This window comes from Ranitomeya variabilis, chromosome 4, assembly GCF_051348905.1.
Source record: "Ranitomeya variabilis isolate aRanVar5 chromosome 4, aRanVar5.hap1, whole genome shotgun sequence".
Taxonomy (NCBI): Eukaryota; Metazoa; Chordata; class Amphibia; order Anura; family Dendrobatidae; genus Ranitomeya; species Ranitomeya variabilis.
In genome coordinates, this window is record NC_135235.1 from 167,357,659 (window position 1) to 167,501,837 (window position 144,179).

The 144,179-nt window shown below is 45.1% G+C and overlaps 2 protein-coding genes across 2 annotated transcripts; both read right to left on the reverse strand.

Moving 5' to 3' along the window:
* Positions 1-11,601: 11,601 nt before the first annotated feature.
* Positions 11,602-79,041, reverse strand: TSPAN14 (tetraspanin 14). The gene is made up of 9 exons (XM_077259359.1): positions 78,784-79,041; positions 38,811-38,908; positions 38,603-38,653; positions 26,396-26,542; positions 18,250-18,420; positions 18,039-18,164; positions 17,573-17,617; positions 13,148-13,267; positions 11,602-12,308 (listed from the first exon to the last, which is right to left on the reverse strand). Exons 2-9 carry the CDS (start codon positions 38,889-38,891, stop codon positions 12,237-12,239), a joined length of 813 nt encoding a protein of 270 aa, XP_077115474.1. The 5' UTR covers positions 38,892-38,908; positions 78,784-79,041; the 3' UTR covers positions 11,602-12,236.
* Positions 65,611-70,510, reverse strand: LOC143767762 (uncharacterized). The gene is made up of 3 exons (XM_077256284.1): positions 69,687-70,510; positions 69,378-69,608; positions 65,611-65,664 (listed from the first exon to the last, which is right to left on the reverse strand). Exons 1-3 carry the CDS (start codon positions 70,413-70,415, stop codon positions 65,611-65,613), a joined length of 1,014 nt encoding a protein of 337 aa, XP_077112399.1. The 5' UTR covers positions 70,416-70,510.
* Positions 79,042-144,179: the final 65,138 nt, after the last annotated feature.

Sequence of the window (144,179 nt, forward strand, 5' to 3'; positions counted from 1 at the left end):
ACGGCAAAGGGATCTAGCCACACATGTCGAGGCAATATTAGTTTTAAGGGAAGAAGCAGAGGTTTCCCAAGATTTTCTCAAGAGACTCTCCACCTTCCTATCTATTGTGTCTTTTAGCTGAGAGGAATCCTCAAAGGGGAGAGAGGTCCTCTTAGCTACCCTTGCCACTTGTACGTCCACCTTAGGAATCTCGAAATTGACTGATTCTCCCTCCAAAGGAAATCTATGTTTTAGCTCAGATGGGATACTTAGGCGTTTCTCTGGAGAATCCCACTCCTGGGAAATCATGTGTAGGACATTTTCATGTACAGGAAATCCTATCGGCTTTTCGCCTTTAGACCACCAAACAATTCATCCTGGATTATTTTTGGGGGTTTGTTCCTCCTGAAAACCCATAGTCTTACATACTGAGCAAACTAGATCCTCCATAAATTCCATGGAGAAAAAATATTGCTTTTTTTCAGAAGATCTTGAACTGAAGGATTCCTCTGAATCCAAGTCAGAGGGCTCAACATATATTTTCCTTTTCTTAGGGGCGGATGGACCTGGAGATAGAGGTGTAGTGGGAGGTGTCAACATGGCAAGAGAGGACTGAACCTCATGTTTCACAATGGTTCCTATTTCCTCAATCAGGGAGGGATGTTCAGCCCTAATCACTGTGTCAGTACAATCACGGCTAAACGTTTTGTCCCATCTGGATGGGAGTTTCTTGAAGCAAATGGCGCATTTGGGCACTCATTTAGTGGTTTTGTGCGTAGACTTGTTTTCCTAAAATATAATTGGGGAGAGAAGTGACACATAGGAACTGAACTAAAAAGTCCCTATACTAGGAACCCCCCCCCCATTACCCATCACTTACTGGAGCAGGGGTAATGCTGAGCTCTGCAGACGTAGGGCCTGTTGCAGAAACACCATCCATTGTAGTCTTACCTGATGGTTTCTTCTGGAGGGATTATATAGCTATAAACCCCCCCAGCGTGGCTAATTTTCCCCCCTCCTCTGCCCTAGGTCCTGAGCAGGCATCCAATTACTTCAGAGTGCTCCATACGCCGTTCAACCGGAGCCAAGATGGCCGAAACTTCCGGGACGCCGACCAGTGCGCGCAGGAGGAGGAAGGCATGAGGGCTGCTGGAGGCCTCCGACTGGGGGTCACTGGCCCGCTTTACCCCCCAGAAGAGGCACAGGAGGGCCAGGAAAGGTTCCGGAATCCACCGACATCGGGGAGATGGGAGCAGCTTTTCTGCGGAGGAGGACTCTCGACCGCCACTGCCCGGCTTATTTTAAGAAGGTAACACTGTAGTCACCGGCCACACATCATACCCATTAACCTCTCCATGCCCCATGGGGGACAGAAAAGACACTGGCGAATAGCAGGTGGGAGGGTCCTTTAACCTCTTTGTGCTTTCTGTCCCCCATTAGGGTTTGGAGACAACCTCCTATGCTGTCGTGGAAGGTGACTAGAGAAAAGCCCAAGTTATGAACATCTCACAGAGCACTCTTCAATCCATCATCCAAAAATGGAAGGAGTATGGCACAACTGCAAACCTACCAAGACATGGCAGTCAACCTAAACTGACATCCCAAGCAAGGGGAGCACTAATTAGAAAAGCATCCAATAGATCCTAGGTCAATCTGGAGAAGCTGCAAAGATCCATAGCTCGGGTGGTAGAATCTATAAACGGGACAACTATTAGTGGCATACGCCACATCTGGCCTTTATGGAAGAGTGGGAAGAAGAGAGTAATTTTTGAAAGCAAGGCATAAGAAATCCCATTTTCCATTGGAAATTGTCTGTGTAGGGGACACAGCTAGAATGTGGAAGATGGTGCACCCAACTCCACCTTCAAACATGGTGTTAGCAGCATCATGATGTGGGGATGCTTTTCTTCAGCATGGACAGTAAATCTTGTCAGACTTGATGGTAAAATGGATGGAGTTAAATACAGGACAATCCTAGTGGAAAACCTGTTAAACGATGCAAAAGACTTGAGACTGGGAGTTAGGTTCACCTTCTAGCAGAACAACAATCCTAAACATACTGCCAGAGCTACAATGGAAAGGTTTAGATCAAAGCATTTTCATGTGTGTGAATGTTCCAACCACAGTCCAGACCTAAATCCCATTGAGAATATATAGCAAGACTTGAAAATTGCCATTCACGGATGCTATACATCAAATCTCACTGAGCTAGAGCTTGTTTGTAAAGCCATAACTGGCTTAGTGACATAACCGGCTTAGTGATCGGACCCAAAGAGTGGTCGTAAATGGCTGCACATCCAGTTGGAAGAATGTCTCAAGTGGGGTACCACAGGGCTCTGTTCTGGGCCCTATATTGTTCAACATCTTTATCAATGATTTAGAGGAAGGAATTGAGGGTACACTGATTAAATTTTCTGATTACACAAAGCTAGGAGGATAGCTTAGGCTGTGTGCACACGTTCAGGATTTTTCACATTTTTTCACTATAAAAAGGAGATAAAAACGCTTAAAAAACGCATACATATGCATCCCATAATTTATAATGCATTCCGCAATTTTTGTGCATATGTTGCGTTTTTGTTTTTTCGGTAAAAAATGCAGCATGTTCATTAATTTTGAGGATTTTTTGCAGATTTACCACTATATTATTGCATTGGGAACGTCCGGAAAAAAACGCAAAAAATCCACACAAAAAAACGAGCAAAATACGCGAGAAAAACGCAAAAAAAACTAACGCGGATTTCTTGCAGAAAATGTTTTGTTCAGGAAATTTCTGCAAGAAATCCTGACATGTGCACATAGCCTAATACTAGAGAAGAGAGAGGATTCAAAAAAGATATAAACAAACTGGAGCAGTGGGCAGCATCAGAATGGTACTACATCTGGGCAATAAAAATGGAAAACGCATATACAGAATGGGAGGAATGTGGCTAAGCAACAGCACAAGTGAAAAAGATTTGGTATACTAATAGATCACACACTGAACATGAGCCAACAGTGTGATGCAGCAGCAAAAAAGGCAAACAATTCTGGGATGTATTAACAGAAGCATACAGTCTAGATCATGTGAAGTCATTATTCCCCTCTACTCCCCTTTGGTCAGACCTCATCTGGAGTACTGTGTCCAGTTTTGGGCACCACATTTTAAAACAGACATGAACAAACTGAAGCTAGTTCAGAGAAGAGCGACCATAATGGTGATGGGTCTGAAAACCATGTCCTATGAGGAACGATTACAGAATTTGGTAATGTTTAGCTTGCTAAAAAGAAGACTGAGAGGAGACTTAATAGTTGTCTACAAATATCTCAAGGGCGGTCACATTGTAGAAGGATCATCTTTATTCTCATTTGCAAATGAAACAATGGGAGGATGATCAATGAGTGGAACAGGATGCCATGAGTGATGGTGAATTCTCCTTCAATGGACCTCTTCAAACAGAGACTGGACATCTGTCTGAGATGGTTTAGTGAATGCTCCATTGAGCAGGGTGATGGACCAGATGATACAGGAGGTCCCTTCCAACTATACCATTCTATGATAAGAATGGGCAAAAATGTCAGTGCAGCTGGTAGATATACCCCAAAAGAATTGCAGCCGTAATTTTGGCAAAAGGTCGTCCTACAAAGTATTGAGGTTGGGGTTGGGTTGCGGGCTGAAGAAAACCATGTATCATTTATTTACACTTCAGAAATACTTGTTACGTTGTGTTATATCAAATAAAATCCCAATAAAAAACATTAAGTGTGTGGGTGTAACATGAAAAAGTGTGGAAAAGTTCACGGGTGTGAATACTTTTTCAAGGCTCTGCCTATATTTTATATAGGGTTGCATTGTCCTGGATTTTTGTACAGAAACACAGCAGCAAGCTTCTGTTTCCCAGTCCCCTAATCCTAAAGAGCATCTCTGGATGAGGTAGTACTGGCTGTTGGTTTCTCCATCGGGTTTGTGGCAATAGCTTGGCCAGACAATTGTGGAATTCATGCCCTGATGAACTGCTGCAGTTCAGAAGGTCAAATGAGATCCAGTGTGTTACTAGGAGGGTATATCTACAGGGTGGGCAATTTATATGGATACACCTAAATAAAATGGGAATGGTTGGTGATAACTTCCTGTTTGTGGCACATTAGTATATGGGAGGGGGAAAACTTTTCAAGATGGGTGATGACCATGGCGGCCATTTTGAAGATGGCCATTTTGGATCCAACTTTTTTTCCAATGGGAAGAGGGTCATGTGGTGGTGCACCATCTTGGGTGTCAGGTACGAGGATTCCTACATGAACAGTTTCCTGGAAAGTGGATTGGTCGTCGTGGGCCAGTTGAATGGCCACCAAGGTCTTCCGACCTGACCCCCTTAGACTTTTATCTTTGGGGTCATCTGAAGGCAACTGTCTATGCTGTGAAGAAACGAGATGTGCAGCATCTCAAACAATGGATACAGGAATTCTGTGCTAGCATTTCTTCTGCGGTGTTTCTACCAGTGTGTCAAGAGTGGGAAAAGAGGGTTGCATTGACAGTCCAACACAATGGGCAGCACTTTGAACACATTTTATAAGTGGTCATATACTTGTTAATAACTCATGAAAGAATAAAGTTACGTTAAAATCAAGCACACCATTGTTTTTCTAGTGAAATTTTCCATAAGTGATGTGTCACATGACCCTCTTCCCATTGAAAAAATAAAGTTGGATCCAAAATGGCCGACTTCAAAATGGCCGCCATGGTCACCACCTATCTTGAAAAGTTTTCCCCCTCCCATATATCACTAACCATTCCCATTTTATTTAGGTGTATCCATATAAATGGCCCACCCTGTAGATTCAGTCAGTGTGATGAACCATTACTGCTTCTTAAGACCATATATTACCACTGCAATTCTACTGAGTGCAGAACTTGCAGCAATAGTGCACTGAGTAAAAACGAAGACAAACATAAGAATACGTAAAAAAAAAAAAAAAACAAGTTTATTTAAAAATAGTTTTCTATAGCTGTCATTAAGTTCTCTTATAGTGGTAACGATAACACATGAAAACACAGACCACCATAATCTGTAAGCATACGAGATGTGTGACAGAAGGTTGGACAGAGGGGAACTGCTTTGAAAGCACTTTATAGAGATCTTCATATTCACACAACGTATTTACATGATTCCACGTCTGCACGCAGTAAGAAATTATTTACAGACCCTTTGCTTCTCAGCTCGCACTGATTCCTGATAACATGATTTATACTCCATTAACAGATCTAAAGGCCAATTACTGTTAGATGTAAGCAGTAGTGCATAATTACTAGTGAAGTAGCATTGTTGCTTGGGTTATCCGGAGCACGCGCGGGTGATCTTTGAGTATTTTGTAGTGCTCAGAGATTTAGCTTTCACTGTCTCAGCTCCATGATTTGCGACTTGTAGACAGGCCGAATACATGTGGGAAGTCCCTAACAAACAGGCATTCCTCACATGTATTCAAGCTGTCTAGCAGCCGTAAATCATGCAGCTGAGATGAAAACTAAGTCTCTCGAGCACTGCAAAATACTCGGAGGCCACCCGAGCAACAAGTATACTCGCTCAACACTAATAATTACATGAAGGGCTTCAAACCCTTTTAGGAGCCGTGTCAGAAGTCGGGTGAGCGGGTGAAACTTCGGAAATACAGCATCCGATTGAACAGGACGACATTTTTTCAGAATTTATACAATGCAATAAGTGTTGGGTGGGGTAAACAGAGGTAAAAGCATAATTCAGTAGGCCTCAGAGATGAGCTGTCACAATGTCTATATACAGCAGATAAACGTACGGATCTGTACAATGAATTGGCAGGATTACTTTCAAAATTGGTCTCTGTGGAAAAAATATATCACATGGATCAAAATAAGAATAAACAGAGAAATGTTCAGAAGAGGCATTTTCCCCGACATCGGCAGCACATGTGCCAATCACGGCACTCGCCAATGGGAAGAGCAAGGGTAAGTGCACACTAAGTATTTGCTGCAGTTATTTCTGCATCACAAACGTGTCTCTTGGTCGGAAAACGGCTGCATTAAAAAAAAATAATAATAAAAAAAAAGGCGATATGACATTTTTCCATTCATTTTGGCTTCCTTTTTAGTGCACTTTTCCCTATTAGAATAGGTGATAAATGCTGTAAAAAAGCTGAAAGAATTGACATTTATATTGAGAGATTTTAAACGGCTTCAAATCGGCAAAAAAATAAAATAAATAAGAAACACGTGGACGACATTTCAGAAATCTCCTTCACTTTTCTGGGTCAGCGAAATGCTGCTGAAACAAAGGTCGGGTCGCTTCTTTAACAGTTTTGATGCCTGAAGTGGTTAAAAGAGGCTCAAAAAGACTAAACAAATTGAAAGCATATGAGCATTCTTTTTATGCCTTTTCAATTCGCCATTTTGGAAAACCCATGTCCACGGCAGTTTGTTTTAAATACAAAAAAGGGGCTTTACTCACCCTCTCCATGTTCAATGCAGAGTTTCCACCAATCTTCAAAATATTTGTCACTGTCTGAGGGGCGGACATCACTTAGTCAGCGCTGAGCTCCGAGGCACGGCCATTATCTCGGGCAGAGCCGCTGAGCTCAGTTATCGGCTGCAGTGGTGCCGATGTGACATCAGCGCTGACAATGACACATACTGGCACCTGTGGAGTGCAAGGAAAGAGCAGTCTATTTTTTTTTTATAACTGTGGCTAGAGGTCAAGAATACTGGAAAACCCCTTTAAGATGGGTTTAAACGTTTGTCCATGTGATCTATAGCACAGTGGTCTCCATCCTGTGGCTCTCTAGCGCTTCATTAAATATAGCAAAGCAAAAAAGTGGCGGATTTTAAGGCAGGAGCAAAATTAAGCCCCATCACAATAAATGCTGTTGATAGTGTAACGTGATAGATAGCAAAGGCTGCTGGAAAATAAAGTGTCAGGTGGGGGAAACCGTCCCCCTGGGGGTGGGTGGTACTAACACCAAATTAGATACATTGACCACCACATCATTTAAAAGGTATCTCTAGGATTTAAGAAAAAATCTGCCAAGTGCAGGGAATTGGTTGACCCCTCCCTGCCACAAACAATTTTCACTTTCATTGTTTCTTCCCTTGTTCTAAGAGCCATAATATTTTTATTCCTATTCATTGACATAACTATACAAGGGCTTTTTGTTTTTTAGCAGGACAAGCTTTGGACTTGAATGACTATTATTCTTTTAGTTTATTAGTATGTCATAAAATAAGTGCGGTGAAACAAAAAAACTGCAATTCCAATATATATACTACCGTTCAAAAGTTTATGGTCACTTAGAAATTTCCTTGTTTTGGAAAGAAAAGCACAGTTTTTTTTTCCAATGAAGCTCACATTAAATGATTCAGAAATGCACTCTATACATTGTTAATGTGGTAAATGACTATTCTAGCTGCAAACGTCTGGTTTGTAATGCAATATCTTCATAGGTGTATAGAGGCCCATTTCCAACAACCATCACTCCAGTGTTCTTATGGTACTTTGTGTTTGATAACTGTGTAAGAAGGCTAATGGATGATTAGAATACCCCTTGAAAACCCTTGTGCAAGTACTGTATGTTAGCACAGCTGAAAACAGTTTGGCTGATTAGAGAACCTATAAACCAGACCTTCCTTTGAGCTAGTTGAGAATCTGGATCATTACATTTGTTGGTTTCATTAATCTCTCAAAATGGCCAGAAAAAAAGAACTTTCATGTGAAACTCGACAGACTATTCTTGTTCTAAGAAATGAAGGCTATTCGGGGGCGTGGCTTCGGTCTCAGGACATGTGAGACACAGAAATTGGGAGCTCCTGAGGTTTTACCTCCAATCCGATATTAATGCTTCTAAAGATAACGCCACCACCTCAGCTAAACAACAAAAAGGGCAAAGAGAGGAAAAAAGCATCATCATCACAACCCATCTATAGATCTGGTCAACACTCTGTCCTTTTAGATCCAGAACCCCGCATAAGGAAAACAAAAAAAATTCAAATATTCCTCGATGAAGCAGGAAAAACAAACTCGCATTCAATTCTCCTGAATTACCTAATACTCCACATTTGGAGATGCAAAATAAGACCCAGCCTCCTGACACTCAAAATAAATCCCTCTCAGATAAAATGGATTTATCTCTCTCGGCAAAAAGGAAAGGGCCAGGAGAATGTGGTGAAAAATATAACACTGCTTTCTAGGAATGCTCAGACGAGGAGGTAGTCTACTTCAGCGACCTTTCCCCCACTCAAAGCCCGGTTAGAAATAAAATCAAAAAGGATTCTGCTTCTACTTCTACTTCAATTCTAACAAACAACCCTCCCTCAACCCTGACTTTAAACACTCCCTCTACAATCGACACTAGCCCAGAAAACCTTTTGCTTCATCTGGCTGAAAAAATTAATCTAAAACATGAAGCTAAATTTTGATAGCCAGGCAAAGGTTTTTCAGAATACCCTTGACCAGTTTGGCAAAAAATTCATAGAACATGAAAAACGAATCGAAAAAGTAGAAGCCAAGACTGATGAATCCTCTAATGCCATCCACAATGCCAAAGGTCTGCAATGCTGTAATTGCTGCAAAGGGAGCATTCTTTGACGAAAGCAAAGTTTGAAGGACAAAATTATTATTTCAAATACAAATCTTTTTTTCGAACCTTGTCAATGTCTGGACTAGATTTTCAATTCATTTGGCAACTCATTTGATTAATAAAAGAATGACTTTTCATGGAAAACACTAAATTGTCTGGGTGACCCTAATCTTGTGAACGGTAGTGTAAATATTTATTATTTTGGGGCACATACAATATATTGACTGCAAGTAATTGCATTTCGACTTGTTTGGGTTAACTTTATAATTTGATAGAGGACTTTTTATGGAAGTGGCCAAGCCAAATATACTTTTCTTTTATTTAAAACATGGAAAATGGAGATAATGCAATCTCTTTCTAGAATGTAAAAAAAATTTGGGACTTTAGTCCCCTTACGGCCTCTGATCCTGCAAGATTGCTTGCTCTATATACTGCAACACAACAGTATTATAGTGTATAGTCAAACTGATACTCTGCTATGAAGACCAGTCATGGACCCGGAAGGCAGTCAGTGCACCATTTGTATGCCGCTCTCAGTGACTGACTGCAGCATTTACGGTAAATGGCTGAGCAGCAGCAGTCTGAGTTCGCTCCAGTTACTGCTGTTACAGGCAGCTGCATGTCACATATTGGGAAGGGTTAAACATCAGAGTAACATACACTTCCCTCTAGCAGCGCTCTGGTGATCCACACTGCTTACTTCCTTCAGCAATCACGTGCCATAACGTCATTCTTCTGCCCCCCACAGGTAGTGACTGGCCACAGCAGTAAAGCTGGAAATATGGCACATGATTCGTAGAGCACTTGACTGGCTGCAGCAGTGATCTGTACAAGTAATGGAATGTGATCATGGCAGGAATTAAAAACGCAAACTGGTGAGGATAATCAGACTATTAGAGGACCAAAGGGTGAGGAAAGATTAGATACATATACATACATATTAAACCCATCTCCTGCCCATTATTTCCTGAACTCTTTTTACGTGAATAGCCTAGATTTATGACACGGTCTAAAATGCAGCCCATGGAAACCAATCACAGCACGGCTTTCATTTTTCAAGAGAAAGATACGGTACAAAAGCTGCAGTGTGATTGGCAGCTATGGAAAACAAAGTTTTTCTTTTAGCGTTTTATAAATCTCCCCCAATACAAACTCCAAGCGGTGGGCTCTGCTGGGGAACAAATGCAGATCTGATGGGAGTTTGTGGCCTGCCGATCCTGCACGTTCCTGGTATATGAAGGTGCAATGCCGTCAGGGAAGGACAAGAATTAAGGGGAATTCTCTAGACTACACTATAAAGTGCTCATGATGATAAAGCCCAACTGCAAAATCATTTCACTTGTGTAAAGTACAAAGGCCACAAAGCTAATTTTACCCAACATTATTTGTCAACAGTTCCTTAAGGTATTTTTGTTTGTTTGTTTTTGTTTATTTTCAAGAAATTGCTGAAATTTGGGAAAAGCAAGAATGAAATATTGACCATACCAAATAACGTTACTAAACATGTTCTAGTAACACAGACTAAAAAGGAAGAAATGTAAACATATCAAAGTATTTGCACAGAAAATGCTTTAAAATATTCAGTTTCTATGCAAAACACATTATTTTTGTAAAAGACAATCCAGTTGAACATTTTCATATGTTGTATTATTTACAAAAACCACAAGATGGCAGTGGCGTGCTCCAATTGATTACAGCAGAAGCAGTATTAGCACAAGCTGAACAGGGGGGGGTGAGCCATAGGTGGTGTACCCGGAAGGGTTGTTTTTTTTTTTTTTTAAATTAAAGGGCCATTAGCAAATTTTTTATATTCAGGTTTGATCCATGAGAACAATTAAAAAAAAAATAAAAAAAAAAATAGTGGCCTGCCTTTCACAGAGGCCCCGGGCATCCACTTAGGAGTTGTGTTTGGTTCTGCAGCTTGGCCCTACTAATGTAAAGGGTGCTGAGCTGCAATACCACACACAACCTGTTGACAGGGGTGGCACTTAATTTTTATCCACTTTTTGGTGTGCTTTCTGTGACTGTAAGGCTAGGTTCAGATTGCGTTATAGGCAGTCCGTTAACGCCGCCATTAAGCCTTATGTCGGACGCATCGCTGGTGCACGCCCAAAATCGGCGTGCGCTAGCGATGTGCCGTCATTGAGTGATGGGCCCTGGTACACGGGCTGCAGCGTTTCTGGGTCCGTCACCGCTAGCGCAGATAGAGCATCTGCTAGCTCTATCTACGCTAGCGCGATCACATTTCGGCACTTGCATTAACGCAGCCCGTTTTACGTATGTGTTGAAGGGGTTGCATTAACGCAATGTGAACCTAGCCTAAGGCTATGTGCCCACGTTCAGGAAAGTGTGCAAAATTTTCCTGAGCAATTCCGGACTACTTTTGCAGGAAATCTGCACGCATACTTTTCGCGTTTTTTTTCCGGAGCTTTCCAATGCAATAATATAGCGGGAAATCCGTGAAAAATCTGCAAAATTAATGAACATGTTGCGTTTTTTTCCGCAATGTGTTTCTATTGTGGAAAAAAAACGCAACATGTGCACAAAAATTGCGGAATGCATTAAAAATGATAGGATGCTTAATGTAAGCGGTTTAAGTATTTTTGCAGCAGAAAACTGCCGAAAAAATGAGAAAAATCCGCAACGTGTGCACATAGCCTTAACAATAATGCACACAACCTAACAATCCTCAAATCCTAAGGCAATCATCAGACAAATGTGCCGCGTTTTCTCAAAATCCAATGTGTATTTTTCACAGTGACATACCTAATCTATGACACAACATTTAGCTTGCATGTATGCAATGTGCTATTGTTTGAAATATACAGACCACACATTAAAAGGGGTTGCCCACTATATCGACAGCCCCTTAAAAAGTCTCACGGAAAAAAAACCCTTATAATTCAGCTCCCACAGCGGCACCATGCCAGCGCTCCAGCACCATTGTAACGACACGTGCGCACTACAGCTCCTCAGCGGCCGCTGGTCAGGTGCAGCGCTCAGGTGTCACAACGTCAGGCAAGCGTCGGCAGACTTGGCAGGTGGGGAGTAGACCAGGATTTTATTTTATTATTGGACATTTGCATTTAAAAAAAGTGGTTGACCAAGAAGAGGACAACCTCTGCAAATTATTTACACGGTTAAAAAAAATTAAATAACGTCTTGAAATGGTGTTTTGGTATCTTACAGCAAGGTGCAGGCATTACTAAAGAAACAGACATAGCAGAGGAGGAAGGGGAAAGCAAGAAGAAACGGACTTAATGGAGCATATGCACACTGGGTACGGCCTTAGCGTTCAGCTTATAGAGGTCACCCAGGCGTGACAGTGGTTATGGTCCAACAACATCTCACAGTCAATGTACAAACCAGAGCTAATCCCATGTGTCCTGCAGAGCAATGTCCTCACATCACGCTACATTCAGGTAAGGGCCCCCGATGGCAGAGGAGTGCTTCACGCAGCAGGAAAGAGGGGGCGCTATAGGGAGAGAACAGGGATGGCATACACCCATCACGCTCCAATGCTGTCCATAGAGGGGCTTCTCTCTGGGTTCCCAGCCTTCGTTTCTACAATGCAGGGCCACATGGGTGTTGGCTCAGAGTCTCCAGTGGATAATATACGTTTACAGGAGTCGTCGTACAGAGGTACTCTGAAGGCTTCCAGTCTAGCAGGTGGGACCTTAAAATCGGAATCCGGCCTTTACTGCTTCAATGTCAGACATGAGGGTCCGAGCTAGGTAAATGCCAAAAATCTACAGAGAAAAAAACAAGTTATGCAAAGTCATTATTACATTACTATGAAATTCAAGGGAAAAGAAAGATGTCACTAGGGAGCACTGTGAGGGTCACAGTTAAAATTGAAAGCAAAAGGTCCACCGAAGCTCCAGCCGTTAACCTTCTAGGAGGACACAAAATGCAGTAAAGAATAGTAATAACAGTCCTAGGAGCGCTGGAAATGAGACCAAAACAAGGATTTTGGTGTTGAAGCACAACGCGTTTCAACAGTTAAACCGTCTTCATCAGGTGGAAGACAGTTTAACCGTTGAAACACGTTGTGGTTCAACACTAAAATCCTTGTTTTGGTCTCATTTCCAGCGCTCCTAGGACCGTTATTACTATTCTTTACTGCATTATTACATTACTAGTCAGCCGAATAGGCAGCTGAAAAGATAGAACTGACTTTTTATCTGTAGTTTAAGCCTTAAATTATAGATCAAAAATAAACTCTATAATAGATAATACATAAGGCAACACTCCACCAGCTGACACGTCGACATCAACACCGAATTGTGCCATATAAGCAACTCCATGGCAGAGGCAGCGACTTGTGGAAAAGTTTTACATTTAGCAGCTTGGTAATAAAACATGGCTGCCTGCTGACAACACTGGATCTCCTGATCCGGGGACATCATTGTAGTCATTCATGTCCCAGCCAACAGGTACTGAGCTGGGAGGGATCAAAATGACAATCCTACTTTTTATACCCCATCAGTAACCCCATAGATTTAATTCTGCAAGATCCATATAGAAGTCACACCTGATCCCTGAAGTGCTGAGAACATAATACAGATGTACTTGCCCACACACGTACCTGTAAAATGGAAATCACAAGAAAAGCTCCCGCCACAATGTATATATTTCTAGGCAGCCATGCTTCCAAAGCCGATATACAACCCTTTACGTAGGTCACTGTAGCTCTTTCAGCGGGCGTCTGTAACAAAAACAAGTGTATACACATCTATATCAGAACATGCCGATTGTGGCAACTATACAGCTGAAAGACAAAAGTCTGAAAAGTGAAAAACATTTCCAATGGTGGTGGTCCAAATAACTAGGCACTCAGCTGAGAGAACAGGAAATGTATACAATACAATGTGAGGTTATGACGTCTAGGTCCTAGGCTCAGGCCTTCATCGGGTCACAGAGCGCTATTACAGAGGGACGTGGACCAAGCTCTAATGAGTCACTATGGGAGAAGAGTAGGACTTCTGCAGTGTTGTCACCACTGTGGGCATCCCACGTCCCTCTGGGAAAGCTATCTGTGCACCCGATGAAGGCCAGAGTCCATGACAAACATGGTAAACTCACATTACCTCCTATCTATGCGAGTGCCTAGCACGTCTGACTTACAGCGCACAAGGGCTGGGCCTACCAATGCACCATCCTGTCAGGAGAGCTGTGGCTTATACACACATGATGGCGGTCCAGGAATACTGCTGCCACTAGTCTATGGCCTCCCTGAGCCACTTTCTTAAGGAAAGCAATCTCAGTATATTTAGAATTACATTCAAGAGGACATACAGCATATTTGTTTTCTTGAAAAACACCAACAATATAACTTTGACACACGTCTTTTAACAGAATTTCTAAAAAGAAAAAAAAGAAGAAAAAATAATAATAATCATGGCTCCACTATGGAATTCTGGGAGAAGTGAGGAGAACACGGCTGACCTGACCAGCATGTCGTTGAGGCCAGCCGCTCAGTCACTCTGGCATGCAGCACAGGAGACTGCCTCTTACCCGTCAGCATCCGTGGATCTTCTGGTGATCAGACAGTGAGACGCAAAGTTATTATTATTGCAATGGGAGGCACAAGTGACATTGTGCCAGGCCGGCAAATCAAAAGAAGAGCTGCGGATGTCGGCAGGCAAGAGGCGGTCCTCAGGGCACCCGTGTACAGGCCACAAACCACCATAGTGACTGATGGAATAGGACATGAATCCAGTCGCACAATAACAACTTTGGAGGGTGGTTAGGCTCCTCTCACTTCGTGGTTTGGCAATCTCAGGAAAGTTATTACAACCCATTCTGCAAACAACGACTAGTAGAAGACACCAGGCCCGGAGAGCCAGGGCTACCCTGAAGAGGAGGAGTTTCCAGTAGCCACTATTGAAAGGCCATTTGTCTGTTTACACAGGACTGAAAAGTCATAAGAGTCAGTAGCCTAATTGTGACTATAGAAGAAACAGAAACAAAAAGGCAATGTGCCACATACTGACAAAGAGCTGCTTCACAGCAAACTACGTAGGAGTCTTCACTATTACAATCTAATGTTATTTTTTAATGGACACAATAATTAGTGCATGTTTTCTAAGAATTATGCATTTTACTGATCCTCTGCTACTCCTCCTGGAAGAAAATGAATACACTGACAACTAGGGGTTACCATTCTGCTTAAAGGGATTGTCCATTATTAGGACAACCTCTTCTTTGATCAAAACCTTTGGCCTCCATAAGATAATCAAGCCCATACTTTCCTCCTGCGGCCTTTCGGCACTTGCTCTCCCTGGGGTTCTGGTATGTTGCTGTGACTTGTGATGCCAGTGCTGGCATCTCTGCCCCCGCCTTCAGATAAATCGAACGTGAAGAGGAAGTTTGGGCTGCAGCTGATCTCCAAATTCCTCTCCATGTTCGATTTGTCCGAAAGCGGGGACAATGACGCCAGCACTGATTGGGCGCCAGCATCACAACACCACATAAGACCCCCGAGGAGATAAGAGTGCCGACACCGCCGCGGGAACTATGCCAGCATGGGAGGGGAGTCTAAACTTTACTATTTTACTGGGGCCAAGCGAAGGGTATGACAAAAAGTTGTCCAAGTAGTTTAAAGAGAACCTGTCATATGAAAAAAACACTATTAACCTGCAGATATGGGGGTAATCTGCAGGTTAAAAGCATTCTGAACCTGCCCGATGCCGGCACTTAGACCTCCGCTGCATGGAGGAAATGAACTTTATTCCTCCCAGCAGTATTGGTTGCATGAACTGGTGCGTCGGTCCTTGAGGGGTGCACTCATAGTGCTGGGTGTCATTAATGGACACTGTGCATCACACGTACCTGTGTGACTGGCATCCTATGTATGCTCCATTTGTGTGCATTTTTCACTAGGCAGCCACCCAGCAATGAATTTTTATGGTGGTAATCTGCAGGTTAATAGCGTTCTGAACTTGTCCAGCGCCTGCACTTAGATCCCCTCTGCCAGGAGGAAATGGACTTGATTCCTCCCACTAATGTTGCATTTTCAGTCATGGGGGTGACACCAGTGCAATATCACTCAAAGCTCTATGCAGAGAGAGACTCCTATAACCACTCCCTAAGAAATGACTGATATCCGGCCCCAATGCTGAGCTGCTGTCAGTCAGGGCTCGGGGCGCAGTTATAGTAAATGCTCTTTATACACAGAGGGGTGAAAACCTGCGCCAGTGCCACCCCCCATGACTGAGACCCGAACACCATATCTGCAGGCTAATAGCATTTATTCACGGGACCGATTCCCTTTATGGCATCTTTCTAAACAGTCTCTCATACAGTCCAATTCCTGTTGATGGTGACACCCTATTGACAAGGGTAAGGGTACAGTATTTGCCTCAGAACTGTTAAAAAGAGCACGTCTTTACTATAATAGACATGTTGAGACATGTTGGAGAGATTTAGGGAGTTTCAAATTCACAAGATCTGACTGACCTGTTTGTTCTAATAAAGGCTTGTAGTACTCTTCATAAAATCTCAGTTCTGGGGCAAATACAACCTACTGACAAGGGGAATTACATCACTATGAGCAGTAATTCGACTACATTACTGACTGTATGGGAAGACAGTTCTTAGGGAATTTGCACACTGTATTTTTGTGGAGGTTTTGGAGCAGAAAATAAGCCTATGATGAGCAAAACACTATGGGGCCAATTCAAACAGATTAAGCCAGAAAAACAATTGTGAGGTGAAAAATATGAAAAAAATATGAATATGAAGACATGGATGAGTGGGTTTAGAAAAGCAGTGAACATTTATTAAACGCTGTTTTTTAATAAATGATTCTTGTTTTTCCACATCTTCGCATCCATGTCTTCATCGTGACAGCGCCCACCATAACATTTTTTGGCCTCAATTGTTTTAATGAGCAACAAATGGAGCAGCAGACTATAGTACTACCACTTCACTACTGACCTGACCTGCACACCTCCATCGGGTGAGCAGATTCCATCTACTCTTAAATTTTTTTATCACCAGGAGAACGCCTATTTCGTCTTCTAGTTCTAAGTTAGAACAATGGTGAAAAATAATTTAAAAAGTCTCAACATTTTTGCACAATACGGAGTTGAGACTTGTTTTCATGGCCCACTCCATCAAATAGGTCAAGTTTGAGAGGACACTGGGTGAGACAAGGCAACACCTGCCCATCAAATTCATGAAAAACAGCAGCATTTCTTACACCAGAAATGTCACTGTAGTGCCTGACTGAAGTCTTAGCTCTGATGAATAAATAAGTAAAAGGTTCAGCACTCTGTTTTAGAGATTAGAGGTAAGCGGGATAATAGCACATAGTTCATATACACCGCTCTCTGCATGAACAACAAAAATTTTAATGGAAATAGTCAGAATTCAAAGTTGCTGAGACTTTAAAAAAAAAAAAAAAAAAAGAAAAGATGTTTCGTCTCCTGCTGAGCCTTGTTCACATAGTCACAGTGGTAGAAATTCACATGAACGTGGAGAAGCACCAAGGACTTGTAGCTGCCATATGCTTTGAGCAAATCGCTATTTCTCTATGCCAGCAGCCCTTGGTGCTTCTCCACTTTCATGTGTATTTCTACCACTGTGACCTTATGAACAAGGCTCAGCAGGAGACAAAAGTTTTTTTTGTTTTTTTTTAGTCACAGCAACTTTGAATTCTGACCATTGCCAATAGCATTTTCTTTATTCAAGCAAAGAGTGTGCTGCACCTAAACTATTTGATAGTATGATAGTTCTGGCGCGGCACAGAGTGCGGATAACATGCACCGAATTCATTAACCTGTGTGCGCCTCCTAATGAACGAAGTGCTTCTTATCGGTCAGCAGTTTTTACACACTTTACCTGTCTCCCCGCTTCTTTACCTTGTGGCTTCATTGCAATATGAAATGTAAAGAAGTGTTTTATATTTCTTTGATTAACAGGAACTGAATTGCTAAACCATACCCATACACACGACCCCAGTGCATACCGCTCTCCACCAATATGAATGGCACATGAAATTTATTACCTTTTTACGGACGTCGTAACCACACTGAGTATTCACTACAGATTGCTGTGGAAAGAAAACAAAATAAAAAGGCACATTGTAAAATTCTTAATAAAGACTAGAGCTACAGGGGCGACTTCCTCTGGAATCTTAGCTTTCATTCACCTGGCAGTTTGTTTCATCTGCGCTATACAGACAACATACTAAATTCTATGGGCTTCTCACACACACAGGAAAAAATGGACACCTGTATTACTGATTTACAAAGCAAGGTGACCCATTCTATGGAGCTGGAAAAAAAAAAAAAGGCAACAGACTGAGCAAAATCACAGCCATTTTGAAGGTGTAAAATAGCCAGAACCCGTTCTAAAAGGCTGCTCCATGGGTCCAGTCAATCAAGTCACTGGAGCAGAATGTGTGTGTGACCCAGTCTGGGAAAGGTTGGGAGTTTTCCGGTTATCACATGGATGGAAGAATAAAAACTTACGGCTGGGTCGGCGATGCAGCAGGAGAACGGCACGCCACATTTTTCTCGACTGAGATTTTCAGCAGTGCAGTTAAAATACTCATTCAAGTCCCAGTCATCTGGTCCTTGGGCGCCACAGCAATGGTTCTGTTAGAGACACATCGTTACATGGACATATGGAACACAATGGCGGAGAAGTGCGAGAAGCTGACTGCTTGTCAGGGAACCATACCGCTTTCTGAAGGGAGTCTATGAGGTTCTGCAGGTCTATATCATCTCGATAAGCTCTTATGTTGTTCTCAAAAAATTCCTTGGCTCGGTCTCTCACCCAATCTTGGAAAAGGAAGGCCAGCACTGCAACAGCCAGCTCCATGAAAAAGATGAGAACAATGGCCCCACAGAACTGCGGAAATATAAGAGAGTTATGGGGAAATGACAAGTGTTAGCGTTTGCTCATCCTTCTGTTTCCTGCTACTGAGCACTGTCCCCACCACAAGATCAATGATTACTATCGGAGGCCGATTCAGCCTGATCCCCAGCAGCGCTGATAATCTCACAGCTTGTTCACATGCTGCATTTTTTGCTGTAATTTAAATAAAAAACAAAACAAACTAACAGCGTTTCACAGTACCAGCAAAGTAAATGTATGAGCCTTTAGAGCAAGATGTGAGCTGAATAGACCTCATCTGAGTTATAAGTTTGTGAAACTTTAATGTCTCATTTTTATAGCGAAGTGATTTTATTAGTTTTATGATAGTTTATTTGACAGGTTAATTATTAGGCAATCATTAATAAACACTGTGGCCTTTATTCACCAATAGAGTCTGTAGTCTATGGGGTTATATTCATCAGTGGTGTCCTGTGGGGTCTGTGATCCCATGAGATATCTGAAATCTCATACACACGGATTATTTTTTCTTTGTGGATTTGAACCATCAAAGCGTTTTTTTTTTTTTTGTTTTGTTTTTTATCTGCAGCATGTCCATTCTTTCAGCGTTTTCACAGTTTTTTTCCACCCATTCAAATGAATAGTTAAAAAAACGCAATTACAAAGGCAGAAAATCACACATATTCTAAGCAGCATTTTTGCTGCCAACATGCTTTTTGTTGCAGAAAACTCTGCTGCACATACTCCATGTGTGCCCAATCCCACAGGCTACATTCTCACAATCAGTATTTGGGGAGATTTGTGTGCGTGTAGTATCTGGGGAGATTTGTGTGAGTGTGTGTGGGTATGTGTGTGTGAGTCTGTGTGTGTGTGTGGATGAGAGTGAGTGAGTGAGAGAGAGAGTGAGTGCGCACATACCCTTAGGTACATTTGGCAAAGCAGCTTTTCATGGTGTTTTTACTTGCATTTTTAACGTTGTGGTTTTTGTCTCTTGTTGGTATGTCATGTTCTAAATAAAGCTGCAATGTTTCTGATACTTCCTTGTATTTGGCTGTAACAAAACTTTATGGATGTGCAGATTACTTTAATTTTTTTCCTGGTGGTTTTTCCAAATCTAATGAAGTTCTGCATATCTGCTCAGATGATGTGTTCCCTCTTTCTGCCCACGATGTAGATACTGCCTGAGTAGAATGAGCCTTCAGAGATGCAGGAGGGGAGAGACTTTGTGATGAACATGCCAAACAGATAGCTTGTTTGATCCAATTAGCAATTGTATTTTTTGCCGCTTTCTTGCCATTATTTCGTCCTGAGAACTGAACAAATAAGTTCTGGTCAATTCTCCAATCTTCGGTCTGTTGAAGGTAATAAGAGAACCACTCTGCGGACATCCAGGATGTGGAATGTTTTTTCCTTCATGTTGGAAGGATTTGGGCAGAATGAGGGTAACACAATATCCTGACTCTTATGGAAGTCCGAGACCACTTTAGGCATAAAGGAGGGATCCAACTGAAGGATAATACTATCTGTAGTGATAGTTAAATAGGGCTCCTGTACTAAAAGGGCCTGCAACTCCCCTATGCGTCTAGTGGTGGCAATTGCTACAAGAAAAACAGTTTTTAGGGTCAGGTTCTTTAGACTCAGGGATAACAGAGGTTCCAATGGATCCTGGGTTAGGCTGTTAAGAACTAAATTCAAATCCCAGGAGGAACCTGACTACGAAGCCTAGGACGAATTCTAGTTGCGGATGTCAAAGTCTTTAACTCATCGGTGGCCAGCTAAGTCCTGATCAAAAATGGAACTAAGAGTGGACACCTGCACTTTCAGTGCACTGGGTGTAAGCCCCCAATCCAACCCCTTTTGAAGGAAGTCTAGAAACTGCACGATGTTGGGATGGCAGGGATCAGGGGTATTTGGGAAACACCAGGATGAAAATGTTTTCCAAACTTTGCTCTAAATAGTGTTAGTGACCGGCTTTCTGCTCTTCTGAAGGGTCTGAATGACTTCATCCGAGAGCCCTTTGGCTTTTAAGATTTAGGCTTCAGTAGCCAAGCTGCAAGGTTCAATCTGTGGAGATCTGGATATAGTAGAGGACCCTGATGAAGGAGGCCAACCTTTTGTCCTTGCAGGCTTAGGGATTGGTGGGAAGGCATATGCCAGGTTGAACTTCCACGGATGGGAGAAGGCGTCTATCCCCCGAAATCCATTCACGGGACTGAGGCAAAAGAAAGTCCTCACCTTTGTATTCTGACCATTGGCAAACAGGTCCACATCGGGATTCCCCCACATCAAATTTAGGAACAAGAAGACCGCTTGGTCCAGGCACCACTCTCCTGGATGGATGACCTTCGTACTGAGGAAGTCCGCCTGGATATTGTCTGACCCTTTCAGATGTACTGCAGAGATGGACAACAGACTTTTTTCTGCCCAGGAAAAAATCCTTGCAGTGTAATTTCAAACTGTCGTATTTCATGCCTCCATGATGCCAGAGGTAGGCCACTGTGGTCATGTTGTCTGAATAGACACGCACGTGATGATTTTGGATAATGGCTGATGAGGCTTTCAATGCTATTTCCACTGCTTTCAGTTCCCTCAGATTTGAGGAGCTGGAACTGATGTCTGGGGGCCATAGTCCTTTGAAGTAGGATCCCTCAACCAGCCTCTTCGACTGGTGTCTGAACAGAGTACCTTCAGGGGAAGCTGATCCCACCTGACCCCCCACTGGAAATTTCGGTGGTCCAGCCACCATGAGAGCGCCGATTTCACATGACCGGAAAGGGGAATTCTCCTGGTCAGTATGTTTTGATTTTTTTCTCGCACGAGACTGAAGAATTTGTGTATGGCTTTGCGCCCAGGAGACTGCCTGGATGCATGAAGTTAGAGATCCCAGAGCAGACATGGACTCCCTTAAGGTTGGCGATCTCTGGTCTCTGAACCTGGAGATCCTCTGAACAAGGACGAGCTGACGATCCCTGGGTAAGAAGGATGTTCTCTTCCCTGAATCCAAAAAAAATTCCCAAGAAATTCTTCTTTGAAGAAAGATGAAGATCTGATTTCTCCAAATTCAGGATCCAGCCTAGGGATTCCAGGTTCTCCAGGGTCTTAAAACATCTAGGTTCAGGCGAGGGATGTATGGAGTGATTGAGAAAATCGTCCAGATATGGGATTATGCAAACTCCCTGGTGCCGGATGTAAATTACTGCTTCCGCCATAATTCTGGTAAACACCCGCGGCGCCGAAGAAACTCCAAATGGTAGGACGTTGAACTGGAAATGGCTGACCCGTTGACTCTGGGAAACAGCAAACCTGAGGAACTTCCTGTGGTCCAAATGGAGCAGCATATGATAGTAGGCATCTCTTAGATCTACTGTAGCCATGACCCAACCTTGTCCGATGAGTGCGATAGCCGATCTGATCGATTCCATTTTTAATCATCTGTATTTGATCACCTGGTTTAGGGGTTTCAAATTTACGATAACCCCGTGTTTCCCTGAGGGCTTTGTTACAAAGAATAGGCGAGAATAGTGTCCCCTTCCTAACTCCTGTTATGTCAACCGAGAGATCACTCTCGCTTGAAGTAGATCTTGCAGGTCTAATAGCAAGGACTCTTGGAGATGTGGAGACTGCAGGGAAGTTAATTAACAGCCGCTGCGGGGGAGGACTCTCGAATACCAATCTCAGACCGTCCCGCATGGTACGGAGAACCCAATGGTTTGAGGAAATGGCTTGCCATCGAGTGAAGAAACGCGACAGTCGACCCCCGAGTCATTGTTTGTCAGGGTTTTGCTGGTGGTGGGAAACAAGGATGTTTTTGCCCTTCCCACCTTTAGGATAACTCCATCGCCCTGTTTTGCCTTTCCCCCTGAAATCCTTCAGGGAGAGCTGGTCACAGGGGGCATGAAAAAATGTTTCCTAGAACATTTTTGTTTGGGAAGCGATTTCTTTTTATCTGCAGCTTTTTCTAGGATATCATCAAGGACTGGGGCATACATATGGTGTCCCTGAAAGGAAATGGTGCAAAGTTAAGTTTTAGAGGTAAGGGCGCACCCCCATGATTTTAGCCACAAAGCTCTCCTAGCTGAATTAGAGAGGACTGAAGATCTTGCTGCTACCCGGACAGACTCCGCAGATGCATCAGCCAGGAATCTCGTGGCTTTCTGAAGGAGAGAGTCAGAATCTCCTCCCTGTAGGTCCCCTGTGTAAGGTGATCCTCCAACATGCACAGCCAAAGGAATAGAGATCTGGCAACGCACATCGAGGCCACATTCGTCTTGAGTAGATTAGTAGAGGTGTCCCAGGACTTTCTCAGTAAGCTCTCGATCTTCCTATCCATAGGATCTTTGAGCTGGGATGAATCCTCGAAAGGGAGAGCCGTCTTTTTGGTCACCCTAGACACCTGCAAATCTACTTTAGGTATCTCCCATAAAGAAACATGTCCGTAAAGCGGAAAGCGATTTCTTAACTCTGAAGGGATGCCAAGCTCTTTCTCAGGGAGGCCCCACTCCTGAAGGATAAGATATGGGATATTCTCATGAATGGGAAACCCTTTCTGATCTTTGGGTTTTAGCCCTCCAAACATTTCATCCTGTACTGAATATCTTACATCATCTTCCTCAACCCCCATGGTGTTTCTCACCATGCTAACTCAAAGAGCGCCCCAAACATGGCCGCTGTCCTGGAGAACGCCGGCATCTGCTGACCGCGCATGCGTTCCAGCGTGGAACGCATAGGGAGATAAATCGGAAGTTAGCCGACATCACTTCCGATGCGTGCAAACTCCGGAATCAGCTGCACGGAGGGAGGATGCCAGGGAGCTGCAAGAGGACCTCGGGCTGGCACGTCACCGCCCTACTTTACTCCGCTGTTGAGGCGCAGGAGGGGCGGGAATGGGGTCTCGAGTCACATGCAATATGGAGACGGGAGCAGCTTCTTTAGAGAAGGAGAGTGGCGCCCCCGACCTCAGCTGCCCGACATAGCGTTAAGAAATCAATCAAGTTGTTCCTGATCGCCGGCCACAGCAGCACCATCAGAAACCTCTTCATGCCCCATAGGGGACAGGAAAAACACTGGAGGTTGTAGGGAGTGGTATTTAAGCTCTTTTGTGTTTCCTGTCCCCCATTAAGGCAGGGAGACATCCTCAGATGCTGCTGTCATGGAAGGTGACTGGAGAAAAGAACAATTTACATTTTACTCAAAAATATACAGTACAGACCAAAAGTTTAAACACACCTTCTCATTTAAAGATTTTTCTGTATTTTCAGGACTATGAAAAATTGTACATTCACACTGAAGGCATCAATACTATGAATTAACACATGTGGAATTATATACTTAACAAAAAAGTGTGAAAAAACTGAAATTATGTCTTATATTCTAGGTTCTTCAAAGTAGCCACCTTTTGCTTTGATGACTGCTTTGCACACTCTTGGCATTCTCTTGATGAGCTTCAAGAGGTAGTCACCGGAAATGGTTTTCACTTAACAGGTGTGCCCTGTCAGGTTTAATAAGTGGGATTTCTTGCCTTATAAATGGGGTTGGGACCATCAGTTGTGTTGCGCAGTAGTCTGGAGGATACACAGCTGATAGTCCTACTGAATAGACTGTTAGCTGCTTTTTTCTTGCCAGAATACAAATTCTAAAACGAGTGGCCATCATTACTTTAAGAAATGAAGGTCAGTCAGTCCGAAAAATTGGGAAAACTTTGAAAGTATCCCCAAGTGTAGTTGCAAAAACCATCAAGCGCTACAAAGAAACTGGCTCACATGAGGACCGCCCCAGGAAAGGAAGACCAAGAGTCACCTCTGCTTCTGAGGAAAAGTTTATCCGAGCCATCAGCCTCAGAAATCGCAGGTTAACAGCAGCTCAGATTAGAGACCAGATCTATGACACACAGAGTTCTAGCAGCAGACACATCTCTACAACTTTTAAGAGGAGACTTTGTGCAGCAGGCCTTCATGGTAAAATAATAACTGCTAGGAAACCACTGCTAAGGACAGGCAACAAGCAGAAGAGACTATTTTGGGCTAAAGAACACAAGGAATGGATATTAGACCAGTGGAAATCTGTGCTTTGGTCTGATGAGTCCAAATTTGAGATCTTTGGTTCCAACCACTGTCTTTGTGCGACGCAGAAAAGTTGAACGGATGGACTCTACATGCCTGGTTGCCACCGTGAAGCATGGAGGAGGAGGTGTGATGGTGTGGGGGTGCTTTGCTGGTGACACTGTTGGAGATTTATTCAAAATTGAAGGCATACTGAACCAGCATAGCTACCACAGCATCTTGCAGCGGCATGCCATTCCATCCGGTTTGCGTTTAGTTGGACCATCATTTATTTTTCAACAGGACAATGACCCCAAACACACCTCCAGGCTGTGTAAGGCTAGGTTCCCATTGCGTTAATGGGTGAGCGCTAACGGACAGCGTTGCACGGCGAAATTAATGCACTGCGTCCGTTAGCGCTCCCATTGCCAGCAATGTTTAAGCGCATTGCTAGCGCGTGTCATTTTCGGCACGCGCTAGCGATGTGCTGTTCTTTTGTAGCGCGCCTCGGACGCTGCTTGCAGCGTCCGCGGTGCGCCCGAGGTCCGTTCCCCGCTCTCGCAGATCGGGGATCTGCGCTAGCGGGGACGTTTAACGCGACCCCTTAAAAGACATTGCGTTAGCGCAATCCGCTAGCGCTAAACGGATTGCCCTAACGCAATCTGAACCTAGCCTAAGGGCTATTTGATCAAGAAGGAGAGTGATGGGGTGCTACGCCAGATGACCTGGCCTCCACAGTCACCAGACCTGAACCCAATCGAGATGGTTTGGGGTAAGCTGGACAGCAGAGTGAAGGCAAAAGGGCCAACGAGTGCTAAGCATCTCTGGGAACTCCTTCAAGATTGTTGGAAGACCATTTCCGGTGACTACCTCTTGAAACTCATCAAGAGAATACCAAGAGTGTGCAAAGCAGTCATCAAAGCAAAAGGTGGCTACTTTGAAGAACCTAGAATATAAGACATAATTTCAGTTGTTCCACACTTTTTTGTTAAGTACATAATTCCACATGTGTTAATTCATAGTTTTGATGCCCTCAGTGTGAATGTACAATTTTTATAGTCATGAAAATACACAAAAATCTTTAAAATGAGAAGGTGTGTCCAAACGTTTGGTCTGTATCGTGTGTGTGTGTGTGTGTGTGTGTGTGTGTGTGTGTGTGTGTGTGTGTGTGTGTGTGTGTGTGTGTGTGTGTGTGTGTGTGTGTGTGTGTGTGTGTGTGTGTGTGTATATATATATATATATATATATATATATATATATATATATATATATATATATATATATATATATATATATATATATATATATATATATATATCAGCCTCCATTGGAGGCCAGCCACAGTAATGACAGAGCACATAAAATGCAGTTGTCACGGACATTTAAGTGGTTAACAGCAGAGAGTGGAGCTCTCCTCCACCTTTTGCTATTACAGGCAGATGCTGGCTATGTACTATAGCCATTATCTGCCATGAATATGGTAGACAAGCTCCATAAATCTACTCCAACTTGTGCCATAAAGCACAGTGGATGTTGGAAAGGGGTTGAAGCAGTTGTCCATTGCTACTGAGAATAATAATTTTTGCAATAGGGATTATTACAAATTTTGCACTGTTTGACTGCACAGCCTCTTTGTTTTTCTGAAGGTTCAACTTTGATATGGTCCATTTTTCATAAATCAGCTGAGATAAGCTCAGAAAGAGACAGATAAACAAGTTACAGACTCTCCGTCTCACTGTCATAGTGGCCTGACTGACGGATTATCTGTTCACTCATTCTGCAGCCAACAACAGACCGTGCAACAGAAGAGGGGCTATAAAAGAGAAACTGCAAAATAATGTTATAAAACTCAATTGCAGAAGTTTTTAGCCCAAAATACATTCATTCTAGGGAAAATAAATAAAAAAAATGTCCTAATCCATACAATTCTTTAGTCCTGTTGAATTACTTACAAATTTCAAAAGGCAAATGTTTTCTCTCAAAGCACCAACACATCCAGCGAAGCCGAGTGTGAACATAATGACCCCTACTACCAGAACCAACCATACAGGGTCAAAACCATGAAGCCGAGTCACTTTTGTTATATCAGACAAAATCCCCTGAAAAAAAATGAAAAAGATGAGCACGTTATGGGAAGTTTTAGACGCTTTTATCAAAAAGAAAAGATTAAAAGGCGCAAATTAATTGCACAAATGTATGGCTGCAACAAGACAATTTCTACACACCACTTTTATTAGGAACCCTGCACCTTAAAATAAATGGGCCACAGTTCTTGCCAACTACTCTCTCCACCTACATTGGTACAAAAGGCACAATTTGTGATAAATGTGGGCCTATGTGCGACTGACATCTGACGTTTACTGCCCATTTCACACTTCCCAGTTCGGACGCAGGACAATTGGAATCAAAAAGTTGAAAGTGTTTTTCTCATTTTTTTTTATTTTTAAATTTGGCTGCAAAACATTGCATGAAAATCCGGCACCAAAATGGAAATTGGACTTAGACCAGCTCTAGCCACCAACGCAAACACTACTTTTATATATCTGTTTATATAAATCCTTTACATGAATATATATATATTTTTAAGCAATACTATATAGATGGAAGAATAGTTAGTGTTAATAATATTTGGCTTGAAAACTGGAAGAATTGTGACAGTGTTTTACTACAAAGTATCCTTTTTAAAGGTATGAAACAGAAAAATGTAAATTATGTCAAAAACAGCTTTATGCAAATACTTTTAAACCTAAAAAAAGACAGAAGTATTCTAAAAATGCTACCTTTATTGGCTAACCAGAAAAATAATGATTTTAGGCACTCACTGGAAAAGCTCTCTCTCAGTCTTCATTGGGGGGGGGGGGGGGGGGGAACATAAACCATAAACCGGCCATGTTCACACGATCCTTTTTTTGATCCTTTTTTTTTCAGGTCCTGATTTGGAAAACCCGCAGTGCAAAACTGCACTGCTGATTTTCCTGCAGTTTCTTCTGCAGATTCCTCTGCGGGTTTTCAACAGCACTTTCCTATTGGTGCCTGTTGAAAACAGGAGCTGAATCCGCAGAAAGAAGTGACATGGTACTTCTTTTTTTCTGCAGGCAAATCCTCGCGGATTTGCCTGAGAAAAAAAGGATAGTGGGCACAGCGGTTTCTGTTTTCCATAGAGTAACATTGGACTGTACCCTGCATGGAAAAAGGACCTGAAAAAAAAAAGGATCAAAAAAAGGATCGTGTGAACATAGCCTAATCCTGAAAGGGGGGGAGGGGTGCAGGCCCATGCCTTATAAACGTTAATAATGGCCATTCTAATCCATACTACGAGATTTAAAGGAAGTAGGTAGTGAGGAGGCATTAAATAAATACAGAAAATTAAATACATTCTGTAAAAAGCAAATCAAGGTAGCGAAGATTGAGACAGAGAGACTCATTGCCAGAGAGAGTAAAAATAATCCCAAAATATTCTTTAACTACGTAAATATTAAGAAACTAAAAAATGATAGTGTTGGCCCCCTTAATAATAGTCTGGGGGAAATGGTGGATGAGGAAAAAGCCAATGTGCTAAATGACTTTTTTCATCAGTATTTACACAAGAAAATCCCATGGCAGACAATATGATCAGTGATAACAAAAATTTCCCATTAAGTGACACCTGCTTAACCCAGCAGGAAGTACAGCGGTGTCTAAAAATCACTAAAATTGACAAATCTCCGGGCCCGGATGGGATACACCCCCGAGTACTGCAGGAATTAAGTACAGTCATTGATAGGCCATTATTTTTAATCTTTAAAGATTCCATAATAACAGGTCTGTACCACAGGACTGGTGTATAGCAAATGTGGTGCCAATATTCAAAAAGGGGACAAAAACTGAACTCGGAAATTATAGGCCAGTAAGCTTAACCTCTACTGTGGGTAAAATCCTGGAAGGCATTCTAAGGGATGCTATACTGGAGTATCTGAAGAGGAATAACCTCATGACCCAGTATCAGCACGGGTTTACTAGGGACCGGTCCTGTCAGACTAATCTGATCAATTTCTATGAAGAGGTAAGTTCCGGACTGGACCAAGGGAACCCAGTGGACGTAGTGTATATGGACTGTTCAAAAGCTTTTGATATGGTGCCACACAAAAGGTTGATACATAAACTGAGAATAATGGGGATAGGGGAAAATATGTGTAAGTGGGTTGAGAGCTGGCTCAGGGATAGGCAACAAAGGGTGGTTATTAATGAAGCACACTCGGACTGGGTCGCGGTTAGCAGTGGGGTACCACAGGGGTCAGTTTTGGGCCCTCTTCTTTTTAACATGTTTATTAATGATCTTGTAGGGGGCATACAGAGTGGAATTTCAATATTTGCAGATGACACTAAACTCTGCAGGGTAATCAATACAGAGGAAGACAATTTTATATTACAGGATGATTTATGTAAACTAGAAGCTTGGGCTGATAAATGGCAAATGAGCTTTAATGGGGATAAATGTAAGGTCATGCACTTGGGTAGAAGTAATAAGATGTATAACTATGTGCTTAATTCTAAAACTCTGGGCAAAACCGTCAATGAAAAAGACCTGGATGTATGGGTGGATGACAAACTCATATTCAGTGGCCAGTGTCAGGCAGCTGCTACAAAGGCAAATAAAATAATGGGATGCATTAAAAGAGGCATAGATGCTCATGAGGAGAACATAATTTTACCTCTATACAAGTCACTAGTTCGACCACACTTAGAATACTGTGTACAGTTCTGGTCTCCGGTGTATAAGAAAGACATAGCTGAACTAGAGCGGGTGCAGAGAAGAGCGACCAAGTTTATTAGAGGACTGGTGGGTCTGCAATACCAAGACAGGTTATTACACTTGGGGCAATTTAGTTTGGAAAAACGAAGGCTAAGGGGTGATCTTATTTTATTGTATAAATATATGAGGGGACAGTACAAAGACCTTTCTGATGATCTTTTTAATCATAGACCTGAGACAGGGACAAGGGGGCATCCTCTACGTCTGGAGGAAAGAAGGTTTAAGCATAATAACAGACGCGGGGTCTTTACTGTAAGAGCAGTGAGACTATGGAACTCTCTGCCGTATGATGATGTAATGAGTGATTCATTACTTACTTAAATTTAAGAGGGGACTGGATGCCTTTCTTGAAAAATATAATGTTACAGGGTATATACACTAGATTCCTTGATAGGACGTTGATCCAGGGAACTAGTCTGGTTGCCGTATGTGGAGTCGGGAAATAATTTTTTTCCCCAATGTGGAGCTTACTCTTTGCCACATGTTTTTTTTTGCCTTCCTCTGGATCAACATGTTAGGGCATGTTAGGTTAGGCTATGGGTTGAACTAGATGGACTTCAACCTTAATAACTATGTAAGGAATATGACCATCTGAATGGAGTGGTGACTGATCAATTAAAATCAACCGCCTGAGGATATGCAGTCCTGGTGACAAATCTTTAACACTTTGCAGTTTAGCCTGGATGCAATTAATCAACATCTAAAGTGCCTGACTGATGACAGATCTGCTTAAAGTATCTCCAGGTGAATTGCCCATTCTCTTGCGGCTACTTGCTTGTGGCGTAACAACTCTGTTGCCCACTTGTCTACCCAGGGTATGTGCACTGCCAAGATCAGTGGTACTCAGTCCTCTGCCCAGTTCAAAATGCTTGCGACCTCTGACATGGCAGACCAGCTCCATATTCCACCCTGACGATTGATGTAAGCCACAGCAGTGGCACGATCAGACTTAATCTGAACTGGTAATCCTGAGAGGAGGTGCTGCCAATACCGAAGCACCAGGCTGACAGCACTGAGTTCCAAAGCTTTGATTGTGCACTGCCCTATGCTCCCTAAATGGACAAGTGCTAAAAGACTGCCTCAATCAAAAAAACTGGCGTCCATCATCAGGGTCTGCCACTGAATGAGGTGAAAAGAGCGACCCTGAGCTAACAGAGGTTATGTTAACCACCGTCTGAGACTGGCAGCTGAGAAGAGAAGGCGAATGGGGCGTTTCAGAGACTGTACCTACCTGTTCCAATAAGACAGACTGGCATTCTAAAGGGGTCTTCAAAGAAACTGTGCAAACCAAACAGACTACCTTGAACATCAACCACCATCTTGCTCAAAACTCTCAAGCAGAAACAGAGGAGATGTTTCTCAGGTCGTCTCAAGGTCCGAATGATGGACTTGAGAGATGATCTCTTCTCCTCCGCAAGCAAGACTAATGCTTCAATCGTGTCAAATATCATCCCCAAAAACCACGGTTGCTGTATTGGGACCGGAGAGGATTTTGCCCTGTTGACAGTCCACCAGAAGGGAGCTCAGGAGTCTAGAACGATCTGAAGGCTCTCCACATAGGAAAGCGCCTTAAGGATAATATCATCTAAGTAAGGGATCCAAAGCAGTGGCATAACTGAGGCAAAGACCATTGTGAACACTATGGGTATTGTGGCCAAACCAAACAGGAGGGCCAGAATCTGAAAGTGATCCTAGTTGACAGCAAAGCAAAGAAACTGTTGATGAGCTGAAAAGATATATGCAAGTAAGCATTCTGAATATCTTAAAGACAGAAATTTAGCAGGCTCAATAGATGCAATGACAGGGCAGAGGGACTTCATCTTGAAATGGCACAGCTGAATCTACTTATTCAATCGCCTTAGATCTAGAATGTGTAGCACTAAGCAGTTTTCCTTGGGTATGACAAAAAGGTTTAAGTAAAACCCGCTAATCCAAGCTGTAGGAGTAACCCTCGTAGTTACTCCTGCCGGAAGCAGCGAAGATAAATGCTGATCGAAACTGGTTCTTATGATGGGGAATCTTGGGGGACGAGATATGAAAAACAGATCCCACAGAAAGGCAATAATTTCTATTCTGCAACCAGAGGTGATGACCTCTCTGACACAAACATCGCTGATCTACACCAGCCATGCCTCTTGGAAGAGGAGATGGCAGAATTCCAAAGTGTGGGCATATCCTCATGCATTGACTCCTCGGTTAATTCTGTAACCAAAGGGCTAACCCCCCAGACCCTGCAGATGTCCTGAGGGTGTAGGCCTATAAGATGATCTCCTTCTTCCCTGGGAGGCCTTAAACTTAACCTGACAGCTGGAATCCACTGGTGCTGGAAACTGACTAAATAATCAAAAAAGTGTCAAGCCCCTAGTCTCTGTTAGCCCAGGCCTGAGGAAGAAGGGTGCTCCTACCACCACTGGCGTCAGCAATTATCTTGTCTAATGTGGTCCCAAACAGACAAGAGCGCCGAGAAAGCAGCTCTGTAATAGACTTCTTTGACGCAAGATCTGCCATCATGATCAAGGGAAGCAAGCATAGCAGGATCACAAAAGCGATAGAACCTCTTCCCACGCTTAGGCCATGTTCACACTTTGCGGGTGACCTCTGCGGGTTCTCCCGCAGCGGATTTGATAAATCTGCAGGGCAAAACCGCTGCGGTTATCCCTGCAGATTTATCGCGGTTTGTTCCGCGGTTTCCGCCTATACGATTGATGCTGCATATGCAGCAATATGCCAAATCAATAGTAATGTTAAAAATTGGTTATACTCACCCTCTGATGTCCGGATCTCCTCGGCGCTGCACCCGGCGGTCCGGTTCCAAAGATGATGTGCGAGAAGGACCCTTCGTGACGTCACGGTCATGTGACCGCGACGTCACGGTCATGTGACCGCGACGTCACCGCAGGTCCTGTTCGCACAGCAACTCTGACCGGCCGGCCGCGTGCAGCGCTGAGAGGTGAGTAGAACATGATTTTTTATTTTTATTCTTTTTTTTCACCCCAAATATGGTTCCCAGGGCCTGGAGGAGAGTCTCCTCTCCTCCACCCCGGGTACCACCTTCACATTATCCGCTTACTTCCCGCAACGTGGGCACAACCCCATGCGGGAAGTAAGCGGTTCAATGCTTTCCTATGGGTGCAGAATCGCTGCGATTCTGCACAAAGAAGTGACATGCTGCGGGTTTTAAACCGCTGCGTTTCTGCGCAGTTTTTCCCGCAGCATGTGCACAGCGGTTTGCGGTTTCCATAGGGTTTACATGTAAATGGAAACGCTATGGAAACTGCTGCGGACCCGCAGCATCAAAATCGCGGCGGTTCCACGGTAAAAACTGCAAAGTGTGAACATGGCCTTAGTCTTCAACTACATGTGGGAGATGACCAGGCTACAGGACCAGTACCTGATTGTCAAAGTGCAGTACATGGTCCAGCCATACAGGTGCGAGAGGATACAGACTGAACAAAAGATTGTACTCTACTTCGCTGTGTGGGTGAAAGAAAGTGCACAATTACAAGCAAAACACTCGTTCATAGGGTAAAATAATTTTTTATGTAGCATAAAAAAAAAAATCATTGTTCTCAGTGATGAGAACCCTGTCCTGTGTGCACAGGGTTCCCACTGCCGAGAACTATTGCAGCCTGTGTGCACTGAATCAACTAGTATATATCTGGAGATAGCCTTGGAGGAGTGAAGAGTGTCCACACTGTCAGTCTGTGGGAGGTGTGAAATTTGTCCATGTAGAATCATCTCTGAAAGTGTACAACTATATTTTTTCTTGTTAGCCAGTACAGGTATCACTCCTGAAGTACTTTTGTCTTTCTGGGTATAAGAGCATTTACACAGATTTTTTGGCTACACGGCAGCACAATATTTTTTATTTTACATCACAATAACAGCTTTACAAATTCAGCACAACAATGAACCACTTCCTCCAGTGACCTAGAACAAAAGAACTTAATTCTATTAGTAGGAGCATGTCCTCACCACAAGGACTTTTTTTTTTTACTGCTTGTGTGATGCTTTGAATCTAAGGTCCTTGCACTTAAAGGTACCTTCACACGAAGCGACGCTGCAGCGATAGCGACAACGATGTCGATCGCTGCAGCGTCGCTGTTTGGTCGCTGGAGAGCTGTCACACAGACAGCTCTCCAGCGATCAACTATGCCGAGGTCCCCTGGTAACCAGGGTAAACATCGGGTAACTAAGCGCAGGGCCGCGCTTAGTAACCCGATGTTTACCCTGGTTACCAGCGTAAAATCTAAAAAAAAACAAACAGCACATACTTACATTCACGTCCCCCTGCGTCCACTTCCTGACTGACTGAGCGCCGTACAGTGAGAGCAGAGCGGTGACGTCACCGCTGTGCTGCTTTCACTTTCACTTTGCGGCGCTGAGTCAGAGGAGGAAGCAGACTGCAGGGGACGCAATGTGAGTATGTGCTGTTTGTTTTTTTTACATTTTACGCTAGTAACCAGGGTAAACATCGGGTAACTAAGCGCGGCCCTGCGCTTAGTAACCCGATGTTTACCCTGGTTACCAGTGTAAAATATCGCTGGTATCGTTGCTTTTGCTTTCAAACACAACGATACACAGCGATCGGACGACCAAATAAAGTTCTGGACTTTATTCAGCGACCAGCGACATCACAGCAGGATCCTGATCGCTGCTGCGTGTCAAACGAAACGATATCGCTAGCGAGGACGCTGCAACGTCACGGATTGCTAGCGATATCGTTATAATGTCGTTTCGTGTGAAGGTACCTTAAGACTCATACCCACCTGTCGTGTTCTTCCACTTCTATCGCCTCCACTTCCGTCAATCTCCGGCAGTTTGTGACCTGCCGAACTGCTCCAATGTTTCATGGAGTGAGCCGGAGGTCACTCTTCAATACAAGTCTATGAGCGTCACCTTCTGGTTCTCATAGACTTGCATTGCGAGCTTGTGACATAACTTCTGACTTCCGGCCAATCAATCAGAAGTTGCAGTCACAAGATGGCAACGTGGGAACAAAGTGGTGCAAAAGAAAAGTGAAGATGCCAGAGGGTGAGTATAAGACCGAGGGCAGGGACCTTACATTAAATGCCCCACTCAAGCTTTTTTGAGTGGTGATTTCAGCATACAAGGGTACAACGGTTAGCGTCACTCACTTGCACATCAGGAGGTGAGACTATATTTTAATGTGGAATTTGTTAGCCAGTTTATTTATTTCACTCACTTATATAGCACTATTCGTTCCACAGCGCTTCACATAGTGATGTAGAAAAGGTTAGAAAAAGTTCCAGCTTCTGATAAAATTCCTAAAATAATCTTTATTCCATCAAAAAGAATTAAAAGCAGTGGACAGGATCAACAGCTTCCTTTTCTGCATTTGCCAGCACGAGTTGTCGGCTCGTGGTTCTGTGCACGCTGGATCCAAAAGCACTTTAAATGAGCATTGGCATTACCCTTGTTCTCTTTAGTGATGTACACTGCTTAGGCCAATGATTGGCTGCAATTGTCACGTGGGATATAAGGGATGCCACCTCCACAGCCAAGCTAAACATATGACCAGCGAGTAGCATCAGTCTCCGCTTACTGGCAGCAGCAATGATGGCACATGCCGCGGCAACCCACTGCAGCACGACCTGCATACCTAATGTTAACGATAGGTACACAGGCCGCATGCCGGCCGCGTGCGGAAATAGGCGGAGCTAGCAGCGGAGGTGCGGCCGAGGGCGGGGCTTCACGGAGGAAGTCCGCAGCCCTCCGCAGCTGCTACCAACGCTAGTGTGAAACTAGCCTTAGATGGTACGAGCAATAGAGCTCAGTAACTGGCTGCAGCAGTTATGCACAAGGTAGTCATCACATCACTGCTGCAGCAAGTGAGCAGTGAGAGGTAGCGCTGGACTCTGGGGATGGGGGCTACACGTTATTTAACCCAGGACAAGAAGACCTTACACGGGAAACAAATGTAATTGGAAATAGCGGACAAGACAATAAGCTGCAATACAGAAGTATCGCAATGTATTTCTACTGCAACACTGATGTAATTGCTGATACAATCTTCTTAAGCCCCTCAAAACATCGACTTGATATTCTCATTTGATATCCTCATAAAAGCATAATCGTCATTAGTCAAAAAAAAAAAACTTTACATGTCATTTTTTAAAGGGAACCTGTTAAATCTAGAAACATTATTTACCTACAGACATGCTGGTGATCTGCAGATAAATAGCATTTACATCATGTCTAGCTGCATTAATAGAGGAGCAGCTACAGGGAGAAAATTAACTTTTATTCTCCCTGCAGCTGTTCCTTACAGTGACAGACATGCAGGCAGTGATTACAGTAACTGATCACTACGTAGTGAGTGCCCTGTAACCACTCACAGCACTCTGATTGATAACTTGCTCTGTATGGGGAGTGATTACAGCTGTATAGTAAGTGGTTACTGTATCAGCTCCTTGCACCACCCGGATTGTCTGGAAGGGAACAGCTGAAGGAAGAATAAGGGTATGTTTCCTCAGTCAGTAATCGCTGCGGGTCGGACGCTGTGTACAGCAGCAGCGGCCAGATGTTACAGCATAGTGGAGGGGATTTCGTGAAATCCCATCTTCACTATGTGTGCACGGGACACCCCCCGCTTCCCTGCGTAACCAGACATGCAGCGCATCTTTCCAGACCGCAGCATGTCTATTTATCTTGTGGAGACGCTCCGTCTCCACAAGATAAATATCACTGTCCAATGTATTGGGCACGGTGATTCCACACATTTCAATGAACACACAGGGAATCACGCGTGTACAAAAGCCGGCAGCGCTTTGGACGGAGCAGACATGTGCTGCGTCCAAAGCGCTGCCATGGAAACATACCCTTAAACTTCATTTTCTCCCTGTTGCTGCTCTTCAACTAATACAGCCAGACATGATGTATATGCCATTTATCTGCAGATTATCACCATACCTGCAATTAACATTTTTAGATGTAACAGATTCCCTTTAAAGAAAAAAAACAAAACAACCAACCGTAACAAAAGTTAGTAATATGTGCTTTCACGCACTGGGGCTTTTTAACACTCATACTTCTTGTCCTTTCAGGAAGAGTTTTCAGCAAAGCTTATCATCAGAGGCAGGACTACAATTACAGCCCAACCTCTCTACACAGCGGATAAAACAGGATCCACCAATCACAACAGGTGATGTCTCAGCTGCCCCTCAGAATGACTTTTGGACATGCTCATTAGATGCTTCAATACAAAATATAGAGTCTATTGCCACTAATGTGCATGTGGATAACCTGAAACACCGAGTCAGTAAGTATGAGTCAAGACCTGGACTAGTGGGGTCAAACATGGACCAACTGGCTCATCTTTTAAACAGCTAAATAATCATATACCGGATTTTTCGGACTATAAGATGCACTTTGTTCCTCCCAAAAAGTGCAGGAAAACGGGGGAGCGTCTTATAGTCTGGATATATTGGCTCTGGCTGTTGTGGGGAGGTGGAGGAGCGGTATCGTCGGAGCAGCGGGTCACAGTGGCAGGACCCGGCGGCTGTGGCTAACTCCTGTGCCCGCTGCTAAAGAGAAATGAATATGCACTGCATTCCACACCCATGGGCGTGGAGGGCAATGAATGTTCATTTCTTCCTGGCAACCTGGTATGATTGATTGGCCCCATCCCAATCCTGGTATCCATGGCCCCATCAGAAAAGATTAAAAAAAACAAACCTTTACCCTTACCTTCCTCCGCTCCCTCGCAGTCACAGCGTTCTGCTCTGGTGCCAGCAGCTGCTTAATGCTTGTAAGCTTCCTGTTGCTTCCGGCGGTCATGTGTGCCGATACTTAAGAGAAATGAATATTCTCAATATTCATTTATTTTAAGTATCGGCACACGTGACCTCCGGCCCCAGTAGCAGGAAGCAGGCTGACAGTGCGCACTACTGAAGAGGAATGGATACTCACCGCGATTTCTGATGAACACTAGGTGAGTATTCCAGCAGCTATGCTCTGCTTGTGAGCAGCGCATGATGTCCCTGCCATGCGCTGCTTACAAGCATTAAGCAGCTGCTGGCACCGAAGCAGGACGCTGCGACAGAGGGAGCGGAGGAAGGTAAGAGTTAGGGGAAGTTCACGGGGCGTTTTTGCTTTTTTTCTGCAGCAAAACCTTATTTTCTTGGCAAGGAAAGAAGCTGAGTCAAAAACGCAGATTTAGGTGCATTTTTGTTGTGGTTTTTTTTGCTGCGTTTTTTTCCTCTTTGTCCATGCTAATGTCCTAGAATTTTCAGCAGCAAACAATAATACCTGTGTTTTTTCAACACCCTTTCAAGTCAATGGTGGAAAAATGCTGAAAAAAACGCAGCAAAAACGAAGAAGTGACATGTTCTATGTCCAAAAAAAGCAGCAAAGCACAAAATACTGATCACACACAAAACCAATGTGTGTACATGAGATTTCTGATATCTCAGACTTTGCTGGTACTGTAAAAAGCAGCTGAAAATTAGCATGAAAAAAATGCAGCAAAAACGCTCCTGTGTGAACTTACCCTAAAGATTTGTTTTTTTAATCTTTTCTGATGGGGCCATGGATACCAGGACTGGGATGGGGCCAATCACTCACACCAGGAACGGGATGGGGACAATCAATAATACCAGGAACGGGATGGTGCCAATCAAATATACCAGGAAATGGATTGGGCCAATCAATCATACCAGAATAAGGATGGAGCCATGCATACCAGGATGGGGATGACGGGACCATATTTACCAGGATAGGTGATCTTAAGTACAGAATTGACCACATTTTTTGCTTCAGTTTTTTTTTCCTAATTTCCTCCTCAAAAACTTAGGTGTGTCTTATGGTACGGTGCGGCAGCGTCTTATAGTCTGAAAAACACTTAGGGTATGTGTCCACGGTCAGTAAACGCTGCTTGTTTGACGCTGCGCAGAGCTGCAGCGTCAAACACGCAGCGTCCAGATGTTAAAGCATAGTGGAGGGGATTTTATGAAATCCCGTGTCCACTATGCGTGGAAACACGCATCCGACTTCCCTGCGACTCCGGACATGCTGCGCGTCTTTTCAGATTGCAGCATGCCCGTGCTACCTGCGGCGACGCTGCGTCGCCGCAAGTAATATCACGGGGCGCTATGCGAGGGTGCGATGATCCCGGATGTGTACAGTTAACACATCCGGCATCATTGCGTCCCAGAAAGGGGGCGATACCGCCGGCCATCCTGAACGTGGACACGTTACCCTAATAGTCTGAAAAACATGGTAAATGTTTTGGCGGTAGGAGTTTGACATGTTCCCTTTAGCACATTTTTTTTGCCACTTCCATTGAAAAGGAAATCATGATTGATTCTTGTTTAACTAGTCAGAAAGAAAGTATGCAAATACTTACTTTTTCACTCCAAGCCCACAGACCAATTCCCAGAAGTACCATTCCAGAAAGCTAGGGAGAGAACATTAGCAGAGATTAGACACATCTACCCCAATTCAAATACACACATATAATGTATATACACACACATTTCTCCTGGACAATACAATTGTAGCATATGACAATTATGATGTATCCCTTTAGATATACAGTACCATTTAAAACTCACCCAAAATATGATGTTGTAGCTGAAGAGAAGGTACTTGTAACAGCAGCTGACTTCCGCTGTGCTGTATCGATAGTAGTGCATGGTGTCAGATAGGAGGCCTAAAGAAGAAGAATGAAGACACTGTAACATGCATCAACAAATGAATGCCAACAGAACATGCAATAATCAGTAGGAAACTCAAGCCCTCAGAAGGCTTGTCTCAAAGACCTCTCTTGTCCTTGTGTCCTACTAGGAAATCTGGCATAAGAGAGCAGAGACCCATTCCTACAAGTCAGAATGGAAAGCTGCACTTTATAGCAGCTTCTCCACTGGCTAACTGGTTTCTTTTGTTATTATTTCAAGTTGCAAATTGTTGCCCCTCTCTCCCCAAGTTGTTTTGGGTACATCTGTACCAATACCTATTATCATAAGGCCATGTTCACATGTTAAGTATTTGATCAGCATTTCACATCATTATATATAAGCGAAAACCAGGAGTGGGTGATAAATCCAGAAGTGGTGACGTGTTTATAGTATACTTTTCCTCTGATTTGTTCCACTCCTGGTTTTGGCTTACAAACACTGAGGTAAAATACTGACCAAATACCGAATGTGTGACCGTGGCCTAAGGAAGGGTCATTGTCACTTTATTACAAGAAGTAACCAACTTCCAGGGAAGAAACAAATGTACCGTAAATGCACATGTTGGCAGCAGCAAAACGCGATCCAGGCCCTGAGCGTGAACTTTAGGTCTATGAGAGGATACTGACCTAGCCATGACATGGCACCACCCTACTTTTTGGCACCGTGCCTGACAGCTGTGTAAAAATGAGGAAGCATGTGAGAAGTAGGAGAGTATTCTGGCTGCAAGATACACATTTAATATTATTTTGTTTTGTCATTCAGCCTTGAGGTAAATCCACTTTCCAGCAGGGCAAGGAGCCCGAAGGCTTAGTATTATAAATAGTTTCACCATCTTTTAACAAGAACCAGGAGACAGAAGAAATATTCATTTCAAAATGGTTTCCAAAAAGGAAAAGGGGTTATTTTCAGCAAAGTGTATGCTTATAGCACACTTGGACTACATGTAAAATACATGATACACGTTTAGGCCACACAGGCTGCTAACAACTCAACAGCACAACTAAAATGGGCTTTGGAGTTGTCAAGTTGAAAAACAGCTCCCAGGACACAACTACTGGTTTCACCAAAATCCATTCTGTACTTCAAGTAAAATTGGACAACACATACCAAGCCCAAGACATCAAAACAGTGTCTACACAAATCATAAGGCGGCATTTTGAGGACATTGTCTAAGGCTAGTTTCACATTTGCGTTAGAATAAGCAGCGTTTAATCCGCAACCGCAAATGAAGGAAAAAACACTTTGAAACGCGTACATACGTTAACGCATGCGTTTAAAAAACGCGGTGTTTTCACGCTTTTGCATGTGGTTTTGTACGCATGGTGAAAAATTTAACAGAAACAAAATCTAGATTAACAGACACCGCCAATGGGACTACAGTGGGCGTGTATTATAGAATATCTGTATATAGACCCTTGGACTGCTAAAATCTTCACAGTTTGCTACTGTATCCTGTGTCATGATGGATCTTCGCATGGAGAGCTTTTATTTCAACCTAGATTTAAGCATCAAGCTGTTTCTTGCCTGTGCGTTTGCTTGGGAGCAACAAAGAAATAGAGAACGACAGAAGGACACGGCGTAGGCGATTTTGGAGACACCCCATTATTGAACTCCGGGAGAGCCGTGGAGCCTACCACACGCTATATGGCGAGCTTAATGCCAACCCGGACAAATTCCCGGAATATACCAGGATGTCTCAAGACTCTTTCTGGGAATTGCTTGGTCGTGTCCAAGGAGCCATCCGGAGACAGGACACCCAGCTCTGTAGAGAGATTCCAGCAGAGGAACGTCTCCTGGTTACATTAAGGTACGTAATAATTCTAAACAAATGCCAGTCATAATTATTATTGGTCTGCTATGTATTATTTGTATTTTCCTTTAGGTCTTTAGCTAAACACCACCATAAATGGAATTGATTGTAAATTTATTTTTTTATTCTCATTTCAGATTTCTGGCTCCTGTAGATAGCTTATCATCCCTCCACTTTCAGCACCGGCTTGGAATTTCCACCCTGTCCGGAATAGTTGCGGACACCTGTCGGGCTTTGTGGAATGTTCTCCGGGATGAGTTTATACCCCTACCCACGGAGGACATGTGGATTGAAATTGCTGAAAAATTCTGGAGGGTGTGTGATTTCCCCAACTGTTTGGGAGCTGTGGATGAAAAGCACATACGCATTATCAAACCCGCCAGAACTGGATCGGAGTACTTCAACTACAAAAAATATTTTTCAGTTGTGCTCTTGGCGATAGCAGATGCGGACTGTTGCTTCATCGCCTTGGACATTGTAGCTTTTGGCCGTGGGAATGACTCACAGACTTTCAAGAACTCGGATATGGGCCGAAGTGTGTATGGAAGAAATTTTAATTTTCCACTGCCACGACCTCTTCCCAACACTCAAGGCCCACCGATGCCATTTGTTATGGTTGGGGATGAGGCCTTTCAGATGTGTGAAAACCTACTGAAGCCTTATTCCAGTCGGGACTTTAACCACGCTAAAAGGATTTATAACTGCAGACTGACCAGGGCCCGAAGAACAGTGGAGTGCACCTTTGGGATTCTTGTCTCAAAATGGCGCATTCTTGCGACAGCCATTAATCTAAAAATGGAGACAGTCGATGAGGTGGTCAAAGCCTGTGTGGTTCTCCACAATTACATAATGGCTAAAGAGCGACCCAACATTGAACTGGATGAACCTGTTGCAAACCCATTGCCAGATTACAAGCATGACCCGCTGCGGTCAACAGTTGAAGTTGGCCACATGCGGGACAAATTTGCTGCCTATTTTGATTCTGATATTGGACGTGTGGCATGGCAAGACAATATTGTGTAAAATTTCCTGTTGGGTTTTGGCCTGTACCAGTTATGTTTTAAATGTTAATATTTTTTGGTAATAAAATTTGTGTTTTGCTATCTTGACTGAGTCTCCTATGTATTTCTTCTAAAAACCACTTATGTTGATAGTGGAAAGGTAGTTGACGTCATTACGTCCAGATTCTGTTCTGCAGTATCTATTGGACGCAGACTGAAGATGGAGGTATAATAAAAAGCAGATCTACACTCATCAAGTCAGGTGTCAGAAATAATGAATTCATGAGGCAAAAATAACAGCCTCATGAATTCACTATTTCTTACACCTGTCCAGGTGAGTATAGATATGCCTTGTATGACCTACATCGTCTCTTCGGTTTGTGTGAAATAGATTACGTACACTGAAGAAAAAAAATGGAGGTTATACAAGGCAGTTCTCTACTCACCAGGTCAGATGTCATATATAATGAGTTCATAACGCAGAGTTTTGTGCATCATGAACTCACTATTTATGACACATGACCTGTTGAGTATAGTTCTGCTTTGTATTACCAACATTTTCTCTTCAGTCTGCGACACAGATTAATCAGACTGAAGAGATTATGGAGAAAATACAAGTAGTTTTGGGTTTTTTTGGCCACCTCATAGCTCTATACCAAACACACAAAGGTGCAGTGTTCTACTTAACTACTGGAGTTATGAGTTGGACAAAAAATAAAGTGTGAGGCGCAGTGTTTTATTCGGCGCACGGTGTGTTGCCGGCGGCGAAATACACAATTAACCAAACATTATTGGGGGCAAAAAACATTTATTTTTTAACAAATTAATCTAACTATGCCTGCTTGGGGCAGAGTGACGGAAATGGGGTGTGTAGCTGTGAGGCCTGGCTTAATGTGGACGACGCAGGGGTGGCAGGAGAAGGGGCAATTAAAGTAGTGGGGTCTGGGAGTTCAGGGATGGGGCTTGATGCACGAGAGGGCAGAGACACACTGGAAGGGTGAGACAAACCTGACATTACAGACACATTGGGAAGTGAGGGGGGAGGAATTGAGATGGTCCTTTGTTTTTTATTTTGTTTCCCTTTTTGGGAACGGCGATGCGGTCTGGGGAGCCTCGGTGGGCTAATTTTTTGTGGCCTGGTCATGGTGGCCAACCTGTCAGGGTCCGTGTGCCGCTGGTGCTGCATCCTGGTGGTGGTGAAACCATTCCAGGGTCCGGGTGCTGCTGCTGGTGGTGAAAAGCTTGCCAGGATCCGGGTGCTGCTGCTGAATGATGGTGCTGAAAAGCATGCCAGGATCCGGGTGCTGCTGCAGCTGGGACCTGGTGATGGTGGCCGACCTGTCCTGATCCGGGTGCTGCTGCTACATGGTGGTGGCAGTGAAGGCGGTCCAAGCAGGAGCAGCACTCGGCATGGTGGTGGTGCTGTAGTGGTGTTCGGCAGTGCTTGGAATGGAGGTGGCCGTGCAGTGGTATGCAGCAGAGCTCGGCATTGATGTCCAGCTTGACAGTGTTGGCACAGGTGGATATACAGGTGGATATGCCGCCACTGTCTGCTGAAAATACCGACTCTGCTGCATAGCCTGCACGTAAGGAGCATTGCAGGCCTGCATGACACTAAGCTGGAGATCAGGAGTAAGGTGTTCCGACATGCCCTGTTCAATTTGATTTAAAAAATGATGCGCTAGCTTCTGGAGGTCGGCTTTCACTTGGTCAAGGCTTTTGGTGACCTCCTGGATACATATATTCATATGGCTAATGGCAGTATCCAGTCGGTCACCCATCGCCTTGCGTCCATCATGAAAGACCGAGCTCAAGTGCAAAAACTCGGGCACAAGTGACCTGTCCGAGGCCCTCTGCCGCTGCCGGGAAGAGCCCTACCCCCCCCCCCCCCCCAAAAAAAAAAAAAAGGGTCAGAGGTAGAGGACTGGGAAAGGGGAACACCTGATGGACCAGCTTCCTGGTCTCCAGTTTGTGTGGCAGGCCCACTTGCTGCAGCGCTGCTGGATGGCTGGGACGGGTCCGTGGCTGTCTGATGAAGGACCGCTCCAGAACCAGGGTCAAGAGTGCTGCTCCATGTGCTGTGAAAAAAAGAAGGAAAAAAACACATTACTACCAAACATTTACAAAAGTTAAGTGCCAACTCCTGTGGAATAGAAACACACAGATTAAGGCAATACAACACAACCTAATACACCAAAAAAATACTTACGTTCTCTGGGCAAGGACCTGTCTCAAAACTGCCAGAATGCGGTGGTATTTTTATTTTCTGATCCTTGCTCCAGAACCACTAGGAACCTGGCTCTCTTGACGAAGGTCCTTGTTGAAGCGATCCTTCATCGAACGCCAACGTGTTTTGACTGAGCATTGTTGAAAACACAAAAAAGAATGGTTAGACAATAGACTTTTGGCCGTGATCACACAACTGTGTGTGATGACAAACTCCTGAGAGTTTCTCTCATCACACACAGTTGTGTGATCACGGCCAAGGTCACTGCTGCATCACACTGCATTTCGGACCCAAGTCGGGGCATTGTCCCAGCCATCCCACATTGCTTTGGCCACCTCATTCCATAGCCGCCGGATCGTCACGTTGTCCGAGTGCTGCGGAACCCAGGTGTCCCACAACGGGACTCGCTCATGGACCAGGGAGATGAGGAGGTCATTTTCAATAAGGTCCTCATCCCGTTCTGGAACATAAAAAATAAATAAAGACATTAATGTTGGATACATTAACATAAGGAAAAGAAAGAAAACAGAGACAGAAAACTGGCATTAATATTGAAAGTCAAGAAACAAAAGGAGTCAAGAAGAAAAAGGGAAAGAAAGAGGAAAGTAAAGAAATGAACAACCAAGAGTAAAGTCAGGATACAATAGTCAGTCAGGTATACTTACACGCTGCAGCCTTGCCACCCGACCGTGACCCCGCTGCTCCTGCTAAGCCTCTGCCGCAGTTGAAGAAGTGCTCTGAAGAAAAAGGAAAAAAAAAATTGTCATATGTGTAGATGTGACAGTGAATACTTACCAATCTGAGGAGGTGAGTACTCACTTCACTGACATGTTCGGCTTGTGCAGGCCCAGGACGTTGCTCCTCCTCAGAAGATGATGACATTCTGATGCATGTAGAAAGAAAAAAATGACAGAAATTAGGACAGAAAAAAGAAAATAAAGACATTGGCTAGGTTATACTCACAGTTTTCAGTGTCTTGTTTCCTCCAAGGTTCTTGCCTGCGTCTGCTTCTCTGTCTGCTGGGTAGTGATCTGCAAATGCCCACTCCCTCCTTTTATCAGTTTGTATGTGGGGGTTGGCTAATCAGTGTCTAGACATGTTTTCCTGTGGTGCACCGCATGCGTTCAGAAACGTAAGCAAAGGCATGTGCTTGCGAACGCATGCGTTCACATAGACCGTAATGTGTTTTTTTTTTTGCCGCATTCCTTCCGCTAACAACCGCATACGTTTCTAGGTGGCAAATTGACGCCTCTAAAATGACTACATGTAGCGTTTACCGTGCCAAACCGCATGCGTCGTCTAACCCACCAAAACGCAACCAATCGCAGACACATGCATCTCTAATGTTAAAGATAGGAATACACGACGCATGCGGATAATTGCGGCACAAACGCTGCGGACACAACCGCAAATGTGAAACTAGCCTTACGAGCCAGAAATCCAGCTACAGGTGTGAGTCGCCCGCCAGGGCCTGGGGTACTCGGGACCGGTCGCAATTAAAGGGGTGGTCACAGTGGCAGCGACCCGGTCCGTAGCCCTGGGCACCCAAGTAAAAGGGGAAAGGTCTTTTAAGGGAGTGGTAGGAATAAAGTTTGTATTCGTGACGCCACCTGTGGTTCTCGGTCAGAGGGGACCGACGCTGCTTAAAGGGTTCCTCTGGGGCGATGTTAATGCAGCAAAGATGGTGACGCTTCCCACAGGTGAAGCGGGGTCCCCAGGGCTCCCGATGTGTTTGGCAGGAATGATGAATGCCAGCAAATAAATGGAAGACACAGGATTGCAGTCTTTACCTGGTTTACTGATGTTGTAGTCAGCCTCAGTCCAGGGTACCGGCAACAGGTGTTGATGGAGTCCAGGCAGCCTGAAGACAAGAGGAAATCCCTTTGCCAGGTCAGTTTGGGAGCCTTCCACTTTGCACTAATTACTACTAGTCCCTTGCTGCCTGTAGTGTCCTGACAAGGTCCTCGGTTACTCTCTGTTCTGGGATAGTCCCTGCATGGTAGGTAACGAGCCGTTCCCTTGGGGTCTCTGTACACGGTGACTCTGGGCTCTAATTGTTGCTGTACCTCAGGTATTCTGTGGGCAAGTCACTTTTAGCTTCCTGCCCTTCGGTTCTGCTGTGGGACTTGCAGTTTCACACAGCCTTGGGCTCCCGATGCCCGGTTTGTGCGCTCTGCTTAGAGGGGCCCAGTCACAGCCTCCTCTAGCTCTTAGGTCCTTCTGTGCTTCCTAACCATCTGCTACCAATTGACTATCTCCTCCTCCAGACCAGGATGTATTTAGGGAAGCTCCCCTAAACCGGGTTTAGAGCTCCCTCTTCTGGACTGGAGTCAGAAAGTGTTGCATGTAAGATTACCTGCCAAAGGGATCCCTCCTGTCTCCAGGCATGGCATTACCCTCCCCGAAAGGAAGGCAGCACCACTGTGGTACCCGAACTCCTGGGGTGTCACAGGTGCTCCATTGACCTCATGCTACTGCTCTCAAAGACTATTATGGTGCAGTTCCACTTTTGTCTCGTACGCAATGTTACGCGGAGAATGGTCAGGAGACCTAGTGGGCAACAACATGAAGAGGCCTTTACAAGGGAACAATACACCAATCCGTTCCCTGGATTAGAGTGTAGGGTGGCATTAATAATCAAATCTCTTAAGTTTTTATTCCAGGTACAGTAACAGCTTTGTGTTTATGGGTTGGAACCAGTGATACAACCATAAAGGAAGTCATTGGTTAGCAATTACACAGGGAGCTGCCAGTAGCGGATTTTGATGATTTGCGAAGTGCATTCAGCGTGGCAGAACAGTCCTCAGGCAATCATTAATAACCTCATCCATAGAAGCAAAGGTGTGTGAGGGGATTTTTTGCCAAGTATGTACTCATATTCAATGAACAGAGGTCTTGAAAATGTTAACATTTTTCAAAATTTGCATATCATTAAAATGTTTTTCTATGGACAGCTTGGTGGCTTAGTGGTTCACACAGTAACTTTATAGCGCTTCAGTCCTGGGTTCTAGTTCCAGCAAGGAGTTTGTGTGGGTTTCCTCTTGGTTCTCAGGTTTCCTCTTGGTTCTCAGGTTTCCTCTTGGTTCTCAGGTTTCCTCTTGGTTCTCAGGTTTCCTCTTGGTTCTCAGGTTTCCTCTTGGTTCTCAGGTTTCCTCTTGGTTCTCAGGTTTCCTCTTGGTTCTCAGGTTTCCTCTTGGTTCTCAGGTTTCCTCTTGGTTCTCAGGTTTCCTCTTGGTTCTCAGGTTTCCTCTTGGTTCTCAGGTTTCCTCTTGGTTCTCAGGTTTCCTCTTGGTTCTCAGGTTTCCTCTTGGTTCTCAGGTTTCCTCTTGGTTCTCAGGTTTCCTCCCACACTTCAAACACATACTTATACAGAACATGGAGAAATATTTAAATTTGAAGGTAAAATGTGGAGAAAAACCTGGAATGCTGTGAACTTGGCATGGGGATCAATATATGTAAATTTTGTAAAGAGCTACGTAGTACATTTTAACCACACAGCATTATTTTTTATTTTGCGCCAGAAAGACAATCTGTTAAAGAGGTTAATCACGGTAGTCTAAATCGATACGTCTGCAGTCACTCTGTGTGACTGCAGACTTATGAATCCCCTAGTGCATGCACTGTGCGCTGCGGGAATTTGCCCGTTTCAGACCTGGGACCAGAGGATATGAGTTATAACAACTCCTGGCCAGTAGGCGCAGTCTTGCTTCCATACACTTGCATAGAGATAGGCCGCGCTCTCTAGTTGGCCACATCACTAGAAGAACATCCTTGCTCAACACAAATGTATGGAGCAAGGCTACGCCCGCTGGCCAGGAGTATATACAACTCCTGGGTCTGAAACTGGTGAATCCCTGCTGTGTGGTCGCTGGGGGATTCATAAGTCACACAGAGGGACTGCAGACTTATCGTTTTGGACTGGACAACCACTTTATAGTGTTGTTCTCATGACAGTGTTGCAAGCGCAGAGGGCTTTGAATTGCTGACAGTTCGCACCAGCCTCATGGTCATGCCACTGGCCTGAGCTGACTGTTCTCTACAGCTCTGGCAAAAATTAAGAGACCACTGCAAAATTTTCAGTTTGTCTGAATTTTCTCTTTATATGTATATTTTTTAGTAAAATGTAAATAGTTATTTTATTCTATAAACTACTAACACCATGTCTTCGATGTTCCAAGCAATACATTTTGTTCAAAATAAAAAAAAAATGCATTGCTTGCAGACCTCAAATAATGCAAAAAAAAAAGTTCAGAATCATTTAGAAACAATACTAATGTTTTAACTCATTACTGTTGCTTTCCACCAGTCTTTCACATTACTTTTGGGTGACCTTATGCCACTCCTGGTACAAAAATGTAAGCAGGTCTTCTTTGTTTGATGGCTTGTGACTATCCATCATCCTCTTGATTACATTCCATAGGTTTTCAATGGAGTTCAGATCTGGAGATGGGGCTGGCCATGACAGGGATTTGATGTGGTGGGTCCTTCATCCACACCTTGATTGACCTAGCTGTGTGGCATGGCGCATTGTCCTGAGGGAAAAAACAGTCCTCAGAGTTGGGGAACATTGCCTGAGCAGAAGGAATCAACTGTTTTTCCAGGATAACCTTGTATGCGGCTTGATTCATACGCCCTTTGCAAAGATTAACCTGCCCAATTCCAGCCTTGCTGAAGCATCCCCAGATCATCACCGATCCTCCACCAAGTTTCACAGTGGGTGCAAGACACTGTGGTATGTACGCCTCTCCAGTTCTCCGTCTAACCAGCATGGCTCTCCTTTGCTTCTCATTGATGAGAGGCTTTTTTCTAGCTTTACATGACTGGAGCCCTGCCTCTATGGGCCTGTTACAAACTGTTCTTGCCGTGCACTTCACCCCAGCTGCCATTTGCCATTCCTTTTGTAGGTCACTTGATGTCATCCTGTGGTTGCTGAGTGACATTCGAATAAGATGACTGTCATCCCGGTCAGTGGAGAGTCGTTTTCACCCTCTGCCGGTCTGTAGCTTTGTTGTCCCCTATGTCTGCTGCTTGACCTTGTTGTAGTGGACTACAGTCTTAGAAATTTTAAGGATGGAGGCAACATGACGCTCACTGTGTCCCTCTGCTAGTAAAGCCAGAATTGAGCCCTTCTTTTTCTCACTCAAGACTTATCTTTTCAACTCCTTTTGAATGGTTAAAAGTGATTTTTTTCATTCCTATTAGTTTTGGGCTATTACCAGCACTTGTTTTGCCATCCTGCTTGTCTTATTGCAAGAGGATTGTGAACACCACAGCAGTGTTTTTTTATACCTTCCTTCGTTAAATAAGATTTGGTTCAGGTGATCACCTAATCAGAAGCACATTAAGTATAATGAGGTGTACTCTGGTTGGAATTCAACTAATACTGGAATGAAATGGCTGTCAGGCATGTAGAGTAGCAGATTTTTATAAAACTGTGCAGTGGTAATTTTTGCCAGAGCTGTATTTCTACAAACAGACTCACATCAACAGAGCAGATCTTCCTCTTCCAGGCTGCTCTGTCAATGGGGTGTGACTGCCGATGTCTTGCTGATTGACAGCTGGCTTCCCGCAGTTTGGCAACTGTCATATCAATGTGACATCAGTGGAAACAGCAGAATCGTTGACAGAAGCATTGTGTGATCGCTCGTAGGCATCAGAGATCAGCAGTGAGCACAACAGGCAGATAGGTAGGAACTATCTGCCAGGTATTTCTTGGTGCCACAACTTCTAAAGTTTACTCAACATGTAGGCATAAAGACAACAGCCCAAAACAAGAGTATATTTATGCCCAAAAGTTTTATTATTAAAAACTTACATAAAAATAAGCAAATACATAAATGCAGATGACACCCAAGATGCGGACAGGCTATACGTTCAGCCTGGGACATCAATTAGACCTGGGACAGAGGTGTAAGGAGTGTGCAGTAACAGAACCAGGTCTGTATTGGGAACAAAGACTATAGAAAACAAAATATTAAGTGCCATAAAAAATGGAATAATTAATGTGTAGAAAATCATGTGAGAACTAAATATTATTTTTGGCCACTAAAAATGGGGATGAAAAAACAAAAAGTGCTACATAAAAAAAAGAATAATACAAAAACATAAAATGAGCACGTATATAAAGTCAAAAAATCGAAACAAAAAAAATGTTAAAAAAAAACAAAAAAAACCCAAACACTTAAGAATGCCAAAAGGAGTGAATTATTAATAAACTAGATGGTGGCCCGATTCTAACGCATCGGGTATTCTAGAGTATGCATGTCCATGTAGTATAATGCCCATTTATGTAGTATATTGCCCAGTCACGTAGTATATTGCCCAGCGACGTACTATATTGCCCAGCTACATAGTATACAGCACAGCGACGTAGGATATTGCGCAGCTACGTAGTATATTGCACAGAGCCACATAGTATATTGCACAGCTTTGTAGTATATTGCCCAGCCACGTAGTATATTGCCCAGCCACGTAGTATATTGCCCAGCCACGTAGTATACAGCAGAGCCACGTAGGATATTGCCCAGTGACGTAGTATATTACCGAGGCACGTATAGGGCCAAAAAATAAAAAATAAACATACTCACCTAACGATCCGAGGGCCCCTTGCCCCTCACCATTCTTGTCGCTGCTCCTCTGCGTCCTGCCTCTTCTCTTCCTGGGATCCTGTGCAGATGGTAGTGGTCGGCTTCAGGAAAATGGCCGCTGGATGCTGCGCGTGCGCAGATCGAGATCGCGGCGGCCATTTTCCTGAAGCCGAGTTCCATTGCAAGTGCCAGGGCTGGTGGGAGCAGGACCTATGAAGACGTCGCGGTCACATGACCGTGACGTCACGGCAGGTCCTTGCCGCACACCAGCCCTGGGACGGGACCGGACCGCAAGCTGACGCTTGTAATGGAGCGGTCCGGGGAGCGTGGCGAGGAGCGAGAAAGGCGGCGGAGGGTGAGTATAGCAGGTTTTTTTTTTTTATTTATTATTTTTAACATTACATTTTGTACTATTGATGCCGCATAGGCAGCGTCAATAGTACAAAGTTGGGGACACACAGGGTTAATAGCAGCGGTAACGGAGTGCGTTACCCGCGGCATAACGCGGTCCGTTACCGCCGGCATTAACCCTGTGTGAGCGGTGTATGCGGGCGCCGGCAGTGAGTGCAGGGAGTAAGCGGCCATTTTTTTCTGGACTGTGCGCGTCGCTGATTGGTCGCGGCAGCCATGACAGGCAGCTGCCGAGACCAATCAGCGAACGAATAACGGTGACAGACAGAAGGACAGACGGAAGTACCCTTAGACAATTATATATATAGATAGCAGAGAAAAGTTGCTTCTTTTTGGGAACTCTTTATCACTCTACTTAGTTATAATAATAACTCTTTTAACAGATACACAATGAAAGCAGAACAAATGGGCAGAACCTGATGGGCGGTGGGTGGAGAGGAGTCAATTTACCAGAAAATGTAAAAAAAAAAAAAAAAAAAACACACACACAGATGTGACATCATACCCTGTTTGAGGACGCTAGGTATCACCGCTAACAGACGTGTCTAACTGATAGATTATAGTGTCTGTGCTTAACAGGAGAAAAACAATACGTGACAGACACTGCAGCATCTCCAGAAGAGTTACGTTTTTTGGATTCTAATATTAGTATAGGAAACCACAGACTCTGGCAAACAAAAAGATACATTTGGAAAAAGGATGTAAAGGAGATGCAATGCAGATAACAATTGATACCAGTCATAGTTTTGTCTTCCAGGGCAGGAAACTGTGAGGACTTCAGAAAATAACATAGAACAGCTACATAGCAGACTGCGGCGAGCACCAATACAATGAGCCCTGCTCCCAGAGAAACCTTCTTGGCTACAATTATTTATCAGTGAAATTTTAACCACAAAAATACATATTAGAGATCCTGCTGGTAGAATCCTTCACACCACAGAGTACGTACTTACCTCATTATTGAGGATAGGTTTATCAACAGTATTTAATTTGGATTTGTAAGTGCATTCTGCACATCAAAAACCTTTTTGAAAAAAGCTTCTAACAGTTTCAATGGGACAAACATGTGCTACTTCCCCCCTGATCCTTTCCTAATTGTGAGGGGGAGTGGGAGTACATAGGAGTTTGAGACATTTCTAAGTGACAATGCTTTAACCCCATGATTCTGAGAATACTTTTTCATGGCATATTGCACTTTAGGATAGTTGTAAAATTTCTTCGATATGACTTGTGAAAACAAATGGAAATTTGGTAAAAAATTTGAAAATTTTGCAATTTTTAAACTTTTAACTTATGCCCTTAAATCAGAGTTATATCACACAAAATAATTAACATTTCCCACAGAACAATTTGTTAAATACATTTTTTTGGGAACATATTAGTGTTAAAAAATAACTAGTGACCTAATTTTCCCAACAAGATTTACAAAAACAATTTTTTTTAGTGACCAAATTCACATTTGAAGTGACTTTGAGGGGCCTAGATCACAGATAATACCCAAAAGTGACACCATTCTAAAAACTACACCCCTCAAGGAGCTCAAAACCATATTCAAGAAGTTTATTAACCCTGCAGGTGCTATACAGGAACTTTTGGATGTGAAAGGAAAAAAATTTACATTTAACTTTTTGCCTCAAAAATGTTACTTTAGACCCTAATTTTTTTTATTATATTATTTTTTTGCAAGGGTAATAGGAAACAAACGCACACAAAAAATTTGCTGTGCAATTTCTCCTGAGCATGCGGAAACCCCACATGTGGGAGAATACCACTGTTTGGGCGCACGGCAGAGCTCAGAAGGTAAAGAGCGCCTTTTAACTTTTTGAATGTAAAATTTGATAGAATAATTAGGGGACACCATGTTGCGTTTGGAGAGCCCCTGATGTGCCTAAACCGTGGAAACCCCCCTCAAGTGACACCATTTTGGAAACTAGAACCCTAAGGGAACTTACCGTATCTAGATGTGTGGTGAGCACCTTGAACCCCTAAGGTGCTTCACAGAAGTTTGTAACATTGAGCCATGAAGAGAGAAAAAAAGCAATTTCCCCAAAAAGTGGTTTTTTACTCCAAAATGTTGCATTTTCCCAAGGGTAACATGCGAAACTGAACCATAGAATTTGTTATGCAATTTGTCCTGAGTAAGCAGATACCACATATGTGGTGGAAAAATACTTTTGGAGGCACAGTGCAAATCTCGGAAAGAAAGAAGCGTCACAATAGAGTTCACATTTTGCTGGACTGGTTTGAGGCAAGATTCGTCCAGGCATCAGGTATCAAACGGATGTTAGCGCAGAGGGAATGCTGGAGGAAAAAAGGATAATGGTATGATATATACGGATATGTACTGTAAAGAAACCTCAATCAATGCCCTATTGCACGCCTCATCCTCACATCCGGAGTCTACAATAAGCCATTCCAACTGGCCAATTCCTTCGGGCCAGAAGGATCTGCACCTCGGATCCTCTATTTGAAAGACAGGCTGTGGACCTTGGGGAGCGCTTTAGACAGAGAGGATATAGCAATACATCAATTAGGAGAGGATATGTGAGGCCAAAAAACACCTCAAGAAATGATCTTTTGGTGGTGGATAAAAAGAATAACAAAAAAACGGATGATTATCCAAGATTCATTTCCCCATTTAATCATAGATGGGATCTAATGAGAAGTAGTATGAATAAACATTGGCCGATTCTGAAAACGGATCCGAATTTACAGAAATGCTTACCAGATCGCCCTCTAATGACAGCACGGAGAAGTAGTAATATGAAAGATATTCTTGTACATAGCTACTATATAGCTTAAGCCGTTAGACCACTTTAAAGCAGGAAAACAGCGGAACACATGCGCCGGTGCCTGTGATTGATTAGGACGTATGGTGGGATCTATTTAAAATCAAGCTTGGAACACACTGCAGCACTGCCCCCTGACGAAGCCAACGCAAAACGCGCGTTGGGGCTGCACGGTGGGGAGCCAAAGGACACCAAAATATGGGTAAGATTTCTAGGATATGGAGGGTCATGATATGGACAGGGCACTGATCCCTATGTTAGTGAGCAATTGTGTTTGAGTTACATCCACTACCCTTCTTCCTGGTTATCTTTTCCTCTTTTTTAACAAAGCATTCTGCACTTTATTTTATGATATATGTGGTGATATCTGGTGTACCCACCGATCTTTTCCACCTGTTTCTCTTGCTGAAATTCTAATGGTTATCAGTACCTTCATTGTAGTATTATTGACTTTGCGTGTACAAAATATTTATTGTTGTAATAAATTTATACGCATTTAAATTTCTGGACTTGAACTCCATTGTCTCTCTCTTGGGTTACAAGGCTTGTATGCTGGAGTGTCCGTCTCTCTCTCTGTTTTCTGCTCCCCCATTTGGTGTTGAGCATGCATGACAGACTAATATATATGTTTTCCGTTGTGGTCTGTATATATCTAAATGCTGCGATGGCAGCATTTAGGAGGTTAAAGTACCAGAAGTGGTGTGGGCAACGATCCTGGCACTGAGAGCTGGGTGTCAGTTTCAGAATCAGATGACATCCGGTGGCGATCACCTGCACACAGCCCCCTGTGTGTGGGCGATTGCCATGACGTATATGACCATTGGTCGGGAAGTCCTACATAGGACAACGGAGATGCAGCGACGGTGCGAGCAGGTCGAGTAGGACGGGGGGATGTGAGCCATGCATACAACAATGGTACGGGGGGGCGAGCCGTGCGGGTGAGCCATACATACCAGGACAGGACGGGGGGGGGGGGGGGTTCGCCACACACCAGGACAGGACGAGCCACATACCAGAACAGGATGGGGGGAGCCACATACCAGACAGGATGGGGGGGCACGTACCACGACAGGCCGGGTGGGGGGAGGACTTGTTAGCGCCACATACCACAACTGGACGGGAAGGGGAGGAGCCACATACCACGACAGGACGGGGGGGAGCCACATACCAGGACGGGACGGGAGAGGCCACGCATAGCAGGACAGGAAAGACAGGGGAAAGCCACGCATAGCAGGACAGGGATGAGGGGACAATGCATACCAAGCTTAAACTCAAATCAATAAGCTTACCCAGTTTTCCGTGGCAAAATTAGGTGCCTAGGCTTAAACTCGAGTATATACTGTGTATATTATTCATTATGTAAACTAGGGGGCAGGTCACTGAGGGATCAGTGACCTGTCAGAAGCCATACCGGTGAATACCTAATCAGAGCACCACAAGAAGACCCCGCCCCCCCAACATGCCACCTTGGAGCACAGCCGGGAATTCGCCCCTTCCTACTCTCCCTCTCTGCCCCCTCCAGTCAGCGCTCACACAGGGTTAATGACTGCGTTACACCGCGTTATGCCGCGGTGTAATGCAGTCCGTTATCGCTGCTATTAATCCTGTGTGACCAACTTTTTACTATTGATGCTGCATATGCAGCAACTATAGTAAAAAGATCTAATGTTAAAAATAATAAACAAAATAAAAAATCATTATATTCTCACCTTCCGTCGCCTTTCCCGCTGCTCCTCGCGATGCTTGGGTCCATGCATTGCAGTCTCGCGAGATGATGACATAGCGGTCTCGCGAGACCGCTACGTCATCATCTCGTGAGACCGCAATGCATTCTTTGCGGGCTGGATCCGGGGGCCGACGGAAGGTGAGTATATAACTTTTTTTTTTTTTTTTTTTTTAACAGGGATATGGTGCCCACATTGCTATATACTACGTGGCCTGTGTTATATACTGCATGGGCTGTGTTATATATTACGTGGCTGTGCAATATATTACGCGGCTGGGCAATATACTACGGGGGCTGTGCTATATACTACGTCGGCTGTGTTATACACTGCGGGGGCTGTGCTATACACTACGGGGGCTGGGCAATATACTACGTGGGCTTTAGGCTATATACTACGTGGGCTTTAGGCTATATACTACGTGGGCTTTAGGCTATATACTACGTGGGCTTTAGGCTATATACTACGTGGGCTTTAGGCTATATACTACGTGGGCTTTAGGCTATATACTACGTGGGCTTTAGGCTATATACTACGTGGGCTTTAGGCTATATACTACGTGGGCTTTAGGCTATATACTACGTGGGCTTTAGGCTATATACTACGTGGGCTTTAGGCTATATACTACGTGGGCTTTAGGCTATGTTCACACGATGCGGTTTTTGCTGCGGATCCGCAGCGGATTTGCAGCTGCGGATCCGCAGACGTTTTCCATGCAGGGTACAGTACAATGTTACCCAATGGAAAACCAAAACCGCTGTGCCCACTTTCCTTTTTCGGCTTGAAAATCCGCGCTGATTTTCTGCGGAAAAAAAGAAGTAGCATGTCAATTCTTTCTGCGGATTCCGCTGCGGGTTTCCACCAGCACCAATAGGAAAGTGAAGCTGGAAACCCGCAGTGGAATCCGCAGTAGAAAAAGGACAGAAAACCGCAGTGAAAACCACCGCGGTTTTGCACTGCGGTTTTTCCAAATCAGAACCTGAAAAATCCGCAGCAAAAAAAGGATAGTGTGAACAAGGCCTTAAGCTACTTGGCTGTGCTATATTTCTTTGCTGTATCTGTGCATCATGAATAATGGTATGTGTTAAAGAGGGGGGCCCACTGAGACTCTTTCGCCCGGGGCCCTCAAAAAACTGGAGCAGGCCCTGTCTTCACTGATTGTTCGCGGCCGGGCGTTAACAATCAGCGACAGGTGCAGTCCGGCCGCGAATTGTCGCGGAATTTGAACCACGCTTCGCTAATAGGTCGCGCCCGGCCGGCCGAATCCTGTGTATAAATTGCATTATTCTGAAAACTTCATAAATAAACTACATACATATTCTAGAATACCCGATGTGTTAGAATCGGGCCACCATCTAGTAATAATAATCTTTATTTTTATATAGCACTAACATATTCCGCAGCGCTTTACAGTTTGCCCACATTGTGAGCCCTATTGGGGACAGTGATGATAATCTAAATTCCCTATCAGTATGTCTTTGGAATGTGGAAGGAAACCGGAGTACCCAGGGGAAACCCACGCAAGGACGGGGAGAACATACAAACTCCTTGCAGATGTTTTCCAAGGTGGGATTAGAACCCAGGACTCCAGCTCTGCAAGGCTGCAGTGCTAACCACTGAGCCACCGTGCTGCCCTTTCCTGCTTTCTCTTTAACCCCTTAGTCCGAGGTCAGTACCCTGTTTTTGATGTTGGCTCCGGCGATGAGCCCACCTCAAAGCTGCGACATGTCAGCTGTTTTCAACAGCTGACATGTGCCCGCAATAGGGGCGGGCGGAATCGTGATCCGCCTGCGCCTATTAACTACTTAAATGCTGCTGTCAAACTGACAGAGGCATTTAACAAGCCCTTCCAGCCATCAGGCCGGAAATGCACGCACCGCTGACCCCCGTCACGTGATCAGGGGTCAGAAGTGCTTCAGCATGACAACCAGAGGTCTCCTGGAGACCTCTATGGTTATTGATGCCAGATTGCTGTGAGCGCCACCCTGTTGCTCATAGCTATGCTGTAATTATGCTACATAGGGGCGATCTGAGCATCGCCTCTATGTAGCAGAGCCGATCAGGCTATGCTAGCTTCTAGCCATACACTTTTTTTTTTTAATGAAAAAAAAAAAAATTATATAAAAGTTTAAATCACCCCCCTTTCGCCCCATTCAAAATAAAACAATACAAATAAAATCAAACCTACACATTAGGGTGCCGAGGAAATGCATGGTAAAAATTAAGTAGCAAGTTTTTGAAGGTCTTACCTCCTAATTTTGTTCCTTTTTGGTCAGATATTTTATCATTTTCTTTTTTTAAGATTAGTCATCATTTACTGGTTGCTCAATGCCACATCATATTGCAGTTTTAAATGTTTGTTTAGTATTTATCGTCGTGCATATCCCGCGTTATGTATGGTACGTTACGCCGTTTACCGATCAGATTAATTATATTTACGCGAAAAACTGAACTGACTGCTACACTGCTCGTAAGTACTGATACATGTACAATGTACATAATTGTGCAATGCATATTTTACTGTAATAGAATGCTTACTGCCATTCTATGTTTTTTGAATTATAAATCGTATATCCAGTTAAAGATATGATGACAATCTGAGTGGTTATTGTGTGTACCAAAAAAAAAAAACACGATGGAAGTTTCTCAGGCTTCTCATAATAAACAGTCCGTGAAAAACATGCACGTGCTGTCCGATTTTTTTCATGGACCCATAGACTTGCATTGACAAGTTTGATCTGAGACTCTGTTCAAACTCAGACATGTTTCAGTGTATTTTTCAGACGTGGTGGTCCGCACAGAATCATGTACATGTGAAAAGTTTACAACTTTTTTAAATTTGGTAGTCATTTCCCTTGTTGTTCACTATAATCATGCGACTCTCTCACTTACCAATCTTGTTATAAAAGGTCATGACGAGTCATTCTGAATGTTATATGCCTGATGAAGGAGTCTTATCAACTCTGAAACGCGTTGCATAAATAAACTATTTTTCTATACATTTCGATTTTCACCTTATTGGCAGCGCTACAGAGACCACCATTTTGTTTTCATTCTTCTTGCCTTGAATTTCAATGGAATGTGCCACAAAGTCACAGCCTGATCCGCGTTGTGCAAATTTGGTTTTTTTTTTACCCCTTCACAACATATGATTTAATAATATGTCATATGTCGGGTCTTCCCCTTTAATGCAGGCTCAAGCGCTGAGCCCACATCTTTTCCGGCACATTACAGCTGATTTCATCAGCTAACATGTGTCCCCAACAGCTTCGAAAGGAATCACGATCCACTCATGGCTGTTAGACAGAAGTATTTAACATGATCGCGCCAAAAGCGCCTCCCCAGCTGCGCCCATTAGCGCCTCTGTCACATGACAACCCGGGGTTTGCAGGAGACCCCCATGGTTGTCATTGCCAATCTGCTATGAGCGGCACCCCGTGGCTGGCGTTCATAGTAGATCAATTCTGTTACACATAGAAGGGCTAAAGACCTCCTATGTGCCTGCTATCAGACAATAGCAGCTTCAAGTCTCCTAAGAAAACTATTGAAGCATGTATAAAAGTAGAAAATATATTTTTAAAAATTTACAAAAATAATAAAAAAAAAATATATAAAAGTTCAAATCACCCCTCCCTTTTTGCCTCATTCAAAATAAAAATGAAAAAAAATTAAAAATACACATTTGTCATCGCCACGTTCAGAAATGCCCAATCAAAATATAAAATAAATTAGTCTTGTAAATGGCGTAACGAGAAAAAAAACAAAAAAACGACAGAATTAAAAAAAAATTTGTAACCGCAAAACTGCTACAAAATGCAATAATAGGTGATCAAAACATCATATCAAAAAAATATTTGCTCGAAGAGCAAAGAATAAGCTCTCATCCAGCCCCAGATCCCGAAAAATGGAGACGCTACGGGTCTCGGGAAAATGGCACAATTTTTGTTTTAAGAAACGTTGGATTTTTTAACCACTTTAAGGCTGCCGTCACACTAGTAGTATTTGGTCAGTATTTTACATCAGTATTTGTAAGCCAAAACCAGGAGTGGGTGGGTGATAAATGCAGAAGTGGTGCATATGTTTCTGTTATACTTTTCCTCTATTTGTTCCACTCCTGGTTTTGGCTTACAAATACTGATGTAAAATACTGACCAAATACTGCTAGTGTGACGGCAGCCTAATAAAAAAGAAAAAGAATCTAGATATGTTTGGTGTCTACGAGCTCGGAATAACCTGGAGAATCATAATGGCAGGTCAGGTTTAGCAATTCGTGAACATGGTAAAAAAAAAACACAATTGTGGAATTGCACTTTTTTTTGCATTTTTATCGCACTTGGAATTTTTTTTCCAGTTTTCCAGTACATTTTATGGTAAAATTAATGGTGTGGTTCAAAAGTACAACTCCTCCAATGTAAAACAAGCCATTACACAGCCATATTGACGGACATGTAAAAAAAAAAAAAAGAAGTAGTTATGGCTCTGGGAAGAAGGGGAGCGAAAAATGAGAAAATGGAAAACAGCCTGGAGATGAAGGGGTTAAAACACCAGCATAAATTTTCAAAAACATGTATAGGATGAGAACTGTTTGATGAAATACTATGCTATAACTCAGGTTTGACATGGTTCAACATCATAATTGACTTAATCTGTACTTTTAATGTTATACTGGCTGCAGGAGGCAAAACAAAAGTGAAATGGAACCAGTCACGTGATAAAACACTATTAACCTGCAGGTATGGGGTTAATCTGCATGTTAATAGCGTTCTGAACCTGCCCAGCACTTAGAGCCCCTCTGCCAGAAGGAAATCTTGCCCCGGCGATCAGTCATGGGCGCGCCGGCGTAGGTTCAGTCACCGCTCTGTATATAGACAGCAATAGCTGTAACCACTTCCCCGCCCTGACTGACAGTCAACCCTAATGCTGAGCAAGCTGTCAGTCGGTGCTGGGGGCGGCTACAGCCGCCGCGCTCTATACACAGACTTGACTGAAAGCCAACCAATACCAGGGAGGATAAAGTTCATTTCTTCACGTCAACAAAGCTCTAAAAGGTACCTTCACACTGAACAACTTAACAACGATATCGCTAGCGATCCGTGACGTTGCAGCGTCCTGGATAGCGATATCGTTGTGTTTGACACGCAGCAGCGATCAGGATCCTGCTGTGACATCGTTGGTCGGAGCTAGAAGGCCAGCACCTTATTTCGTCGCTGGATCACCCGCTGACATCGCTGAATCGGTGTGTGTGACGCGGATTCAGCGATGTCTTCACTGGTAACCAGGGTAAATATCGGGTTACTAAGCGCAGGGCCGCGCTTAGTAACCCGATGTTTACCCTGGTTACCAGTGTAAATGTAAAAAAAAACAAACACTACATACTCACCTTCTGATGTCCGTCACGTCCCTCGGCGTCCGCTTCCCTGCACTGTGTCAGCGCTGGCCGGCCGTAAAGCAGGGCACAGCGGTGACGTCACCGCTCTGCTTTAGGGCCGCGGCGCTTACACAGTGCAGGGAAGCGGACGCCGGGGGACCCGACAGACATCGGAATGTAAGTATGTAGTGTTTTTTTTTTTTTACATTTACACTGGTAACCAGGGTAAACATCGGGTTACTAAGCGGCCCTGCGCTTAGTAACCCGATGTTTACCCTGGTTACCCGGGGACTTCGGCATCGTTGGTCGCTGGAGAGCTGTCTGTGTGACAGCTCTCCAGCGACCACACAACGACGAAACAGCGACGCTGCAGCGATCGGCATCGTTGTCTATATCGCTGCAGCGTCGCTTAATGTGACGGTACCTTAAGTGCTGGCACTGGGCAGGTTTAGAACGCTATTAACCTGCAGATTACCCACATGTCTGCAGGTTAATTGCGTTCTTCACATGACAGGTTCCCTTTAATTCTAAGCATCGTCCTCCACTACATATGATGACACAAAGACTTCATCTTCGGCGGTCACTACAGAGGGGACAAGAAATATACCACAAAGTTCCTCTTTCCGTTCACATTACCAAACCATAAGTTAGCAATCTAGACGTGTGTTGTGTATATGATATTGCTTCACTGATGAGTCATAGTAAGGTGACAACATAGGAGATGACGGAGCCACAACTTGCAGTAACTTCTCAGCCACAGTCTGAACTCTGCGGCTATGTCAGGACGGCCTTATAAATTAACGTGGAGTCCAAAACAAAGAAAATTAGAAGCCAGTGGAAAGATTTACAGAACTGTTAGATGGATTATTTCTGACTTCACAAAAACAGCGGCCTGTGTTGGTGGACAATACCGACAACTACAAAATTATCAATTTACAAAACATTTTTTTTATGGACCTATTACATTCTGAATTTACTTTGGGGGTCCCACATGTTTTAAACCCCCCAAAGTGATGCCATTTTAAAAACAGCACCCCCTCAACATATTCAAAATTGCTGTCAGGTAGTTTCTTAACCCTTCAGGTGCTTTTCAGGAATTAATGCAAAGTGACATGACAGAAATGAAGAAATTTATTTTTACCATCTAAATGATGATAACTTCTGAACAGGCCACTGTAGCCAGCAGACTCTAAGGCTATGTGCACACTTTGCGGATTTTAATGCAAAACCGCAGCGTTTTTAAACACGCGGAATTGCATCAAATCTGCAGTGTAGTGCACAAGCAATGTAAGGCTATGTTCACACGCTGCAGATTTTGCTGCGGATCCGCAGCTGCGCCCATGCGTTTACAGTACAATGTAAACCTATGAGAAATGCAATCCGCAGTGCCCATGCTGCGGAAAAAAACGCGCGGAAACGCAGCGGTTTACGTTCCGCAGCATGTCAATTCTTTGTGCGGATTCCGCAGCAGTTTTACACCTGCTCCACAATAGAATACCGCAGGTGTAAAACCGCAGTGGAATCCGCACAAAAACCATGGTAAATCTGCGGTAAATCCACAATAAATCCGCAGGAAAAAAGCAGTACTTTTGCCCTGCGGATTTATCAAATCCACTGTGGAAAAATCTGCAGTGGACCATTCTACGTGTGCACATACCCTTAGTCTATGTGAAATTAAGATTTGTTGTGCACATGCTGCGGAAAAAAGGGTGAATTTGCAGTGTTTTATGTTCCGCAGCATGTCAATTCTTTTTGTGGATCTGCAGCGTTTCTGCACCCATCGACTTCCATTTTGTCAGGCAAATCCGCAGCTTTAAAAAGATCTGCAGATTTGCAGCGGATGTGCCTGCAAGAAACGCTGCAGATCAGGAAGGGGAAGAGTGTGTGGGTGGAGAACATGTGCATGTCTGTGTGTGTTGGCAGGCATCGTCCGATGGGACTACTAGTCCCACCCGGCTATGTCTGCTACAGTGACAGCTAGCCAATGATGGGGCAGGAGTAGTAGATAAGCAAGTTAAAGGGAACCTGTCAGCAGGTCCCAGTGAGTATAATAAAACTTATTTTTCTTATCTTTTAGGTTGGACCAGGGGCTTATCTAGGCAGGCAGGCACTGAAATGCAGTGGCGGTATCTTATAGCGGCCAAAACTGCTGACAGGTTCCCTTTAAAGGGCACCTGTCACCCTGTTTTTTCCGTATGAGATAAAAATACTGTTAAATAGGGCCTGAGCTGTGCATTACAATAGTGTATTTTGTGGACCCCGATTCCCCACCTATGCTGCCAAAATACGTTACCAAAGTAGCCGTTTTCGCCTGTCAATCAGGCTGGTCTGGTCAAAAGGGCGTGGTGTCTTCCCCCAGATCTTGCTTAGTTTTCCGTTGGTGGCGTAGTGGTTTGCGCATGCCCAAGGTCCCGAATCCACTGCACAGGGGAGTTAAAACAGCGCGATGTGCGTTACTTCCCTGTTGATCGGTGGGGGCGGCCATCTTCCTTTGGCCGCGCGTGCGCAGATGGAGCGCTCTGCTGCCCGCGGCTTCAGGAAAATGGCCGCGGGATGCCGCGCGTGCGCAGATGGAGATTGCAGCGGCCATTTTCTTGAAGCAGAATTCGCATCTCGGCTTCAGGAAAATGGCCGCCGCGATCTCCATCTGCGCACGCGCGGCATCCCGCGGCCATTTTCCTGAAGCCGCGGCCAGCAGAGCGCCGCTTCTGTGCATGCGCGGCCAAAGGAAGATGGCCGCCCCCACCGATCACCAATGAAATAGCACACATCGCGCTCTTTTCACTCCCCTGTGCAGTGGATTCGGGACCTTGGACATGCGCACACCACTACGCCACCAACGGAAAACTAAGCAAGATCTGGGGGAAGACACCACGCCCTTTTGACCAGACAAGCCTGATTGACAGGCGAAAACGGCTACTTTGGTAACGTATATTGGCAGCATAGGTGGGGAATCGGGGTCCACAAAATACACTGTTGTAATGCACAGCTCAGGCCCTATTTAACAGTATTTTTATCTCATAGGGAAAAAACGGGGTGACAGGTGCCCTTTAAGTAAGGTACACTGGAGAGAGGATGATGCAACCTGCCAGAGAAGGTGTTTGTGACAGTGCGGTGGGACAGTACTGAATGGGGATTTTGTGGGAGCCTCTGGATCTTTGTATACTGTGTCGGGGTAATATCTGGAAAAGCTTTGGTTATCACTATACTCATAATGGCGACGTTGGTAGCCACTAGTGTGAGGGGGGTGGGAGCCTAATGTGGCTCACGACCCTTTCTCAGAGCCGAATGTGGCTCCCAGGACAGAAAGGTTGGGGACCACTGCATTAGATGAAAGCAGGAGGGAGCAAACGATGTGGAAAAGGGGCCTCTCCACATGGCATTGGGGGAGGGAAGGATCCGCAGTTGGAATGACTAGGCAAGGGAAAACTGCCATTATTTCCACATGAACCATTGTGCACACAAACCCCACACAGACCAAAATTATATGACTTAAAGAAGTTGTCCACTACTTGGACAACTTATTTTCATACCCCTCAAAAATTTCCTAGAGCACTGAACGGCGAATAAGCCTCCTTACCTTGGCATGCCAGAGCCGGTATGTCACTCTCCACAAGGAGAAAAGTTACCCCTAACACTGAACTATCACTCTGACATGCACTGGTCCCTGTGCTAGCAGTTTTTCAGCTGAAGTCAATCATCTTACGCCTCTTTCACACTAGCGTCGTGCACTGCACGTCACTATGCGTCGTTTTGTAGAAAAAAATGCATCCTGCAAAATTGCCTGCAGGATGCGTTTTTCTCCATAGACTTGCATTAGCAACGCAGTGCGACGCATTGCCACACGTCGCAACCGTCGTGCAACGGTTGCGTCGTATTGCGTCGGACCGTCGCCACAAAAAAAGTTACATGCAACGTAAAGTTACATGTAACTTTTTTTGTGCGTCGTGACCGTCTTTTCCGACCGCACATGTGCGGCCGGAACTCCGCCCCCGCTTCCCCGCACATCACAATGGGGCAGCGGATGCGTTGTAAAACTGCATTCGCTGCCACCGCTGTGCGGCGCTTTCACAGTTTGCGTCGGTACGTCGCAACGTCGCATTGCGACGTGCAGTGCACGACGCTAGTGTGAAAGTAGCCTTACCCACCAGCTGTAGGGGTCTATGAGCACGCGAGTGCGATAATCTGCATCATGGATGGGTGCAGGAGTGGTCTGCCATCAAAACTAAAAAAAAAAGACTAGTACATGATGGAGGACATCATTCCTATACACTAGCACAGTTACTAGCATTGGCCTGTGTCTTGTCCACTGTACACACAGACAAAACAACGACCAAAACAACATTGTGCCCTACACAGATGGGTCTTGCACATTTGTAACAATGACCATAACATGAAAAATCCCTTTAAGCAGAGCAGTTCTGACCTATGGAGGCAAGGACCCCACAAGGCCAGTAATGACACATCGGTGACAGCAGCTGATCCAGTATGTGCACAGAGGGGCCATACTACTGAGGATATACCGTAGTTGTGGTCGAGCCGCACATTTTACTCTATGTATTAGAAGAGTGAAATCTCTGGTAATACTTGTAGCATAAAAACGACATCACTCAGATTTCATAGCCTCAGGCCACTGAACTTGTGTGACAGATATTCACTGCATTAGATTTGTTACAACGTCATACACTGTTACTGCCATTCACAGTGGATTTTATGGATAGAAAATACCTTTGTGAATATATACCACTGTTCACATCACCTCAAAGAGCATTTTCCAAAAGGAAAAGATTACGGTAATATGTAAAAAGACGAAACTGGTAAAAAATAAATAAACACAGTGATATCCTACAGTCACCAATTCCCTGCTGCTTTCAATCTGACCCTCCCAACTCGAGCGTGACCGCTGCATAAAAATACAAGATGTTGTTACGCTCGAGTCAGGAGACAGCCGGCCAGCCCTGGCATTGCAGTCCGATCTCGGCTTTCTGTAGGGAAGTATGGAAACTGTACCCGTCTTTTCATCACCAGTTAAGTTAATATCAAGGTAATTTATAGAGGAAGTGAACAAACAATGTGTAAACTTCAGATTAAAGTTGTTATTTAAAAAGGACATATATTTCTCAGCTTCAGATGTTGTGCTTGTCCATAATATAATCAGGCCATCTATGTACCTGCCATAAAATTCAATGTTGTGGAAAAATGTTTTGGAGAAAAAAGAAAAAAACTTCTTCTCAAACAGCTACAACCAAGTTAGCAAGGAAGGGGGACTCTTCAGCAGACTCTGCTGCTCCTCCGGTTCCTGTGGTTTTGTCTCTAGTGAGGATGTCACATCAACAGCAAGCACCACTGCTCTAGCAAATCACAGCGTTTGTGCATGGGGGCTGACGACAAGCAATGCTGAGCTCCGAGCTTGTGCATGGAGGCTGACGGCAAGCAACGCTGAGCTTGTGCATGGGGGCTGACGGCAAGCAACGCTGAGCTCCGAGCTTGTGCATGGAGGCTGACGGCAAGCAACGCTGAGCTCCGAGCTTGTGCCCGGAGGCTGACGGCAAGCAACGCTGAGCTCCGAGCTTGTGCCCGGAGGCTGACGGCAAGCAACGCTGAGCTTGTGCCCGGAGGCTGGCGGCAAGCAACGCTGAGCTTGTGCCCGGAGGCTGACGGCAAGCAACGCTGAGCTTGTGCCCGGAGGCTGACGGCAAGCAACGCTGAGCTTGTGCCCGGAGGCTGACGGCAAGCAACGCTGAGCTTGTGCCCGGAGGCTGACGGCAAGCAACGCTGAGCTTGTGCCCGGAGGCTGACGGCAAGCAACGCTGAGCTTGTGCCCGGAGGCTGACGGCAAGCAACGCTGAGCTTGTGCCCGGAGGCTGACGGCAAGCAACGCTGAGCTTGTGCCCGGAGGCTGACGGCAAGCAACGCTGAGCTTGTGCCCGGAGGCTGACGGCAAGCAACGCTGAGCTTGTGACCGGAGGCTGACGGCAAGCAACGCTGAGCTTGTGACCGGAGGCTGACGGCAAGCAACGCTGAGCTTGTGACCGGAGGCTGACGGCAAGCAACGCTGAGCTTGTGACCGGAGGCTGACGGCAAGCAACGCTGAGCTTGTGACCGGAGGCTGACGGCAAGCAACGCTGAGCTTGTGACCGGAGGCTGACGGCAAGCAACGCTGAACTTGTGACCGGAGGCTGACGGCAAGCAACGCTGAGCTTGTGACCGGAGGCTGACGGCAAGCAACGCTGAGCTTGTGACCGGAGGCTGACGGCAAGCAACGTTGAGCTTGTGCACAGAGGCTGACGGCAAGCAACGCTGAGCTTGCGCACGGAGGCTGACGGCAAGCAACGCTGAGCACCGCGCTTGTAAATGGAGGCGGACGGCAAGCAAAGCTGAGCTTCAATGCTTGTGCAAGGAGGCTGAGGGAATGCAGCACTGAGCTCAGTGACTAGCTAATGGGGTAACACAAACTGTTAATGTGATATCAACACTGTAGTCAAAACACCGGGAAAGTATCAGCGGTGGAGAGACGGCCCTGGACCCAAGGAGTGCCGAGTTTGTTATGTAAGATATTTTACACAGTTTGGTGCCCAATTTCTTGAGTGCTGACAGCCCCTTTAACTACAAAAACTGATGTTCATTTGTCATTCATTACACCTGTCAGGGTATGTACATCATATCTGGATAAAAATAGATTTTAACAAAATATATATACTGGTACGTACAGTACAGACCAAAAGTTTGGACACCTTCCCATTCAAAGATTTTTCTGTATTTTCATGACTATGAAAATTGTAAATTCACACTGAAGGCATCAAAACTATGAATTAACACATGTGGAATTATATACTTAACAAAAAAGTGTGAAACAAGTGAAAATACTCAAGCTACTTACCAGGTAGCGGTGTTTTTCAGGAGTCCATGACAGCACTAACGAGAGAGGGGATCCGCCCTTCAGGGACAGGAAACCTACAGAGATAAAAGGGCGGCACCTCTCTCCCGCATCAGTTGGATTACAGAGCAGGAGAGGACCTCCATTGATTAGTAACACATAAATATCTTAACACATTTCACCTTGTGACTAAATTTCGTAGAAAATTAACCTACATGAGAATATACTTATCGTGATGAAAACCATACCAGTAGAAAGGGAGGGAATATAGGAGTGCTGTCATGGACTCCTGAAAAACACCGCTACCTGGTAAGTAGCTTGAGTATTTATTCAGTCGTCATGACAGCACTAACGAGAGAATTACAGAGAAAAGAGTATTAGGGTGGGATTACTGCTTCCAGCACCCTTCTACCAAATGTGAGATCATTGGAGCTACCAAGATCTAATCTATAATGATTCAAGAAAGTAGACGGAGATGACCATGTGGCCGCCTTACATATGTCCTCAATTGACACCTCCGATCTCTCTGCCCAGGAAGATGCCATGGCACGAGTGGAATGAGCCTTTACGCCTTCCGGGACTTCTAGGCCACCTGCTGAATAAGCCAGAGAAATTGCCTCCCTAATCCATCTACTCAAGGTGTTTTTGGACACTCTAAACCCTTTTTTGACTCCCTGATAGGATATAAACAGGGAATTGTCTTTTTTCCAGGGATCGGTTAAAGAAATATATTTGAGAAGGCATCTTTTGACATCTAATGTATGGAGTTTGAGTTCCTTTGGGTTTTTAGGATTAGGACAAAAGGTAGGGAGATTTATCTCCTGGAGTCTGTGGAACCTAGATGCTACTTTTGGGAGATAGAGGGGATCCGTTCTTAATACTACTCTATCTTCTCTAATCTGCATATATGGAGTTAGTCTAGAGAGGGCCTGCAAATCACTAACTCTCCTAGCAGACGTAAGAGCAATCAAAAGAGCAGTTTTTAAGGACAGGATCTTTATAGATGCAGATTCTAAAGGCTCAAAGGGGGGTTCCGTTAACGCTGAGAGGACTAAGTTTAAGTCCCACGGGGCTAGTTTATTCTTAACGATGGGTCTTGATCTAGCGGCCGCTTTAATAAACCGAGCAATCCAATAATTTTTAGCTAACCCACAATTATACAGTGCCCCCAAGGCTGAAACTTGGACTCTGAGGGTGCTTGTAGCTAGCCCCATTTCGAGACCTTTCTGCAGGAACTCCAAGATCTTTGGAATACTAGCTTTCTGACTGATAACCAGATTCTTACATAAATATTTGTAGTGGAGTTTTTTCTGCTTTTTAATAGGGTATTAATAAGTCCCTCAGAAAATCCCTTTTTTCTTAATAATGACCCTTCAAATCCCACGCCGTCAGATGTAAACTGGCCACTCGTGGATGGAAGATCGGACCCTGTGAGAGGAGGTCTGGGAGTTCTGGGAGAATCCATGGTTGAGAAATGGACATTTTCCTCAACCAAGGAAACCACGGCCTCTTGGGCCAGAATGGCGCTATCAGAATCACATGAGCTCTGTCCTCCCGAATCTTTCTGAGGACTATCGGGATCAAGTTCAACGGGGGAAAGGCATAGGCTGTTTCGAAGTGCCAAGGAATCAGGAGAGCGTCCACCGCCACCGGATTGTGTCTGGGATTTAGGGAACAAAATCGACGACATTTTTTGTTTTCTTTGTTGGCGAAGAGGTCTATTTGTGGGTATCCCCAACGATGGGTGATCTGATCGAAGATGGTCTGATTGAGCACCCACTCTCCTTGCCCGAGCTTTCTGCGACTTAGAAAGTCGGCTACAACGTTGTGCTTCCCCTTTATGTGCAGTGATGTTAGTGACCGTAGATGATTCTCGGCTATCTGTAAGATACGACCCGATACCTCCATTAAGGACCTGGATCGGGTTCCCCCTTGGTGGTTAACGTAAGCTACCGTTACCTGATTGTCTGAGAATATTCTGACGTGATGGTCCTGTAAGGATATAAGGAAATATCTCAGAGCTCGTTCTACGGCCAACAACTCTTTGAGGTTAGATGACAAACTCTGTTCGGAGGGTGACCAAACCCCCTGGACCCACATCTCGCCCATATGCGCCCCCCATCCCGTGGGGCTAGCGTCTGTGGTTAATACTCGTGATATGTGGTTTATCCAGGGTACCCCCTTACGAAGGTTTGGAGCGTGTAACCACCAACGTAAGGACTGAATAGTGGCAATTGACAAGGAAAGAAAACTGTCCAAGTGACCTTCTAACCGACGAGTGTTGTACAGAACCTCCCACTGTAGGACCCTGGTGTGGTACTGGGCCCATCGTACTGCCGGGATGCACGACGTGAGTGAGCCTAACAGTGACATTGCTCCCCTCAATGTTATAACTGGATTAGCAATCACTCCAAGAATCTGTCGTTGGATCTTTTCCAACTTAACGTCAGGTAGACGGCATTCTTGTAACCTTGAGTCCAATATGAGACCCAAGAATTCTTGAATCTCTAGAGGCTGCAACCGTGACTTTTTAAAATTGATTATCCACCCCAACCTTTGCAAGGCTGCGATTACTTTGTGTAGTTGGGACGTGCAGTGTGATTCGGAGTTTCCTATTATTAATAGGTCATCGAGATATGGAACTATGAGAATATCCTGCTCATGAAGATGCGCCATAACCTCCACCATTATTTTAGTGAATACCCGAGGGGCCACCGCAACACCAAAGGGGAGTGCCCTGTATTGGAAGTGTCTTATTGATTCTCCTAAGAGGACTGCAACTCTTAGATAACACTGGTGATCTACGTGTATGGGGACGTGATAATACGCGTCTTTCAGATCCAAGACGACCATAAAGCACCCGCCAAACAATAACTTTATTGCAGACTTGACCGACTCCATTTTAAAATGACGGGATCCACAAAAAACTATTTAGGCCTTTCAGGTTTATAATTGTGCGAAAAGTGTTATCTGGCTTCTTAATCAAGAAGAGGGGAGAATAGAATCCTTTACCCCTCTGTATTTCAGGAACCTCCACCAAAACGCCTTTCTGTTGGAGTTCCTGGACCTCACTCTCTAACGCCAGCTGTTCTGTGGAGGAAGAACGCAATGGTGTTACCAGAAACCTGTCGTCAGGAGTGAATCGAAAGTCAAACTTTAAACCAGACTCCACAATGTTCAAGACCCACGGGCTATTGGATATAGTACGCCATGCCGGATAGAAGGCTAGAAGCCTGCCTCCTACCCGGTCCGCCAGTCATTGTGGCTTCCTGTTGTCTCTAAAGGAGCTAAACATGTAGCCTCTACCTTTCTTTTTGTTGGCATCATATCTGGATCTTTCTCTATTTGGTCTTGTTCGATCAAACCACCTCCTATTAGTGCCTCTTCTGTAAGAAGACCTACCGAGGTAGGGAAACCGTTTCTTACTGTCTCCCGCTTTTTCTAATAATTCGTCCAGAACCGGACCGAATAGGTGTTCTCCCACACACGGGATGTTGCACAATTTGGATCTGGCCTGCATGTCTCCTTGCCAACATTTCAGCCAGATTGCTCTACGGGCTGAATTAGAGAGCGCGGCCGACCTAGCCGCCAATTTAACTGAGTCCGCTGAAGCGTCAGCAAGGTAAGCCGCAGCCCCCTGAATCATAGAGAGGGAGGATAATATTTCATCTCTCGGCGTTTTGTCCTTCAGCTGACTCTCCAGGCTATCCAACCACACCATCATAGACCGTGCCGTGCAGGTGGCAGCGATTGATGGTCTGAGAGCCCCTGCTGAAGTTTCCCAGGCTCCTTTGAGAAACACATCTGCCCTCCTGTCCAGTGGATCCTTTAAAGTACCAAGATCCTCAAACGGTAGAGAGGACTTTTTTGAAGCCTTGGCAACAGCCGCATCAAGCTTCGGGGCTTTATCCCACGTGGCCGAAGCAGACTCCTCGAACGGATACTTCCGTTTGAAGGATGGAGGAAGAGAACCTTTTCTTTCCGGTTTTTTCCATTCTCTGGAAATTAGGGCGCTAACTTTCTCCACTACCGGAAAGCATCGGCGGGATTTACGGTCCAGACCTCGGAACATGACATCCTGCATGGATCTCTCTGGTGTCGTCTGCTCAATCCCAATTGTATTATTTACCGCTTTAACTAGGCGGTCTATGCGGTCAAAAGAAAAACAAGAATGTTCGTATTCAGAACCCGAGGAGGATACTGACGAGAGAGAGACTTCCGACTTCAGATCTCCTAAGTCACCATCCTCATGTGAACTTGGGGATCCAGGGTCTGTTATTTTAGACCCCCTATGAGATTGAGATCTTGTAGAGCTTCTAATCTCCTGTCTAACAATCTGTCTTAGACTAGAAGCGAAATCTGGTGTTTCTTCCGCTATTAGACGCTGGATACACGGACCACATAGTCTCTTAACGTATTCGTCAGGGAGAGGAATACCACATTCTGCACATTCCTTGTGCTTGGATTTAGAGGACCGCTTTTTTCCCTGATGTAAAAAGAGGGAATAAGGAGGGACACCAATCACTAAGTGAACTTTCACGATGATCACTTACCCCTACAGTGTCCAAGTGGTACCGAAGATTGCGGGGGGACCCTCTCCACCGAAGCAATATCCATCCGGCTCGAGGACTTTCCGGCTTTATCAGATTGATCAGCTTTACCTCCAGGACGACTACTGCCACTAGAACGTCGCTGGGTGTTCGCTGCATGGGGCTTCTCCAGGGTTAAACACTGCTGCGCAGAAGGCAACTGGTCCTGCTCCTGAGACTCCATTGTAACAATGGACATGAAGCATGAAGCAGCCATCATTGAATCCTTAAATAGCCGGCCCCCTAAAGGTACCTCCCCCTGATGGGGGACAGCCGGCCAATTCCGGTGAACTGCCTGGTACAATCTGGTGTGTGGGAGGCCCCTCCCCTTCCAAGACCCCCGCCAATGGCACCACGATCCTCGTCTGGAAGCAGCGCCGCCAGAAATATCCGAAAAATCCCCGCACGCCGACTATACAAAAGAGACCGACAGGCGCCGCCATGTTTTCCCCAGCGCGACGCACTGCGCATGCGCCGAGCGTCATTGCCTGCTGCCGAATTAAGCCCCGCCCCCCTATGCGCGTCACCTCCGGTGCGACGCTTCCTGGACGCTGAACGCAGCGCTCGTGCTGCTTAGGATGCCGGTGAAGAGGGAACGCTCCAGCGCAGTGCCGGCAGTAAGAGTACTGCTGCCGCGCTGTGTGTGTTGTTTAGACGCCGATGAGAGGGGACGCTCCAGTGTAGTGCCGGCCGTAAGAGTACCGCTGCTGCGATGTGAGTACCGTTTAGAACGCCGGTGAGAGGGGACGCCAGGGAATGGAGGGCCTCCCACAGTATACTCACGCGTACCTGGCGATGGGACACCCCTGGAGACAGCACTCCCCCTGAAGGCTGCTCCTGCCGTGCTGTTGCCTACCCCCACAGCCCTCTGTGGTGCGGCACTTCCAGCGTCGCGATCAACACCGGGGAAGGGGCCATCCCGCCTCCAGGATCGGTGAGTCGGACCTGGGTCAAAATTTCTTCGCCTTTCTTCCAAAGGCCTCTGCAGGGTCCCCTGTCAGGGACAGGAAACCAACTGATGCGGGAGAGAGGTGCCGCCCTTTTATCTCTGTAGGTTTCCTGTCCCTGAAGGGCGGATCCCCTCTCTCGTTAGTGCTGTCATGACGACTGAATAAATATGTCTTATATTCTAGGTTCTTCAAAGTAGCCACCTTTTGCTTTGACGACTGCTTTGCACACTCTTGGCATTCTCTTGATGAGCTTCAAGAGGTAGTCACCGGACTACTACTTCCAACAATCTTGAAGGAGTTCCCAGAGAATTTTCATAGTCACGAAAATACAGAAAAATCTTTAAATGAGAAGATGTGTCCAAACTTTTGGTCTGTACTGTACATACATACACACACACACACACACACACACACACACACACACACACATTACCGGTCATCTAATAGTACACATTATCTGTACATAATATACACTGCACATGTGTACACTACAGCCATACACATTCCCGGTCATCTAATAAGACACACTATCTATACATAATATACACTGCACATTGTGTACAATACAGCCCTACACATTACCGGTTGTCAGGAGATGGGAAGAAGTTCTGATTACTACAATTACACATACAGAGATCTCAGATGCAGTTTCCTCTGCCTGCCAGCACAAGGCTGGAATTCTAAGCCACTCTTCCTCCCTCCCCCCTGCTATATAGCTGTAATGTGAGACCAGCTTGCCAGCTCCACTGAGGAATTTTAATGGCTTTGTGCTGGGAAAGCCAGTCTGCTGTCTAAACCCCTCATCCCCCCCTCCCGCCTGATACCAGCTACAACTGGTACAGCAACTTTCAAACCGCATGGGACTCTTTTGTTCTTGAGAAGTTCTGTATAGGCACCGATCAGGGATAGAGATATAAGGGTTACATATTCCGAATGTCCACCGAGAAATCTATAACTCACTGATATTGCTAGAATCTAAGCCCAACGAAATGCAAAGAACGGATTTCTCCGTAAGCGGGTCATATGTCTACGCCCTGTTTATACTTGAAAGAACCCCTACGACGTGGTGAGCATCATGATCATTGTGTCGTTCGTCTCCAAGGTTCATACAGCGAGTTATGTAAAGAAATGGCTTGTCATAAATCTAAGAAAGGGGAGTATTCAGCCTCTGAGTGAGGTCACCACAGGGGGAGTGCCTTGGTTTTGGGCACGGAGATAAGCGAGACATCAGTAATCACTAGTCTTTTGTACCGGGTCTAGCTGCGAGACAGATCTGTAATGCATCTGGATGTACATCCATCCCCCACAGCACATGGTCTGCCATGAGATGAAATGACATAACGAACTGTAAGTGTTTTTCAACTTTAATCCCATTTTATTTGTAATTGTACAGTACATACAATACTTGTCTACTTTTATTATATTTTTCTATACTTCTGTAAACACTGCCTACCTTTTTGGAGTAAAATATAGGAAATTACTAGCTTTATTTCTCCTTGCTCTATACTGTCACGTCCTCTGGAGTGAATTAAGCTACTAATTTGGGTTGGCTCCAGACCCGTTATTAAGAAATCAGAGCTGGTGGCAGCGGATTTGTTCTGTGCGTTTGGGACTTTGTAGCGACGGACAGCGCTGATAATTATAACTCCCGCCTGAGTGGGAGTAGTTATATTGCCCTCGCTGCAGTGTGCCCATTAGCCAGTACAAAGTAAGGCAGCCTTTCTGGCGACTAATTATCCTAGGTGCAGTACCGCCTGACCTGAGGGTATCGAGGGCGCCAGAGAGCTGTAGGTTCCAAACAGGAACTGGGAAGTGGGATATAGATAAATCCCCTTCAGAAAGAACTGGGCAACCAAACAACTCCGGTTCATGGCATATTATTGTGACCGGCGGGGATGATAAAGACATCCTCCCTGGGATCCGTGACATCGGTCATCTAATAAGACACACTATCTATACATAACATACACTGCACATGTGTGAACTACAATGCGTTGCGAAAGTATTCTGCCCCCTGAAACTTTTCAACCTACTCCCACATATCATGCTTCAAACATAAAGATACCAAATGTAAATTTTTGGTGAAGAATCAACAACATGTGGAACACAATTGTGAAGTTGATCAAAATTTATTGCTTATTTTAAATTTTTGTGGAAATTCAAAAACTGAAAAGTGGGGTGTGCAATATTATTCGGCTTCTTTACTTTCAGTGCAGCAAACTCACTCCAGAAGTTCATTGTGGATCTCTGAATGATCCAATGTTGTCCTAAATGCCTAATGATGATAAATATAATCCACCTGTGTGTAATCAAGTCTCCGTATAAATGCACCTGCTCTGTGATAGTCTCAGGGTTCTGTTTGACGCACAGAGAGTATCATGAAGACCAAGGAACACAACAGGCAGGTCCATGATACTGTTGTGGACAAGTTTGAAGACGGATTTGGATACAAAATGATTTCCAAAACTTTAAACATCACAAGGAGCACTGTGCAAGCGATCATAGTGAAATGGAAGGAGTATCATACCACTGCAAATCTACCAAGACCCTGCCGTCCCTCTAAACTTTCATCTCAAACAAGGAGAAGACTGATCAGAGATGCAGCCAAGAGGCCCATGATCACTCTGGATGAACTGAAGAGATCTACAGCTGAGGTGGGACAGTCTGTCCATAAGACAACAATCAGTCATACACTGAACAAATCTGGCCTTTATGGAAGAGTGGCAAAAAGAAAGCCATTTCTCAAAGACATCCATAAAAAGTGTAATTTAAAGTTTGCAACAAGCCACCTGGGAGACACACCAAACATGTGGAAGAAGGTGCTCTGGTCAGATGAAACCAAAAATCGAACTTTTTGGCAACAGTGCCAAACGATATGTTTGACGTAAAGGCAACACAGCTCATCACCCTGAACACACCATCCCCACAGTCAAACATGGTGGTGGCAGCATCATGGTTTGGGCCTGCTTTTCTTCATCTGGGACAGGGAAGATGGTTAAAATTGATGGGAAGATGGATGGAGCCAAATACAGGACCATTCTTGAAGACAATCTGTTGGAGTCTGCAAAGGACCAGAGACTGGGACCGAGATCTGTCTTCCAATAAGACAATGATCCCAAACATAAAGCAAAACATACAGCGGAATGGTTCACAAATAAATGTATCCAGGTATTAGAATGGCCAAGTCAAAGTCCAGACCTCAATCCAATCGAGAGTCTGTGGCAAGAGCTGAAAACTGCTGTTCACAAACGATCTCCATCAAACCTCACTGAGCTCGAGCTGTTTGCCAAGAAAGAATGGGCAAGAATTTCAGTCTCTCGATGTACAAAGCTGAGAGACATACCCCAAGCGACTTCCAGCTGTAATCGCAGCAAAAGAAAGCAAAGTATTAAGTTAAAGAGGCCGAATAATATTGCACGCTCCACTTTTCAGTTTTTGAATTTGCACAAAAAATTAAAATAACCAATAAGTTTCGTTCAACTTCAAAATTGTGTTCCACTTGTTGATTCTTCATCAAAAATTTACATTGGTATCTTTATGTTTAAAGCATGATAAGTGAGAAAAGGTTGAAAAGTTCCAGGGGGCCGAATACTTTCGCAAGGCGCTGTACATGCATTCAAATTACCGGTCATCTAATAATACACATTATCTGTACATAATATACACTGCACGTGTGTACACTACAGCCATGCACATTACCGGTCATCTAATACTGTTTTAAAAATTGGCCACACATACCAGATATTATACCTGGAGGCGGTCCGAAGCGTCCTGTATGAATCCCCCAACTGTCGTCACTCATCTCTTCAGGGCCGATGGGCTGGGGTTCCTGGGCATGCCCACTGCGCTGTTTAGACGCTCCCCAGCTCCGACGCTCCCCAGCTCCCCCGCCTTCCCAGGAACCCCAGCCCCGCACAGTGCATAATGAATAACAGTGCGGGGCGGGGGATTCAGCAACAGTGTGGCCACACTGACAATGAAGACTGCGCAGGCCCCAGGCAGGCACGCACAGCGCAGGCGCCGGATTTCAGAAGATAACAGCGCTCAGGGGGCGGGTACCATCGCCCCTGAAGAGAAGAGTGACGGCAGTTGGGAGCTTCATACAGGACGCTTCGGACCGCCTCCTGGTACAATATCTGGTATGTGTGGCCAATTTTTAAAACGCTTTTTTGAGGTTATAAATGAATCAAAAACTAAAAGAGCCACCTTGTTAGACTGCAGCATTACTGCTGCACAAGGTGGCTCTTTTAGTTTATAACGGCTGGGGGGGGGAGTGACAGTGGCCCTTTCAAACTGTGGGGATTGGGGATTAATCATATTAACCTAGGTAGTGCATTCCAAAGAATTGGCGCAGCACGTGTAAACTCTTGGAGACGGGAGTGGGAGGTTCTGATTATTGAGGATGCTAACCTGAGGTCATTAGCGGAGCGGAGGGCACGGGTAGGGTGGTAGACTGAGACCAGAGAGGAGATGTAGGGTGGTGCTGAGCCATGGAGTGCTTTGTGGATGAGGGTAGTAGTTTTGTACTGGATTCTGGAGTGGATGGGTAGCCAGTGTAATGACTGGCACAAGGTAGAGGCATTGGTGTAACGGTTGGTGAGGAATATGGTCCTGGCTGCAGCATTCAGGACAGATTGGAGAGGGGAGAGTTTGGTAAGAGGGAGGCCGATTAGTAGAGAGTTACAATAGTCCAGACGAGAATGAATAAGTGAAACAGTAAGAGTTTTTGCAGAGTCGAAAGTAAGAAACGGGCGAATTCTAGAAATATTTTTGAGATGCAGATAAGAAGAGCGAGCCAGTGATCGGATGTGGGGGGTGAATGAAAGCTCGGAATCAAGGATGACCCTAAGGCAGCGGGCATGTTGCTTTGGAGTAATGGTGGAACCGCACATGGAGATGGCAATGTCAGGCAAAGGTAGGTTAGTAGAGGGAGTTCAGTTTTTGACAGGTTCAGTTTCAGATAGAGGGAGAACATGATGTTAGAGACAGAGGTAAGACAGATGACCGGTAGTGTATGGCAGTAGTGTACACATGTGCAGTGTATATTATGTACAGATAATGTGTGTTATTAGATGACCGGTAACGTGCATGGCTGTAGTGCACACATGTGCAGTGTATATTATGTACATATAATGTGTGTTATTAGATGACCGGTAACGTGCATGGCTGTAGTGCACACATGTGCAGTGTATATTATGTACATATAATGTGTGTTATTAGATGACCGGTAACGTGTATGGCTGTAGTGCACACATGTGTAGTGTATATTATGTACATATAGTGTGTGTTATTAGATGACCGGTAATGTGTATGGCTGTAGTGCACATGTGTAGTGTATATTATGTACAGATAAAATGTGTTATTAGATGACCAGGAATGTTATTACACCCAGGACCTACACAAACACCAGCTATGGAGGGTAAACAACAGATGGCTAGTCTCTTCCCGCCCGTGTCTCCGGAGCTGGAGCCCCCATACCCCTTCAGCACACGCCGCCCCCCATTCCCGGGCACTCACCGGCCAGCTCAGCACGAACACCGTACGAAGTTACAAGGAGCAGACTGGAAAGTTGTATCTTCACAGTGAATGCACCGCGCTCCTCCCCAGTCACACAGGAAGTACTAGCCCCTCACCCCTCCATTCATGTCAATGGGTGGTGCCTGACGGTGTGTGTCATAGACTGATACTGGAAATCCCTGAAGAACGGCCCATTACTAGCAGCGTCCAGGGGAGCATCGCTGCACACCCTGCATGATACAGTGCGAGGCGAAAGCTGGGTGTTATCGCAATGTCCGTGTACTTATCGCTGTAGTGGGAATGGTGACATAGCAGCATGGTTTATTATTGTACTTGTTTATTTTACTTTCTATTTGCTTTTCACATAAAAGTTAAGCAAAAAAAAAACATTCTGAGGAAATCTACATAAGCTACAAAGATTGCAGGTGAGCAGAATGAGGCAACCAGGAACCAGTATGCCAGACCCTGAGGCAGCCAGCAGCCAGGAACCCGTATGCCAGGATGCCGGACCCTGAGGCAACCAGCAGCCAAGAACCCCTAAATGCCAGTATGCCGGACCCTGAGGCAGCCAGGAACCCGTATGCCAGACCCTGAGGCAGCCAGCAGCCAGGAACACCTAAATGCCAGGATGCCAGACCCTGAGGCAGCCAGGAACCAGTATGCCAGACCCTGAGGCAACCAGCAGCCAGGAACACCTATGCCAGTATGCCTGACCCTGAGGCAACCAGAAGCCAGGAACCCCTATGCCAGTATGCCAGACCCTGAGGCAACCAGCAGCCAGGAACCTCTATGCCAGTATGCCAGACCCTGAGGCAACCAGCAGCCAGGAACCTCTATGCCAGTATGCCAGACCCTGAGGCAACCAGCAGCCAGGAACCCCTATGCCAGTATGCCAGACCCTGAGGCAACCAGAAGCCAGGAACCCCTATGCCAGACCCTGAGGCAACCAGCAGCCAGGAACCCCTATGCCAGTATGCCTGACCCTGAGGCAACCAGAAGCCAGGAACCCCTATGCCAGTATGCCTGACCCTGAGGCAACCAGCAGCCAGGAACCTCTATGCCAGTATGCCTGACCCTGAGGCAACCAGCAGCCAGGAACCTCTATGCCAGTATGCCTGACCCTGAGGCAACCAGCAGCCAGGAACCTCTATGCCAGTATGCCAGACCCTGAGGCAACCAGGAACCTCTATGCTAGGATGCCAGACCATGAGGCATCCAGAAACCCCTATGCTAGCATGCCAGACCCTGAGGCAGCCAGGAACCTCTATGCTAGGATGCCTGACCGTGAGGCAACCAGCAGCCAGGAACCCTTAAATGCCAGGATGCCTGACCCTGTGCAGTGCTTATGTGCGCATCTTACCAGGAAAAAGTTATCCCCAAAAGACTTATTCCCCATATTATTATTATTCCATAACGCTGCGGCAGCCTCATAGCCCATGCACATGGGCCCCACCGCTGCATTCATGGGGGGGCCGCACAGTGTGGTCTTCAGGATTCACAGCGCCAACCTTGGGATCATTGAGGGCAACTGCAGGGGCCCCCAGCGATCAGCAAGGGAATAACCCTTTAATGGAGTACATTTTATGGAGGGCCTATTGCAGACCTCCCAACTTTTGAAGAACAGAAAGAGGGACAAATAATGCGTCATGTGTAGTGCGCCATGGCAAGTTTTGTCCCCTCCCCCATCCACGCCCATTAGCCATTTCTTTCTCCCCTGACAGGAGGAGTTGTCAGAGGGGCGCAGGCAGTGAGGGAGATTTTGCAGATGCTTAAGACTGCAAGGCGTAGACCCAAATCCAGGACTATCCGGTGTTTCTGGGACAGTTGGGACTAGAGATGAGCTGATGGATTCACAGGACCAGATCAGTGGTACATGGCGGCTGGACGGGAGGCCATGAATCTACCTTCTGGTTTCCCCCGGCACCAGGACCGGTTTTAGACAAAGTGGGGCCCGAGGCAAAAATTTAACCCCTTACTGACCTCGGACGGGATAGTACGTCCGAGGTCAGCTCCCCTGCTTTGATGCAGGGCTCCGGCGGTGAGCCCGCATCAAAGCCGGGACATGTCAGCTGTTTTGAACAGCTGACATGTGCCCGCAATAGCGGCGGGTGAAATCTCGATTCACCCGCCGCTATTAACTAGTTAAATGCCGCTGTCAAACGCAGACAGCGTCATTTAACTACCGCATCCGGCCGGGCGGCCGGAAATGACGTCATCGCCGACCCCCGTCACATGATCGGAGGTAGGCGATGCTTCTCCATTGTAACCATAGAGGTCCTCGAGACCTCTATGGTTACTGATCGCCGGTAGCTGTGAGCGCCACCCTGTGGTCGGCGCTCACAGCACACCTGATTTTCTGCTGCATAGCAGCGAACATAAGATCGCTGCTATGTAGTAGAGGCGATCGTGCTGTGCCTGCTTCTAGCCTCCCATGGAGGCTATTAAAGCATGGAAAAAGTAAAAAAAAATGTGAAAAACATATAAAAGTTTAAATCACCCCCCTTTCACCCCAATCAAAATAAATCAATTAAAAAAAAATCAAACCTACACATATTTGGTATCGCCACGTTCAGAATCGCCTGATCTATCAATAAAAAAAAAGCATTAACCTGATCGCTAAACGGCGTAATGAGAAAAAAAATCGAAACGCCAGAATTACGTTTTTTTGGTCGCCACGACATTGCATTAAAATGCAATAACGGGCGATCAAAAGAACGTATCTGCACTGAATTGGAATCATTAAAAACGCCAGCTCGGCAAGCAAAAAATAAGCCATCAACCGACCCCAGATCATGAAAAATGGAGACGCTACGAGTATCGGAAAATGGCGCAATTTTTTTTTTTTTTTTTAGCAAAGTTTGGAATTTTTTTTCACCACTTAGGTAAAAAATAACCTAGACATGTTAGGTGTCTATGAACTCGTACTGACCTGGAGAATCATAATGGCAGGTCAGTTTTAGCATTTAGTGAACCTAGCAAAAAAGCCAAGCAAAAAACAAGTGTGGGATTGCACTTTTTTTTGCAATTTCACCGCACTTGGAATTTTTTTCCCGTTTTCTAGTACACGACATGGTAAAACCAATGATGTCGTTCAAAAGTACAACTCGTCCCGCAAAAAATAAGCCCTCACATGGCCAAATTGACGGAAAAATAAAAAAGTTATGGCTCTGGGAAGGAGGGGAGTGAAAAACGAACACAGAAAAACGAAAAAATCCCAAGGTCATGAAGGGGTTAAAGTGGTTGCCCCAAATGATAACATTGCACTGTGGCCCCCATATTTAGGGGCCTTATATCGGCCAACGGGTCTGCCACTACTAGCTGTATGCAGGGTCACTGCTGGCACTTTATAAGGCCGGTTTCACACGTCAGTGGCTCCGGTATGTGTGGTGACAGTTTTCTCATGTACCGGAGACACTGACTCCAGTAGACACATTAAAATAAATGTGTCTCTGCACATGTCAGCGTGTTTTCACGGACCGTGTGTCCGTTTGCAAAACACGGAGACATGTCAGTGTTCGTGGGAGCGCACGGATCACACAGACCCATTAAAGTCAATGGGTCCGTGTGAACACGTACCGCACACGGATGCTGTCCGTGTGCGTTTTTCCTGTCATAGGGTTAAAATTGTAAAAATTGTTGCAATACACGGACACACGTACAGCACACGGACCTTAAAAACGTACTCACAGACATCACACGGATCCCACACTGATAGTCTACGTGAGCACACGGACACGGAAAACTCCGGTACCTTTTTCTCCGGTACCGGAATTATCTGGACGTGTGAGACTGGCCTAAAGCAGCTTTTCGCCATGTTCATATGCAGAAGTTTTGCAGCTCTTTCTTCTGCAAATAATAAGTTTACAGCATTTTACAGCACAAGCAAAAACTGAGTTTTTCAGAAATCTCCTGCACACCCTTTTATTTTCTCCTGACTGAATTTCACAACTGCAGCGTTTTTTAAATCTTCAGCATGTCACTTCTTTCAGCAATTTTTTTCACCCGTAGAAAGCAATGAAAAAGTTTAAATAATGCTGCAAATGTTGCAATGTTGTTTTTCGCTGCGTTTTTTGTGAATAAAACTAACTTTATTAAACATGTACTGTAGACAAAATGCATACTGTAAAAAACAAACAGCAAAAGCTCTAAGGGTGTGTGTCCACAGTCAGTAAACGCTGCAGGTCGGCTGCTGTGTACTTGTGCAGCGTCCAACCCGCAGCGGCCACATGTTACAGTATAGCGGATGGGATTTCAAGAAATTCCATCTCTGCTATGTGTGCACTATCACCTGCACCTCACCTGCGGAGACAGATATGGGGCGCATCTGTCCGGATCCTCTGCACATACCCTAAAAAATGGGTGTTTTCAAAGCACTGTTTTTACTGCCAAGAGAGCAGTCTTTGGCTGCAAAAAAAAAAAGCACCAAAAACACTGATTCCTATGCACACCTGTACTATATGTGTATGGTTTACCCTTATTATTTCACGTGGGAATTCATTTATTTCTATATAATAAATGCCCTGATTCAGCAGACAATATTCCTGTCTTGTGTCATCCAGACAGTAGTGACAGGAGGTCGCCCTGACAGATTACAAGCAGTGACTGTGGTCAGAGCCTATGCTGATCCCTGCTGTATGTGACTGTGAAACCTGATCCTATAGCAAACAGCACAGAGCTCCAGACCACATGAGTAAATCACAGCACTGAGGGGGTCTCAAGGGGGGTTTGGGAGAGGCATTCCAGAACAACAGAGCAATGCACAGCACTGCTGTATACCCTCTGGGCACTTCATAAAGGGGCTGCAGAGGCAGGGGGCCCCCTTTCTAGGTGGGGGCCCTAGGCGTCTGCCTGTGCCAAACGCCGGCCCTGCCCGGCATGGCTTTTGACTAGCCAGGGCTGGTGCAACATCATCTGTGCGTCCTGCTCATCTCACCTTGGGGGACATGTGTATTTATTTTTTGTTCCTTCTTTCACAGTCAGAGTCGCCAGAACATTCTCATTTTTAATGTAGCTTCACTATATGACATCCATCTTCTGGTGTCTGTTAGGCTATGTGTACACGTTGCAGAAAGTCCTGCGGATTTTTCCGGACTGCTTTTAGTAAATCCACAGGTAAACCGCACTGCGGATTACCTGCGGAATTACCACTGTTTTTGTGCGGATCTCACATGCGGTTTTAGGTTATGTGCACACGTTTCTTGCAAGAAATCCGCATGCGTTTTTTGACGTGTTTTTTTGCGCATTTTTGACGCGTTTATTGCGCGTGTTTGATTCATTTTCGACGCGTTTTTTTCCGGAGCTTCCCAATGCATTAAATAGCGGGAAAAAAGCGAAAAATCTGCAAAATGAATGAACATGCTGCGTTTTTTACCGCGATCATGTGCACAGAAATTGCGGAATGCATTCTAAATGATGGGATGCATAATGTATGCGTTTTTATGCATTTTTATAGCAAAAAAACCACCAAGAATCTGCAACATGTGCACACAGCCTTACACCTGCGGATTCCTATTATGGAGCAGGTGTAAACCGCTGCTGAATCCGCACAAAAAATTGACATGCTGCGGAATAAACAACGCTACGTTTCCGCACGTTTTTTTCTGTAGCATGTGCAATGCGGATTTTTGTTTTCAATAGGTTTACATGGTACTGTAAACTCAGGGAAAACAGCTGCGAATCCGTAGCGTCAAAACCGCTGATCCGCAGTATGTGCACATACCCTTAGGCCGTGTTCACACATTGCAGAAATACTGTGTTTTTTGTTTTCTGCAGGATCCGCAACAAATTACACAGTAACAATCTTTTACCCCGTATTTGATGCATTTTTGGTGCAGATGTGAAGCCGCGCATGTATTATTTATAGTACAGAAAAGGGTTGATTCTGCACTTAATAATGTAACTACAGCTTTTCACATGTGTTTTTTAGGCTCCACATGGAAGACAAGAGAGAAACAAAGCACCAAAACTGCACAGTTCAGCAGCGTTCTTGGGCACACAGTGGGTGCCTTTTTTGTTAAAGTAGTTTTTATTAAGGAATCTACTATATAATTGTCTAAGGGTCACTTCCGTCTGTCCTTCTGTCTGTCTGTCTGTCGCGGATATTCATTGGTTGCGGCCTCTGTCTGTCATGGAAATCCAAGTTGCTGATTGGTCGCGGCAAAACAGCCACGACCAATCAGCGACGGGCACAGTCCGGCGGTAAAATGGCCGCTCCTTCCTCCCCGCAGTCAGTGCCCGGCGCCCGCATACTCCTCTCCAGTCACCGCTCACACAGGGTTAATGCCGGCAGTAACGGACCACGTTATGCCACGGGTAACGCACTCCGTTACCGCTGTTATTAACCCTGTGTGTCCCCAACTTTTTACTATTGATGCTGCCTATACGGCAGCATCAATAGTTGGACTCAAGTGCATGTATACTAATGCCAGAAGCCTCGCCATTTTGTTGGCGAGGCTTCTGGCATTAGTATACATGCACTTGATGTTCCTCTCTGTACCTCTATTCTTTCTTAAATTATTAATTGTTCTAACCCCACCCCCATGTGACCGCCACCCCCAACTTCCTTATTTGTGCCCAGGTCTCTATCTGCCCTATCTGTCATGATTCTCAATGGCGAGAGAACATAGCCCAGCATATATGAGAACTAGCTCTTGGAAGATGGAAACTATACTGACCATGAACTAAACCTGCCGCACAACTAGAAGTGGCCGGGTAGCATGCCTACGTTTTTTAACCCTAGATGCCCAGCGCCAGCCGGAGAACTACCTAATCCTAGCAGAGGAAAAGACAGTCCTGGCTCACCTCTAGAGAAATTTTCCCAAAAGGCAGACAGAGGCCCCCACATATATTGGCGGTGATTTTAGATGAAATGACAAACGTAGTATGAAAATAGGTTTAGCAAAATCGAGGTCCGCTTTCTAGATAGCAGGAAGACAGAAAGGACACTTTCATGGTCAGCAGAAAACCCTATCAAAACACCATCCAGAAATTCCTTTAAGACTCTAGCATTAACTCATAACACCAGAGTGGCAATTTCCGATCACAAGAGCTTTCCAGACACAGTAACGAAACAGCAGCTGTGAACAGGAACAAAATGCAAAAACACACAAGGACAAAAGTCCAACTTAGCTGGGAGTTGTCTAGTAGCAGGAACAAGCACAGAAGGCTTCTGATTACATTGTTGACCGGCAAGAAACTGACAGAGGAGCAAGGTTATATAGCGACTCCCACATCCTGATAGGAGCAGGTGAACAGAGGGGATGATGCACACAAGTTCAATTCCACAAGTGGCCACCGGGGGAGCCCAGAATCCAATTTCACAACAGTACCCCCCCCTCAAGGAGGGGGCACCGAACCCTCACCAGAACCACCAGGGCGATCAGGATGAGCCCTATGAAAGGCACGGACAAGATCGGAGGCATGAACATCAGAGGCAGTGACCCAAGAATTATCCTCCTGACCGTATCCCTTCCATTTGACCAGATACTGGAGTCTCCGTCTGGAAACACGAGAGTCTAAGATCTTTTCCACAACGTACTCCAACTCACCCTCAAGCAACACCGGAGCAGGAGGCTCAACGGAAGGCACAACCGGTACCTCATACCTGCGCAACAATGACCGATGAAAAACATTATGAATCGAAAAGGATGCAGGGAGGTCCAAACGGAAGGACACAGGGTTAAGAATCTCCAATATCTTGTACGGGCCGATGAACCGAGGCTTAAACTTAGGAGAAGAAACCCTCATAGGGACAAAACGAGAAGACAACCACACCAAGTCCCCAACACAAAGCCGAGGACCAACACGACGACGGCGGTTGGCAAAAAGCTGAGTCTTCTCCTGGGACAACTTCAAATTGTCCACCACCTGCCCCCAAATCTGATGCAACCTCTCCACCACAGCATCCACTCCAGGACAATCCGAAGATTCCACTTGACCGGAGGAACATCGAGGATGAAACCCCAAATTACAGAAAAACGGGGACACCAAGGTGGCAGAGCTGGCCCGATTATTGAGGGCGAACTCCGCCAAAGGCAAAAAAGCAACCCAATCATCCTGATCCGCAGACACAAAACACCTCAAATATGTCTCCAAGGTCTGATTAGTCCGCTCGGTCTGGCCATTAGTCTGAGGATGGAAAGCAGACGAAAAAGACAAATCTATGCCCATCCTAGCACAGAATGCCCGCCAAAATCTAGACACGAATTGGGTCCCTCTGTCAGAAACGATATTCTCAGGAATACCATGCAAACGAACAACATTTTGAAAAAACAGAGGAACCAACTCGGAAGAAGAAGGCAACTTAGGCAAGGGAACCAGATGGACCATCTTAGAGAAACGGTCACACACCACCCAGATGACAGACATCTTCTGAGAAACAGGCAGATCCGAAATAAAATCCATCGAGATGTGCGTCCAAGGCCTCTTCGGGATAGGCAAGGGCAACAACAATCCACTAGCCCGAGAACAACAAGGCTTGGCCCGAGCACAAACGTCACAAGACTGCACAAAGCCTCGCACATCTCGTGACAGGGAAGGCCACCAGAAGGACCTTGCCACCAAATCCCTGGTACCAAAGATTCCAGGATGACCTGCCAACGCAGAAGAATGAACCTCAGAGATGACTCTACTGGTCCAATCATCAGGAACAAACAGTCTACCAGGTGGGCAACGATCAGGTCTATCCGCCTGAAACTCCTGCAAGGCCCGCCGCAGGTCTGGAGAAACGGCAGACAATATCACTCCATCTTTAAGGATACCTGTGGGCTCAGAATTACCAGGGGAGTCAGGCTCAAAACTCCTAGAAAGGGCATCCGCCTTAACATTCTTAGAACCCGGTAGGTACGACACCACAAAATTAAACCGAGAGAAAAACAACGACCAGCGCGCCTGTCTAGGATTCAGGCGCCTGGCAGACTCAAGGTAAATTAAATTTTTGTGGTCAGTCAATACCACCACCTGATGTCTGGCCCCCTCAAGCCAGTGACGCCACTCCTCAAAAGCCCACTTCATGGCCAAAAGCTCCCGATTCCCAATATCATAATTCCGCTCGGCGGGCGAAAATTTACGGGAAAAAAAAGCACAAGGTCTCATCACGGAGCAGTCGGAACTTCTCTGCGACAACACCGCCCCAGCTCCGATTTCAGAAGCGTCGACCTCAACCTGAAAAGGAAGAGCAACATCAGGCTGACGCAACACTGGGGCGGAAGAAAAGCGGCGCTTGAGCTCCCGAAAGGCCTCCACAGCATCAGGGGACCAATCAGCAACATCAGCACCCTTCTTAGTCAAATCAGTCAATGGTTTTACAACATCAGAAAAACCAGCAATAAATCGACGATAAAAGTTAGCAAAGCCCAAAAATTTCTGAAGACTCTTAAGAGAAGAGGGTTGCGTCCAATCACCAATAGCCTGAACCTTGACAGGATCCATCTCGATGGAAGAGGGGGAAAAAATGTATCCCAAGAAAGAAATCTTTTGAACCCCAAAAACACACTTAGAACCCTTCACACACAAGGAATTAGACCGCAAAACCTGAAAAACCCTCCTGACCTGCTGAACATGAGAGTCCCAGTCATCCGAAAAAATCAGAATATCATCCAGATACACAATCATAAATTTATCCAAATAATCGCGGAAAATGTCATGCATAAAGGACTGGAAGACTGAAGGGGCATTTGAAAGACCAAAAGGCATCACCAAATACTCAAAATGGCCCTCGGGCGTATTAAATGCGGTTTTCCACTCATCCCCCTGCTTGATTCGCACCAAATTATACGCCCCACGGAGATCAATCTTAGAGAACCACTTGGCCCCCTTTATACGAGCAAACAAATCAGTAAGCAGTGGTAACGGATATTGATATTTAACCGTGATTTTATTCAAAAGTCGATAATCAATACACGGCCTCAAAGAGCCGTCTTTCTTAGACACAAAGAAAAAACCGGCTCCTAAGGGAGATGACGAAGGACGAATATGTCCCTTTTCCAAGGACTCCTTTATCGCATAGCAGCGTGTTCAGGCACAGACAGATTAAATAAACGACCCTTAGGGTATTTACTACCCGGAATCAAGTCTATGGCACAATCGCACTCCCGGTGCGGAGGTAGTGAACCAACCTTGGGTTCTTCAAAAACGTCACGAAAGTCAGACAAGAATTCAGGAATCTCAGAGGGAATAGATGATGAAATGGAAACCAAAGGTACGTCCCCATGAGTTCCTTTACATCCCCAGCTTAACACAGACATAGCTCTCCAGTCGAGGACTGGGTTATGAGATTGCAGCCATGGCAATCCCAGCACCAAAACATCATGTAGATTATACAGCACCAGAAAGCGAATAACCTCCTGGTGATCCGGATTAACACGCATAGTCACTTGTGTCCAGTATTGTGGTTTATTACTAGCCAATGGGGTGGAGTCAATCCCTTTCAGAGGTATCGGAGCCTCCAGTGGCTCCAAATCATACCCACAGCGTTTGGCAAAGGACCAATCCATAAGACTCAAAGCAGCGCCAGAGTCGACATAGGCGTCCGCGGTAATAGATGACAAAGAACAAATCAGGGTCACAGATAGAATAAACTTAGACTGTAAAGTGCTAATTGAAACAGACTTGTCAGGCTTCTTAGTACGCTTAAAGCATGCTGATATAACATGAGTTGAATCACCACAATAGAAGCACAACCCATTTTTTCGTCTAAAATTCTGCCGCTCGCTTCTGGACAGAATTCTATCACATTGCATATTTTCTGGCGTTTTCTCAGTAGACACCGCCAAATGGTGCACAGGTTTGCGCTCCCGCAGACGCCTATCGATCTGAATAGCCATCGTCATGGACTCATTCAGACTCGCAGGCACAGGGAACCCCACCATAACATCCTTAATGGCATCAGAGAGACCTTCTCTGAAAATCGCCGCCAGGGCGCACTCATTCCACTGAGTAAGCACAGACCATTTGCGGAATTTTTGGCAGTATATTTCAGCTTCATCTTGCCCCTGAGACAAGGACATCAAGGCCTTTTCCGCCTGAAGCTCTAAATGAGGTTCCTCATAAAGCAACCCCAAGGCCAGAAAAAACGCATCCACATTGAGCAACGCAGGATCCCCTGGTGCCAATGCAAAAGCCCAGTCTTGAGGGTCGCCCCGGAGCAAGGAAATTACAATCCTGACCTGCTGTGCAGGGTCTCCGGCAGAGCGAGACTTCAGGGACAAAAACAATTTGCAATTATTTTTAAAATTTTGAAAGTGAGATCTATTCCCCGAGAAGAATTCAGGCAAAGGAATTCTAGGCTCAGACATAGGTGCATGAACAACAAAATCTTGCAAATTTTGTACCTTTGTGGCGAGATTATTCAAACCTGTAGCTACACTCTGAAGATCCATTTGAAACAGTTGAACACAGAGCCATTCAAGGATTAGAAGGAGAGAAAGAGAGGAAGGCTGCAGTATAGGCAGACTAGCAAGTGATTCAATTAAGAGCACACTCAGAACTAGAGGAAAAAAAAAAAAAAAATTGTAGCAGACTTCTTTTTTCTCTCCTTTCTCAGCCAGTAATTTAACCCTTTTTTGGGCCGGTCAAACTGTCATGATTCTCAATGGCGAGAGAACATAGCCCAGCATATATGAGAACTAGCTCTTGGAAGATGGAAACTATACTGACCATGAACTAAACCTGCCGCACAACTAGAAGTGGCCGGGTAGCATGCCTACGTTTTTTAACCCTAGATGCCCAGCGCCAGCCGGAGAACTACCTAATCCTAGCAGAGGAAAAGACAGTCCTGGCTCACCTCTAGAGAAATTTTCCCAAAAGGCAGACAGAGGCCCCCACATATATTGGCGGTGATTTTAGATGAAATGACAAACGTAGTATGAAAATAGGTTTAGCAAAATCGAGGTCCGCTTTCTAGATAGCAGGAAGACAGAAAGGACACTTTCATGGTCAGCAGAAAACCCTATCAAAACACCATCCAGAAATTCCTTTAAGACTCTAGCATTAACTCATAACACCAGAGTGGCAATTTCCGATCACAAGAGCTTTCCAGACACAGTAACGAAACAGCAGCTGTGAACAGGAACAAAATGCAAAAACACACAAGGACAAAAGTCCAACTTAGCTGGGAGTTGTCTAGTAGCAGGAACAAGCACAGAAGGCTTCTGATTACATTGTTGACCGGCAAGAAACTGACAGAGGAGCAAGGTTATATAGCGACTCCCACATCCTGATAGGAGCAGGTGAACAGAGGGGATGATGCACACAAGTTCAATTCCACAAGTGGCCACCGGGGGAGCCCAGAATCCAATTTCACAACACCTATCTTCCCCTCCTATAAATTGAATACCCTCCCCCCCAATCCCTAGTTTAAACACTCCTCCAACCTTCTAGCCATTTTCTCCCCCAACACAGCTGCACCCTCCCCATTGAGGTGCAGCCCGTCCCTAGCATAGAGCCTGTAGCCAACTGAGAAGTCGGCCAAGTTCTGCAGGAACCCAAACCCCTCCTTCCTACACCAATTCTTGAGTCACTTATTAACCTCCCTAATCTCCCGTTGCCTCTCTTGCGTGGCACGTGGTACAGGCAGTATTTCGGAAAATACCACTTTGGAGGTCCTTACTTTCAGCTTGCAGCCTAGTTCCCTGAAATCATCTTTAAGGACCTTCCACCTACCTCTAACTTTGCCATTTGTGCCAATGTGCACCATGACCGCTGGGTCCTCACCAGCCCCTCCCAGTAATCTGTCCACCCGATCAGCGATGTGTCGGACTCGAGTGCCAGGTAGGCAGCACACCGTTCGACGATCCCTGTCTTTGTGACAGATTGCCCTATCTGTTCCCCTAATAATTGAGTCCCCCATTACCAGCACCTGTCTGGCCTGTACTGTTCTCCTATTTCCCTCCTTACTGTAGCAGTCACTCCTCCAGCTTTCAGAGGACATGCCTGGTTGCAGCAGTGCTACCCCTGTACTGGCACCCCCCTCATCTGCCAACTTAGCAAATTTATTGGGGAGTGCCACACCAGGACTAGCCTCCCTGGCACTCTTCCCTCTACCCGGCCTTCTAACTGTCACCCAGCTTGCTACTCCACTGTCCTGCGGCTCCATCCTACTATCTCCCCTTCATCTATCAGAAGACTACTTTCCATATTGTCTATGTGCAGCGCCCCAGAGTCCTGGTCGTTGCAGTAGCATGGTTCAGCCACTAAGGGGGGCCATGCTGCGTTCGATGGCACGGAAGGAGTTCTCTGAGCAGGTATCACAGTCACCAAGACATTTCACAGCTGGGCCTCCGGGGGGAGCTAAGGGTGCTATTCATTAGGCCACTCCCCACCATAGTGGGTAAACTGGGGGTCAGGCAGAAAGTTAGAGAGAACGCTGACGGGATTGAACGGAGCAACACCTGGTGGCAGAGGGTGTTGTGAAGGGAGAGACTGTAGGGTCTCTGCCAGGGGTGGGATCCTGGCAGAGGCTTGGCATGGAAAGAACGTAAAGGGACCGTGCCTGCTCAGCATAGCGGCGGTGCCCAAGGAAGGACTAAGAAGCGAGATAGATTGTGCTGAGTGAGAAACGAAATCAAGCGAAAGGAGATACCAGTGAGGGTTGTGCTGAAAGAGGCAGCACCTTACTGAGGCGCACTACCGGTGGCCGGAACGCCGAGGAGGTAAAGAGTTTCAAGCCATACCTCAGACCTACGGCAGGGCAGTTAGCTTGAGGCGGACTGTCTCACGCATCACCCAGGAAGGCAAAGGGGGGTACCAACAGGAGAGGGGCGCAGATAGAGTCCCGGAAGATCTCCGAGCCTCCCCGTCATACGGGTGCGTTCCTACCATAGTATCTGGAGGGACGAGGAAGATCATTGCGAATTAAGTTGTTGTGAGGGAACACGAGAAACAGACACAACAGTTGTGGGGTACTTTCCGTAAGCACAGCAGGGAAGGACTGCAACACATAGCGCTAGAAGGAAGGCACCGATTTCCACCTGCAAGGAGAGCTCTGGAAGTGCCATTGGACCGGCCGGACTTGCGCAGCCTGGTGAGCCGTATTCCGGACTGAGGACCCAGAGAGCTTCAGTAAAGAGGTAAAGAGACTGCAACCTGGTGTCCTCGTTATTTACCGCGACCTGCACCCCACAACTGCACCGCTACAACATCACTTATTGCACCGGACGTCCCCCACTGATAGACAGGGCCACGGACCGGGTCTAGCACCGTGACAACCCCAGGACTGAGACCTAGAGGCCCGGCTCCGGGTACCCCTCGGCCCTGCGGCGGTGTGGGGGCGCTCCAACTTGGCGTCACGAACAGGATCTACTTAAGCCTGAAGAATCAGGTCATGTGTGCCTAGAGACTGTGATTTATTGTGTGTGGACTGAACTTTATTGCAAGACTGTGTGCTGTGCCAGTTGCCGCCAAAATCCGCCGCCATTGCAGCGCTGAGGAGAGCGCAGGAAGAGAAGAAGGGCGTGGAGTGGGCGTAGACAAGCTGGAGAGCGCGAAGAATAATGGCCGCCCAGTCTAAATATTTCTGTGCAGTGAGGACGTGTCCGTCAGCAGCAGAGATCCGCCTCCTGATCCTTAATGGGGGGCGGAGGCAGAGAAAACGAAACTGCTCACGCAGGAGAGAGCGGGAAAAAGACCAGGAAGCGACCCACGTGGAGGACGCTATGGCCAGCAGCTCCGAACCCGACAGCGGGGTTGAAGTGGAAGTCTCCCCTGACTACCCGGACGAGCCCAGCAGCCTGTCCTCTGTGGATAACACCAAATTCCTGAGAGCCGAGATGGAGGATTTATATACCCGGCTCCTCCAACTGAATGTGAGAATCCAGGCCCCGCATCAGGCGGTGCCGGCAGCGGGTTCCCGGACATCGGAGGAACCAGCGGGACCTGTTGCGGAAAGTGGATTCGTACCGGTGGGTGAGTCCCCCGGTCCTGCCCCACCAGCCGAGGGTGTGTTAGTGGGTCCCGTAGCAGCACCGCCTCTCCCGGGGACCCATAGACTTCAGCGCCTGTTACCATGGGAGGAAGCCACGGGCATGGAACACCGTATGCGAGCCCCTATCACCCCTACTCCCTTGCCGTGTGAGGTCAGTGCGGAGCGCACGGTGTGCCGCTGGGTGAACCCTGGATCCAATCTCATGGGGTTCCCCGGGGTGGAGACCCAGAAGGGAGAAATGGTACAGGCCCTAAGCTGGGAAGAATATCAGACCCAGCTAGAACAGCGGTGGCAAGAGGAAGAGAGAATACATCAGGCCAAACGGGAGGCCTACCATCAAAAAGATTTGGCGGTTAAGGATCGGGCCCGCAAGGACCCCACCACCCATCAGGCCCCGCGCAGGCAGGGCATTGTCACCATCTTCAAGCTCCGAGGAGGCTGGGGCTTTATCAAGGAACCGGGGCTGTATGCGGAGGTCTTTGTCAATCGCCGGGATGTGGAGTCGCACCTCAGAGAAGGTCACCCGGATCGGGACCTCTACCCGGGGGACAGCGTTACCTACACCCGGCACTTTGGAGAAAAGGGGTGGTTTGCTCTGAATGTGCACAAGCAGGAGAGGCCAGCCCCTGTAGCCAAGGTGTCACCGTGTGATCGATCTGAAGCCACTCCGGTCGCCTCCACCTGCCTGGCTGCGGAACCTGGAGCCCGCAGGTTGATCACCGCCACCACAGCAGTGGCCAAGGGAGTGCCTCTTCGGGTGGTTGAGACTCCTGAGGAGCCAGCGCAGAGAGCAGTGGGAACCCAGACCTTCATCGCTGCGCACGATCTGGTCATACAACAGACCCGAACACATGGGGTGTACCTGGCAGTAGGAGTGGATCTGAACCCTGAACAGCAGGGATCCACCTGCCGGGTGGCGCCTCGTGGAAAGTTTTGAAAGTACTATCATTGGATGGAAAATGTAAATAGTTAACTGTTCATTCCTTTAACTGTTCCTGTTTGCTGCTAAACCCGTCTAGGGTTAAAGGTGACCCCTTTGTTGACCCGGGGTCACTGTTGTTTTCCTGAAGTTTATACAGTTTTAAAAAAAAAAGAACTGCAGAAATCATGAACTGCGCATGATTCAAACTTTCCCTTGTAAATAGTTTGCACTTTCTTAAAGGTGCTCCCTACTGGTTTTAGTCAAAAGACACTTTGCGAAGAAACCGTTCCTACTGGTCCTAGTTAAAGACACTTTGTGAAGATACCGGACCGGAACTTTGCATGAGACTGGTAGGCTGAGAAGACGAGCTACCTCAGAGAGACCTGGTCCCCTCTTAAAGGGGATGTGAAGAATTGTACTTGAAAGCGATACTGTTACAGAACAGTAATGTGGTAATGATGCCTTGAAAAGAAAATGTAACTGTTTTACATGCCGAGTTATATGTGTTGAATTTGTTAAAATGTGAAATTTGAATAATGTTTTGAAGACAGGAAGGATGCAGAGAGCCCGTAGGGGTAGAAGTGGAGGTCTGCATAGTTGAAAGTAAGAGAAGTAATAATGAGGGTGGGGATAGAAGGTAAACCCTGCGTCCCCATTGAAAAGTTACTTTGTTACTAAGGACAGAGAGTGAACCCGTAGGGGTTAGAGAGTGAGTCCTTAAAGGGGCCGAGTAGAGCTGGCTCAGAGTTCTTCAACCGAAAGGAATGTTATGTCTATACTGTGTATAGTAGCGAAAGGCAGTAGGCCCTGGCTGAACAGGGCGGTCCTGTAGAAGAAAGGAGAGGCAGTAGGTCTGGTGCCGTAGGGACAGGCGGTCCTGCAGGTTCACAAGAAGGAGAATGTAAAGTTGAAATGCCTTATAATGTGATTATAGGAAGGCCTTTGATAGACTAAGAGTGTGAGTTTCTTAAAGGCAATGTTAAGTTATTATTTCAAAAATTGCACTAAATAGAATACCCGGTTGGGTAACAGAAGTTATTTATACTCTGTAAATTATAAGGTTAATTATGTTGTAACGTTACAAGTGTCCTCACCTCCCATAAAGGGAAGCCTACTTAAGTATACTTATTGTTATTTGCACTCAACAAAATTGTATGTCTTTTTGCTAACCTGTATTGTTGTTTTTCTTCCCAGTCCCGGAGTACTGTGTTTAACCAGGGGGGAGTGCAGCGCCCCAGAGTCCTGGTCGTTGCAGTAGCATGGTTCAGCCACTAAGGGGGGCCATGCTGCGTTCGATGGCACGGAAGGAGTTCTCTGAGCAGGTATCACAGTCACCAAGACATTTCACAGCTGGGCCTCCGGGGGGAGCTAAGGGTGCTATTCATTAGGCCACTCCCCACCATAGTGGGTAAACTGGGGGTCAGGCAGAAAGTTAGAGAGAACGCTGACGGGATTGAACGGAGCAACACCTGGTGGCAGAGGGTGTTGTGAAGGGAGAGACTGTAGGGTCTCTGCCAGGGGTGGGATCCTGGCAGAGGCTTGGCATGGAAAGAACGTAAAGGGACCGTGCCTGCTCAGCATAGCGGCGGTGCCCAAGGAAGGACTAAGAAGCGAGATAGATTGTGCTGAGTGAGAAACGAAATCAAGCGAAAGGAGATACCAGTGAGGGTTGTGCTGAAAGAGGCAGCACCTTACTGAGGCACACTACCGGTGGCCGGAACGCCGAGGAGGTAAAGAGTTTCAAGCCATACCTCAGACCTACGGCAGGGCAGTTAGCTTGAGGCGGACTGTCTCACGCATCACCCAGGAAGGCAAAGGGGGGTACCAACAGGAGAGGGGCGCAGATAGAGTCCCGGAAGATCTCCGAGCCTCCCCGTCATACGGGTGCGTTCCTACCATAGTATCTGGAGGGACGAGGAAGATCATTGCGAATTAAGTTGTTGTGAGGGAACACGAGAAACAGACACAACAGTTGTGGGGTACTTTCCGTAAGCACAGCAGGGAAGGACTGCAACACATAGCGCTAGAAGGAAGGCACCGATTTCCACCTGCAAGGAGAGCTCTGGAAGTGCCATTGGACCGGCCGGACTTGCGCAGCCTGGTGAGCCGTATTCCGGACTGAGGACCCAGAGAGCTTCAGTAAAGAGGTAAAGAGACTGCAACCTGGTGTCCTCGTTATTTACCGCGACCTGCACCCCACAACTGCACCGCTACAACATCACTTATTGCACCGGACGTCCCCCACTGATAGACAGGGCCACGGACCGGGTCTAGCACCGTGACAACCCCAGGACTGAGACCTAGAGGCCCGGCTCCGGGTACCCCTCGGCCCTGCGGCGGTGTGGGGGCGCTCCAACTGGATCTCAGTGTTGCCAGCGGCACATTTAGATCCAGAATCTGGGCTTCCAAATGCACAACGTGCTCACATGTCACACAGCAGTATGCACCCTCGACCGGCTGCTCAAGGATTGCATACATGTGGCAAGATGTGCACTGGATGTCATTAGCAATAGTGGAGCACATTTCTTAATGGGGATTGCACCACACAGAAACGTTAAATAAAAAAAACAAATGCAAAGTATTAAGATACAGGCAGCAATTCAGCAATTCCTCCCTTGGAAACTCCCTGAATCCAAAGTCACTGAATCTCAAGTCACACTTACCGCCGTTAACACTTACGCTCAGATCACACTCAGCTCGTTCACACTCGCTATGCTGAAGATTTAGGATATGTGTCCACGTTCAGGATTGCTTCAGGATTTGTTCAGGATTTTATGAAAGTAAAATCCTGATCAAATCTGCACCTGAGGTCACTGGCAGGTCACCTGCACTGTCCTTGCGTTTTTTCTGCTATGTAAGGACATGCTGCGTTCTTAAAAAACGCACCACATGTGCATTTTTGTGGGAATGCCGCATGCGTTTTTTAATGCATAGTGGAGACGGGATTTCATTAAATCCCCTCCACTATGCTGTAACATCTGGACAATGCGTTTTTGACGCTGCGGCTCAACGCTGCGTCAAAAACGCAGCGTTTCCTGAACGTGGACACATACCCTTAAAGATTTTTTTTCCCCCTCAGCAGCAATCCACCTTGCTGTTCAATGCACTTCCAAAAATCATTTCATGAAATCGCATTCACTTTGCTTGAACAGTTAGGCCATGTTCACACTTTGCGGGTTTTACCGCGGACCCGCAGCGTTTCTGCAGCTGCGGGTCCGCAGCAGTTTCCATTGCGTCTACATTAACATGTAAACCCTATGGAAACTGCAATCCGCAGTGCACATGCTGCGGGAAAAACAACCCGCAGCATGTCACTTCTTTGTGCAGAATCGCTGCGATTCTGCACCCATAGGAATGCATTGCTCCGCTAACTTCCCGCATGGGGCTGTGCCCACGATGCGGGAAGTAAGCGGATAATGTGCAGATGGTACCCGGGGTGGAGGAGAGGAGACTCTCCTCCAGGCCCTGGGAACCATATTAGTGTAAAAAATAAAGAATAAAAATAAAAAATAATGATATACTCACCTCTCAGCGCTGCACGCGGCCGTCCGGTCGCTGGGTTGCTGTGCGAGCAGGACCTGCGGCGGTGACGTCGCGGTCACATGACCGTGATTACGCTGCGGTCACGAAGGTCCTTCTTGCACAGCATCTTTGGAAACGGACCGCCGCGTGCAGCGCCGAGGAGATCGGGACGTCAGAGGGGGTGAGTATAACCATTTTTTTTTATTTTTAACATTACTATTGATGCTGCATATGCAGCATCAATAGTAAAACCAAAGCCCGCAGCGGAAACCGCAAGACAAAACGTGATAAATCTGCAGGGATAACTGCAGCGGTTTTGCCCTGCAGATTTATCAAATCCGCTGCGGGAGAACCCGCAGGGACCTGAACCTACGTGTGCACATAGCCTTAAACACAGCAGAATTTTTGTTCAAAGAAAGCAGCATAAACATTTTCCATGTGAACATGGTCTAAATTTCAAAGCAAAGTGGATGCGATTCCATGAAATCTCCACTCTCTGTGGGCTGAAGACTCTTTTGAACCTCTACGGTTTTGGTGCATTTTTCCTCTATAGGCTTCTTCTGATAAAAGCGCATGAAGAAAAGAAACGCTGTTGTAGTTTTAAGCGCAGAATCAAAAATTTTCTGTACTATTAAAAAAGCATTGAAAAGTCTGCTTCATATCTGCCCCAAAATCACATCAAATAATCGGGAAAACACATCAAAGAAACGCAGCACACACGCAATAATCAGAGAATATTGTTATTGAGTTGTGTGGTGTGGACACCTTGAGAAAAAAAGGAGCAGAAATAACTTAGCATTTACACTATGTGTGAACACAGCCTCAGCATTACATTTTTTTTTTCATTTTTGTAATGGGTTTAATAGCGAAAAAATATCAATCACGCCATTTTTTTCCATCATTTACCGATTCCTTTAACCCCTTCACCCCGAAGCTGTTTTCACCTAAGTGACAGGGCCAATTTTTACAATTCTGACCACTGTCACTTTATAAGGTCATAACTCTGAAACGCTTCAACGGATCCTGGTGATTCTGAGTTTGTTTTCTCGTGACATATTGTACTTTATGATAGTGGTAAAACATCTTCGATATGACTTGCATTTATTTGGGAAAAAAACGGAAACTTGACGAAAATTGTGAAAATTTAGCTATTTTCAAACTTTTAGTTTTTATGCCCTTAAATTAGAGAGTTATATCACATAATATAGTTAATAAACAACATTTCCCACATGTCTGCTTTACATTAGCACAATTTTGGAAACATAATTTTTTTTGTTAGGGAGTTATAAGGGTTAAAAGTTGACCAGCGATTTCTCATTTTTGCAACAAAATTTGCAAAACCATTTTTTTTAGGGACCACCTCACACTTGAAGTGACTTTGAGGGGTCTATATGACAGAAAATGCCCAAAAGTGACACTATTCTAAAAACTGCACCCCTCAAGGTACTCAAAACCACATTCAAAAAGTTTATTAACCCTTCAGGTGCTTCACAGGAAGTTTTGGAATGATTCAAAAAAATTGAACATTTAACTTTTTTTTCACAAAATTTTTACTTCAGATCCAATTTGTTTTATTTTACCAAGGGTAACAGGAGAAATTGGACCACAAAAGTCGTTGTACAATTTGTCCTGAGTACGCCGATACCCCATATGTTGGGGTAAACCACTGTTTGGGCACATGGTAGAGCTCGGAAGGGAAGGAGCGCCATTTGACTTTTCAATGCAAAATTTGCTGGAATTGAGATCGGAACCCATGTCGCGTTTGGAGAGCCCCTGACGTGCCTAAACAGTGGAAACCCCCCACAAGTGACCCCATTTTGGAAAGAAGACCCCCTAAGGAACTTATCTAGATGTGTGGTGAGCACTTTTAACCCCCAATTGTTTCACTAAAGTTTAGAATGTAGCGCCGTGAAAATTAAATAATCATTTTTTCTTTCCACAAAATGATGTTTTAGCCTGCAATTTTTTTCCACAAGGGTAACAGGAGAAATTGGACCACAAAAGTTGTTGTCCAATTTGTCCTGAGTACGCTGATGCCCCATATATGGGGGGGAACCACTGTTTGGGCGCACGGCAGAGCTCGGAAGGGAAGGAGCGCCATTTGAAATGCAGACTTAGATGGAATGGTCTGCAGGCGTCATGTTGCATTTGCAGAGCCCCTGATGTACCTAAACAGTAGAAACCCCCCACAAGTGACCCCATATTGGAAACTAGACCTCCCAAGGAACTTATCTAGATGTGTTGAGAGAACTTTTAACCAACAAGTGTTTCACTACAGTTTATAACGCAGAGCCGTGAAAATAAAAAATATATTTTTTTCCACGAAAATGATATTTTATCCCCCAAATTTTTATTTTCCCAAGGGTAACAGGACAAATTGGACCCCAAAAGTTGTCCAATTTGTCCTGAGAAAGCTGATACCCCATATGTGGGGGGAACCACTGTTTGGGCACACGGGAGAACTCGGAAGGGAAGGAGCACTGTTTTAGTTTTTCAGCGCAGAATTGGCTGGAATTGAGATCGGACGCCATGTCGCGTTTGGAGAGCCCTTGATGTGCCTAAACAGTGGAACCCCCCAATTCTAACTGAAACCCTTAGGCTAGGTTCACATTGCGTTAGGGCAATCCGTTTAGCGCTAGCGCTAGCGGATTGCGCTAACGCAATGTTTTTTTAGGGGTCGCGTTAACGTCCGAGGCGCGCTACAAAAGAACGGCACATCGCTAGCGCGAGCCGAAAAAAGGCACGCGCTTGCGATGCGCTAGAGGGAAACTTCACATTGCTGTCAATGGGCACGCTAACGGACCCGTTGCACGGCGTTAATTGCGACATTTTCGCCGTGCAACGCTGTCCGTTAGCGTGCACACATTAACGCAATGTGAACCTAGCCTAACCCCAGCCCTAACCTTAGCCCTTACCCAGCCCTAACCCAGCCCTAACCCTAGCCCTAATGGGAAAATGGAAATAAATACATTTTTAAAAAAAATGTTATTTTTCCCTAACTAAGGGGGTGATGAAGGGGGATTTGATTTACTTTTATAGCGGGTTTATTAGCGGATTTTTATGATTGGCAGCCGTCACACACTAAAAGACGCTTTTTATTGCAAAAAATAGTTTTTGCATCACCACATTTTGAGAGCTATAATTTATCCATATTTTGGCCCACAGAGTCATATGAGATCTTGTTTTTTGCGGGACGAGTTGACGTTTTTATTGGTACCATTTTCGGGCACATGACATTTTTTGATCGCTTTTTATTTCGATTTTTGGGAGGCGGAATGAACAAAAACCAGCAATTCTTGAAATTCTTTTAGGGGGGGCGTTTATACCGTTCCACGTTTGGTAAAATTGATAAAGCATCTTTATTCTTCAGGTCAGTATGAATACAGCGATACCTCATTTATATAATTTTTTTATGTTTTGGCGCTTTTACACAATAAAAACTATTTTATATTAAAAAATAATTGTTTTTGCATCACTTTATTGTGAGAGCTATAACTTTTTTATTTTTCTACTGATGATGCTGTATGGCGGCTTTTTTTTTGCGGGACAAGATGACGTTTTCAGCGGTACCATTTTTATTTATATCCGTCTTTTTGATCGCGTGTTATTCCACTTTTTGTTTGCCTGTATGATAATTAAGCGTTGTTTTTGCCTTGTTTTTTTTTTTTTGCGGTGTTCACTGAAGGGGTTAACTAGTGGGATAGTTTTATAGAGCGGGTCGTTACGGACGCGGCGATACCAAATATGTGTACTTTTATTGTTTTTTTTAATTTACATAAATAAATTGATTTTTTGGGAAATTTTTTTTTTCCTTTCTTTGGGGATTTTTTTTTTTTTTTTTTTTACTTTCTACCATTGTCCCAGGGTGGGACATCACTATATTAGATCAGATCGCTGATCTGACAGGCAGTGTAGGAGGCTTTCCGGCGCCTGCTCTCAGCAGGCACCGGCTAGCCACGTCATTTCATGACCCGGAAGGAGTTCCGCGGCCATCTTGGATCCGGAGACTCCTTCCGGATCACCGGAGCAACGCGATCGCATCGTGTTGCTCCGGTGGGAGAGCGCAGGGAGCCCCCGTCCCTGCGCGATCCCCCTCTATGCCGCTGTCACTACTGACAGCGGCATCAGAGGGGTTAAATGCCCGCGATCGGCGCTAGCGCCGATCGTGGGCATTGTTGCGGGGTGTCAGCTGTCATATACAGCTGACACCCGCACCCGATCACCGCGGCGCTCAGCGCGAGACCGCGGTGATCAGTTCGCCGTACTAGTACTGCGGCTGGCACAAATGCAGTGCCCGCAGCGCAGTACTAGTACGGCGCATGGCGCGAAGGGGTTAAATTATATGATTGCTTTGTTGTACGGGCATTACAATTACAGGGACACCAAATATGTCCATGTCATGTTCTGATGAGTGATGCTTATTTTTTTTAAAAACGCATTAAAAATTACATTTTTTTCATTATAAAATGTTTTTCATAATTATTTTTAACAATTTTATAGGATGACAAAATCTCTTATTCTCCCTTTACAATTCAGAAACATACATTGTACACAGCAGGGCATTTCTATCAGTATAATTTCCCTGTAGGCAGAGCCTGCAGTACAGATTAAATGCACAAAAATCTCCCCTTGACATCATCAGGATTTCTGGCTCAGTAGATTAAGTACTCTGTCTGTAATGTTTTAAGGTTATAAGTTCCAGACCTGGAACACTAACAGAAAAAGAAATTGTAGCTGCTCATTATATTTACTACTTTTATAAGAAACAATCTTATTCTTCACCTCAGTATACAGGTACCATAAAAATACATTGTTATATACAATGTATTTCCATGGATACGTATAATCAGTTTCCGGATTCTATGCCTGCTATACACAGGTCAAAATAATCAAAATCTCCACTCCACATCATCCTGGGCAGTATCTCAGTAGTAAAGTTGCATCCTGCAAACATACATTTGAGTTTGTGTCCTGGGAACACCAGATCACAGGAGAAAGTGAGTAATTTAATTTATGCACTGATCAAATAGCAGCCCTGCCCCTGAGGAGGGGGGAGCTATGAAGACCTCAGAGAGGTGAGTAGAAGCCATGAAAAATACTATGACATGATGTAACGTGGAACAGTCCCTCCGAATCTAGGACAGTTGGGAGCTATGGCTTCTGTCTAAGGTCAGACATGTCCTTGGCACAGTGCTGGTTTTAGACAAAGTGGGCCCCTGAATGCTCACATATTGCACCATCACAGAAATATTTTGGTTGTATTTATTCAAGTCTTTCTTGTTTCCCAGCGTCTTTACACGTGCTGAAGAGGAATGATGGGGACAGAACAATCATTAGTAGATTAACCCCCAAGCCTGTTTTCACCTACATGATCAGGCCAATTTTTACAATTCTGACGAGTGTCACTTTATGAGGTAATAACTCTGGAGCACTTCAACAAATCTCACTGATTCTGAGTTTGTTTTTTCGTGACATATTGTACTTCAAGATACTGTCAAAACGTATTTGATACGACTTGCGTTTATTTGTGATAATATCGGAAATATTGCGAAAACTTTGCAGTTTTCAAACTTTTAATTTTTATGCCCTTAAGGGCTGTCCCACACGTCCAGATAATTCCGGTACCGGAATAAATCGGTACCGGAGTTATCCGTGTCCGTGTGCCTGGGAACTCACGGAGGCCATACCTGCGGCACACGTGTGCCGCCCGTATGGCGAGTGGGTACCACACGGAGCGTGTGGTACCCACTCTGCATGGTGCTGAAGCTGCGATTCATATCATCCCTGCAGCAACGTTTGCTGCAGGGAAAATATGAAGAATAGTGTTTAAAATAAAGATCCATGTGTCCGCCGCCCCCCCACCCCCTGTGCGCCCCCCCCGCTGGTCAGAAAATACTCACCCGGATCCCCCGTCGGCAGTCGCTCCTTCCTGGTCTGGCCGCGGCTTACTGTATGCGGTCACGTGGGGCCGCTCATTTACACTCATGAATAGGCGGCTCCGCCCCTATTGGAGGTGGAGCCACATATTCATGAGTGTAATCGGCCGCATACAGTAGAGAAGCCGCGGCCAGACCAGGAAGGAGCGACTGCCGACGGGGGATCCGGGTGAGTATTTTCTGACCAGCGGGGGGGGCGCACAGGGGGTGGGGGGGCGGCGGACACATGGATCTTTATTTTAAACACTATTCTTCATATTTTCTCTATAGCAAACGCTGCTACAGGGAACATATGAATGGCGGCTTCAGCACCATGTGGGGGGGACAGCGCTTACTGTAGCGCTGTCTCCGGCACGCACACGGACCCCAGACGGAGAATGTCCGTGTGAGGTGCGTGTTTTACACGGACCCATTGACTCTATTGGGTCCGTGTAATCCGTGCGCTCCCACGAACACTGACATGTCTCCGTGTTTGGCACACGGAGACACGGTCCGCACACGGTCCGCACAAAATCAATGACATCTGAACAGATGCATTGATTTTTATGGGTCTACGTGTGTCAGTGTCTCCGGTACGGGAGGAAACTGTCACCTCACGTACCGGAGCCACTGACGTGTGAAACCGGCCTAACACCCAGAGGTATTGTTGGTTTTGCATTTTCATTTTTTGTTCCCAGAGCCATAACTTTTTTATTTTTTGGTCAAAATGGCCATATGAGGGCTTGTTTTTTGTGGGACGAGTTGTACTTTTGAAATACACCATTGGTTTTACCATGATGTGTACTCGAAAACGGGAAAAAAATTCCAAGCGCGGTGAAATTGCAAAAAAAAGTGTAATCCCACACTTGTTTTTTGTTTGGCTTTTTTACTACAGGGTGGGCCATTTATATGGATACACCTGGGTGGGCCATTTATAAAGTTGGATGCAAAAAAATTCCAAACTTTGTAAAACAAAAAAAAAAAATCCGCCATTTTCCGATACCCGTAGCGTCTTCATTTTTCGTGATCTCTTGTTGGGTGAGGTCTTATTTTTTGTGTGCCGAGCTGACATTTTTAATAATACCATTTTGGTGCAGATACAATCTTTTGATCGCCCGTTACTGCATTTTAATGCAATGTCGCAGCGACAAAAAAAACATAATTCTTGCCTTTCGACTTCTTTCTCGCTGTTTAGCGATCAGGTTAATCCTTTTTTATTGATAGATCGGGTGATTCTGAACCAAAATATGTGTATGTTTGATTTTTTTATTTTATTTTGAATGGGGTGAAAGGGGGTGATTTAAACTTTTTTAGATTTTTTTTTACTTATTTAATATTTTTAAAAACATTTTTTTTACTTTTGGCATGTTTCACTAGTCTCCATGGGAGACTAGCGGCTGCCAAAACCCGATCGGCTCTGCTACATACAGGCAATGATCACATCACCTGTATGTAGTAGATTTACTGACTTGCTATAAGCGCCGACCACCGGGTGGTTCTCATAGCAATCCGGCAGTGACAACCATAGAGGTCTCCAGGAGTTGTCAGGCCAACCCATCGGTGACCTGCAATCACGTGGCGGAGGTACCGGTGGGCGGATTTCCAGCCAGATGGGCAGATTTCCTGCCAGATGGCCGGAAGCGAGTGTTATGTCACAGTTTGACAGCTGCATTTAACAGGTTAATAGCCGCGAGTGGATCAGGATTCCACCTGCAGCTGTTGCGGGCTCATGTCAGCTGTTCAAAACAGCTGACGTGCCGGAACAGATGTGGGCTCACCGCCGGAGCCCATATCAAAGGGAGGGAGTCCGACATCAGTGTAAATGTATGCCCAATTTTGGAAAGGGTTTAAACCAGAGAATCCTATCACACAAAATAGTTAATAAATAACATTTCCCACATGTTGAGTTAAGCACAATTTTTAAATATTTTTTTGTTAGGAAGTTAGAAGGGTTAAAAGTCGACCACCAATTTCTCATTTTTCCAACATAATTTACAAAACAATATTTAGGGACCACATCACATTTGAAGTGACTTTAAGGGGATTATATGACAGATAATACCCAAAAGTGACACCATTCTAAAAAAACTGCACTCTACAAAGTGCTCAAAACTACATTCAAGAAGTTTATTAACCCTTCAGGTGCTTCACAATAATTTTTGCAATGTGGGAGGAAAAAATGAACATTTAACTTTTTTTCACAAAAATGTTGATTAAGACTCAAATTTCTTTATTTTCACAAAGGAAAGAGGAGTAAATGGACCTGGACCTCAAAATTTGTTGTGAAATTTCTCCTGAGCACCCCACTACCCCATATGTGGGGGAAAACTACTCTTTGGGCGCACAGCAGGGCTCAGAAGGGAAGGAACACCGTTTGACTTTTTGAACACAAAATTGGAATCGAGAGCGGATGCCATATCACATTTGCAGAGCACTTTATATGTCAAACAGTGGAGAACCCCGGCCAAGTGGCCGTACTTTGGAATCTAAAGCCCTTGAGGAATGTATCTAGATATGTGATGAGCACCTTGAACCCCCAGGTGCTTCACAGATATTTACAATGTTGAGCCTTGAAAACAAAAAATCTATTTTTTTCCACACTAATGTTCTTTTAACCACAATTTTTTTTATTTTCACAATGGTAACAGGAGAAAATGGAGCACAAAAATTGTGGTGCAATTACTCCGGAGTACACTGTTTCCCCATATGTAGGGGGAAAGTACTGTTTGGACTCACAGCAGGGCTCAAAAGGGAAGGAGCATCGTTTAACTTTCTGAATGTAAAATTGGCTGGAATCATTAGTGGATGCCATGTTGTGTTTGATGTGTCTAAACAGTAGAAACATCCCACAAGTGCACCAATTTGAGAACTAGACTCCCCAAGGAACTGATCTAGATGTGTGGTGAGCACTTTGAACCCCCAAGTGCTTCACATAAGTTTATAACGTAGAGCCGAGAAAATAAAAAATCATATTTTTTATACAAAAATAATCTTTGCGCCCCCAATTTTTTATTTTCCCAAGGGTCACAGGAGAAATTGGACCCCAAAAGTTGTTGTGCATTTTGTCCTGAGTATGCTCTAAGTAAAGCCTGCATTTATGGGTAGATAGAAATGCAGGCTTTACTGAGAGAGGTGTCCACATTCACCCAGGAATTCAGACATCAGCCTTAGAGAGGTGTTCACACTGGATAGGGACCCATAAGACTTATCGGACCACCTTGACGTTGGTTGATAGGCAGACCTTATTTGGCCAAATTTGTGCAAAGCGTCTCATTCATTTTTTCCTAATATTCAAAATTCTTATTGCTATTCATATTTCATATATTTCAAATTAACATGATTTAGTGCAGAATTTACTGTTATCGTTTGTGGGTGCCATTACCCACTCGGAAAGCCATTGAGGTGCCAGAACAGCAGAACCCCTCATAAGTGACTTCATTTTACAAACTACACTTCTTCATGAATTGATTTAGGAATGATGTGATCATACTGATACCACGAGTGCATCACAGAATTTTATACCTTTGGGCAGTGAAGAAAAAATAATTAAATCTTTACCAACAAAATTTTGTTTTAGCGCCAGATTTTACATTTTCACACTGGGAAATGGGTAAAAATGGCATCAAAATTTGTCACACATTTCTGATAAACGTGCAAAATACCGCACATGAGATTATACAGTACTGCTTAGCCATATGGTGAGTATCTGTAGGTATGGAGCGCTATTTTCCTCCTGGAACACAGATTTTCCTAGAATAGTTGTCTGACACTATATACAGAGCCCCTAAGTGCTAGAAGAGCAAAATAAGCCTTCAAGTGACTCAATTTTTTTAATTATTTCCCTTTGTGAATTTATTTACAGGTGTAGTGACGATTTTGACTCCATGGGAGTTTTCCAGAAACAAGCAGCAGTGGATGTTGCTGAGTGAAAATAGCTGCCATTGTAGTCACCAGTACGTTGTAATGCCCAGTACATTGAAGTGCCCAGTACGTTGTAATCACCAGTAAAAATATTTATTTATGGGTACAATATACTGTATATACTGGGCACATCCTGGCTTAAGCAGTTAAAGCTAGCAGTTTACCGTATTTTCTGATGTATAAGACGATCCCCAACTTTTCCATATAACATATGGAGTTTGGGATATACTCGCCGTGTAAGACGGGGGTCATCTTATATGCCCAGTCATCTTATACGGCGTGTGCAGTGCGGATGGTTCCCAGGGTCTGGAGGACAGGAGACTCTCCTTTAGGCCCTGGGATCCATATTCATGTAAAAAAAAAAGAATAAAAATAAAAAATATGGATATACTCACCCTCCGACGGCCCCCGGCTCTCAGCGGTGCAAGCGGCGGCCTCCGTTCCTAAGGATGCATTGAGCGTAGGACCTGCGATGACATCTCCTCTTCTCCAGACCCTGGGAACCATCCAGGATCGCTCTCTGCACACGCCGTACCCGGCATATAAGACGACCCCCGACTTTTGAGACGATTAGACGATTTTCAGGGGTTACAAAGTCGTCTTATACGCTGGAAAATACGGTATATACACAATATAAAAAGACAGATGCATGGTTTTCTCAGTATCTGACATGAAATCAGAATAAACCTTTCCCATTTTAGGTAAATTAGGATTACCATAATTATTGATATTTTCCAAATGACAGAATAATGAGAGACATAGCATTTTTAATGCTTACTGCAAAGTCAAAGAGTTTACATACACTAAGATTACTATGCCTTTAAAGGGAACCTGTCACCCCCCCCCCAGGCGTTTTTTAACTAAAAGAGCCACCTTGTGCAGCACTAATGCTGCATTCTGTCAAGGTGGCTCTTTTAGTTCTGGTCCCTGCCAACACTGCAATAATCGCTTTTGTAATGTGCCCCCAATACCTCAAATTAGACCTGGGGGCAGGTCTTTCCCCCCAACACAGACGCTCCACAGCCGTCACTCTGGGCCTCTGCGTACCGGGCGCCACCTCCTCTTCCTTCAATAGCGTCCCCGGCACCTGCGCTGTAAATTCTAAGGGCAGCGCAACTGCGCATGCCCGAGAAAAAACTTAAAGCTCAGGCGCCGGGGACGCTAATGAAGGAAGAGGAGGCGGCACCTGGCGCGCAGAAGCCCTGAGGGACGGCTGTGGTGAGTCTGTGTTAGGGGGGAAGGAACTGCCCCAAGTCTAATTCGAGGTATGAGGGGCACATTATAAAAGCAATTATTGCAGCAATGGCAGGGACCAGAACTAAAAGAGCTACCTTGACAGAATGCAGCATTAGTGCTGCACAAGGTGGCTCTTTTAGTTAAAAACGCCTGGGGGGGTGACAGGTTCCCTTTAAACAATTCTGGACTGCCCATATGTATAGTATCATGGACTTGCACAAGTCTGGCTCATCCTTGGGTACAATTCTAAGATACTTGAAGGTGCCTCATTCATCTGTACAAACAATTATACGCAAGTACAAACAAGATGGGAATGTCCAGCCATCATACTGCTCAGGAAGGAGACGGGTTCTGTGTCCCAGAGATGAACGTGCTTTGGTCCAACATGTACATATCAACCCAAGAACAAAAGGAAAAGGCCTTGTGAAGATGATGGCTGAAGGTGGTAAGGTTGTGTCAATATCAACAGTGAAATGAGTACTGTATCAACATGGGCTGAAAGGCCACTCTGCCAGGAAGAAGCCATTACTCCAAAAGAAACATAAAATAGCCAGGGTAATGTTTGCAAATGCATACAGGAACAAAGACCTTAATTTTTGGAGACATGTCCTGTGGTCTGATGAAACTAAAATTGAACTTTTTGGGCATAATGGCCATTGTTACGGTTGGAGTAGAAAGGAAGAAGCTTGGAAGCCTAAGAACACCATGTGCATGATAGCACGGCAAACACTGCTTCTGTTTGGCGGTAAAATCATTACCGCTGTCAGACAGCGGCGGTTCCCCCCATATGACCTCTCATCCTGGCCCCACATGTCACCATCATGCCCCATATATGTCCTCTCATCCTGGTTCCACATGTTTCCATCATGCAGCCGTATATGTCCTTTCAAACTGCCCCCACATGTCTTCATCATGCCCTCTGATATGTCCTCTCATCCTGCACCCCCCCATATTGCAGATTACAGTACCAAAGAAAAAAAAGTTTCTCTGTATTTGGCCGCGGTGTCCTCTTCATAAACCAGTTTAGGCGAGATCTCGCCGACACATGACAGTGATGTCATACGCCGGTGACATGCGTGCTGACATCAGCTGCTGGCATCTGATTGGCTGGTGGCTCCTATTGCTGTGCAGGAAGCGAGTCCTGCATGGCAATAGAGATTAGCAGAAAGTGCATCTGAGGACACATGTTCACTTAGTGAGCGAGCGGACGACTCCTGCCCCTGGGGCGGGTAAGGAGTGGGGACCGGATCAGGCCCCCCTCCTGTCCATGCCCTATATGCCAGAAAGGGACAGTAATACCCTGATGGCGGCCCTGCACACAAACATAAACTGCCATTCAAAAGTTTAGGGTCACACACAATTTTGTGTTTTCCATGAAAACTCATACTTTTATTAATCAAATGAATTGCCAAATGAATTGAAAATCTAGTCCAGACATTGACAAGGTTCGAAAAAAATATTTTTATTTGAAATAATAATTTTCTCCTTCAAACTTTGCTTTCGTCAAAGAATGCTCCCTTTGCAGCAATTACAGCATTGCTGACCTTTGGCATTCTAGCAGTTAATTTGCTAAGGTAATCTGGAGAAATTTCACCCCATGCTTCCAGAAGCCCCTACCACAAGTTGGTTTGCCTTGATGGGCACTTTTTGCCTACCATACGGTCAAGCTGCTCCCACAACAGCTCAATGGGGTTGAGATCTGGTGACTGCGCTGGCCACTCCATTACAGATAGAATACCAGCGCCTGCTTCTTCCCTAAATAGTTCTTGCATAATTTAGAGGTGTGCTTTGGGTCATTGTCCTGTTGTAGGATGAAATTGGCTCCAATCAAGCGCTGTCCACAGGGTATGGCATGGCGTTGCAAAATGGAGTAATAGCCTTCCTTGTTCAAAATCCCTTTTACCTTGTATAAATCTCCCACTTTACCAGCACCAAAGCAACCCCAGACCATCACATTACCTCCACCATGCTTGACAGATGGTGTCAGACACTCTTCCAGCATCTTTTCAGTTGTTCTGCATCTCTCAAATGTTCTTCTGTGTGATCTAAACACTTCAAACTTGGATTTGTCTGTCCATAACACTTTTTTCCAATCTTCCTCTGTCCAATGTCTGTGTTCTTTTGCCCATATTAATCTTTTTCTTTTATTATCCAGTCTCAGATATGGCTTTTCTTTGCCACTATGCCCTGAAGGCCAGCATCCCGGAGTCGCCTCTTCACTGTAGACATTGACACTGGCGTTTTACGTGTACTATTTAATGAAGCTGCCAGTTGAGGACCTGTGAGGCGTCAATTTCTCAAACTACAGACTCTAATGTCCTTGTCTTGTTGCTCAGTTGTGCAGCAGGGCCTCCCACTTCTCTTTGTACTCTGGTTAGAGCCTGTTTGTGCTCTCTTCTGAAGGGAGTAGTACACACCGTTGTAGGAAAGGGCTGGGGGCAGATGTTAATAATCTGGGAAAGGGGACAATATCCCAAAAGGTTACCAGGCTATTAATAACAGCTCACAGCTATTTGCTTAGCCTTCACTGTTAAGTTTACAGGGGACCCCAGAAAAATAATGACTTAGGGTCCCCCTATAAATTCTAACCCGCAAAGGCTAAACAGACAGCTGTGGAAAGGGATCAGGAATATTGCCCCACCAGGCTACCAACATCAGCCATCAGCTGCCCCAGAAATGGTGCATCCATAAGAAGTACCAAATCTGACGCCTATCCTCACTCTCCCCACTTGCCCTGGTACGGTGGAAGTGGGGTAATAGGTGTTGGGATTGATGTCTGCTTTGTATTGGCAGGCTGACATCAAACCCAGAGGTTAGACATGGATAGGCATCTATAAGACGCCCCCATTACTAACCCCATAGTCATATTGTAAAAAATACACAGCAAGAATAAAGTCATTTAATTGAAATAAACACACTCCACCCTCATGTTCCCATTTATTACTGTAAAAATTAAAGCAGTAAAAAAAATATTCCTCACCTGTCTGATGATAATTAATTTGTCCCACATCGTAATTCAGCTCTGCTTTATCTGGATTTCTTGCTGAACGGAGGCATAAAGCGACCATTCAGCCTTTGACCTTTTTTCAAGATTATTAATATCAGTCACCAGTGGTCGGCTTTCACTCTTTTGGTTTTGAAAATTACGTGGTAGCCCACAAAATTTTTACTTTATTAATTATTTTTAAAAATAGAAAAGAAAAAAACAAAGCACTGATTCCAGCACACATTATCTATCTATCTACCTATCTCACATCTATCTACCTATCTCACATCTACAGTGGTTGCGGAAAGTATTCAGACCCCTTTAAATTTTTCACTCTTTGTTTCATTGCAGCCATTTTGTAAATTAAAAAAAGTTCATTTTTTCTCATTAATGTACACTCTGCACCCAATCTTGACTGAAAAAACAGAAATGTAGAAATTTTTGCATATTTATTATAAAAGAAAAACAGAAATATCACATGGTCATAAGTATTCAGACCCTTTCCTCAGTAATGAGTAGAAGCACCCTTTTGAGCTAGTCCAACCATGAGTCTTTTTGGGAATGATGCAACAAGTTTTTCACACCTGGATTTGGGGATCCTCTGCCATTCTTCCTTGCAGATCCTCTCCAGTTCCGTCAGGTTGGATGGTGAACGTTGGTGGACAGCCATTTTCAGGTATCTCCAGAGATGCTCAATTGGGTTTAGGTCGGGGCTCTGGCTGGGCCAGTCAAGAATGGTCACAGAGTTGTTCTGAAGCCACTCCTTTGTTATTTTAGCTGTGTACTTAGGGTCATTGTCTTGTTGGAAGGTGAACCTTTGGCCAAGTCTGAGGTCCAGAGCACTCTGGAAGAGGTTTTCATCCAGAATATCTTTGCACTTGGCCACATACATATTTCCTTCAATGGCAACCAGTCGTCCTGTTCCTGCATCTGAAAAACACCCCCATAGCATGATGCTGCCACCACTGAAATAGATTTGGAAACAGAAACCCGCAGTTCCAGCAAAGGTAATCGGTTTTTGACAACTATGAGAGACAATTACCTATCACAACTGGTTCAGGACCCAACAAGAAGGGGGGCACTGCTAGACCTAATATTAACCAACAGGCCAGACCGCATATCAAATATAAGGGTTGGGGGTCACTTGGGGAATAGTGATCACAAAATAATAAGTTTTTATGCATCCTTTAATAAGATATGTAGTAGAGGGGTTACAAGGACACTAAACTTCAGGAGGGCAAATTTCCAATGGATGAGAGATGATCTTGGTGCAATTAACATTGACGATATCCTGAGACATAAAAATACACAAAGAAAATGGGAGACGTTTATTAGCATCCTGGATAGGACCTGTGCACAGTATATACCGTATGGGAATAAACATACTAGAAATAGGAGGAAACCAATATGGCTAAATAGAGCTGTAAGGGGCGCAATAAGTGACAAAAAGAAAGCATTTAGAGAATTAAAGGAAGTAGATAGAGACGAAGCATTAAATAAATACAGAAAATTAAATAAATTCTGTAAAAAGCAAATCAAGGAAGCAAAGATTGAGACAGAGAGACTGATTGCCAGAGAGAGTAAAAATAATCCCAAAATATTCTTTAATTAAATAGCAAGAAACTAAAAAATGATAGTGTTGGCCCCCTTAAAAATAGGCTGTGGGAAATGGTGGATGAGGATGAGGAAAAAGCCAATGTGCTAAATGACTTTTTTTCATCAGTATTTACACAAGAAAATCCCATGGCAGACAATATGATCAGTGACAACAAAAATTTCCCATTAAGTGTCGCCTGCTTAACCCAGCAGGAAGTACGGCGGTGTCTAAAAATCACTATAATTGACAAATCTCCGGGCCCAGATGGGATACACCCCCGAGTACTGCAGGAATTAAGTACAGTCATTGATAGACCATTATTTTTAATCTTTAAAGAGTCCATAATAACAGGTCTGTACCACAGGACTGGCGTATAGCAAATGTGGTGCCAATATTCAAAAAGGGGACAAAAGTTGAACTTGGTAATTATAGGCCAGTAAGCTTAACCTCTACTGTGGGTAAAATCCTGGAGGGCATTCTAAGGGATGCTATACTGGAGTATCTGAAGAGGAATAACCTCATGACCCAGTATCAGCACGGGTTTACTAGAGACCATTCCTGTCAGACTAATCTGATCAATTTCTATGAAGAGGTAAATTCTGGACTGGACTAAGGGAACCCAGTGGATGTAGTGTATATGGACTTTTCAATAGCTTCTGATACGGTGCCACACAAAAGGTTGATACATAAAATGAGAATAATGGGGATAAGGGAAAATATGTGTAAGTGGGTTAAGAGCTGGCTCAGGGATAGGAAACAAAGGGTGGTTATTAATGGAGCACACTCGGACTGGGTCTCGGTTAGCAGTGGGGTAGCACAGGGGTCAGTATTGGGCCCTCTTCTTTTTAGAATAATTATTAATGACCTTGTAGGGGGCATACAGAGCAGAATTTCAATATTTGCAGATGACACTAAACTCTACAGGGTAATCAATACAGAGGAGGACAATTTTATATTTCAGGATGATTTATGTAAACTAGAAGCTTGGGCTGTTAAATGGCAAATGAGCTTTAATGGGGATAAATGTAAAGTCAAGCACTTGGGTAGAAGTAATAAGATGTATAACTATGTGCTTAATCCTAAAACTCTGGGCAAAATCAATGTAAAAGACCTGGGAGTATGGGTGGATGACAAACTCACATTTAGTGGCCAGTGTCAGGCAGCTGCTACAATGCCAAATAAAATAATGGGATGCATTAAAAGAGGCATAGATGCTCATGAGGAGAACATAATTTTACCTTTATACAAGTCACTAGTTCGACTACACTTAGAATACTGTATACAGAAAGACATAGCTGAACTGGAGCGGGTGCAGAGAAGAGTGACCAAGGTTATTAGAGGACTGGGGGGTCTGCAATACCAAGATAGGATATTACACTTGGGGCTATTTAGTTTGGAAAAAAGAAGGCTAAGGGGTGATCTTATTTTAATGTATAAGTATATGAGGGGACAGTACAAAGACCTTTCTGATGATCTTTTTAATCATAGACCAGAGACAGGGACAAGGGGGCATCCTCTACGTCTGGAGGAAAGAAGGTTTAAGCATAATAACAGCCGCGGATTCTTTACTGTAAGAGCGTGAGACTATGGAACTCTCTGTCATATGATGTTGTAATGAGTGATTTATTACTTAAATTTAAGAGGGGACTGGATGCCTTTCTTGAAAAGTATAATGTTACAGGTTATATATACTAGATTCCTTGATAGGACGTTGATCCAGGGAACTAGTCTGATTGCCGTATGTGGAGTCGGGAAGGAATTTTTTTCCCCAATGTGGAGCTTACTCTTTGCCACATGGTTTTTTTTTGCCTTCCTCTGGATCAACATTTTAGGGCATGTTAGGTTAGGCTATGGGTTGAACTAGATGGACTTAAAGTCTTCCTTCAACCTTAATTACTATGTTACCATGTTACCATGTTTCACTGTTGGGATTGTATTGAATTATCACCAAAAAGGTCTATCTTCGTCTCATTAGACAGGAGAATCTTATTTCTCATAGTCAGGGAGTCCTTCATGTGTTTTTTAGCAATCTCTATGCAGGCTTTCATATGTCTTGCACTGAGGAGAGGCTTCCGTCGGGCCACTCTGCCATAACGGCCCGACTGCTGGAGGGCTGCAGTGATAGTTGACTTTAAGGAACTTTCTCTCATCTCCCTACTGCATCTCTGGAGCTCAGCCACAGTGATCTTGGGGTTCTTCTTTACCTCTCTCACCAAGGCTCTTCTCCCATGATTGCTCAGTTTGGCTGAATGGCGAGGTCTAGGAAGAATTCTGGTGGTCCCAAACTTCTTTCATTTAAGGATTATGGAGGCCACTGTGCTCTGAGCTCTTAGGAACCTTGAGTACTGCAGAAATTATGTGTAACCTTGGCCAGATCTATGCCTTGCCACATTTCTGTCTCTGAGCTCCTTGGCCAGTTCCTTTGACCTCGTGATTCTCTGTTGGTCTGCCATGCACTGTGAGCTGTGAGGTCTTAAACAGTCAGGTGTGTGCCTTCCTAAATCAAGTCCTATCAGTTTAACTAAACACAGCTGGACCCCAATGAAGGAGTAGAATCATCTCAAGGAGGATCACAAGGAAATGGACAGCATGTGACTTAGATATGAGTGTCTGAGCAAAGGGTCTGAATATTTATGACCATGTGAAATTTCAGTTTTTCTTTTTTATTAAATTTTTGTTAAATTTGCAAAAAAATTTTACATTTCTGTTTCTTTTTCATTCAAGATGGGGTGCAGAGTGTACATTAATGTGAAAAAATGAACTTTTTTGAATTTACCAAATTGCTGCAATGAAACAAAGAGTGAAAAATTTAAAGGGGTATCAATACTTTCCGTACCCACTGCATCTATCTATCTATCTATCTATCTATCTATCTATCTATCTATCTATCTATCTATCTATCTGTCTGTCTGTCTGTCTGTCTATCTATCTCACATCTGTCTATCTATTTATGTATCTCACATCTATCTATCTATTATCTATCCATCCATCCATCTATTATATTTATGTATCCTTAGAAAAAAATGGAACAGCACAGCATTAAGTTAGTGGGTGCACAGGCCCCCCAAGCAAATTATCCATATATTTGCCAAAAATATAGAAGTAAAAAATGAAGCAGCACTCCAATAATTACCAAAGTTTGAAGTGGACTTTATTTATCCCACATGGCACGGTGACGTTTCAGCTCACATGAGCCTTTCTCACACAGTGAAAAACATGTGCAAGCAGATATATATTCAATGGACATGGATGCCGATCTCGGTGTCTATAGATTGCTACTGTGCATGTCTCGGCACATCATCATCCTGAAACTAGATACTCAGCTAACCAGATTGGGAGCTTATCTGAGCCATATTTAAGGTTGCATATTGGAAGTACATTACAACTCGGCACAGACGGCGACAACCATGGCACATGCTGCAAACACGTTTCCTGCAGCGGTGCTCCAGGTGCGCCGAACGTCTGTGGAGAAAATCTAATCTACCCGAAGATTTCATCCAATAAAAAGTTCATGCTAAAAACATACAACTCTGCCCTTCACCTCTCCAAACAAACCTATTTCAACACCCTCATCACCTCACTGTCAAATAACCCTAAACGTCTCTTTGACACTTTCCAGTCCCTACTCAACCCAAGAGAGCAGGCCCCAACCACAGATCTCCGCGCTGACGATCTGGCCAATTACTTCAAAGAAAAAATTGACCACATTCGACAGGAAATCATCTCCCAATCTCTTCATACCATGCACTGTCCTCCCTCCCCCACTGCATCTAGTTCACTCTCTGACTTTGAACCGGTTACAGAAGAAGAAGTAAGCAGGCTCCTTGCATCTTCTCGCCCGACCACTTGCACCAGTGACCCCATTCCGTCACATCTCCTCCAGTCCCTTTCCCCAGCTGTCACCTCTCACCTAACAAAAATATTCAACCTTTCCCTCACTTCTGGTATTTTTCCCTCCTCATTTAAGCATGCCATCATACATCCATTACTTAAAAAACCCTCCCTCGACCAAAATTGTGCCGCTAAATATAGACCTGTCTCTAATCTTCCCTTCATCTCTAAACTCCTTGAACACCTGGTCCATTCCCATCTTACCCGCTATCTCTCAGATAACTCTCTTCTCGACCCTCTTCAATCTGGCTTCCGCTCTTTACACTCTACTGAAACTGCCCTCACTAAAGTCTCTAATGACCTACTAACAGCTAAATCTAATGGTCACTACTCCATGCTAATTCTCTTGGATCTCTCCGCAGCATTCGACACTGTGGATCATCAGATCCTCCTCAATATGCTCCGCTCCATCGGCCTCAATGACACAGTTCTCTCTTGGTTCTCCTCCTATCTCTCTGACCGCTCCTTCGCTGTATGTTTTGCTGGTTCCTCCTCCTCTCACCTTCCCCTTACTGTTGGGGTTCCTCAAGGATCAGTCCTAGGCCCCCTCCTCTTCTCTTTGTATACTGCCCCTATTGGACAAACAATCAGTAGATTTGGTTTCCAGTACCATCTCTATGCTGACGACACCCAATTATACACCTCTTCTCCTGTTATCACGCCGACCTTTTTAGAAAACACCAGTGATTGTCTTACTGCTGTCTCTAACATCATGTCCTCCCTCTATCTGAAACTGAATCTGTCAAAAACTGAACTCCTCGTGTTCTCTCCCTCTACTAACCTACCTTTGCCTGACATTGCCATCTCCGTGGGTGGTTCCACCATTACTCCAAAGCAACATGCCCGCTGCCTTGGGGTCATCCTTGATTCCGAGCTTTCATTCACCCCCCACATCCGATCACTGGCTCGCTCTTCTTATCTGCATCTCAAAAACATTTCTAGAATTCGCCCTTTTCTTACTTTCGACTCTGCAAAAACTCTTACTGTCTCACTTATTCATTCTCGTCTGGACTATTGTAACACTCTACTAATCGGCCTCCCTCTTACCAAACTCTCCCCACTCCAATCTGTCCTGAATGCTGCTGCCAGGATCATATTCCTCACCAACCGTTACACCGATGCCTCTTCCTTGTGCCAGTCATTACACTGGTTACCCATCCACTCCAGAATCCAGTACAAAACTACTACCCTCATCCACAAAACACTCCATGGCTCAGCACCACCCTACATCTCCTCTCTGGTCTCAGTCTACCACCCTACCCGTGCCCTCCGCTCCGCTAATGACCTCAGGTTAGCATCCTCAATAATCAGAACCTCCCACTCCTGTCTCCAGGACTTTACACGTGCTGCGCCGATTCTTTGGAATGCACTACCTAGGTTAATATGATTAATCCCCAATCCCCACAGTTTTAAGCGTACCCTAAAAACTCATTTGTTCAGACTGGCCTACCGCCTCAATGCATTAACCTAACCATCCCTGTGTGGCCCATTCAAAAAAAACAAAAACAAACCATAATCAGGTTCCTCTCATCATGTTCTCATACACTTTATGCAGTTAATAGCACTCTATGTCTGTACTACTACATACTTAGGCACTTAACTGGTTCATGCAGCTTTACATGAACACCCGAGCCTTACACTATGGCTGGTCCAAACAACGAAAGCAATTGTTACCATCCACCTCTCGTGTCTCCCCTTTTCCTCACAGTTTGTAAGCTTGCGAGCAGGGCCCTCATTCCTCCTGGTATCTGTTTTGAACTGTGATTTCTGTTATGCTGTAATGTCTATTGTCTGTACAAGTCCCCTCTATAATTTGTAAAGCGCTGCGGAATATGTTGGCGCTATATAAATAAAAATTATTATTATTATTATATTACTGCGCCTGCCCGGCATCTTGTAGCTAAAGTCCACATTGCTCATACTTTATTCTCACCAGTACTATAATTATGCAGATTACACAGTACTCTGAAGGAGGACCTCATATATGTGTCCCACCACTTGTAGTATGTTTAGGAGTGGTGGAGATACATAGATGATGTCATTCTCCTGTGGGCAGGAACCCAGGAAGAACTATGTGTCTTCCATGAATATTTGAACATAATAGATCCAACTATAAAATTTACACTTGTATCTTCAACCTCTAGCATACAATTTTTGGAAGTTTTGGTTAGGAAAGAAAATAAGACACTTAATAAAACCCTCTATGTAAAAGATAGAGATAAGAATGACTTATTTAAAGGGAACCTGTCACCACGTTTTTGGAAGATGGGATAAAAATAGCGTTAAATAGGGGCAGAGGTGGGCGTTACATTAGTGTGTGTGTTATGCGTTTATTACCCACCTAAGTTGCCGAAATAACTTTGCAAAGTCTCCGTTTTCGCCTGTCAATCAGGCTGGTCAGGTCACATGGGCGTGGTGTCTTCACCCAGATTTGGCGTAGTTTTCCGTTGGTGGCGTAGTGGTGTGCGCATGCCCAAAGTCCGGAATCCTCTTCCAGGGGATTTAAAATAGCGCGGTGTTCGTTATTGCATTGGTGATCGGTGGGCGCGGCCATCTTCCTTTGGCCGCGCGTGCGCAGAAGCGGCGCTCTGCTGGCCGCGGCTTCAGGAAAATGGCCGCGGGATGCCGCGCGTGCGCAGATGGAGATCGCGGCGGCCATTTTCCTGAAGCCGCGGCCAGCAGAGCGCCGCTTCTGCGCACGCGCGGCCAAAGGAAGATGGCCGCGCCCACCGATCACCAATGCAATAACGAACACCGCGCTATTTTAAATCCCCTGGAAGAGGATTCCGGACTTTGGGCATGCGCACACCACTACGCCACCAACGGAAAACTACGCCAAATCTGGGGGAAGACAACGCCCATGCGACCTGACCAGCCTGATTGACAGGCGAAAACGGAGACTTTGCAAAGTTATTTCGGCAACTTAGGTGGGTAATAAACGCATAACACACACACTAATGTAACGCCCACCTCTGCCCCTATTTAACGCTATTTTTATCCCATCTTCCAAAAACGTGGTGACAGGTTCCCTTTAACAGCCAGCATCCACAAAAAAAGGTCAAATTCATACCGTTGAGCCAGTTCTTAAGGGTACCACAAATAGAGGAGGAAAATCTGGATGGTGTCCTAGATTTTCTGGTTAGGAATTTTAAAGATAAAGGGTACCCCGAGAAACTATTGAGTATGCGGAGAAATAAGGTACAAAACCTAGATAGAAATTCATTGCTATGTAATGAGAATACAAAAAAAAAGTTAAAAAGAGTACAAATGGTAATGACATATATGGAACAGAGTAGAGGCATAGCTGGTGTAATAAACATTCGAATATGCTAACTAAATGCTTGCCCAGAGTTAAGGAATTCATATATCCCCCATTCTTCTTCTATGGAAGAAGTAGGAACATCAAGGACCAATTGGTACAATCGGACATTGGTTCTCTAAAAAAATCATTTCAAAAGTACTTTACAGGAGTACAGAGAAAGGGTGCTTCGATACTTCTTTTGTTTGGCTTATTAAGGGCAGTTTGCCCTTTAATATTAAAAGGGTCAGTATTTGCCCATCCTTTTACCCAGAGAACCTATAAATTACAACACTATTTAATCTTTAACTCGGAATATGTTGTCTATTTGCTGCAATCAGGGCCGCCATCAGAGCATTACTGCCCTTACTGATGTATGGGGCCCAGTGAGCAGCGGTACAGAGGAGGGACCCGCCTCCTCTGCTTCTGCTCACCTGGCCCCATCATGCACTAAAGTGCTGTGCGATGCGTCGCACACGTTAGCGCTGGGGCCTGGGAGCTTTCTCAGAGCTCCACTGCCATCTAACCTAGACAGCTGCGCAGCTCCTACTCCCTTCCCTGGATTTCTGGTCAGGTGTCCATGTACGAGGACACCAGATACAGAGCTGTGCCTGCTGGGGATCTCCTGTAAGGTAAGTATGAAAAACGTTTTTTTTTCTTTATAAAATTAATTAAATGGGTGAGGGGGAGCTGAATGATGGAGGAGGGCTGCAAATGATGAATTGAGGGAGGGGACAGGGGACTGACTGCACATGATGAAGTGGGTAAGGGGGACTGCATATGATGAATGGAGGAGGACTGCACATTTTGGAGGGAGGCTGCAAATTATGGAGGGGGCTGCAAATGATGAAGGTGGCTGCAAATGATGGAGGGGTAACTACAAAGAATGGAGGGAGCTGCAAGTGATGGAGGGAGGCTGCAAATGATGACATGAGCAGAGAATGGAGGACTGCAAATGATGAAGTGAGGGGGAGGGGGACTGAATGATGTGAATGATGTGAGGGTGATGGCAAATGATGAAGTGAGGGGGATTGTAAATGATGAAGTGAAGGGGAGGTGGACTGCAAATGATGAAATGGGGGAGGGGGACTGCAAATGATAAATTGAGGGTGAGGGACAGGGGACAACAATTGAATTGAAGGGGAGATGGGGAAAGCAAATAAGGACCTGGGGGAGAGCAAATAATGATGAATTTTGAGGGTGGTGGGAGAGTAAATGATCTATTAAATGTGGGGGGAGAGCAGTTGATAATGAATAGAGAGTGGGGGTGGGAGAGAAATAAGACATGACAATGAATTGGGGCGGAAGGGGCATGTAAATATAATGAATCGGAGAAGTGGGAGGTACAGAATGAGGGGAGTTGAAAGTGCAGTGACTGGTAATGAATTGGGGAAAGAATACAGGGGCTAATTAATTTATATATTAGGTGGGAAATGGCTATTTATAGTAGGTGGGGGCATAGTGGTGAATTACAATTTATATTTGGAATGGTGGATTGCATAATAACCAATTACAGTTGTGCTCAAAAGTTTACATACCCTGGCAGAATTTTTGCTTTCTTGGCCTTTTTTCAGAGAATATGAATGATAACACCAAAACTTTTTCTCCACTCATGGTTAGTGGTTGGGTGAAACCATTTATTGTCAAACTTCTGTGTTTTCTCTTTTTAAATCATAAAAGCATCCAAATGACCCTGATCAAAAGTTCACATATCAATTCATTGGATATCTTTTTGTATCCCTTTCCTGTTTTATACAGTTCAGCTACCTTTTCCCGTAGATCCGTTGACAATTAATTTGCTTTCTTCATGACTCACAATCCAGAAATGTCAGTGGCTGGATGAAAGATGCAAGAGTCTGTCTGGATCCCAGAAACTCACTCAGCTTTTATGCACACACACTGATTACAAGCAAACAGGTCACAGGTGAGGATGTTACTTTTAGTAGCCATTCAAACACATTTGTGTCAACTTCTGTGCATGTTATCAGGCCAAAATCACCAGGGTGTATAAACTTCTGATCAGGGCCATTTGGATGTTTTGGGTTGTCATTATGATTTAAAAAGAGAAAACACAGTAGTTTGACAATAAATGGCTTCACCCAACCACTAAACATGAGTGGAGAAAATGTTTTGGTGGTATCATTCATATTCTCTGAAAAAAGGCTAAGAAAGCAAAAATTCTGCCGAGGTACTTTTTAGCACAACTACATATATTAATGGTGGGTGCACGTCTGTATTCCGATGCGTAGTGTAGAAGAAAGGGGAAAAGTGGGGAATGTGCTCTGGAAGCAGGGCTCTATGTAACTGTGTGCTATTTTATGTAGAGACAAGTCCTGGCTGGAAGGAGTGATGGCGGTCTGCGCTGCATGAACAAGAAAAGCGAAGATAAAGGACTTCAGCTACAGACATCACTGGTAAGTCAGTGTGTTAGAAAAACACAATGAAGCAACCATCATCTCACGGGGTTGAGAAATTCCTAGAATAGGGGTGTGGTGCATGGAGACTTCAGGCAACCGCAACCGCAAAAGTCATAAAACATCACATTTATTAGTAGATTTAAAACATAAAAAGCAAAAATTTAAAAAACATGATAACGTTCGACGCGTTTCGAGCTACACTTGCTCTTAATCTTGAAAACTATCATACAGGAACTACGAAAATATATAGAATAGAAAATAGGTGAGCAATAGACAAATCACAAATGCGCTTAATTGTTAACCCTTTGTGTACACAGGAGAAAAGGAAGGGGGAAAAAAAGAGTGTGGAGACTCAAAGAACATGTTTCATAAAGATGAGTAATATCCTGTATGAAATATCTACATACAATGTAATACAAATAACTAAAATATTACTCAATCTCAAACAATATATTTATCATATGAGAAAGAGATTTTTCATTTTAACATTATTATATTAATGCTAATTAAGTATATATACTGTAATACCTTTATATCAGCATTCCTCTCATACGTACAAAGCTGTATCAAAACCAGGAAAAAAAAATGTTTTTATTAGAAAAAAGAAAAACAAAAAAATTCGGTCAAACATCATTTTTTTTTCATGAAGATCCAACTAATAATGTTATACAACATTCAAAATTGGATAACCCACCCTGTGAAATGTTATCCTTTCAAGAGCAATGCTCTATTAGCCCTCTAACAGAATTGAGCAATCAACATAATGATGATGTTGATAACAATCTTCCGGGTTTTCATGTTCACAATCCCAAATTTTACCCTTTTAACACCAGTGTACCAGCCATGGACAATTTCCAACATATTACAGAAAGGGACTTGACGGAATATTTTCCACACAAGAAAAGACAGAATCTAATATGACTTACAAACAAAGAATGGCACTCAAACAATTAAGGGAGAACCCAAATATCACAATACGAGCAGCTGACAAAGGAGGATGAATTGTCATTATGGATAATATGGTGTGTCATAAGTCAGTTATGGACCTTCTTTCAGATTCTTCTACCTGTCAGGAACTTTCCTCTGATCCCACTGACCGTATATCTGCAAAGATGTCTAAATTGTGGAGGAAGGAGTCACTCTGGGATTTATGAACAGGAATTTATTATGAACAAAACACCCACTTTCACTAATTTCCATGCGCTCCCAAAAATGCATAAAGAGTGTTTTCCCCTCCTCTCTGACCCTTTGTGGCTGGTATAAACTCACTGACTGAGAATTTATGGTCGTGGCTTGATAACATTCTGCGGCCCTTTGTGAAATAAACGAGCAGCCACATAAAAGTCACCAAACAGCTATTACAAATTATGGACAAGATCACATGGCATGAACATTACAATTGTGTCACATGTGATGTGATATCATTATTATATTCATGTATTCCGCATGATGCAGCACTTACGGCACTGTCATACCACCTGCAGAAGTACAGCTCCTTCTCAGATGATCTAATCATATATATTTTGTCTGTAACGTCATTTCTTCTGACCAATAATTATTTCTCTTTTGATAGCAGGTATTATTTGCAGGTTCTGGGCTGTCCAATGGGGGATAAATTTTCCCCCTCTCTTGTGAATCTCTACATGGCGTAGTGGGAGGAGACAATATTATATTCACCGTCCCATTCCCTGCACAATAATATTACATACTATGCAAAATATATTGATGACCAGATCTTCATTTTTCCTTCTAAGTTTTCTTATGATGTTTCCTCATTTTCCAAATATCTGAATGAGAACAAACGCAATATAGCACCTTTTTTGGATGTAATTCTGGTAGGTAATGTGCATACTGCCAGAATCGACACAGAACTTTACAGAAAACCAGTGAGTGGTAATTCTATCCTGCATGCAACTAGTTGTCATCCTCCGCATGTAATAAAAAACCTACCAGTTGGAGAATTTATAAGAGCGCGGCATGCATGCTCTGAGGACACATGTGATGTTTTATGACTTTTGCGGTTGCTGGATTTTCCTATTTTTTTCACAAGTCAGTGTGTTACCTGTACACTGTCACTGTACACTGATACTATATACAGAACTCCTCTGTATAATGTCACTGATGATCTCTGTATTACCTGTACACTGACACTATACACAGAGCTCCTGTGTATAATGTCACCAGTGATCCCTGTATTACCTGTACACTGACACTATATACAGGGCTCCTGTGTATAATGTCACCAGTGATCCCTGTATTACCTGTACACTGACACAATATACAGAGCTCCTGTGTATAATGTCACTGGTGATACCTTTATTACCTGTACACTGACACTATATACAGAGCTCCTGTGTATAATGTCACTGGTGGTCACTGTATTACCTGTAAACTGACACTATATGCAGAGCTCCTGTGTATAATGTCATTGGTGTTCACTGTATTACTTGTACACTGACACTATATACAGAGCTCCTGTGTATAATGTCACCTATAATCCCTGTATTACCTATACACTATATACTCTATACAGAGTTCCTGTGGATAATGTCACTGGTGATCACTGTATTACCTGTACACTGACTTTATATACAGAGCTCCTGTGTATAATGTCACTGGTGATCACTGCATTATCTGTACACTATATACTCTATACAGAGTTCCTGTGGATAATGTCACTGGTGATCACTGTATTACCTGTACACTGACACTATATACAGAGCTCCTGTGTATAATGTCACTGGTGGTCCCTGTATTACCTGTATGCTGACACTATATACAGAACTCCTGTGCATAATGTCACTGGTGATCACTGTATTACCTATACACTGACACTATATACAGAACTCCTGTGTACAATGTCACTGGTGATCCCTGTATTACCTGTACACTGACACTATATACAGAGCTCCTGTGTATAATGTCACTGGTGATCACTGCATTACCTGTACACTGACACTATATACAGAGCTCCTGTGTATAATGGCACTTAGTATTGTGTTTTTTTTAATTAATGATCAGTATTGTAGTATTCAGTCACTTTGTGATGGTAATATGTGATCTGGTCGTAGTGTGGCTGTATTTTTCCCTTTTATGTGGTAGTATTCGGTCACTATGTGGTCTGGTTATGGTGTGGTCGTATTTCTCCCTTGTATGTGGTAGTATTCAGTCACTATGTGGTGGTAATATATGGTCTGGTCATGGTGTGACGGTATTTGTGCCTGGTATGTGGTATTATTCGGTCATTATGTGGTGGTAATATGTGGTCTGGTCACGGTGTGATAGTATTTGTCTCTTGTATGTGGTATTATTTGGTCACTCTAAAAAATGTATGTGACTCATTCCCTTAAAGAAAAATAAATAAATATATACCTAAAAAGAGTACTGGATATTTTAAGAAATTTTTAATAGGTTAGAGTAGAGTAGGGCCCGTCCAAAAGAGTAGTCTACCTTGTCATGATGGTGGCTTAAAAAAAATCTTTTGGCCAAGACAAAAGCTGCTGGCTATGTATGTGATCTGGTGTTAGATGGGACCTGTTAATATCTGATAGGTGAGGACGTGGTGCAGAAGTTGAGTTTTTCCAAGTGTGGGCGGTAGGACTGTGGAAGGTTTGAGGCAGAGCTGGGGTAGAGCCTGGGCGGAGTCCGAAGGGGTCTTGAAAATGTTGGCAGTATGGGGCCCTGAAGTTTCTAGTGGCAGTCCTGGCTGCAATGGCCATGCTCCCTACTGTATATTGGTGAAACTACCTGCAATTTTAAGACCGACATAAATCATCACCGATATATTATAAGGAAAAAGAGATTGGACCTCCTTGTGTCCAAACACTTAGTGGAAATGAATCTTGCTGAGAAACAACTTAGATTTAGGATAAAGGTATGATCCCTCCACAGAGAAGGAGGGGGGGTGATAGAGTCTGTCTCCTGAATCGCAGAGAGCTGGAGTGGATATATAGACTAAACACGCTTAAACCAGCAGGTTTAAATGTAGAATTTAAAATGAAATCAATAACGTAATACTAATGTGCTCCTCTAGTTCCATCCCATTCTCGGCAGTTCAGTGGTGGTCTAAGGATCCCCTGGAATATCAACAGAATTTTTTTTACAAATATGTTTTTTTTTTATTTGTTTAAATGTGTTCCGTTTATTTTCTAAGACGAACCACCCTTATGAAAATCACCATAGGGATATGCACTCATTTGGGAAGTTGTATTGCTATAGTAAGAAAATGATTTACATTTTTTTGTAAAAAAAACATTTTTTGTAAATAATTGTTTGCCACTTCATTTTAACTTGTCAGCCAATATTAAATAAGTAATTACTATTACTAAGTTAATTGTGATATGTTGATTGCAGCATGGGGTTCTATTGGGTTGTGAATTGGCACTATATCCACCCAAGTTTACTTTTACGGTTATATTAGTTGAGTTATAGATACTTGGAGAGGTTACTTTTGCCCCCCACTAGTACTGTTGGTAATCCAAAGTAACCCCACATCTGGGTCTGTTCGAAATGCCAGGATAGGGGTGAGCTGCTATTGACCTATTCCCATAGTACACCTTTAAAGTTTATTTATAAATAATTTAAAATTACTATGATCACCTCAATGGAAATGTTTGCCTCAAACCAAAAAACATATCATGGCTTTAAGGCTATGTGCACACGTTGCAGATTTCCTGCGGATCCGCAGCAGTTTTTTCCGTGCAGAAACGCTGCAGATCTGCAAGTGATTTACAGTAGAATGTAAATCAATGGAAAAAAAAATGCCGTGCTAATGGTGTGGAAAATTGTGCCCGGAAAAGCTGCGGATTGAAAGAAGTAGCATGTCACGTCTTTTTGCAGATCTGCAGCGTTTTTGTACCCATTCCATTATAGAAATCCGCAGGGGTAAAAACACATGAATTCACAGAAAATCCGCAGCAAATCCGCACAAAATCCGCATAAAAAACGCATCAAATCCGCACCTGCGTTTTCTGCCAAGAGATGCAGAGTCCGCACAAAAAATTCCAGAGGCAAATCTGCAACGTGTGCACATGGCCTGGATAAATATCAATATATCCTTAAAATGCTGCTTAGAGGGGTTCTGTGTAATCCGCATAATAATAGTACTGGTGATAGTAAAGTATGAGCAATGTGGACTTTATTTACACACTTTATTACTTGACTGTCAATGTGGACTTTAGCTACAGGACGCCGGGCAGGCGCAGTAAGGACTTTCAATGTGCCACCTTAAACATGGCACACAAGTTCCCAGTCTTCTCTAAAAAACGGTTTCGGAATCAAGTAGGTACCCTGACCGTAATGACATTTTATAGATATGATTATGTTTTCAGTTTGTTCATAGTGATGAGCGAAGGAGCTCGGATAAGGTGTTATGTGATCATTCTCGGGTGCTAATGCAGTGCCCCCACTGCCGCAGGGCCGAGGGGTACCCAGTACCAGGCCTCTGAGTCTCTGCTCTGGGGTTGTCACAGTGACTAGACCCAGTTCCGTGACCCTGCTGAGGGGCGCGCAATGATAGATGTGGATGATGGTGGTAGTGTAGTGCCGGTCGCAGTCAATAACGAGGACACCAGGTTGCAGTCTCTTTACCTCTTTACTGAAGGCTTCAGGGTCCTCAATCCGGAATACGGTTAACCGGGCTGCGCAAGTCCGGCTGGTCCGATGGCACCTCCAGAGTTCCCTTTGCAGGTGGAAATCTGTGCCTTCCTGCTAGCGCTATGTGTTGTGGTCCTCCCCTGCTGTGCTTACGGGATAGTCCCCACAACTGTTGTGTCTGTTTCTCGTGTTCCCTCACAACTCGATTAGATGATCTTCTGCTAATCTTCCGTCCCTCCCAGGTGTTATAGTTGGGACGCACCCGTATGACGGGTAGGCTCGGAGCTCTTCCGGGACCCTAGAGTCGCCCCTCTCCAAAGGTTGCCCCCTATGTCTGCGTAGGTGATTTAGGTGAGACAGCCCGCCTGTGACTGACTGTCCTGCCGTTGGTTTGAAGTATGGCTTAGAGCTCTGTACCTCCTCGGCGTTCCGGCCGCCGGTTGTTTACGCCTCAGTAGGATGTTGCCTCGATCTTACAGCACGACTCCCACTGGTATTCTCCTTCTTGCTTTGATCTCGTTTCTCACTCAGCACAATAAATCTCGCTTCTTGTCCTTTCTTAGGGCACCGCCGCTATGAAGTGCAGGCGCGGTCCCGTAGCTTTCTCTCTGTTTGCCAGGCCTCTGTCAGGATCCCACCCTTGACAGGGACCCTACCGAATCTTCCCCTACAACACCCTCTGCCACAAGGTGTTGCCTGGTTCCAACCCAGTCAGCGTTCTCTCTAACTTCCTGCCTAACCCCCAGTTTTACCAGACTGTGAGGAGTGGCCTAATGAATAGTACCCTTAGCTCCCCCTGGAGGCCAGACTGTGAAATGTATTGGTGTATGTGATACCTGGTCAGATGAACTCCTTCAGTGCCATCAGACGTACCATAGCCCCCCTTAGCGGCGGAGCCACAGTACTGCAACGACCAGGACTCTGTGGCGCTGCATTCCCCCCCGGTTAAATCCAGTACTCCTGGACTGGGAAGAAAACAACAATACATGTCAGCAAAAAGACATACAATTTTGAAAATGCAAGTACAAGTCAACTTTTTAGCAGAGCTTCCCTTTATGGGAGGTGAGGACACTTGAACGTTACAAACATGGTTAAACACTTTTAAATAACTTTTCTTACCCAACCGGGTATTCTACTAAGTGCAAATTCTTTGAACAATAATTTAACATTGCCTTTAAGGACGTACTCGCTAAATCCACTAAAGACCTTCTTATATCACATATAAGGCTAATTAACTTTTATGCATTCTCCTACTTTAAGTCTGCAGGACCGCCTGTCCTAACTGCTCCAGACCTACTGCCTCTCCTTTCTGTTACAGGACCGCTCCTTTCCGCACGAGCCTACTGTCCTTCCACTACTATACACAGTATAGAACATATTTTTCTTTCAGTTCAAGATCACTGAGCCATCCCTATATGGCTCCTAAGAGGACTCACCAACTAACCCCTACGGGTTCACTTTCTGTCCTCATTCTTCTATTAACATTATTGAACATTTCTTACAATCAACTAGTTAGTTACATTTAACTTTCACATATCAACATCATCAATACTTTCTTTTTCAAAACATTATTGCCATTCAACCATCTTAAGGCAACACTGTTCATAAGTGCAGGATGTGGACATTCCCTTTAAGAGGGGACCAATTCTCTATGAGGTAGTGCAACTTCTCAAGCCGCAAGTCCGTATGCAGCAAGGACTCCAGTGCAGGTTCCAAGAACCGTATCTTCGCAAAGAGTCCGTCTTTATGTAAAACCAGTAGAGAGCACCTTTAAGAAGGTGCAAACTATATACAAGAAGTTTGTATCATGCATTGTTCATGATTCAGCAGTTCTGGATAACTTGTGCAAACGTAGAAAACAAACAAAAATAAGAAACAATAGGGATCCCGGGTCAACAAAGGGATCCCTTTAAGAGTAACCCTAAACGGATTTTAGCAGCAAAACAGTAAAAACAGTTAACTTATTTACAATGGCAAAGCGTTCAGATATTCACTTAAACCAATCAGGGGGCAGCACCGGCGGAGGCAACCCCTTAGGATATTGCCGCCGTTTGGCACTGCGTAAGGTGGAGCACTGTCCCATCTGGGGGTTTGTGTACCCACTGTCTTCAGTGGAGCAGCAGAAGCACCACCCACCTGCGGAGGCGCCTCCTTGGCCACGATGGTGGTTGAAGTGACGATGCTGCACGTTGTGGTCTTGACCATAGTGCACGTTGGAGTGACCTCGGTGGTCCTGGTGGTGATCATGGGCTGGCCACAAGGGGGCACCTTTGCTACAGGGGTCAGCTTCACTTGTACCTTAGTCGGGGGCGTCACAGGGTTCTGCTTCTTGTGGACGTTCAGGGCAAACCACCCCTTTTCCCCAAAGTGTCTGGTGTAGCTAACCCCGTCCCCCGGGTAGAGATCCCGGCCTGGGTGGCCCTCTCTGAGGTGCGACTCAACATCCCTCCGGTTTACAAACACCTCCGCATACAGGGCCAGCTCTTTAATGAAGCCCCAGCCTCCGCGGAGCTTGAAGGTGGTGATGATGCCCTGCCTGCGCGGGGCCTGGTGAGCGGTGGGGTCCTTGCGGGCCCGGTCCTTGACCGCCAGGTCTTTTTGATGGTGGGCCTCCAGCCCGGCCTGGTACTCTTTTTCCTTCTCCTCCCACTGCTGTTCCAGCTGGGCCTGGTATTCCTCCCAGCTCAGGGCCTGCACCATCTCCCCTTCCTGTGTTTTCACCCCGGGGAACCCCATAAGGTTGGATCCTGGGTTCACCCAGCGGCATACCGTGCGTTCCGCACGTTTCTCACACAACAGGGTGGTTGGCGCGATCGGGGCCTTCAGGCGGTGTTCCATGCCCGTTGCCTCCTCCCATGGTAACAGGCGTTGGAGTCTATGGGTCCCAGGGAGAGGGGGTGCCGCAACGGGGCCTATTAACAAGTCCTCTGCTGGCGGGACAGGGTCGACGGACTCACCAGCCGATGCAGGTTCCTCCTCCACGGCAGGTTCCGCTGGCGGTGTCGGCGAGGGTCCCAGCAACAACTCCGGTAGTGGTACAGGATCCTGTCATGCTCACGCCCTGACTGATGGGTGTGAGCTCGGGGGTTTCGTGGCCCCACTGTGCCACAAACCAGACTACCCTGGAAGGGGCGTGACTATGGCAGCTGCATGGGTTTTCACTGGAGCCCCTGATGGTGAGGTCAGGCTTGTGCAGCAGGCAGCTGCCAGGTGCTACTCCAGGGTGGTGTCTGGCTGTGGCTGCTGATCCCACTTGGGAGACAGGAACACCAGAATTGGTGCGGGCATCAGGCAGGAGTGACAGGAACACAGCTGAAACTCAGATGAGCAAGCGGGCACGGCTGGCACATAGTCAGGCAGACGGGTACAACAGGAACACTGTCAGGCAGGCGGGCACGGCTGGCTCTCAGGTAGGACTGGTGGACAAGACTGGCACACTGGAAGACCGGTAGGGACCGGTCTGCAGGCAGGTATGTAGAACGGGTAAGAACCTGTTCAGACACGAGGACTTAGGAATAAGTAGAAAAAGACCGCAAGAGCGGATGCAGAGCGAAAGCACAGGAGCTAGAGGCAAGAACAGAAGTGCAGGAGGCGGAGCCAAGAGCAGGAGGCGGAGCCAAGTGCAAAACCGCAGGAGGTGGAGCCAAGAGCTGGAGGCGGAGCCAAGTGCAAACAGGCAGGAGGCGGAGCCAAGAGCTAGAGGCGGAGCCAAGTGCAGATAGGCAGGAGGCGGAGCCAAGAGCTGGCGGAGGAGCCAAGTGCAGGAGAAGTAGAACCGCAAAGAGCGGAGCCAGGTAGAACCGCAAGGAGCGGAGCCAGGTAGAACCGCAAGGAGCGGAGCCAGGTAGAACCGCAAGGAGCGGAGCCAGGTAGAACCGCAAGGAGCGGAGCCAGGTAGAACCGCAAGGAGCGGAGCCAGGTAGAACCGCAAGGAGCGGAGCCAGGTAGAACCGCAAGGAGCGGAGAGGAGCTGCGGGAGAGGTCTCTGCAGCAAAGCTGAGCAGAGCCACAAGGAATGTGGAGAGAAGCTGCAGCAAGGGATAACTACAACAGCAGAAGATAAGCTGAGAAGAAAGGAGCAGAAACGCAGAAGTGAGGAGCAGAGGTAAAGTAACAAAGGTTCAGAGCAGGCAGAGCTGCAAGAGTGCGGAGTGTAAGCAGACTGAGAATACAAGGAAAGACAACAGGGAAGGAAGCCAAAGACTAGGAGACCGAGGTAAGACTAAGTGCAGACAAGGCAAAGGAACAAGACACAAGGACAAAGACACTGGGACCAGGATATTCTGCCTCCTGGTTGGCGGACAACAAGACCAAGGAAATAACACAGAGAATCCTCCAGAGAGGGAGTAACTCAGAGAAAGGCCAGGCAAACTCAGAAGCAAGACACTAACTGAGCAAACACATTGCACAGGCCCAGAACACTGGGTGGAGCTGCACTATATACTGGAGGCCTCTTGACAATTGGTCAGGAACAGATTGGACAGATGCACCTGATTCCTATAAGAACCAGAGAGTTCAGGCGCTGCCCCTCTATACACAGAACCATGAAGCATGCAGAGAGCAGAGACACAGAACATGGAGCTGGCAAGAAACAGAAACCACATCATGACCTGGAGCAGTGGGTAAGATAGTGTGAGAAATGCGAGGCCATGCCGTGATGCCAGCAGAGTTGTTACAGATCCGATGTCAGAGGACCTCCTTCTGGCGCCACCTGGTGTGGAGCCTGGGCCTCCGCGTTTAGCTGAAGGAGCTGTTGGATCAGGTCTCCCATCTCAGCCTGCAACAGATCAGCACTGTCCGTGGAGAATTGGCTGCGGTACTCGTCCGGGTAGTTGGGGGAGACTTCTGCTTCCACTCCACATTCGGGTTCTGAGCTGCTGGCCATGGCGTCCTCCACGTGGGTCGCTTCCTGATCCTTTTCCCGCTCTCTCCTTCGTGGGCGGTTTCGTTTTCGTTGTCTCCGCCCTCCATTGAGGATTAGGAGGCGGATCTCGGCTGCTGACGGACACGTCCTCACAGTGCAGAAATATTTAGACTGGGCGGCCATTGTCTTTCGCGCTCTCCAGTTTGTTCACGCCCACTCCACGCCCTTCTTCTTCTCCTGCGCTCTCCTCAGCGCTGTAATGGCGGATTTTGGCGGCAAGTGGCGCGGCACAGTCTTTGCAATAAATCACAGTCCAAGTATAATAAATCACAGTTCCAAGGCACACATGACCTGATTCTTCAGGCTTAAGTAGATCCTGTTCATGACGCCAAGTTTGCAGCGCCCCCACTGCCGCAGGGCCGAGGGGTACCCGGTACCGGGCCTCTGAGTCTCTGCTCTGGGGTTGTCACGGTGGCTAGACCCGGTTCCGTGACCCTGCTGAGGGGCGCGCAATGATAGATGTGGATGATGGTGGTAGTGTAGTGCCGGTCGCAGTCAATAACGAGGACACCAGGTTGCAGTCTCTTTACCTCTTTACTGAAGGCTTCAGGGTCCTCAATCCGGAATACGGTTAACCGGGCTGCGCAAGTCCGGCCGGTCCGATGGCACCTCCAGAGTTCCCTTTGCAGGTGGAAATCTGTGCCTTCCTGCTAGCGCTATGTGTTGTGGTCCTCCCCTGCTGTGCTTACGGGATAGTCCCCACAACTGTTGTGTCTGTTTCTCGTGTTCCCTCACAACTCGATTAGATGATCTTCTGCTAATCTTCCGTCCCTCCCAGGTGTTATGGTTGGGACGCACCCGTATGACGGGGAGGCTCGGAGCTCTTCCGGGACCCTAGAGTCGCCCCTCTCCAAAGGTTGCCCCCTATGTCTGTGTAGGTGATTTAGGTGAGACAGCCCGCCTGTGACTGACCGTCCTGCCGTTGGTTTGAAGTATGGCTTAGAGCTCTGTACCTCCTCGGCGTTCTGGCCGCCGGTTGTTTACGCCTCAGTAGGATGTTGCCTCGATCTTACAGCACGACTCCCACTGGTATTCTCCTTCTTGCTTTGATCTCGTTTCTCACTCAGCACAATAAATCTCGCTTCTTGTCCTTTCTTAGGGCACCGCCGCTATGAAGTGCAGGCGCGGTCCCGTAGCTTTCTCTCTGTTTGCCAGGCCTCTGTCAGGATCCCACCCCTGACAGGGACCCTACCGAATCTTCCCCTACAACACCCTCTGCCACAAGGTGTTGCCTGGTTCCAACCCAGTCAGCGTTCTCTCTAACTTCCTGCCTAACCCCCAGTTTTACCAGACTGTGAGGAGTGGCCTAATGAATAGTACCCTTAGCTCCCCCTGGAGGCCAGACTGTGAAATGTATTGGTGTATGTGATACCTGGTCAGATGAACTCCTTCAGTGCCATCAGACGTACCATAGCCCCCCTTAGCGGCGGAGCCACAGTACTGCAACGACCAGGACTCTGGGGCGCTGCACTAACATTGTCTTCGGCGTGCTGAAATAATATGTTCGAGTCCCCGTGGCTGTTCCACATCCGCAGCACATGCACAGACGGCCAAACAGACAGGCAATCGCTCCATGTGTTGTGGCTGTCGAGCAACACATTGTTTCAGCGAACCCACAAGAGAAATTTACCTGCTCTGAAACACACGCCGCAGGCCAGTTTATGGTGAGTAAAATAAAAGCACAGTGGCCATGAGATTTCTAGAAATCTCTAGAAAGATGCTGCGTTTTTGAGGCATCAAAAATATTTAGAGTCAAAGCACATCAAAAGCTCATGGTGGGAACATAGCCGAATATAGATTCTTTGGCATTCTACGCCTTTGAAAGAGTCAATGGACCGCCACAGGTGGAGACTGGCAGAGGCTATGAGTAGCATTTTGGATTCTAACGTTTGATATAAGACACTCATGTACTGTGAATTTAACCCCTTTCTGACATCGGGCGTAAATATACACCAATGTCGGACTCCCTTCCTTTGATGTGGGCTCCAGTGGTGAGCCCACATCTTTCCTGGCACGTCAGCTGTTTTGAACAGCTGATGTGCGTGGAACAGCCGCGGGTGGATCGCGATCCACCTGTGGCTATTAACCCGTTAAGTGCCACTGTCAAACACTGACAGTGGCATTTAACATGCTCTTCCAGCAATCATGCCGGAAATCTGCCCGTCGGTGACCCCCGGTGACCAATGGGTTGGCATGACAACCAGAGGTCAACTGGAGACCTCTATGGTTGTCACTGCCGGCTTGCTGTGAGCGCCACCTAGTGGAGTGCGCTCATAGCAAGTGAGTAATTCTGCTACATGCAGGCAAACTGATCATCATCTGTAAGTAGCAGAGCCAATCCGGGTTATGGCAGCTTCTAGTCTCCCATGGAGACTATTGAAGCATGCCAAAAGTAAAAAAAAATGTTTTTAAAAATATATAAAAAATATACCGTATATACTGTATATAAAAGTTCAAATCACCCCCCTTTCTCCCCATTCAAAATAAAACAATTAAAAAAATCAAACATACACATATTTGGTATCACCGCATTCAGAATCACCTGATCAATCAATATAAAAAAGGATTAACCTGATTGCTAAACGGCATAGCGAGAAAAAAAGTCAAAACACCAGAATTATGCTTTTTTGGTAGCCACGACATTGCATTAAAATGCAGTAACTGACGATAAAAAGATCGGATCTGCACCAAAATGGTATCATTAAAAATGTCAGCTCGGCGCACAAAAAATAAGCCCTCACCCGACCCCAGATCACAAAAAATAGAGATGTTACGGATATGGGAATATGGCGCAATTTTTTTTTTTACAAAATTTGGGATTTTTTTTTCACCAGTTATATAACAAATAACCTAGACATGTTTGGTGTCTATGAACTCGTAATGACCACCTGGAGACTCATAATGGGCAGGTCAGTTTTAGCATTTAGTGATTCTAGTAAAAAAACAAGTCTGGGAATGCACTTTTTGTGCAATTTCAGCACACTTTGAAATTTTTTCCAGTTGTGCAATACAGCATATATTAAAACCAATGGCATTGTTGAAAAGCACAACTTGTTCCGCAAAAATTAAGCCCTCACATGGCCATTTTGACCAAAAAATAAAAAAGTTATGGCTCTGGGAAGAAGGGGAGAGAAAAATGAAAATGCAAAAACAAAATTACCTCTGGTCGTTAAGGGGTTATTATATGGCTTATCACTTATTTATTGACTAGTTATTGCCAAATACATATGTAATTTATTCATTGGGATATTTGCTATATTTCTATGTATTAGGCTACTTTCACACTAGCGTTAACTGCAATACGTCGCAAATGCGTCGTTGTGCCGAAAATACGCATCCAGCAAAAGTTCTTGCTGGATACGTTTTTTCGTCATAGACTAACATTAGCGACGCATTGCCAAACGTCGCGTCCGTTTTGCGACGCTTGGGCGTGTGGTAGCGGACCGTCGGGAGAAAAAAACATTACATGTAACGTTTTTTGCTCCCGACGGTCCGCTTTTTCCGACCGCGCATGCGCGGCCGGAACTCTGCCCCCACCTCCCCACACTTCCCCACACCTCACAATGGGGCAGCGGATGCGTGGGAAAAATGCATCCGCTGCCCCCGTTGTGCGGCGGAGACCACGCTAGCGTCGGGAACGTCGGCCCGACGCACGGCGACGGGTTGTTCCCGACGCTAGTGTGAAAGTAGCCTAAACTGTACGCGCACATGATTGGTCGCTCCTGTTGATAGGACCCTTGTATCACTGCAGTGTGCCCCGATCTGAGTGAGGGAAGAGCTTGTTCACATCATAAGTATTTGCTGTTTTTTTTCTGTGCTTTTTTGTATGCAAAAACCTCCCACAAGGTTTCACGGTCCCAGGATAATGGATGTAATTTCCAAAATGTCATGCACATGGTACATTTTTTCCCTTGCATTGAATTGTACTACTATGAAAAACCTGCTTAATTTAGCCAGCATTTTCCTGCCAATAAAATAGAAAAAAGTCCAGCTCACTGTAGTGGACATGCTTAGGTGTTTGGAGCAGGGAGAACACTGTGTCAAAGCATGGGGCAATCAAAACATGAGAAATCCAGCTCAACCAACTTGTGAACAAACTCCTTCTTTATTCACCAAGAGGTGCTCAGCAGAGGATAAAACATCAGCGTTGACAGTTAAATCTATGCAACATCTGCGGATTTCAGGTGACTACGCACCCTTCATCAAGGGTAGACACCTGAAACGCGTCGATGTCGCATGTCATGTAACTGTCAACGCTGATGTTTTATCCTCTGCTGAGCACCTCTTGGTGAATAAAGAAGGAGTTTGTTCACAAGTTGGTTGAGCTGGATTTCTCATGTTTCGATTTCCTGCTAACATTGGCCTCTGTACTTTCTAATCTGATGTTTGTACTTAGCTGCACAAGTCCATAACAGATAAGGGCAAACAAGACTATCAGTAGGGGGCGTTCACGGCCTTCGTGCTGACAAGTGATGTTTTGGCTACAAGTAACAAGTCGCTCCTTCTCTTTTGGATAGAAATCCTCTGAGATCATGGCCTCCAGCAGGCGCCGTGGGTGAAGGACGGCGGCTTGTAGGCAGGGAAATAATATCAGCCTAAATTGTTTCAAGGCTGATACAACTCATGTTCAGAACCACGCAACCAAAATAATTACATTGAAAACTGCAATTTAAAGATGTAGTTCATATTTCATCAAGATCAGGAATTTTCTCCCAGGTATTGGTGGGGGACCTGCTCTAGTTAGACGCTTCGGATTCATGAAGAGTGTCTGACGAATGACATGCGCCTCCGTGTGCCACGCCAGAAATCTTACTACTGTCACTGATCGGAATAAGATTCCTGGTGTAGAGAATGCCACAGTTTGCCATGAATTAGACCAGCTGAGCGTTGCGCCCCAGTCCTGACACATCTCTGTCCATTTTAACGAAGCTTGGCGAAAACGCCAAAGAGCAATTTACGGCAGAATTCTGGAGAAATTGCTTTGATGAATCAGGGCCGTAGTTCTGTATGAAATTGTTTTCCTAATTTTGTGTCACCCATAAATAGCAGGCTGCGGTCACAGTGTGGTGTAAGGAGGACCGAGAATACGAGCTGGAGACTGCACACACAATCTCTAGCTGTGAAACTTATACTTATGGTAAGAGTAAAATGAATCAGATTTCAAAAATGTCATCCACAAGCTGCAGATAATTTCTATGCAGAAAGTCACGTGTGCGGAAATTTTTTTAATTCCACAGCATGTCAGTTTTTTCATAGACTTTTTACAGCGGTTCTCACCCTTCGTTCTGCATAAGGTGGGACACACGTTCTTAGTTAAGGATTTTTCTGTATTTTCATGACTATGAAAATTGTACATTCACACTGAAGGCATCAAAACTATGAATTAACACATGTGGAACTATATACTTAACAAAAACGTGTGAAACAACTGAAATTATGTCTTATATTCTAGGTTCTTCAAAGTAGCCACCTTTTGCTTTGATGACTGCTTTGCACACTCTTGGCATTCTCTTGATGAGCTTCAAGAGGTAGTCACCGGGAATGGTTTTCACTTCACAGGTGTGCCCTGTCAGGTTTAATAAGTGGGATTTCTTGCCTTATAAATGGTGTTGGGACCATCAGTTGTGTTGTGCAGAAGTCTGGTGGATACACAGCTGATAGTCCTACTGAATAGAGTGTTAGAATTTGTATTATGGCAAGAAAAAAGCAGCTAAGTAAAGAAAAACGAGTGGCCATCATTACTTTAAGAAATGAAGGTCAGTCAGTCTGAAAAATTGGGAAAACTTTGAAAGTGTCCCCAAGTGCAGTTGCAAAAACCATCAAGCGCTACAAAGAAACTGGCTCACATGAGGACTGCCCCAGGAAAGGAAGACCAAGAGTCACCTCTGCTTCTGAGGATAAGTTTATCCGAGTCACCAGCCTCAGAAATCGCAGGTTAACAGCTCAGATTAGAGACCAGGTCAATGTCACACAGAGTTCTAGCAGCAGACACATCTCTACAACAACTGTTAAGAGGAGACTTTGTGCAGCAGGCCTTCATGGTAAAATAGCTGCTAGGAAACCACTGCCAAGGACAGGCAACAAGCAGAAGAGACTTGTTTGGGCTAAAGAACACAAGGAATGGACATTAGACCAGGAGAAATCTGTGCTTTGGTCTGATGAGTCCAAATTTGAGATCTTAGGTTCCAACCACCGTGTCTTTGTGCGATGCAGAAAAGTTGAACGGATGGACTCTACATGCCTGGTTCCCACTGTGAAACATGGAGGAGGAGGTGTGATGGTGTGGGGGTGCTTTGCTGGTGACACTGTTGGGGATTTATTCAAAATTGAAGGCATACTGAACCAGCATGGCTACCACAGCATCTGGCAGCGGCATGCTATTCCATCCAGTTTGCGTTTAGTTGGACCATCATTTATTTTTCAACAGGACAATGACCCCAAACACACCTCCAGGCTGTGTAAGGGCTATTTGACCAAGAAGGAGAGTGATGGGTGCTACGCCAGATGACCTGGCCTCCACAGTCACCAGACCTGAACCCAATTGAGATTGTTTGGGGTGAGCTGGACCGCAGAGTGAAGGCAAAAGGGCCAACAAGCGCTAAGCATCTCTGAGAACTCCTTCAAGATTGTTGGAAGACCATTCCCAGTGACTACCTCTTGAAGCTCATCAAGAGAATGCCAAGAGTGTGCAAAGCAGTCATCAAAGCAAAATTTGGCTACTTTGAAGAACCTAGAATATAAGACATATTGACAGTTGTTTCACACTTTTTTATTAAGTCTATAATTCCACATGTGTAAATTCATAGTTTTGATGCCTTCAGTGTGAATGTACAATTTTCATAGTAATGAAAATACAGAAAAATCTTTAAATGAGAAGGTGTGTCCAAACTTTTGGTCTGTACTGTATATCTATATCTATTCTATCTATTCTATTCTAACCTGTCAGTGTGATTTTACTGTACACCGCACTGGATTACCGGCTTTTCTAGAGAACACCGCTGCGTATTTCTCACACTGATAGTCCATGTGTAATCTGTATTTTTCTTGCCCCCATAGACTTTCATTGGCAGATTTTTTGCGCAATACGCTGACCATCGCAGCATGCTGCGATTTTCTCAACCCGTAAAATACGGCCGAGAAATATACGGCAGATATGAGCTGCCCCATAGAGAAACATTGATCGGTGTGCAATGCGTAGTTTTTGCGCCTCTCATTCGTCCGTATTCCTCTTTAGGCTATGTGCACACGTTGCGGATTCTCTGCGGATCCGCAGCGTTTTTTGCAGTGCAGAAACGCTGCAGATCCGCAATTGATTTACAGTACAAAGTAAATCAATGAGAAAAAAAAAAGCTGTGCACACTTTGCGGAAAATCCGCTGCTGAAACGCTGCGGTTTGAAAGAAGTAGCATGTCACTTCTTTTTTTGAGAATCTGCAGCGTTTTTGTACCCATTCCATTATACAAATCCGCAGGGGTAAAAAACGCAGCAAATCCGCAAAAAAACAAAGCAAAAACGCACACAAAAACGCCGCTGATCCACACAAAAAATGCGACAAATCCGCAGCTGCGTTTTCTGCGAGGAGAGGCAGAATCCGCACCAGAAATTCCTAAGGCTAATCCGCAATGTGTGCACATAGCCTTAGTGTGACCCCGGCCTAATAGTGCACTTTTTTTTACTTATATTTATTTGAAGCTTTTAAAGTGGCTGAAAATCAGATGAAAATAACCACTGATCAAATTTGATTCCTTTTTAATAGCTGCAAATAAGTACCCTACTGTAATCTTATTCCTGGTGAATTAATGAAATGGCTCATAGTGAACAAAGCAGAGATGAATGTTTTGGTCACAAAGCACCAAGCTGATAAATGTTCTGTAAATCCTGATTCTACCACACGATGGCGCTACTTACACATGGAAATATGTTCACTCCTAAATAACAGTGATTTAAAAAGTGTACTCGAGTCGTGAGTTTAGGGTTTTATTTAAAATCTTAACATTAACAGATTTCACGTGCATCCAGGTAAGAATTCCTCTCTCGCTTTCCTGTTGATTTTCATTGTAATGTGAATTTCAATTCAGATATGAGGTAATCCCACTCCTCACGGCAAGAAATCTGTCTGTTAGTATAATCAGGCCGTGAGTATCTCACCAACCGCAGATGAACTGCAGATAGGCATCACGCACACACAAGAAGGACCAGTATACTGACCATTCCTCAAAAAGGGCCAGCACCCACATTATTGTGCGCCAACTACGAAAAATGGGAGAAATTTAGTAAAATTAGTCTAAGGGCTCACGGCATCTTTTTTTAGGCGGATTCAGCCTTGGAACCTAACAAAATGTAAAAAATAATGGACATGTGCATATATATATAAACTCAACTTGCTGTGGATATTTCTCGTCTTTGGTAAATTCTTTTAACCGTCAGGCTTAGAAAGTCATGAGGCTACTAAAACGAGTGAGCGGGCCAGTCTATTGGCCGCCATGGATTTGTAAAAACACCAGCAGAAAAGACGACTCAAAAGACGTAAGAAAATATGCTTCAGGGAATACATTTTCCTGAAGTGTCTTCTTGAAAAATGATGCAGGTGTCTAAAAGACAAAATGTGCACAGATCCTTAGGCCTCATTCAGACGCCTGCTTTTCACATGTGTTCTATCCATAATTTTCGTAGATAGAACACGGCTTCATTATAATCTAGGGGACTGTTCACATGTCTGTTTTTTTGTAGACAGTGTGTCCCTGTAAAAATCACGGACACCGAAGGCACATCCAGAGTTCCCTTTGCAGGTGGAAATCAGTAGCCTTCCTACCAGCGCCTGTGTGTTGAAGTACCTCCCTGCTGAGCACCACGGGATAGTCCTCTCACCTGCCGTGTATGTTTCTATTTCTCTCTCTCCGTCCCCCAGATGGTATGGATAGGACGACCCGTATGACGGGGTAGGCCTGGAGCTATTTTATAAGGACCCTAGAGACGCCCCTCTCCCACAATTTGCCTCCGTTGTCTTCATTAGGTTAAAGGTTGGGCAGCCAACTTGGAATTAACTGTCCTGCCGTTGTTTGAAGTAATGCGTAGAGCCTATTACTCCCTCAGTGTTCCGGCCACCGGCTACGCGCCTCAGAAGGATGTTGCCGATCTTAAGGCAGGACTCCTCCTGGTATTATCTCCTTGTGCTTTGATCTCGTGTCTCACTTCTCCACAATATACTTCGCTTCTTGTCCTTTCTTAGGATGCTGCCGCAATGAGGTGCAGGCGCAGCTCCGTAACGTTTAGTGATGAGCGAACGTGTTCACTCGAACCTGGTGTTCGATCGGACATTAGGGCGTTCGAAGGTGTTCGGTATTCGGCCGAACATCTCGCGGTACTCGAGTGAAATCTCGTTTTTGTTTTTCTCATTTTTGGCGGTTTTTCAAGGAGCCAATCATGTTAGGTGAGCCTTCTAAGCTACTAGCATGACGTAGGGACATGTACAAGACGAGAGCAGTGAGTGGCTGGCCAGATCAGGTGACCTGACCAGCCAATAGACTGCTTTCATTATGTTCGGCGCTTTCAGCCATTTGCAGTGTGAAAGAGCATAGGGACAGACGTGCTGGGGGGACTGGGAATTGATAGGGACTAGAGCAGGGACAAAGACCAGAATTAATCAGGCAGGCAGGGTGCAGAAATCAACAGCCCTTGTCAGGGCTAATCTACGTTTACTACTACTAGTCCTCTCTTGTATTTGCTGGCTAGCTGTGTGGCAGCTGGGACCAGGAGTGCAGCGGCCGCCATCTTAGCTGCGCACTCACTGTCTCAGTGCCAAGTCTCAATCTCAGTCTCCAAGTCAATCTTTATAGGCATTAGGCATTAGGCAGGGATCGTGTGTGCATTAGGCTGGGCTTTATAGTGCGGCGTCCGCCATTTTGGGCGAACGCCGCACTATTAGAATATCGGCTGCTGGATGTTCCTCAGACTCCATTTAGCCTCCAGCACACGCTGTCTGTAACCTCATTTGTGCTGCTGTCTGGGACTTGTAGTGCCTCAGACTCCAGCACACGCTGTAACCTCATTTGTGCTGCTGTCTGGGACTTGTAGTGCCTCAGACTCCAGCACACGCTGTAACCTCATTTGTGCTGCTGTCTGGGACTTGTAGTGCCTCAGACTCCGTAGAGTGGTACAGCACACGCTGTCACCTCATTTAATAATAATAATATTAATTAATAACAATAATTAATAAATTAAAAAAGGAAATATTTGCGGCCTAAAAATAAAA

Bases quoted from the DNA above. Each gene is read 5' to 3' on its own strand.
- TSPAN14 (XM_077259359.1), bottom strand. From the start codon at position 38,891: ATGCACTACTATCGATACAGCACAGCGGAAGTCAGCTGCTGTTACAAG. The intron at 13,268-17,572 runs GTAATAAATTTC...TTTTTGTTACAG, and splicing joins GTTACGACGTCCGTAAAAAG to ACGCCCGCTGAAAGAGCTAC. The intron at 12,309-13,147 runs GTACGTGTGTGG...TTTTCTCTGTAG, and splicing joins TTGTGATTTCCATTTTACAG to ATTTTTGGCATTTACCTAGC.
- LOC143767762 (XM_077256284.1), bottom strand. From the start codon at position 70,415: ATGGTGGAGGTTATGGCGCATCTTCATGAGCAGGATATTCTCATAGTT. The intron at 69,609-69,686 runs GTAACGGTAGCT...CGTATCTTACAG, and splicing joins GAATATTCTCAGACAATCAG to ATAGCCGAGAATCATCTACG. The intron at 65,665-69,377 runs GTGGCGGTGGAC...ATTTTTTACCAG, and splicing joins TAAATCCCAGACACAATCCG to TTTCGTCTTTTTACATATTA.